Genomic DNA, 138,305 nt, shown 5'->3' with positions numbered 1-138,305 from the left:
TCCTCAGAAAACTGGTAATAGAAGGAACATATCTCAATATAATAAAAGCCATATATGACAAACACGCATGTAGGTATCATACTGAATAGGGAAAGACAGAAAGCCATTCCTCTAAGATCTGGAACACAACAAGAATGCTCACTTTCACCACTGTTATTCAACATAGCACTGGGAGTTCTAACTAGAGCAATGAGACAAGAGAAAGAAAGGGCATCCAAGCTGGAAAAGAAGAAGTCAAATTATCCTTGTTTGCAGATCATATCATCTTATATTTGAAAAAACCTAAAGACTCCACTGTAAAACTATTAGAACTGATAAACTCAGTAAAGTTGCAGGATACAAAATCAACATAAAAAATCAGTACCATTTCTGTATGACAATAGTAAACAATCTGAAAAAGAAATTTAAAAACTAATCCATGTACAATAGCCACAAATAAAATTAAATATCTAGTCATTAACCAAAGAAGTGAATGATCTCTATAATGAAGCATTGATGAAAGAAATTGAAGAGGACACCAAACAAGTGGAAAGATATTCTGTGTTCATAGATTGGAAGAATCAATATTGTTAAAATGTTCATACTACCCAAAGCAATCTACAGATTCAATGCAATTCCTATCAAAATGTCAATGACATTCTTCACAGAAATAAAAGAAAGTAATCCTAAAATTTATATGGAACCACAAAAGACCCAGAATTGCCAAAGTTATCCTGAGCAAAAAGAATAGAACTGGGGGAATCACATTACCTGACTTCAAATTATACTGAAGAGCTATAAGTAACCAAAACAGCATGGTACTGGCATAAAAACAGACACATAGACCAATGGAACAGAATAGAGAACCCAAAACCATATACACACACCTACAGTGAACTCATTTTCAACAAACTTGCCAAGAATATACATCGGGGAAAAGATAGTCCCTTCAATAAATGGTGCTGGGAAAACTCGATATCTATATGCAGAAGAATGAAATTAGACTCCTATCTCCCACCATATACAAAAATCAAATCAAAATGTATTAAAGACTTAAATCTAAGACCTCACACCATGAGACTACTAGAAGAAAACATTGGGGAAACTCTCCAGAACATTGGTCTGGGCAAAAATTTCTTGAGTAATACCCCACAAGCCCAGGCAATCAAAGCAAAAATGGACAAATGGGATCACATCAAGTGAAAAAGCTTCTGTACAGCCAAAGATACAATCAGCAAAGTGAAGAGACAACCCACAGAATGGGAGAAAATATTTGCAAACTATGTATCTGATAAAGGATTAATAACCAGAATATAGAAGGAGCTCAAACAACTCTATAAAAAAATCCAATAGTCCAATTAAAATCTGGGCAAAAGGTTTGGATTGACATTTCTCAAAAGAAGGCCTACAAATGGCAAACAGGCATATTAAAGGTGTCTAACATCAATGATCACCAGAGAAATGCAAATCAAAACTACAATGAGATCTCATCATCACCCCAGTTGGAAGGGCTTTTATCCAAAAGACAAGCAATAACAAATGCTGACAAGGATGTGGAGATAAGGGAACCCTCGTACACTGTTGGTGGGAATTTTAATTAGTACAACTACTATGGAGAACAGTTGGAGGTTCCTCAAAAAACTAAAAATTGGGCTACCATACGATCCAGCAATCCCACTGCTGGATATATACCCAAAAGAAAGGAAACCATGCCAGGCGTGGTGGCTCACGCCTGTAATCCCAGCACTTTGATAGGCCGAGGCAGGCGGATCACAATCGAGACCATCCTGGCTAACAGGGTGAAACCCCATCTCTACTAAAAATACCAAATTTAGCCGGGCGTGGTGGCACGTGCCTGTAGTCCCAGCTGCTCGGGAGGCTGAGGCAGGAGAATCACTTGAACCTGGGAGGTGGAGGTTTCAGTGAGCCAAGATCATGCCACTGCACTCCAACCTGGGTGACAGAGCAAGATTCTGGCTCAAAAAGAAAAGAGGAAGGAAGGAAGTAAGGAAGGAAGGAAGGAAGGAAGGAAACAGGAGAGGAGAGGAGAGAAAAGAAGGAAGGAGAAGGGAAGGAAGGGAAAGGAAAGAAGGAAGGAAGGAAGAAAGGAAAGGAAAGGAAAGGGAGAAGGAAGGAAGGAAGGAAGGAAAGAAGGAAAATCAGTATACCAGAGATATCTGCACTCCCATGTTTGTTGCAGCACTGTTCACAATAGCCAAGATTCAGAAGTAACTTAAGTGTCCATCAACAGATGAATAAAGTAAATGTGGTACTTTACACAACTGAGTACCATTCTGCCATAAAAAAGAAGGCGATCCAGCCATTTACAATGACTTAGATGGAACTGGAGGTCATTACGCTAAGTGAAATAAGCCAGGCACAGAAAGACAAACATCACATGTTCTCACTTCTCCTGGGGGTCTGAAAATCAAAACAATTGAACTCATGGAGATAGAGAATAGAAGGATGGTTACCAGAGGCTAGGAAGGGTAGTGGAGGGTTGTGGATGAGGTGAGGATGGTTAATGAGTACAAAATAATAGAAAGAATGAATAAGACCTAGTATTTGACAGCACAACAAGTGACTATAGTCAGTAATAATTTAATTGTACATTTTATTTTATTTTTTATTATTTTGTTGTTGTTGTTGAGACCGAGTCTTGCTCTGTCACCCAGGCTGGAGTGCAGTGGCGCAATCTTGGCTCACTGAAACCTTCGCCTCCCAGGTTCAAGCAATTCTCATGCCTCAGACTCTTAAGCAGCTGTGATTACAAGTGCACACCACCATGCCTGGCTAATTTTTGTATTTTTAGTAGAGACGGGGTTTCACCATGTTGCCCGGTTTGGTCTCAAACTCCTGGCCTCAAGTGATCCACCCACCTAGGCCTCCCAAAGTTCTGGGATTACAGGCATGAGTCACCGCGCCCAGCCTCATTGTACATTTTTAAATAACTAAAAGAGTATACTTGGATTGCTTGTAACACAAAGGATAAATACTTGAGGGAATGGATACCTCATTTTACATGATGTGATTACACATTGCATGCCTGTATCAAAACATCTCATGTACCCCATAAATATATATACCTACTATGTACTCACAAACATTAAAATAAAAGAAAATTTTAATGAAAGATTTTAAAAATATTGGCAAGAATATAGAGAAAAGAGAACGTCGTACACTATTAGTGGGGATGTAAATCAGTACAGCCAATATGGAAAACAGTATGGAGGGTCCTCAAAAAATTAAAAATATAGCTACCATATGATCCAGCAATCCCACTTCTGGGTACACTTCCAAAAGAAATGAAATAAGTATGTTGAAGCAATATCTGAAATTGTGTCTACCAATTTAAGATAAATAAACTTGAAACATGTATTTAAATTTTATTAAGTATAAGTTCAAAAAAACATGTGTAAGGCTGTGCATGCTGGTTCATGCCTATAAACTCAACACTTTGGGAGGCCAAGGCGGGGAGATTGCTTGAGTCCAGGAATTCGAGACCAGCCTGGGCAACATAATGAGACCTCCTCTATACTTAAAAAATATAATAAAAATAAAAATTAGCCAGGCATGGTGGCATGCTCCTGTAGTCCCAGCTACCGGGGAGATGAAAGGATTGCTTGAGCCTGGGAGGTCAAGATTGCAGTGAGCTGTGATTGCACCATAGCACGCCAACCTGGGTGAGAGCAAGACCCTGTCTCAAACAAACAAGCAAAAGTACATGTATAGGATTTGTATGCTGAAAAATACAAAACAGACCAGGTGCAATGGTCATGCCTATAATCCAAGCACTTTGGGAGGCTGAGGCAGGAGGATTGCCTGGGGCCAGGAGTTTGAAACCAGCTTAAACAACATAGTGTGTCCTTGTCTCCACCACCCCCACCCCCCAAAAAAATAGTTAGCCAGGCATGGCGGTGAGTGCCTGTGGAAGGCCGAGGCAGGAGGATAACTTCAGCCCAGAAGTTCAAGGTCACATTGAGCTATGATTGCACCACTGCACTCCAACCTGGGCAACAGAGCAAGATCCTGTCTCTAAAAAACAAAACACTACAAAACACTGATGAAGAAAAGAAGGAATATCTTAATAAATGGAAAGAAATATTGTGCTGATGGATTGGAAGATTTAACAGAGTAAAGACATCAATTCTCCCTAAACTGATTTATAGGTTAGTTGACAATTTTGTTGAGATTTGACAATTTTATAATCAAGCTTATTCTAAAATTTATGCACAAGCCGTAGAAGAGCTAAAACAATCTTGACAAAGAAGAATAAAATAGGAGGAAGTATTCTACCCAATTGTAAGGCTTACAATATAGCTAGAGGAATCAAGAGAGTGTGGTGCTTGCAGAGGGAGACGCATATAGATGAATGGAACAAAACAGGGAACCCATAAATAGAAGTGAAAAATTATGCTCAACTGATTTTTGAAAAAGGTGCAAATATATTTAATGGAGGAAGGATAGCATTTTCAATAAATGATGCTGGAACAACTGCATATCCATAGGCAAAAAATAAAACTCACACATCATAAAACTGAATTCAAAATAGATCAAGATTTAAATACAGAACATAAAGCTATCAATCATCTTTGGGACCTAGTGATTGATGAAGAATTTTTTGACATGACACAAAAAGCACAATCTATTTAAAAATGTATAAATTGGACTTAATTAAAGTTTAAAACTTTTAGTCTGTGAGACATTCTGCTAAGAGGATTAAGAGATAAGTTAAAACTGGGAGAAAATGCTTGCAAGACGCAAATCTCGCAAAGATCTCATATGTAGGGTATATAAAGATCTCTCAAAACTGAACAAGAAAACAAATATCCAATTTGAAAATGGGCAAACGATTTGAACAAATGCTGAAATAAACAAGGTAAGCAGATGGCAAAAAACCTACATGAAAATATATTTAACTTCACTAGCTATTAGGGAAATGCAAATTAAAATCACAACAAGATATCACTACACACTTATTGGAATAGACAAAATGAAAAACAGTGACAATACCAAATTTTGGAAAGGATGCAGAGAAATTGGATCATTCAAACATTGCTGGTGAAAATTTAATATGGTACAGCTGCTCTGAAAAATAGTTTGGCAGTTTCTCAAATCTATAACATATAATTACCACATGACCTAGCCACTGTACTGCTGGAGATCTATCCCAGAAAAATGAACATTTACATTCACACAAAACCTGGACATGATGGTTAATAGCAGCTTTATTTATAATAGCCAAAAACTGGAAACAACCAAGTGTCCTTCAATAGGTAAACGGTTAATCAAACTGTGGCATGTCTATATTCCTATAGTTTAGATCGAGTTTGTCCAACCCACAGCCCGTGGGCTACATAAGGTCCAGGACAGCTTTGAATGCAGCCCAACAGAAATTCGTAAACTTTCTTAAAACATTATGAGATTTTTTTAGGGTTTTTTTTTCTTTTTTTTTTTTAGCTAATCAGCTATCGTTAGTGTTACTGTATTTTGTGTGTGGCCCAAGACAATTCTTCTTCCAGTGTGGCTCAGGGAAGCCAAAATATTGAACATCCCAAGATTTTTGCCCCCTCCAAATCTCATGTTGATATTTGATCCCAGTTGTTGGGGGTGGGGCCTAATGGGAGGTGTTTGTGTCATGGGGGCAGATCCTTTGTGAATAGATTAACATCCCCCTGGGAGGGAGGGTGAGTTCTCACTATTAGTTCCACAAGAGCTGGTCATTAAGAAGAACCTGGCATGTCCACCTTCTCTCTTTCTTCCTTTCTCACCATGTGATTTACGTACAGGCTGGTTCCCCTTCACCTTCTGACATGAGTGGAAGCAGCCTGAAACCCTCAGTAGAGGTGGATGCTGGCACCACACTTCTTGTACAGCCTGCAGAACTGTGAGCCAAATAAACCTCTTATAAATTACCCAGCCTCAGGTATTCCTTTACAGCAACACAAAATGAACTAAGACATACACCAGGGACTACTATTCAGCACTAAAAGGGAATGAACTATTGATACACACAAAAACTCAAATGGAGCTGAAGGATATTGTGCTGAATGTAAAAGGCCCATATCAAAAGATCACACTGCATGGTTCCATTTATATAACATTCTTGAAATAACAAAATTACATAGATGGAGAACAGTTTAGTGTTAGTGGTTGCCAGAGTTTAGGGATGTGGCAAAGAGGTGTATGTAACTATAAAGGATAATATGAAGGAGGTTTTGTGGTGATGAAATAGTTCCGTCTCTTAATTACTGTGATGGCTACACATATCTATACATGAGGAAAAAAAAGACAGAATTATACACAAGTGTTGTACCAATTTCAGTTTCCTAGTCTTGACCAATTTCAGTTTTCTGGTTTTTCTATAGTTATGTAAAATGAAATCAGTACTATCTTTGCGTCTTCTTGTGAATGTACTATCTTTGCGTCTTCTTGTGAATCTACAATTATTTCAAAATAAAAAGTTTGGCCAGGCGTGGTGGCTCACGCTTGTAATCCTAGCACTTTGGGAGGCTGAGGCGGGTGGATCACTTGAGGTCAAGAGTTCAAGACCTGTCTAGCCAACATAATGAAACCCTGTCTCTACTAAAAATACAAAAATTAGCCAGGCATGGTGGCACACACCTGTATTCCCAGCTACTCGGGAGGCTGAGGCAGGAGAATTGCTTGAACCTGTGAGCCGGAGGTTGCAGTGAGCTGAGATCATGCCACTGCACTCCAGCCTGGGCAACAGAGTGAGACTGTCTCAAAAATAAATAAATAAATAAAATAAAATGTTTACGGGACATTTTAAGGGACAGGAAAAAAAGTTTAAAAAGTGAAAAAAATTTGAACTAATTTATACTCCTACCAACAGTGTAAAAGCATCCCTATTTCTCCACATCCTCTCCAGCATCTGTTGTTTCCTGACTTTTTAATGATCACCATTCTAACTGGCATGAGATGGTATCTCATCGTGGTTTTGATTCGCATTTCTCTAATGACCAGTAATGATGAGCTTTTTTTTCATATGTTTCTTGGCCACACAAATGTCTTATTTTGAGAAGTGTCTGCTCATAGCCTTCACCCACTTTTTGATGGGGTTGTTTTTTCTTGTAAATTTGTTGAAGTTCCTTGTAGATTCTGGATATTAGCCCTTTGTCAGATGGATAGATTGCAAAAATTTTCTCCCATTCGGTAGGTTGCCTGTTCACTCTGATGATAGTTTCTTTTGCTGTGCAGAAGCTCTTTAGAAGACAGTGTGACAATTCCTCAAACATGTAGAACCAGAAATCCATTTGACCCAGCAATCCCATTACTGGGTATATACCCAAAGGATTATAAATCATTCTACTATAATGACACATGCACACATATGTTTATTGCAGCACTATTCACAATAGCAAAGACTTGGGAACAACCCAAATGCCAATCAATGATAGACTGGATAAAGAAAATGTGGCACATATACACCATGGAATACTATGCAGCCATAAAAAAGGATGAACTGCAGAGTTCATGTCCTCTGCAGGGACATGGATGAAGCTGGAAACCATCATTCTCAGCAAATTAACACAGGAACAGAAAACCAAACACCGCATGTTCTCACTCATAAGTGGGAGTTGAACAATGAGAACGCATGGACACAGGGAGGGGAACCTCACACATCAGGGCCTGTCGGGGGGTGGGGGGCTAGGGGAGGGATAGCATTAGGAGAAATACCTAATGTAGATGATGGGTTGATGGGTGCAGCAAACCACCATGGTATGTGTATACCTATGTAACAAACCTGCACGTTTTGCACATGTATCCCAGAACTTAAAGCATAATAAGAAAAAATAAAGAAAAAAATAACCCTCAGTTTAGCACCTACTGCCTAACAAGAGAGACAGTCACTTGAAAAAAAAGCTATATTTTATTAGATTAGACTTTTACATTAGTAATACATGCAAATAGTGAAAATTTTCAAACAAAACAGAGTATATGAAATTAAAAGTAAAATCTCTGGTTCTTCTTCCTGGCTCACATCCCAGAGTTAGCTATTTTTAACCATTTTTAGTTTTAATTCTTCAAGTGGTTTACTCTGTAACCTTAAATAATATGCTTATCTATTTCTTTGTTTTAATAACTTGTACCTTACCCAAGGTAAGAAAGGTAAGAAATTAGCTCATTTAGGCCAGGCACAGTGGCTCACGCCTGTAATCCCAGCACTTTGGGAGGCTGAGGCGGGTGGATCATGAGGTCAGGAGATCGAGACCATCCTGGCTAACACGGTGAAACCCCGTCTCCACTAAAAATACAAAAATTAGCCCGCCAAAAATTGGCAGGCGCCTGTAGTCCCAGCTACTAGGGAGGCTGAGGCAGGATAATGGCATGAACCCGGGAGGCGGAGGTTGCAGTGAGCCGAGATCGTGCCACTGCACTCCAGCCTGGGCGACAGAGCGAGACTCCGTCTCAAAAAAAAAAAAAAATAAAATAAAATAAAAAAGAAAAAAAGAAATTAACTCATTACATTACTACTATCTCCCATATTTTTAGAGTTAATATTATTTTAAATTCTCCTATGAATTACTTTTGTAACTTTCAATAGTATACTTTAACCACAGTTTCTGGATAGATAACAGAAATAATAGTACCTATATTTACTGAACACTTACTAAATGACAGATTTTTTTAAGCTCTTTATACAATATTAGTTTACTTCTCTTACTAACAATCTTGTGACGTAGGTACTATTATTTTCCTCATTTTATAGATAAGGAAACTGAGGCACAGAGAGATTAAATAATTTGCCCAAGTTCACAAAGCTAATAAGTGGTAGAGCCAGTACTGGAACTCAGGCAGTCCTCACCTTAGAGATTATCATTTGACTCTCTTTACATAAGATAATTTAAACTCCTCATTTTCCCTCATTCCCTATCCTCTCTCTACCTCCAGAATCTATGTCAGATAAAATTTTATAACTCTCCAGATTTATGGCACTTAAATTTTTCTATAGATATAGTTATGCTGCCTAAGCTTTGCTTATTATTTATAAAATACCAAAAACAACAGTATTTACACTATTAGGATTATACTAATATTGTTTACTGCAGAATCATGTAGTGTAATTGAGCCCACAGAGAAGGAAATCTAATTGTATGTCTCTAAAATCATGCTATTTTAAGAATGTTCTGATCATCAATACCAAATAACATTCTCTTTTCTTATTCTTCATGGATTGCTTCCTATCTAGCTCATGACTTTCTTGTACATCTCTTTTTTATTTCTTGAAGTTACTCACTTATTTTTTCCTCACAAAAGTAATGCATGCTTTTTGTATCAGGATGCTTGGCTCCAAGCAACAAAGAGTTTAACAAGTTTATTTAAACAATGAGGAAATACATTAGGTTACATAAGAGAAAGTCCATAGGGAAGGCAAGCTTAAAGGTTGGTTCATCAGTGATTACAAGGTAACATCGAAGTTTTGGAGTCTTTCTGCCTCTCTCCATAGTATCAAATTTATTCCAAGGCTGTGTTCCCCTCACAGTCATGAGATGATTTGCCACTATGCCCGGGCAACTGATTATTCTAATCCTTTATGTAAGTAATCTTATAGCTTTTGTTAGTGATAAATTCAAAGATAGGTAAACCTGCCTGGGGGCGGTGGCTCATGCCTGTAATCCCAGCACTTTGGGGGGGCCAAGGCGGGCGGATCACCTGAGCTCAGGAGTTCGAGACTATACTGGCCAACATGGCGAAAACCCATCTCTACTAAAAATACAAAAAAAAAAAAAAAAAAATTAGCCAGGCATGGTGGCCTGTAATCCCAGCTACTCGGAGGCTGAGGTAGAAGAATCGCTTAAACCTGGGAGGCGGAGGTTGCAGTGAGCTGAGATGGTGCCACTGCACTCCAGCCTTGGCGACAGAGCAAAACTCTAATTTTCCCAGAATTTTGAGGGAATTTCTCCACTGCCTTCTGTTAACCACAGTTACTAAGGAGAGGTCCAATACTGATCTTATTTTGGTGCCATTTTGATTTTTGGTCCTTTGTTCCATATTTGTGTTTTGTTTTTGTTTTGTTTCCGGGAGATTGTAGGATCCTCTCTCATTGAGGGTATGGAATTTCACAAGGATGTATCTAAGTTTGGATTTTCTGGAAAAATTTTATGATGATTTTTTCAAACACACATTAAAATCAGAAAGCATTATGATAAACATGTGAATACTCATCACTTTGATTCTAACATGAATAGTTTGCTATAGTTGCTTTATCATATATCTGTCCAGCTATCTATTAATTCACCTTATGTTTTGCTTCATTTCAAAGTAAGTTGCAGACATCAGCACATTTCACTGTAAACGCATCAGCATGCATATAATTAACTAGAGTTCAATACTGATTAGCTGTTTATTAGAAATTTACATTAAATGAGGCCAAGTGTGATGGCTCACGTCTGTAATCCCAGAAATTTGGAAGGCTGAGATAGGAGGATCACTTGACTTGAGCCCAGGAGTCTGGGACCAGTCTGGGACACAGCAAAACCTCATCTCTACAAACAGAAAAAATTAAAAAATTAGTCAGGCATGGTGACACACACCTCTAGACTCAGAAGGCTGAGGTGGAAGGATTGCTTGAGCCTGGGAGGTCAAGGCTACAGTGAACCATGATCATGCCACTTCATTTCAGCCTGGGTGACAGAGAAATACCCTGTCTCAAAAAAACTACATAAAATGAAATGCACAAGTCATATTGTACATTCACTAAATTTTGGAAAATGGATACATCTGTGTAACCCAAACCCCATCACAATATAAAATGTTAGCATCACCTCAGAAAGTTCCCTAATAACCTTTCTCCAACAATGCCCAGCTCCAGTCCTGTAGAGAAATCACTGATTTTCCCTAACATAAAGTAGTTTTGCCTGTTCTAGATTTTTATAGAAATGAAATAACATAGTGTATAATCTAGAATTTCAGATAAATTAAACAATGTAATGTATAAATTTTTACTCATTATATGTTATAGCTTCATTCATGTTGCTACATGTATAATTTCATTCCTTTTATTGCTGAGTAGTACCTATTGTATGAATACATCACAGTCTGTAAAGTTATGGAAGTATGGATTATTTCCAGATGGGGGCTATTATGAATAAATCAGCTATGAGTATTTGTCTACAAGTCTTTGCGGGCACATATGTTTAAATTCTTCATGAGTAACAACTTAGGTGTAGATTCCTGGGTCATAGGAAATGCATATGTTTAACTGGAAAAGAACTGTCAAATTTTGTAAAGTGGTTGTACCATTTTACATTCCCACCAGTGCATGAGATTTCCAGTTGCTCCACATCATTCATAATATTTGGTTTTGGAGCGTTTTTAATATTAACCATTCTGGTGGCTGTGTTAAGGTATCTCATAGTGTTTTTTTAACTGAGATATAATTCACATAATATAAAATTTACAATGTTAAAGTTTGCACTTCAGTGGTTTTCAGTATATTCATTATGTGCAACCATCACCACTATATAATACCAGAATATTTACATCACAAGAATAATCAGATCTGTTAGCAACTAGATTCAATTCCTACCTCCCCATACCCTGGAAACCACTAATCTACTCTCTAGCTCTATGGATTTCCCTATTCTGGACATTTTATATGAATGGAATCATATAGTATGAGGCCTTTTGTGTCTGGCTTCTTTCACTGAGTATGTTTTCAAGGTTCATCCATCTTGCAGCATGTAACAGTACTTTCTTTTTATGGCTGAATAATATTCCATTGTATCTATGTACTATAATTTGGGGAGTATTGCCATCTTAATAATATTAAGTCTTTCAATCCATGAGAATGGCATTTGTTTTCATTTACCTAGGTCATCCTTTAATTTATTTCAATGATGTTCTATAATTTTCAATGTACATGTCTTCCACATCTTTCAAAATTTTACTCCTAAATATTTTATTCTTTGGATGCTATTATAAATGAAATTATTCTGTTTTCTTTTTTACTGTGGTAAAAACCTCTTGAGATCTATACTCCTAACAAATTATTAAGTGCACACTACAGCATTATTAACTATACACACATTGCTGTGCAACAGATCTCTAGAACTTTTTCATCCTGCAGAAGAAAACTCAATACCCATTGAACAGCAACGTTGCATTTTCCCTTTTCCCAAGCCTCCAGCCACCATTATTCTACTTCCTGCTTCTATATGTTTGACTGCTTTAAATACCACATACAAGAGGAATTGTGCAGTATTTGTCCTATGACTACCTTATTTCACTTGGTATAATGTCCTCAAGATTCATCCATGTTGTAGCATATAACCAAATTTCCTTCCTTTTAAAGGCTGAATAATATTCCGTTGTTTGTGTATACCACGTTTTTAATCCTGTCATCCATCAATAGTTATTTAGGTTGTTTTGACCCCTTGGCTATTGTGAATAATGCTGCAACGAACATATGAGTGCAAATATCTCTTTGAGATCCTGCTTCTGATTTTTCAGATAGATACCCAGAAGTAAGATTGCTGGATTATGTAGTAGTTCTATTTTTAATTTTTTAGGAGTGTCCATACTCTTATTTATAGCAGTGGCACCATTTTACATTCCCACCAACAATGCAGAGTTCCAATTTCTCCACATCCTCACCAACACTCCTGTTGTTTTGTTTGTTTTAATAATGGCCATCTTAACAGGCACTAGGTGATATCTTATTGTGGATCTAATTTGCATTTTTCTGATGATTAATGATATTGAACATCTTTTCATATATCTGTTTGCTATTTGTGTGTCGTCTTTGGAAAAATTCAAGTCCCTTGGTGATTCTTTAAATTGAGTTATTTGAGATTTTTGCTGAGTTGTAGGAGTTCTTTATATATGTTGGATATATTTGGATAATGTTCTCTTATCATATATTGGTTTGCAAACATGTTCTCCCATTCTGTAGGTTGCCTTTTCACTCTTGTTTGTTTCTTTTGCTATACAGAAAATGTTTAGTTTAATGCAGTCCCACTTGTCTAGTTTTGGTTTTGGTGCTGGTGCTTTAGTGTCATATCTAAGAAATCATTGCCAAGACCAGTATTACAAAGCTTTCCCCATGTTTTCTTCTAGGAGTTTTAGTTTCAGGTTTACAATTATGTTTTTCATCTATTTTCAGTTTTTTTATATATACTATAAGATTAGGGTGCAATTTTCCTCTTTTGCATGTGGATATTCAGTTTTACCAACACCATTTGTTAAAGAGACTATTCTTTCTCTTTTGTATAGTCTTGGCACCCCCACCAAAGATCATTTGACTGTATAGCCTGTGTTTATTTCTGGGTTCTCTATTCTGTTTATATGGTTTATATGTCTGTCTTTATGCAGGTACCATACTGTTTTGATTACTGTAGATTTGTAATATATTTTGAAGTCAGGAAGTATGAGGCCTTGTGCTTTTTTTCTTTCTCAAGATTGTTTTGGCTATTTGGGGTGTTTCGTGGTTCCATATGAATTTTAGGCTTGTTTTTCTATTTTCATTTAAAATCCCATGGTATTTTGGTAGGGATTGCATTGAGCTTGTAGATTGCTTTGGATATCTTAATATTAATTCTTCCAATACAGGAACATGTAATGTTTTCCATTTATTTGTGTCGTCTTTAACTTCTTTCAGCAATATTTTCTTGTTTACAGTGTATTAGCCATTGACTTCATTAATTATGTTTTTCCCATTTTATTTTTTGATGCTATTGGAGCATCAAATAGGAATTTGGAAATATTGCCTCCTATTGATTTTTTCTGAAGCATTTGAGAAGGATTGGTAACGATTCTTCTATAAATGTCTGTTAGAATTATTCAGTAAAGCCATCACATCCTGTGCTTTTCTTTGATAAAAGTTTTTAGTTACTGATTCAATTTCCTTACTAGTTATAGGTCTGTTCAGATTCTATTTCTTCATGATTCTCTGTTAATAGGTTGCATGTTTCTGGAACTTTATCCGTTTCTTTCAGATTACCCAATTTGTTGGCATATAATGTCTCATAGTAGTCTTTTTTTCTTTTATACTTTCAGTTTTAGGGTACAAGTGCACAACGTGCAGGTTTGTTACATATGTATACATGTGCCATCTTGGTGTGCTGCACCCCACTCCCCCCACCCCACAACAGGCCACAGTGTGTGATGTTCCCCTTCCTGTGTCCATGAGTTCTCATTGTTCAATTCCCACCTGTGAGTGAGAACATGCAGTGTTTGGTTTTTCATCCTTGCGATAGTTTGCTGAGAATGATGGTTTCCAGCTTCATCCATGTCCCTACAAAGGACATGAACTCATCATTTTTATGGCTGCATAGTATTCCATGGTGTATATGTGCCACATTTTCTTAATCCAGTCTATTGTTGTTGGACATTTGGGTTGGTTCCAAGTATTTGCTATTGTGAATAGTGCCGCAATAAACATACGTGTGCATGTGTCTTTATAGCAGCATGATTTATAATCCTTTGGGTATATACCCAGTAATGGGATGGCTGGGTCAAATGGTATTTCTAGTTCTAGATCCCTGAGGAATCGCCACACTGACTTCCACAATGGTTGAACTAGTTTACAGTCCCACCAACAGTGTAAAAGTGTTCCTATTTCTCCACATCCTCTCCAGCACCTGTTGTTTCCTGACTTTTTAAGGATCGCCATTCTAACTGGTGTCAGATGGTATCTCACTGTGGTTTTGATTTGCATTTCTCTGATGGCCAGTGATGATGAGCATTTTTTCATGTGTCTGTTGGCTGCATAATTGTCTTCTTTTGAGAAGTGTCTGTTCATATCCTTGGCCCACTTTTTGATGGAGTTGTTTGTTTTTTTCTTGTAAATTTGTTTGAGTTCATTGTAGATTCTGGATATTAGCCCTTTGTCAGATGAGTAGGTTGCAAAAATGTTCTCCCATTCTGTAGGTTGCCTGTTCACTCTGATGGTAGTTTCTTTTGCTGTGCAGAAGCTCTTTAGTTTAATTAGATCCCATTTGTCAATTTTAGCTTTTGTTGCCATTGCTTTTGGTGTTTCAGACATGAAGTCCTTGCCCATGCCTATGTCCTGAATGGTATTGCCTAGGTTTTCTTCTAGGGTTTTTATGGTTTTAGGTCTAACATGTAAGTCTTTAATCCATCTTGAATTAATTTTTGTAAAAGGTGTAAGGAAGGGATCCAGTTTCAGCTTTCTACATATGGCTAGCCCGTTTTCCCAACACCATTTATTAAATAGGGAATCCTTTCCCCATTGCTCGTTTTTATCAGGTTTGTCAAAGATCAGATAGTTGTAGATATGCGGCATTATTTCTGAGCGCTCTGTTCTGTTCCATTGATCTATATCTCTGTTATGGTACCAGTACCATGCTGTTTTGGTTACTGTAGCCTTGTAGTATAGTTTGAAGTCAGGTAGCGTGATGCCTCCAGCTTTGTTCTTTTGGCTTAGGATTGACTTGGCAATGCGGGCTCTTTTTTGGTTCCATATGAACTTTAAAGTAGTTTTTTCCAATTCTGTGAAGAAAGTCATTGGTAGCTTGATGGGGATGGCATTGAATCTATAAATTACCTTGGGCGGTATGGCCATTTTCACGGTATTGATTCTTCCTACCCATGAGCATGGAATGTTCTTCCATTTGTTTGTATCCTCTTTGATTTCACTGAGCAGTGGTTTGTAGTTCTCCTTGAAGAGGTCCTTCACATACCTTGTAAGTTGGATTCCTAGGTATTTTATTCTCTTTGAAGCAATGGAACACGCTTCAAATTTCAAATGAGTGAAAAGTGCTTCAAATTTCAAATGAGTGAAAAATGGGAGTTCACTCATGATTTGGCTGTTTCTCTCTTATTGGTGTATAAGAATGCATGTGATTTTTGCACACTGATTTTGTATCCTGAGACTTTGCTGAAGTTGCTTATCAGCTTAAGGAGATTTTGGGCTGAGACCATGGGGTTTTCTAGATATACAATCATGTCATCTGCAAACAGGGACAATTTGACTTCCTCTTTTCCTAATTGAATGCCCTTTATTTCCTTCTCCTGCCTGATTGCCCTAGCCAGAACTTCCAACACTATGTTGAATAGGAGTGGTGAGAGACGGCACCCCTGTCTTGTGCCAGTTTTCAAAGGGAATGCTTCCAGTTTTTGTCCATTCAGTATGATATTGGCTGTGGGTTTGTCATAGATAGCTCTTATTATTTTGAGATATGTCCCATCAATACCTAATTTAATGAGAGTTTTTAGCATGAAGGTTGTTGAATTTTGTCAAAGGCCTTTTCTGCATCTTTTGTGATAATCATTTGGTTTTTGTCTTTAGTTCTTTTTATATGCTGGATTATGTTTATTGATTTTCGTATGTTGAACGAGCCTTGCATCCCAGGGATGAAGCCCACTTGATCATGGTGGATAAGCTTTTTGATGTGCTGCTGGATTCGGTTTGCCAGTATTTTATTGAAGATTTTTGCATCAATATTCATCAAGGATATTGGTCTAAAGTTCTCTTTTTTTGTTGTGTCTCTGCCTGGCTTTGGTATCAGGATGATGCTGGTCTCATAAAATGAGTTAGGGAGGATTCCCTCTTTTTCTATTGATTGGAATAGTTTCAGAAGGAATCGTACCAGCTCCTCCTTGTACCTCTGGTAGAATTCGGCTGTGAATCCATCTGGTCCTGGACTTTTTTTGGTTGGTAAGCTATTAATTATTGCCTCAATTTCAGAGCCTGTTATTGGTCTATTCAGAGATTCAACTTCTTCCTGGTTTAGTCTTGGGAGAGTGTATGTGTCGAGGAATTTATCTATTTCTTCTAGATTTTCTAGTTTATTTGTGTAGAGGTGTTTATAGTATTCTCTGATGGTAGTTTGTATTTCTGTGGGATCAGTGGTGATATCCCCTCTGTCATTATTTATTGCGTCTATTTGATTCTTCTCCCTTTTCTTCTTTATTAGTCTTGCTAGTGGTCTATTAATTTCGCTGATCTTTTCAAAAAACCAGCTCCTGGATTCATTGATTTTTTGAAGGGTTTTTTGTGTCTCTATTTCCTTCAGTTCTGCTCTGATCTCAGTTATTTCTTGCCTTCTGCTAGCTTTTGAATGTGTTTGCTCTTGCTTCTCTAGTTCTTTTAATTGTGATGTTAAGGTGTCAATTTTAGATCTTTCCTGCTTTCTCTTGTGGGCATTTAGTGCTATCAATTTCTCTCTACACACTGCTTTGAATGTGTCCCAGAGATTCTGGTATGTTGTGTCTTTGTTCTCGTTGGTTTCAAAGAACATCTTTATTTCTGCCTTCATTTCGTTATGTACCCAGTAGTCATTCAGGAGCAGGTTGTTCAGTTTCCATGTAGTAGAGTGGTTTTGAGTGAGTTTCTTAATCCTGAGCTTTAGTTTGATTGCACTGTGGTCTGCAAGACAGTTTGTTATAATTTCTTTTCTTTTACATTTGCTGAGGAGTGCTTTACTTCCAACTATGTGGGTAATTTTGGAATAGGTGTGGTGTGGTGCTGAAAAGAATGTATATTCTGTTGATTTGGGGTGGAGAGTTCTGTAGATGTCTATTAGGTCTCTTTGGTGTAGAGCTGAGTTCAATTCCTGGATATCCTTGTTAACTTTCTGTCTCATTGATCTGTCTAATATTGACAGTGGGGTGTTAAATTCTCCCATTATTATTGTGTGGGAGTCTAAGTCTCTTTGTAGGTCACTAAAGACTTGCTTTATGCATCTGGGTACTCCTGTATTGGTTGCATATATATTTAGGTTAGTTAGTTCTTGTTGAATTGATCCCTTTACCATTAGTAATGGCCTTCTTTGTCTCTTTTGATCTTTGTTGGTTTAAAGTCTGTTTTATCAGAGATTAGGATTGCAACCCGTGCCTTTTTTTGTTTTCCATTTGCTTGGTAGATCTTCCTCCATCCTTTTATTTTGAGCCTATGTGTATCTCTGCATGTGAGATGAGTTTCCTGAATACAGCAAACTGATGGGTCTTGACTGTTTATCCAATTTGACAGTCTGTGCCTTTTAATTGAAGCATTTAGCCCATTTACATTTAAGGTTAGTATTGTTATGTGTGAATTTGATCCTGTCATTATGATGTTAGCTGGTTATCTTGCTCATTAGTTGATGCAGTTTCTTCCTAGCCTCGATGGTCTTTACAATTTGGCATGTTTTTGCAGTGGCTGGTACTGGTTGTTCCTTTCCATGTTTAGTGCTTCCTTCAGGAGCTCTTTTAGGGGAGGCCTGGTGGTGACAAAATCTCTCAGCATTTGCTTGTCTGTAAAGGATTTTATTTCTGCTTCACTTATGAAGCTTAGTTTGGCTGGATATGAAATTCTGGGTTGAAAATTCTTTTCTTTAAGAATGTTGAATATTGGCCCCCACTCTCTTCTAGCTTGTAGGGTTTCTGCAGAGAGATCAGCTGTTAGTCTGATGGGCTTCCCTTTGTGGGTAACCCGACCTTTCTCTCTGGCTGCTCTTAACATTTTTTCTTTCATTTCAACTTTGGTGAATAGGACAATTATGTGTCTTGGAGTTGCTCTGCTCGAGGAGTATCTTTGTGGTATTCTCTGTATTTCCTGAATTTGAATATTGGCCTGCCTTGCTAGATTGGGGATGTTCTCCTGGATAAAATCCTGCAGAGTGTTTTCCACCTTGGTTCCATTCTCCCCATCACTTTCAGGTACACCAATTAGATGTAGATTTGGTCTTTTCCCATAGTACCATATTTCTTGGAGACTTTGTTCGTTTCTTTTTATTCTTTTTTCTCTAAACTTCTCTTCACTCTTCATTTCATTCATTTTGTCTTCCATCGCTGATACCCTTTCTTCCAGTTGATCGCATCGGTTACTGAGGCTTGTGCATTCGTCACATAGTTCTTGTGCCATGGTTTTCAGCTCCATGAGGTCCTTTAAGGACTCCTCTGCATTGGTTATTCTAGTTATCCATTGGTCTAAGTTTTTTTCAAAGTTTTTAAATTCTTTGCCATTGGTTCAAACTTCCTCCTTTAGCTTGGAGTAGTTTGATCTTCTGAAGCCTTCTTCTCTCAACTTGTCAAAGTCATTCTCCATCCAGCTTTGTTCCTTTGCTGGTGAGGAGCTGCATTCCTTTGGAAGAGGTGAGGCGCTGTGATTTTTAGAGTTTCCGGTTTTTCTGCTCTGTTTTTTCCCCATCTTTGTGGTTTTATCTACCTTTGGTCTTTGATGATGGTGACCTACAGATGGGTTTTTGGTGTGGATGTCCTTTCTGTTTGTTAGTTTTCCTTCTAACAGTCAGGACCCTCAGCTGCAGGTCTGTTGGAGTTTACTGGAGGTCCACTCCAGACCCTGATTGCCTGGGTATCAGCAGCGGTGGCTGCAGAACAGCGGATATTGGTGAACAGCAAATGCTGTTGCCTGATCGTTCCTCTGGAAGTTTTGTCTCAGAGGAGTACCCGGCTCTGTGACATGTCAGTCTGCCCGTACTCGGGGGTGCCTCCCAGTTTGGCTACCCGGGGGTCAGGGACCAACTTGAGGAGGCAGTCTGCCTGTTCTCAGATCTCAAGCTGCATTCTAGGAGAACCACTACTCTCTTCAAAGCTGTCAGACAGGGACATTTAAATGTGAAGAGATTATTGCTATCTTTTGTTTGTCTGTGCCCTGCCCCCAGAGGTGGAGCCTAGAGAGGCAGGCAGGCCTCCTTGAGCTGTGGTGGGCTCCACCCAGTTCAAGCTTCCTGGCTGCTTTGTTTACCTACTGAATCCTGGGCAGTGGCGGGTGCTCTTCCCCCCGCCTCGCTGCCACCTTGCAGTTTGATCTCAGACTGCTGTGCTAGCAATGAGCAAGGCTCTGTGGCCGTAGGACCCTCCTAGCCAGGTGCGGGATGTAATCTCCTGGTGTGCCGTTCATTAAGCCCTTTGGAAAAGCGCAGTATTAGGGTGGGAGTGACCCGATTTTCCAGGTGCCATCTCTGACACCTTTCTTTGACTAGGAAAGGGAATTCCCCCACCCCCTGGGCTTCCCGGGTGAGGCGATGCCTAGCCATGCTTTGGCTCATGCACGGTGCGCTGCACCCACTGTCTGGCACTCCCCAGTGAGATCAACCCAGTACCTCAGTTGGAAATGCAGAAATCATTTGTCTTCTGCATCGCTCACTCTGGGAGCTGTAGACTGGAGCTGTTCCTATTCAGCCATCTTGGCTCCACCCCTGTGTCCTATTTTTTTTTTTAACTTTTTAAAAGATGGGGTCTTGCTGTGTTGTTTGGGCTGATCTGAAACTCCTGGCCTCAAGTGATCCTCCTGCCTCAGCCTCCCAAAAAGTGCAGGGATTACAGGCATGACTGCTGTGCCTGGTCTGTCTTATGGAGAGTTTTGAGCCTCGTTTCTTCTCTTTCTCTCTTCTTTTGTGTTTTGTTGACTTTTTGTAGTACATGCTTTGATTCTTTTCTCATTCTTTTCTATATCTTCTATAGTTACTTTTTTTGTGGTTACCATGGGACTTACCTAAGATATCTTATAGTTATAACAATATATTTTAAACTGATAATATCTTAAATTCAGTCACATATAAAAGCTGTACCTTTTTACTTATCCCCCCACACTTTCTGATATTAATGTCACAAATTACATCTTTTTATATTTTGTAGTTAATTCTTATACTTTTATCTTTTAACATCTATACCAGAACTAAAAGTGATTTCTGCATCACCATAGCAATATCACAGTAATATGTATTTGTCTAAATATTTACCTTTAACAGAGAGCTTTATACTTTCATACGGTTTCACCTTGCTATTTACCATCCTTTCATTTCACCTTTAAGGATTCCCTTTAGCATTTCTTCTAAGGCAAATCTAGTTGTAATGAGCTCCCTCCATCTTTTGTTTATCTGGGAAAGTCTTTCCTTCCCCTTCATTTTTGAAAGACAGCTATGCCAAATGTATTTTGTTGGCAGTATTTTTCTCTCAGCACTTTGAAAATATATCCCACTTTCTTCTGGCCTACTAGGTTTATGCTGAAAAATTTACTGATGGTTTCACGAGGACTCCCTTGTATATGATGAGTCACTTTGCACCTGCTGCTTGGAAAACTCTCTTATCTTTGACTTTTCACAATTCAATCACAATTTGTCTTGTGGACTCCATTGGTTTCATCCTATTTGGAGTCCTTTGGGATCCTTGACTATGGATGTCCATTATCTTTCCCAAGTTTTGGAAGTTTTTGTCTGTTATATCTTCAAACAGGCTTTCTCCACCTTTCTCTCTCTTCTCCTTCTGCAATTCCTATTGTGTATATTGGTCTGCTTGATGGTGTCTCGTAAGTCTCTTAGGCTTTGTTCTTCACTCTTTTTCTTTTTTCTTTTTCTTTTTTTCTTGAGACAGGGTCTCACATTGTCACCCAGGCTGGAGTGCAGTGGTGTGAACATGGCTCACTTCAGCCTCAATCTCCTGGGCTCAAGCAATCCTCCTGCTTCAGTCCCCCAAGTAGCTGGGACTACAGGCATGTGCCACCAAACTCTGCTAATTTTCATTTTGTACAAAAAGTACAAAATTTTTGTACAGGGTTTTACCATCTTGCCCAGGCTGGTCTCAAACTCCTGAACCCAAGTGATCCTCCTGCCTCAGCCTCCCAAAGTACTGGGATTACAGGTGTGAGCCACTATTCTTGGTCTCTTTTTTTTTCCTTTCTTCCTCTGACTGGATAATTTCAAGGGGCTTGTCTGTGAGTCCATTGATTCTTCTGCTTGGTCAAGTCTCCTGTTGAAATTCTTTAGTGAATTTTTCAATTCAGTTATTATATTATTCAGCAGCAAAAAAAATCTGTTTTATTCTTTTTTTATATGTTCTATTTTTTGGTGATATTTTCATTTTGTTTATGCATAGTTTTCCTGAGTTCACTGAGCACCTTTGTAACAGCTATTTTGAATTCTTGGTCAGGTTGTTCATTTATCTTAATTTACTTTTTTCAATTTTATAACTTTATTTGATGTTTTTGATGATCAGTGATGTAGTTCTCATCCACATTGACTGTCTGTAGATTTTCGAAAGTGGTAACAGGTACATAGGTAACCAAAGTATAGAGCTTGTTTGGTGAATCTTCATCCTCATTACATTTTCTAGACAACCGCACATGGGTAGGGTATGGGACATTCCTTATTCCTTTGGCCCAGACAGCTTTGTTGAACCTGGTGTCAATGCGCACATCTGGAGTTCCCATCTCCTTCATGGCAAATTTCCGAATCTCTTTGAGTGCCCGAGGGGCACGCTTCTTGAAGCCCACTGCATGGATGCGCTTGTGAATGTTGATGGTGTACCCTCGGGTCACCATCTTGTTGATGGCAGAACGGCCCTTTTTCTTCTTGTCATCCTTCTTTGCGGGAGCCATTCTGCTGGGTCTAAGTTGGAAAGGAAGCTATCTTAATTTCTTTAGAGTTGGTTTCTGGAGATTTATTTTGTTCCTTTAATTGGGTTATATTACCCTCTTTTGTTGTGTGGCTTATAAATTGGTGCTGTTTTCTGTGCATTTGAAAAAAATAGCTATCTCTACTGGTCTTTACACTCTGGCTTTGTATGGAAAAAGACCTTTATCAATCAATCTGGCTAGAGACTCTGGGGGTCTCTCAAATATTTTCTGTGGATATATCTTCTCTGAATTTTTGTATGTAAATTACCAACCTGAGGAATATTCTGGTTTATTTTTAGGGGCTCATAATCTTTTGCTTCCCCTAGCGTCTGTGTGTGGTACTGCAGATTCTCTGGAGCTGCCACAAAGCATCCAATTCTTTTTTGTTCTCAGTGGTCCCCACATTTCTAGAAAAATGTATGCTGGATTATGTCAGTGCTTTGAGTTGGTGAGACAGTAAACAGTCCCTCAGGCAGCCTCCTGAAAATCTTGAACATTAAACACATGCATCACTCCACTTGCTCTTCCATTTACCCATGAAGGAAAGGCCACTGAGTTGAATCAGCCTCTGTCTGCTGTACCATGGGTCCTTTAGAGCAGCAGCCAGACACCCTCCTCTCTTTTGTTCTCAGATGCCCCCAGGTGTCTAGAATATTTTGCATTCAGTCAACATTCTGAGACAGGCAAGATAGAAACCAGTTCCTCATACAGCCCCTGAAAAAGCTGGAATGTTTGACACACCCACCAACTCTTTACCTTTCCATGGAGAAGCCAGGAATTGGAAGTTTTCTCCCACTGGTTCCACTCTGCACCAGGGAGAGAGAACATGGTGAGGGGGTGCATGCTAATGTTAACCATCACCTTTGTCTGAACATTGGATATATGATTCAGCCTTCTGTTTTCCCCTCCATAGAGAAGCCAGAAGCTGGGAGTTCTCTTCTGATTATTCCATGCTGAGCCAGGGGAAGGAACAGGGTGAGCTAGTGCCCCAGACTTTCTAACTGACTTTGATGCAGCTGATGTCATGCTCACGTGGGTTGCAGGAGCTTCTTAAATGGTTTCTGTATTTCTCATAAAGAATTGTTGTTGAATTGATGTCTCTGTGCAAGAAAGGACAGTCCAGGGCTTCCTTTTCCACTCTCTTCCTAATGTCACTTCCTCTGGAATTGTTTGCTAAATTTCATTTTGATTGTTCATTGCTAGTGTATAGAAATACAACTAATTTTTATATTGATTTAGTATTTGCAACTTTGCTGAACTTAGTTGTTAGCTATTATAGGGGTGTGTGTGGGGGTGTGTGTGTGTGTGTATCCTTTATCAATTTTCTGTGTAAGATTATGCCATCTGCAAATAGAGATAGCTTTACCTCTTTCTTTCTAATCTGGATACTATTTAGTTCTTTTTCTTGCCTAGGAAATCTCCATTACAATGTTGAATAGAAGTTGAACAGGAGTGATGAAAGTGGACAACCTCATCTAGTTCCTGAACATGGGGGTAAGCACTCAGGCTTTTACTATTAGGTATCATGTTACCTATGTGTTTTTTGTTTTGTTTTGTTTTGTTTTCAGACACTCGTATCTGGCTGGCAAACTTATCTTCTATTCCTAGTTTGTTGAGGGTTTGTATCATTAATGGCTGTTGGATTTAATCAAATGCTTTTTCAGTGTCTATTGAGATGGTCATGTGGGTTTTATCCCTTATTCTATTAATATGGTGTATTGTGTTGATTCATGCTTATATGTTGAATCAGCCTTGCGTTTCTGGTATAAACTGCACTTGGTCTTGCTGTTTATTTCTTTTTATATGCTTCTTAATTCATTTTGGCATATAGTGCTTTTAACATGTTGTTGTATTCAGTTGGCTAAAAATTTTATCGAGTATTTTTGCATCAATATTCAAAGAATATTGGTCTGAAGTACTTTTCTGGTGATTGCTCTTGTCTGACTTTGTTATAGAGATAATACTGGCCTCCTACAATGAGTTAAGAATTTGATTTTTTTTATTACTGACACAATATCTATGCTTGTTCTAATTCTATTCAAATTTTCTACTTCTTTTTGACTCATTTTCGGTAGCTTATGTGTTTCTAGAAATTTATCTAATTTCTTGGCATATGTATTAGTCCAGGTTCTCCAAAGAAACACAAGCACTGGGATATATAATGAGATTTCTTATAAGGAATTGTCTCACATAATTATGGAGGTTGAGAAATTCTACAATCAGCTATTTATAAGCAAGAGATCGAGGAAAGCTGGATTTGTGTAAATTTGGTGTTACTCTTTTATTTCTTTTTAAAATTTTTTTATTTTTAATTTTTGTGGGTGGATAGTGGGTGTATATATTTATGGTGTATTTGAGATATTTTGGTACGGACATGCAATGTGTAACAATCACACCATGAAAATGGTGTATCCATCACCTCAAGCATTTATCCTTTGTGTTACACACAATCCAATTATAGTCATAGTTATTTTAAAATGTACAATTAAATTATTGACTATAGTCACCTGCTGTGCTATCAAATACTAGGTCTTATTCATTCTTTTTAACTATTTTTTTTTTTACCCATTAACCATTCCCACCTCCCCCAAAACCCCCGACTACTCTCCCCAGCCTCTGGTAACCATCCCTCTGTTCTCTATGTCCATGAGTTCAATTGTTTTGATTTTTAGATCTCACAAATAAGTGAGGACATGCAATGTTTCTCTTTCTGTGCCTGGCTTATTTCACTTAGCGTAATAACCTACAGTTCCATCAATGTTGTTGCAAATGTCTAGATGTCATTCATTTTTATGGCTGAATGGTACTCCATTGTGTATAAGTAGCACATTTCCTTTCTTCATCTGTTGGTGAACACTTAGGTTGCTTCCAAATGTTGGCTATCGTGAACACTGCTGCAACAAATATGGGAGGGCAGATATCCTTCAATATACTCATTTCCTTTCTATTGGGCATATACCCAGCAATGGGATTGCTGGATCGTACGGTAGTTCTCTTTTCAGTTTTTTGAGGAACCTCCAAACTTCTCCATAGTGGTTTTACTAATTTACATTCCTGCCAACAGTGTACAAGGGTTCATTCTTCTCACATCCTTGTCAGCATTTGTTATTGCCTGTCTTTTGGATAAAAGTCATTTCAACTGAGGTGATGATGAAACATCTGATTGATGATGATATCTTGTTGTAGTTTTAATTTGCATTTCCTTAATGATCAATGATGTAGAGCACCTTTATATATGTCTGTTTGCCATTTGTAGGTCTTCTTTTGAAAAATGTCTATCCAAACCTTTTGTCCAGTTTTTAATCGTATTATTGGGTTTTTTCCTATAGAGTTGTTTGAACACGTCTATATTCTGATTATTAATCCTTTATCAGATACATAGTTTGCAGATATTTTCTCCCATTCTGTGGGTTGTCTCTTCACTTTGTTGATGGTTTCCTTTGCTGTGCAGAAGCTTTTTAACTTGATGTGACCCCATTTTTCCATTTTTACTTTGATTGCCTGTGCTTATGGGGTATTACTCAACAAATTCTTGTCCAGACCAATGTTGTGAAGAGTTTCTCCAATGTTTTCCTCTAGTAGTTTTATGTTTTGAGGTCTTTAATCCATTTTGATTTGATTTTTGTATGTGGTGAGAGGTGGGACTCTAATTTCATTCTTCTGCAAATGGATATCCAGTTTTCCCAGCACCATTTATTGAAGAGATTGTCTTTTCCCCAATGTACGTTCTTGGGACCTTTGTCAAAAACGAGTTCACTGTAGGTGTGTGGATTTATTTCTGGGTTCTTTATTCTGTTCCATTGGCCTATGTGTCTTTTTTAACGCCAGTACTATGCTGTTTGGGTTACTTATAACTCTGTAGTATAATTTGAAGTCAGGTTCCTCCAATTCTGTTCTTCTTGCTCAAGATAGCTTTGGCTATCTGGGTCTTTTGTGGTTCCATATAAATTTTGTGATTGTTTTTTGCATGTCTGTGAAGAATATCATTGGCATTTTAAAAGGGATTGCATTGAATCTGTAGATTGCTTTGGGTAGAAGGGACATTTTAACAATATTGATTCTTCCAATCCACGAACATAGAATATCTTTCCATTTTTGGGTGACCTCTTCAGTTTCTTTCATTTGTGTTTTATAGTTTTCATTGTAGAGATATTTTACTTCTTTGGTTAAGTTATTCCTAGATATTTTATTTTATTGTGGCTATTGTAAATGGGATTAATTTTTAAAATTTCTTTTCAGATTGTTCACTGTTGTCATATAGAAATGCTACTGAATTTTAAGCCAAGCCTGGTGGCTCATGCCTGTAATCGCAGCAGTTTGGGAGGCTGAGACAGGCGGGTCTTTTGAGGCCAGGAGTTCCAGACCAGCTTGACCAACACGGCGAAACCTGGTCTCTACTAAAAATACAAAAATTAGCTGGGTGTGGTGGCCCACGCCTGTAGTCCCAGCTATTGGGAGGCCGAGGCATGAGAATCTCTTTAACCTGGGAGGCAGAGGTTGCAATGAGCCATGATCATGCCACTGTACTCAAGCCTGGGTGACAGAGCAATACTCTGTCTCAAAAAAAAAAAAAAAAAAGGAAAGAAAGAAATAGAGAAAGAAAGAAGAAAGAAAAGAAAAGAAAAGGAATGCTACTGATTTCTGCATGTTGATTTTGTATATTGCAACTTTGCTAAGTTTGTTTATCAGTTTTAATAGTTTTCTTGTTGAGTCTTTCAGTTTTTCCAAATATAAGATCATATCATCTGCAAACAGATCATTTGACTTCTTCCTTTCCAATTCAGATGCCCTTTCATTCCTTGTCTTGATTGATTGCTCTAGCTAAGACTTCCAGTACCATGTTGAGTAACCGTGGTGAAAGTGGGCATCCTTGTCATTTTCCAGACCTTACAGGAAAGGCTTTCCATTTCTCCCCATTCAGTAAGATATTAGGTGTCATATGTTAGTCTGTCATACATGGCTTTTATTATGTTGAGGTATGTTCTTTCGATTCCCAGTTTTCTGAGGAATTTTATCATGAAGGAATGTTAAATTTTATCAAATGCTTTTCAGCATCAATTGAAATGATCGTATGGTTTTTCCTCTTCATTTTGTTGATATGATGTATCACGTTGATTGATTTGCCTATGTTGAACCATCCTTGAATTCCAGGGATAAATCCCATTTGGTCATGATGAATGATCTTTTTAATTTATTGTTGAATTCAATTTGCTACGATTTTCTTGAGGATCTTTGCATCAATATTCATGAGTGATATTGGCCTGCAGTGTTCCTTTTATGATGTGTCTTTGGTTTTGGTATCAGGGTAATACTGGCCTCATAGGATGAGTTTGGTACTATTCCCTCTTCCTCTATTTCTTGGAATGGTTTGAGTAGGACTGGTATTAGTTCTTCTTTAAATGTTTGGTAGAATTCAGCAGTGAAGCTGACAGGTCCTGGGCTTTTCTTTACTGGGAGATGTTTTATTTCTGCTTTGATCTTGTTACTTGTTATTGGTTTGTTCAGGTTTGGGATTTCTTCCTGGTTCAATCTTGGTAGGTTGTATGTGTGCAGGAATTTGTCCATTTCTTTTAGATTTTCCAATTTATTGGCATGTAGTTACCCATAGCAGCCACTAATAATCCCTTGAATTTCTGCAGTATCTGTTTCAATGTCTCCTTTTTCATCTCTGATTTCATTTTTTTTGGTCTTCTCTATTTTTTTCTAAGTATGGCTAAAATTTGCCAATTTTTTTTATCTTTTCAAAAAAACAACTTTTCTTTCATTGAGCTTTTGTATTGTTTTATTCCTTTCAAATTCATTTATTTCTGCTCTGATCTTTATTATTTCTTTTCTTCTACTAATTTTGGGTTTGGCTTGCTCTTGCTTTTCTAGTTCTTTAAGATGCATTATTAGGTTATTTATTAGAAGTTTTTCTTTTTTGATGTAGGTGCTTACAGCTATACATTTCCCTCTTAGTATGGCTTTTGCTGTATCCCATAGGTTTTAGTATGTTGTCTTTCTGTTGTCATTTGTTTCAATAAATTTTTCGATATTCTTCTTAATTTCTTTATTGACCCACTGGTCACTCAGGAGCATATTGTTTAATTTCCATGTATTTGTATAGTTTCCAAAATCCCTCGTTACTGATTTCTAGTTTTATTCCATTGTGGTCAGAGAAGATGCTTGATGTTATTTCAATTTTTTGAATATGTTAAGACTTGTTTTGTGACTTAACATATGGTCTATCCTTGAACATGATCCTTGTGTTGAGGAAAAGAATGTCTATTCTGCAGCCATGGATGAAATGTTCTGTAAATATCTATTAGGCCCATTTGTTGCACAGTGCAGATTTTCTGGTGTTTCTTTGTTGATTATCTGTCTGGAAGATCTGTCCAATGCTGAAAGTAGGGTGTTGAAGTCTCCAGCTATTTTTGTATTGAGGCCTGTCTCCTTAGCTCTAATAATATTTGCTTTACACAGCTGTGTGTTCCAGGGTTGGATATGTGTGTGTGTGTGTATATATATATGTATATATATATATATGTATGTGTATATGTATGTATATATATATGTATGTGTATATATATATGTATGTATATATATATATGTATGTGTGTGTATATATATATGTATGTGTGTATATATATATATGTATGTATATATATATATATATATATATATATATGTATGTATATATATATATATCTCCTGTGTTGGTCCGGATGATATCAACAAGATGATATAATGATGGTGTATATATGTAATTATATAATATACATATATAATTATATATATAAGATATATAATATACATATATAATTATATATATAATATATAATATATATATAATATATAATTACATATATAATTATATATATATAATATATATAATTACATATATAATTATATATATATAATATATATAATTACATATGTAATTATATATATAATATATATAATTACATATATAATTATATATATAATATATATAATTACATATGTAATTATATATATAATATATATAATATACATATATAATTATATATATAATATATATAATATACATATATAATTATATATATAATATATATAATATACATATAATTATATGTATAATATATATAATATATATAATTATATGTATAAGATATATAATATACATATATAATTATATATAATATATATAATATACATATATAATTATATATATAATATATATAATATACATATATAATATATATAATATATAATAATATATAATATATATAATATACATATATAATTATATATAATATATAATATACATATATAATTATATATATAATATACATATATAATTATATATATAATATACATATATAATTATATATAATATATAATATAATATATAAATTATATATAATATATAATATAATATATAAATTATATATAATATATAATATAATATATAAATTATATATAATATATAATATAATATATAAATTATATATAATATATAATATAATATATAAATTATATATAATATATAATATATAAAATAATATATAAATTATATATAATATATAATATAATATATAAATTATATATAATATATATAGTAATATATAAATTATATGTAATATATATAATATAATATATATTATATATTTACACCATCATTATATCATCTTGCTGAATCAACCCCTTTATCATTACATAATTTTCTTCTTTGTTTCATCTTACAATTCTTGTCTTGAAATCTATTTTGTCTGATATAAGTATAGCTACTTCTGAACCTTTTTGGTTTTCTTTGGCATGGAATATCTTTTTACATCCCTTTATTTTCAGTCTATGTGTGTCTTTATAGGTTAAGTGTGTTTCTTGTAGACAACAGGCCATTGGATCTTGTTTTTTCATCCATTTTGCCACTCTATGTCTTTTGATTCAAGAGTTTATTTCATTTCCATTCATTCAATGTTATTATTGATAAATAAGGACTTACTCCTGCCATTTTGTTATTTGTTTTGTGGTTGTTTTGTTGTTTTCTCTTCCTTCTTTCTTTCCTTACTGTTTTCCTTTTAGTGAAGGTGATTTCCTCTGATGGTATGCTTTAATTTCTTTTGCTTTTATTTTTTGTGTATCCATTGTATGATTTTCAATTTGACGTTACCGTGAAGCTTGCAAACACTACCTTAAAACCCATTTTTTTTTTTTTTGAGACAGAGTCTCACTCTGTCGCCCAGGCTGGAGTGCAGTGGTGTGATCTCGGCTCACTGCAAGCTCCGCCTCCTGAAAACCCATTATTTTAAACTGATGACAAGTTACCACTGATTGCCTAAACAAACATGCAAAAGGAAAACTAATAAAAACTCCATACTTTAACTTTGTTCCCCCACTTTTAAACTTTTTGTTGTTCCTATGTATTATTGTACTTTTTGTTGTTGTTGTTTGTTTTTTTTTTCTGAGATGGAGTCTTGCTCTGTCACCCAGGTTGGAATGCAGTGGCACGATCTTGGCTCCCTGCAACCTTCGCCTCTTGGGTTCAAGAGATTCTCTTGCCTCAGCCTCCCCAGTAACTGGGATTACAGGCATGTGCCACCACGCCCAGCTAATTTTTGTATTTTTAGGAGAGACAGGGTTTCACCATGTTGGCCAGGCTGGTCTCAAACTCCGAACCTCATGATCCACCTGCCTCGGCCTTCCAAAGTGCTGGGATTACAGGCATGAGCCACTGCACCTGGCCTTGTACTACTTCTTTAAAAAATGTTGTAGTTATTATTTCTGATTGGTTCATTGTTTAGTCTTCCCACTTAAGTTGAGTAGTTTACACACCACAATTATAGTGTTATACTATTTTGTGTTATTTTGTGTGCTTAGTATATACTATTTTGTGTTATTTTGTGTGCTTAGTATTACCAATAAGTTATGTACCTTCAGATGATTTCTTCTTGCTCATGAACATCCTTTTCTTTCAGATTGAGCTACTCCCTTTAGGATTTATTGTAGGACAGGTCTGGTGTTGATGAAATTTCTCAGATTTTGTTTGTATGGGAAAGTCTTTATTCCTTCTTCATGCTTAAGGGATATTTTTGCCAGATATACTATTCTAAGGTAAAAGTTTTTCTTTCCTTCAGCACTTTAAATATGTCATGCCACTCTCTCTTGGTTTGTGAGGTGTCCACTGAAAAGGCTGCTGCCAGATGTATTGGAGCTTCATTGTACATTATTTGCTTCTTTTCTCTTGCTGCTTTTAGGATCCTTTCTTTATCCTTGATGTTTGGGAATTTGATAATTAAATGCCTTGAGGTAGTCTTCTTTGGGTTAAATCTGCTTGGTGTTCTATAACCTTTTTGTACTTAAATATTAATATCTCTTTCTAAGTTTGGGAAGTTCTCTGTTATTGTCCTGTTGAGTAAACTTTCTATTCCTATTACTTTCTCTACCTCCTTCTTAAGGCCTATAACTCTTAGATTTGCCCCTTTGATGCTATTTTCTAGATCTTGCAGGCATGCTTCATTGTCTTTTAGTCTTTTTTTCTTTTGTCTCCTCTGTGTGTTTTCAAATAGCCTGTCTTCAAGCTCACTAATTCTTTTTTATTATTATTGAATTTTTAGATACATTTGTAAGCAGAAAAACTTGCTAATTCTTCTGCTCGATCAATTCTGCTATTAAGAGATTCTGATGCATTCTTCAGCATATCAATTGCATTTTTCAACTCTAGAATTTCTCCTTGATTCTTATAATTATTTCAACCTCTTTGTTAAATTTATCTGATAGAATTCTGAATTCCTTCTCTGCGTTATCATGAATCTCTTTGAGTTTCCTCAAAACAGCTAATTTGAATTATCTGTCCGAAAGGTCACATATCTCTGTTTCTCCAAGATTGTTTCCTGGTTCCTTATTTAGTTTATTTGGTGAGGTCATGTTTTCCTGGATGGTGTTGATGCTTGTAGATATTCACTGGTGTCTGGGTATTAAAGAGCTAGGTATTTATTGTAGTCTTCACAGTCTGGGATTGTTTGTGCCTGGCCTCCTTGGAAAGGTTTTCCAGGTATTCAAAGGGACTTGGGCACCAAGCCCTAGAGCACTGTAGTTTTTGCAGACTCATAGAGGTACTGCCTTGGTGGTCTTGAATTTGATCTGGAAGAATTCTCTGGATTACTGGCCAGAGACTCTTGCTTTTTTCCTTTACTTTTTCCCAAACAAAGGGAGTTCTCTCTCTCTCTCTCTCTCTCTCTCTCTCTCTCCTGAGCCACCTGGAACTGGGGAGTGGTGATGCAAGCACTCCTGTGGCCACCACCACTGAGACTGCACTGGGTCAGGCCTGAAGCCACCACAGCACAGGGCCTTGCCCAAGTCCCTTCCCTTTCAGTTGATGACTTCCCCCCAGACCCCAGGTATGTCCAGAGATGCTGTCTGGGAGCCAGGGATCAGAGTCAAAAACCTTTGCAATTTTCCTGATGTTCTATTCTACTGCAAATAAGCTGGCACTCAAGCCACAATACAAAGTCCTTCCTGCTCTTTCTTCCCCTTTCCACCAGCAGAGGAGCCTCTTCCCATGGCCACCACCACTGCTCCATGGGGGGTTCTGCCAGGCCACCACTGATATTTGCTTAGACCCCAAGGGCTCTTCTATAAGCTTGTGGTGAATGCTGCCAAGCCTGGGATTCACCCTTTATGGCAGTGGACTCCTCTCTTGTCCAGGGCAAGTTCAGAAATGCTGTCTAAGGCCTAGTCCTGGACTCAGGGTCCCCAGGAGCCTGCTTGTTCCTTGACCCCACTGTGGCCGAGTTAGTACCTAGGGTGCAAGGTAAAGTCACCTTTATTTTTCCCTCTGCTTTTCTCAAACAGAACTAGTCTTTCACGGTAGCCACCACACTGGAAATGTGCTGAATCACCCCCAGAAGCCAGCACATCTCAGAGCTCAAGGCCCATGGAGTACTGCCTGGTTATCACTGCTGGTTATTCAGGGCCTGAGGGCTCTTTAGTCAGCAGGTGATTAATCCTGCCAGTACTGGATCCTTCTGTTTAAGGCAGTGGGTTTTCTTTTGGCCCACAGTGTGTCTAGAATTTTCGTTCAGGAGCTAGGACCTGGAATGGGTGCCTCATGACTTTGTCCAGTGCCCTATCCTACTGTGGCTGAGCTGGTATCCAAGATGCAAGACAAAGTCGTTTTTACTCTTCACTCTCCTCTCCTTAAGCAGAAGGAAGGAGTCACTTTCGTTGCTACAAGCTGCACTCCCTGTGGTTGGGGGAGGAGGGGCATAAGCACTCCTTTAGATACTTGGGTGTTGTCTCCCTAGGTCATGTGCCACCCTAGTTCACTGGCTCTAAGCCCAGCCTATCACTAGGAATTGTAGTCTTTGTGCCCTAGTCTGCCATTCAAGGTTTACCTAGGACGCCAGAGCACTTCAGTCTGCAGTTGCAAGGCTTCTGATAAACTCAAGTTTCCACCACTGGACTGGGTGATTCCCCTCTGATTAGGGCTGGTCCAAATGCTCCCTCCGTGCATGATTGCTGGCTGAGCCTGGCACGGTTTTATTCTCTGCTGTGACAGGGCAGGACTGAGTTCAATGTAAAGTCCCCTAGTCACTGTGTTCTTCCTCTCGCAAGTGCACAGATTCTCTCTACTGCCAGGGGATGAGGGAGGGGTGGTGTTGGTGACTTAAGAATGTTTCTCCTTCCCTCCTCAATGCCACTTTCCACAATATGTAGTTAAAACTAGATACTGTGAGTGCTCACCTGATTGTTGGTTCTTATGATGGTGCTTTTCTGTGTGCAGATAGTTGTCAAAAGTTGTTTCAGTGAGGGGAATAAATGATGTAGCCTTCTATTCCGCCATCTTGCTCCACCCTCTCTGGTGTTATCCTTTGTATTATGTTTCTTAAATATTTGATAGAACTCAAAATTATCTGGGCCTATAATTTTCTTTCAGGAGTAAGTGTTGATCTTGTTTTTATTTAACTTATTCTGAATTGAAGAGCCCTTTCAATTTAAATAGTCATGTGTTTCTTCACTTCTGAGAAATTTTCTTCTTTAAAAAGTTATTGGGCCGGGCATGGTGGCTCACGCCTGTAATCCCGGCACTTTGGAAGGCCGAGGTGGGTGGATCACGAGGTCAGCAGATCGAGATCGTCCTGGCTAACACGGTGAAACTCCTGTCTCTACTAAAAATACAAAAACATTAGCTGGGCACGGTGCCTGTAATCCCAGCTACTCAGGAGGCTGAGGCAGGAGAATGGCGTGAACCTGGGAGGCGGAGCTTGCAGTGAGCCGAGATCACGCCACTGCACTCCAGACTGGGTGACAGAGCAAGACTCCGTCTCAAAAAAAAAAAAAAAGTTATTGCATCACTTCCATTTTATCTGTCATCTTTTTAAGAACAACTACTAAACCAAAGTTGGACTGATTCTCCATGTCTCAACTTTTCTCTTGTTTTTTAGCTTTTTCTGGTTTTGCTTTATGTTCCTTGACTTCATATTATAAATTTATAATATAAGTAATAAATTTAAAGCATAAAATAAATTTTTATGTAATTATTTTTTAATTTCTAAAAAGTCTTTCTTATCCATGATTACTCTTTTGTTGCAGCATTCTGTTCTTGCTTTATCAATTTACTATATACCTGAATCTCTGAATGTATGAATTTGAATATCATAAAAGCTACACTCCTTGTTCTTGAGTTCTCATTCTCTTTTTCTCTCCCCATTTGTTTAGTTTTCTCATTTAAGACCTACCATTTTGTACTTTTTGTTTGCTATTCTTCCTAGTCAGTCAGAGACCCAGTCTGAGGACGCAGCCATTATTTCTTTTTTTGGAGACAGAGTCTCACTCTGTTGCCCAGGCTGGAGTACAGTGGTACCATCTCAGCTCACTGAAACCTCCAACTCCCAGGTTCAAGCAATTTTCCTGCCTCAGCCTCCTGAGTAGCTGGGACTACAGGCACCTGCCACCACACCTGGCTAACCTTTGTGTTTTTAGTAGAGATGGGTTTTCACCATGTTGGCTAGGCTGGTCTCGAACTCCTGACCTCAAGTTATCTGCCCACCTAGGCCTTGCAAAATGCTGGGATTACAGGTGTGAGCCATTGTGCCTGCCCCCATTATTTCAAATTATGCTAGTTGCCATGAAAGAAGGAAATAGAGTCTTATAGGTTCTCAGTCCTCTGGCTCAAAAGTAATAGATGCCACTTCCATTCATAAATCTTTGGCTAGAAATAGTCATATGGTGCCATCAACCCTACCAGGGCTGCTCATTCAAGTACTAGAGTCATATAGAAATTAGTAAATTCATCCCACTTTCCTCACCCCATAATTACCTCTGGGTGTGTGTTAGTCCATTCTCACGCTGCTATAAGGACATACCTGAGATTGGGTAATTTATTAAGAAACAAGGTTTAATTGACTCACAGTTCTGCCTGGCTGGGAGGCCTCAAGAAACTTACAGTCATGGCAGAAGGGGAAGCCAACATGTCCTTCTTCACAGGGTGGCAGGAGAGGGAAGAATGAGAGTGAAGGCAGGGGGAAGCCAACATGTCCTTCTTCACAGGGTGGCAGGAGAGGGAAGAATGAGAGTGAAGGCAGGGGGAAGCCCAGTATAAAACCATCAAATCTTGTGAGAACTCACTATCATGAGAACAGCATGAGGGTAACCACCCTCATGATTCAGTTACCTCCCACGACACATGGGGATTATGGAAGCTACAATTCAAGATGAGATTTGGGTGGGAACACAGCAAAGCCATATCAGGATGCTAACCAAGTCAACTCATGATGTTAGTGAGAGCTCTCACTTCCCAAAGTAAACTGTCCTAACTCTGAATTTTGTATTATGGAAAATTTTAAACATAAACAAAATACAGAATTGTGTAATGAATCTCCACGTAACCGTTACCCAGCATTAACAATGATCAACTCATGCCCAATTTTGTTGACCATGTTCTATGCCCCCATCCTCTACTCTGGATTACTTTAAAGCAAATCCCAAACATCATAGAATTCCATTCAGACTTTATGATATGGTTTGGATCTGTGTCCCCACCCAAATCTCATGTCGAATTGTAGTCCTCAATGTTGGAGGGGGAGCCTGGTGGAAGGTGATTGGATCATGAGGGCAGATTTCCCTCTTGGTACATCCTCACAATAGAGAGTGAGTTCTCATGAGATCTGGTTGTTTAAACATGTGTAGTACTTCCACCCCCGTCTTCTTCCTGCTCCCCATGTGAAGTGCCTCCTCCCACTTTGCCTTCTGACGTGATTGTAAGTTCCCTGAGGCCTCTCCAGAAGATGATACCACCATGCCTACTGTACAGCCTGTAGAACTGTGAGTCAGTTAAACCTCTTTTCTTTATAAATTACCCAGTCTCAGGTATTTCTTTATAGCGGTGTGAGAACAGACTAACACACTTTAAGATTTTAAAATCATAATACCATTATCATGTCTCAAAAATGGACAATTTGGCCAGGTGGAGTGTCTCACATCTGTAATCGCAGCAGCACTTTGGGAGCCAGGTTGGGAGGACTGCTTGTGGTCAGGAGTCAAGACCAGCCTGGGCAACATAGTGGCTAATCAAAAAATTAGCTGGGCATGGTGGTGCACACCCGTGGTTCCAGCTACTCAGGAGGCTGAGGTGGGAAGATCACTTGAGCCTGGGAGGTCGAGGATGCCGTGAGCCATGATCATGCCACTGCACTCCAGCCTGGGTGACAGAGTGAGACCCTGTCTCAAAAATAACCGACAATTTTAATATCATCAACTATCTTCCCAGTGTTCAAATTTTTGAAATGTCTCATACAGATATATATATAGTTTCATTGAAACTGGATCAAGATAAAGTCCACACACTGCAATTCAATAACATCTAGTAAGTCCTTTAATCCATAGATTTCCCCTTCCATCTCTCTCTTCCCATTCTTTAAGGTCTATTTGTTGAAGAAACTGAGTCAGTTTTCCAGTAGAGTTTCCCACATCCAGAGTTTTGCTCAAGGCCTCCCTGTGGTGTCATTTAAGATATTTCTCTTACTCTATATTTCTTGTAAATTGATAGCTGATATAAAAGCTTGGTTAGATTCTAGCTTGTATTTTGTCAAGAATACTTCATTGGTAGTGTTAGGTTCTTCAACAGGAGGCACATATAATGTCTGGTGTCTTGTGATGTTATCAACTAATAATGCTTAATATTAAATTCACTGATAATTAGGGATTACATTAGAATGGTTATATTCTAATTCTATCATTACTTTTTAGTTTCTTAGCTAGAATAAGAAGAAACTTCCCCACATTTATTATTTGATCACCCTTTCTATATTAGGAAAAACAGGACAAATGCTTGTATCTTTACCTTTAGTTTCCAGTTTTCAAAATGATAGGTTGGTTACATTGGAATTCTTTAATGGTGACTATTGTCATTACATGATATCATGCATTTAAACATATTTTTATTACTTTATTCTTGTGTCTCTTTGTTGCTCATGCTGCTTCTGTCACACCTGTGTATGCTCTCCTACTCTTTCCAGTGAGATGCCAGCTGATTCTTGCATTGTGATTGGTCTGGCCTAATCCCCATGAGGTTGGCTGGCCTAGCCAGTAGGTGATCTCTTCTTATTTTCTCTCTCTCTTTCTCACTTTGTCTCTCACCCTTGCCTTATATCTCTGCTTTATGCATGACTCACAAGCCATTAGCCCCTAAAAAGCATGACAGTGCAAGATTGAGGACCGAAGCTTCCACTTTTCTTCAAATTGGAAGGGACCAAAATTTCTATGAATCACTGTCACCAATCTCTGTCCCTGTTGTTTATTGTCAAGGGACGTAGTAACATCAGAGCTTCCTTTGAGTTTGAGAATTGTGTGTAAGCCCTAAGAACCCATAGTAAAAGGCTGAAACAGAGGTTGACTGCAGGTCAACTAGAAGAGTTGAGAGATACTTTAATGAGCTACTATTTCCTAGGCAATGTTCTCCGTACTTTATGTGTATTCTCATTTACTCCTCACAACTCTCAGAAATAGAGATTATAATTTATATTTTACAAACAAGGAAACTGAAGTTCACAGTTCCCCATAGCTATTTAAAAGCAAAAACTATAATTGGAGAGCAAGCATCATCAAAACGGAAAAACCAAGAGAAGAAAAAAGAATCATCAGGTTTCGTCCCATTCTCCCAATAAGTGTAGTCTTGGGGCCACTGTAATGCCAGTACACGTTGTGAAGTAGGAGAACTCTGGCTGGGATCTTCACAGCCTGAGGTCTCAAACTCCTGATCTAGGAGTTGAAACCAACTGTTATCCCCTGTTTCCTTCTAACTCTATTCAGGCAGTTATCAGTGAACACCAAGGTGTCTGTGAACTGTTTTACTCCTCTCCTGCAGCCAATAAGACTTTCTTTCCCACATATTCATGGATTTGGAAATGGTGGAGATTCCTTTCAAGTCTGAGAGAAAAAGGGTCCCCAAATTTCCCCAAGGCTATGGGTTGCCATATATTACCTCACTTGGAGTCAGAGTGAGTCCAGTGGAGGCATTTTCCAAAGTGTCCTGAGAAGGGCCAGGTGCAGTGGCTCACACCTGTAATCTCAGCCCTTTGGAAGGCCTAGGCGGGAGTATCACTTGAGGCAAGGAATTCAAGACCAGCCTAGGCAACATGGTGAGACCCCGTCTCTACAAAAAACAAAAAACCCAGCTGGGCGCGGTGGCTCATGCCTGTAATCCCAACACTTTGGGAGGCCGAAGCGGGCGGATCACGGGGTCAGGAGATCGAGACCATCCTGGCTAACACAGTGAAACCCCATCTCTACTAAAAATATAAAAAAGTAGCCGGGCGTGGTGGTGAGTCCCTGTAGTCCCAGCTACTCGGGACGCTGAGGCAGGAGAATGACGTGAACCCAGGAGGCGGAGCTTGCAGTGAGCCGAGATTGTGCCACTGCACTCCAGCCTGGACGACAGAGCGAGACTCATCTCAAAAAAAAAAAAAACCCAGATAATCACAAACATAGAAGAGTCAGTGTCATTGCTAGGAAAAAAAAAAGATAAGTCTGAAATGTAGACAAGGACTAGACAAGGACAAAAATGAAAGTATTGGAAAGCCAGAAAGGTGAGGAATGGGATGGTATCAACTATGAGCAAATTGAGGAGTGTGGTGCAGAACTAACACTGTCAGTGGTGAGTATGTGCTAATGTGCCCCTTTTATGTGTTGCATAGGACGTGTTGTAAGAATAGATATGAGAGGGTTTTGTTTGTTTGTTTCTTTGTTTTTTGACAGAGTCTCGCTCCGTTCCCCCAGGCCGGAGTGCAGTGATGTGATCATAGCTTACTGCAGCCTCGTCATCATGGGTTCAAATGATCCTCCTGCTTCAGCCTCCCAATTAGCTGGGACTACTACAGGCATGGGCACCATGCCGGCTGATTTTCTAATTTTTATTTTTATTGTAAAGACAGGGTCTCACTAAGTTGCTTAGGCTGGTTTTGAACTCCTGGGCTCAAGCAATCCTTCTGCCTCAGCCTCCCAAAGTGCTGAAATTACAGACTTGAACCCAGTGTTTAAGTAAGCCACCCGGCTCAAATCCCTTCTGGAGTGAGATGTAGTATAGAAAATAAGCAGAGGCCACTTAAATACACTCATTCCTCTAGCTTCAGGCTTTTGCTAGGCAAGCTGAGGCTGCAGCTGGATTGGCTCCATGGGAGTTTGCAAGGCTTCTGAGAGGTACTTAAGGGGAGACTTGGGCTCTTATGAGTATCCCTCTGGCCCATAAACCTCCTGCTGGAGTCTATTGGATGGGCTTGGAAGTCCAGAGTCTCCTGTAATCATATACTTAGGCTTTCAATTCCTGAGGGTGTGGTGTGTGCAGGGGTCTAGGTGGACTGGGCCTAGTGAGGAATCGTGAAAGACTAGGTGGATGTGTGCAGACTGAGGGATGAAGGCAGAAAACAGTGGGATTTATTCAGCCATTCAACATATGGGTATCTTCTGTGTGTCAGCACTGCTCCAAGTGTTAGCAATATAGTTGTTAACAAGCCAGATGGTATCTCTGCCCTCAGGAGCTTAAATTCGATTGGAGAAGAGGGACAAAACAAGTAGGCAAATTAACAAATACATGAAGTTATGTATGGTGAGTTCTGTGAAGAAAAATGAAACAGGACAAGGGGATTGAGATTGACAGCAGGGCAGCTACTTCAGATTTAGTGATTAGAGAAGACTCCTCTGAAGAAGTGGTATTTGATCAGAGACCCAAATTAAGTGAAGTCATGGGAGCATCTCAGGGAAGATTGTTTCACGCAGAAGAAACACCAAGTACAAAGGCCCTGAGGCAGGAATGAGCTTGGTCCTTTCAAGGAAAACCAGACAAAGCTGATTGACCAAGGTAAAGAGACAGGAGAAAGGGTTGGAGAAGTAGGCTGAGGCCAATTACATAGGGCTTTGTGGGCCATGGGAAAATTTGGATTTTATTTTAAATACAATGTTAAGAAGCCATCACATGAAGAGTTTTAACTAGAAGAGTGACAGAGTAAAGTTCAAAAATTTTAAAAGACCATTCTGGCTGCTGTGTGAAAAATCCTTATGGAGCTAAGAGTGAAATCAGGGATCCCAGTTAAGAAACTACTGCAGTATTCCTGGTGAAAGGTAACAGTGGCTTGTACAAGGGAAATAGCAGTGGAGATGGTGAGAGATAGAGCTGATAGGTGCTGCTGATGCATTGGATTTGGGGTTTGAGGGAAAGAGAAAATTCAAAGATGCCTCTCATCTGAGAAACTGGATAAATAGTGGTATCATTGACCATTGGGATAGGCTGGGGAAGAAACGGTTTTAAGGTAGGAGAAATAGGGGCTATTTTTTGAGACCGTTTGAGACATCTACTAGATATCCAAATGGAGATGTCATATGTATAGTCAGATATACAAATCTGGAGCTTAGTGGCGGGGGTCAGGGCTAGAGATATAACTTTGGCGTATATAAGATGTTATTTAAAGCTATGAGATTGGGTGAGCTCATCCAGGAAGTAAATGTAGACAGAAGAGGTCTGAGGACTAAATCTTGGGTCACTCTTAACATTTTGAGATGAGGAAGAGGAGTTGGAGCAATCAGAGAGACTGAGAAAGAGTGGGCAGTAAGAAGGGAGGGCAACCAGGAGACCGTGGTTTTCCAGAAGCCAAGCCAAAAAAGTGTTCCAAAGGCCGGGCAGTGGCTCACGCCAGTAATCCCAGCACTTTGGAAGGCCAAGGCGGGAGGATCACCCGAGGTCAGGAGTTCAAGACCAGCCTGGCCAACATGGTGAAACCCGGTCTCTACTAAAAACGCAAAAATTAGCTGGGTGTGGTGGTGTGCAACTGCAGTCCCAGCTACTTGGGAGGCTGAGGCAGGAGAATCTCTTGAACCCAGGAGGCAGAGGTTGCTGTGAGCCAAGATTGTGCCACTGCATTCCAGCCTGGGCAACAGAGTAAGATTCTGTCTCAGAAAAAAAAAAAAAACCTGTCTCAAAGAGAACAGAGTCAAACAAACTGTGTTAAATGTTTCTAAGTTCATAAGATTTAGCAAGATGGTAGTCTTGGGAACCTTAATAAAAACTTGAGAGGAAAGGGTTGAAAAAAAAATGAGAAATGAGAAAGTGGAGCCAGAAGGTACAGTCAATTCTTTGCAGAGCTTCATCAAAGAGGTTAACAGAGAATTCGGGAGTAGTTGGCGGTGGGCATGGGGTATAGACAAACATATTGGTAAGCTGATGGGACTGATCCAGCAGACAAGAAAATGCTTATGATTGCAAGAGAAAGAGGGTTTTTTTTTTTTATGGGAGTAAGGTCCTTGAATTGGCAGGAGGGTGTAAGTGCTGGGGTATAGTCAGTTTATCCTTTGTATCAAGAGGAACAGCAGAGGGGATGAGGATATGCTGGTAAAGTGACAGATCTAATTGTGGGAAGATGAGCTACTTCTCTTCTGATTGCTTCTCTTAGGCCTAAGAAACAAAAGTGAGGTTATTGATACAAGCAGGGAGAAGGAAGCGTCGATTAGGAGATGTACTAAGCTAAGCGAAGATAATGAATGGTCCAGGTAATAATGGGAGGCTTGAACTTCCTTCTTGTGGCAACAGATAAGTGGGAGTGTAAGGCATGAGGGGTAACTAGTTCTGAGTCATTTAAATAGAAGGTGGCTCTGGTAACTCTGCCTTCATCCTGTTTCTCAAACACACCATGCTCATTCATATCTCAGGCCATTTAGCACTTGCTGTCCCCTCTCTTGAAACATTCTTGCCCCATGGTTTGCTACCTCACTGCATTCAGGACTTTATTCAAATGTCAGCATCTCAGAGAAGACTTCCCTGCCCACTCTTTCTAAAACAGCAACCCCTCTTCTAGTCATTCTCCATCCCCTTACTCTGCTTTAGTTTTAAAACAGCTTTATTAAAGCATAATCAATATACAAAGAATTGTGCACGAACCTGGAAGTAAAGCACCCCTCAGCAAATGTAAAAGAAAAGAAATTATAACAAACTGTCTCTCAGACCACAGTGCAATCAAATTAGAACTCAGGATTAAGAAACTCACTCAAAACCGCTCAACTACATGGAAACTGAACAACCTGCTCCTGAATGACTACTGGGTAAATAACAAAATGAAGGCAGAAATAAAGATGTTCTTTGAAACCAACGAGAACAAAGACACAACATACCAGAATCTCTGGGACGCATTCAAAGCAGTGTGTAGAGGGAAATTGATAGCACTAAATGCCCACAAGAGAAAGCAGGAAAGATCTAAAATTGACACCTTAACATCACAATTAAAAGAACTAGAGAAGCAAGAGCAAACACATTCAAAAGCTAGCAGATGGCAAGAAATAACTGAGATCAGAGCAGAACTGAAGGAAATAGAGACACAAAAAACCCTTCAAAAAAATCAATGAATCCAGGAGCTGGTTTTTTGAAAAGATCAGCGAAATTAATAGACCACTAGCAAGACTAATAAAGAAGAAAAGGGAGAAGAATCAAATAGACACAATAAAAAATGACAAAGGGGATGTCACCACCGATCCCACAGAAATACAAACTAACTACCATCAGAGAACACTATAAACATCTCTACGCAAATAAACTAGAAAATCTAGAAGACATGGGTAAATTCCTCGACACATACACCCTCCCAAGACTAAACCAGGAAGAAGTTGAATCTCTGAATAGACCAATAACAGGCTCTGAAATTGAGGCAATAATTAATAACTTACCAACCAAAAAAAGTCCAGGACCAGATGGATTCACAGCCGAATTCTACCAGAGGTACAAGGAGGAACTGGTACCATTCCTTCTGAAACTATTCCAATCAACAGGAAAAGAGGGAATCCTCCCTAACTCATTTTATGAGGCCAGCATCATACTGATATCAAAGCCAGGCAGAGACACAACAAAAAAAGAGAATTTTAGACCAATATCCCTGATGAACATCGATGCAAAAATCCTCAATAAAATACTGGCAAACCAAATCCAGCAGCACATCAAAAAGCTTATCCACCATGATCAAGTGGGCTTCATCCCTGGGATGCAAGGCTGGTTCAACATATGCAAATCAATAAACGTAATCCAGCATATAAACAGAATCAACGACAAAAACCGTATGATTATCTCAATAGATGCAGAAAAGGCCTTTGACAAAATTCAACTACGCTTCATGCTAAAAACTCTCAATAAATTAGGTATTGATGGGAACTATCTCAAAATAATAAGAGCTATCTATGACAAACCCACAGCCAATATCATACTGAATGGGCAAAAACTGGAAGCATTCCCTTTGAAAACTGGCACAAGACAGAGATGCCCTCTCTCACCACTCCTATTCAACATAGTGTTGGAAGTTCTGGCCAGGGCAATCAGGCAGGAGAAGGAAATAAAGGGTATTAAATTAGGAAAAGAGGAAGTCAAATTGTCCCTGTTTGCAGATGACATGATTGTATATCTAGAAAACGCCATGGTCTCAGCCCAAAATCTCCTTAAGCTGATAAGCAACTTCAGCAAAGTCTCAGGATACAAAATCAATGTACAAAAATCACAAGCATTCTTATACACCAATAACAGACAAACAGAGAGCCAAATCATGAGTGAACTCCCATTCACAATTGCTTCAAAGAGAATAAAATACCTAGGAATCCAACTTACAAGGTATGTGAAGGACCTCTTCAAGGAGAACTACAAACCACTGCTCAAGGAAATCAAAGAGGATACAAACAAATGGAAGAACATTCCATGCTCATGGGTAGGAAGAATCAATATTGTGAAAATGGCCATACCGCCCAAGGTAATTTATAGATTCAATGCCATCCCCATCAAGCTACCAATGACTTTTTTCACAGGATTGGAAAAAACTACTTTAAAGTTCATATGGAACCAAAAAAGAGCCCGCATTGCCAAGTCAATCCTAAGCAAAAAGAACAAAGCTGGGGGCATCACGCTACCTGACTTCAAACTATACTACAAGTCTACAGTAACCAAAACAGCATGGTACTGGTACCAAAACAGAGATATAGACCAATGGAACAGAACAGAGCCCTCAGAAATAATGCCACATAACTACAACCACCTGATCTTTGACAAACCTGACAAAAACAAGAAATGGGGAAATGATGCCCTATTTAATAAATGGTGCTGGCAAAACTGGCTAGCCATATGTGGAAAGCTGAAACTGGATCCCTTCCTTACACCTTTTACAAAAAATTAATTCAAGATGGATTAAAGACTTAAATGTTAGACCTAAAACCATAAAAACCCTAGAAGAAAACCTAGGCAATACCATTCAGGACATAGGCATGGGCAAGGACTTCATGTCTAAAACACCAAAAGCAATGGCAACAAAAGACAAAATTGACAAATGGGATCTAATTAAACTAAAGAGCTTCTGCACGGCAAAAGAGACCACCATCAGAGCGAACAGGCAACCTACAGAATGGGAGAAAATTTTTGCAGTCTACTCATCTGACAAAGGGCTAATATCCAGAATCTACAATGAACTCAAACAAGTTTACAAGAAAAAAACAACCCCATCAAAAAGTGGGCGAAGGAGATGAACAGACACTTCTCAAAAGAAGACAATTATGCAGCCAACAGACACATGAAAAAATGCTCATCATCACTGGCCATCAGAGAAATGCAAATCAAAACCACAGTGAGATACCATCTCACACCAGTTAGAATGGTGATCCTTAAAAAGTCAGGAAACAACAGGTGCTGGAGAGGATGTGGAGAAATAGGAACACTTTTACACTGTTGGTGGGACTGTAAACTAGTTCAACCCTTGTGGAAGTCAGTGTGGCGATTCCTCAGGGATCTAGAACTGGAAATACCATTTGACCCAGCCATCCCATTACTGGGTATACACCCGAAGGATTATAAATCATGCTGCTATAAAGACACATGCACACATATGTTTATTGCGGCACTATTCACAATAGCAAAAATTTGGAACCAACCCAAATGTCCAACAATGATAGACTGGATTAAGAAAATGTGGCACATATACACCATGGAATACTATGCAGCCATAAAAAATGATGAGTTCATGTCCTTTGTAGGGACATGGATGAAGCTGGAAACCATCATTCTCAGCAAACTATCTCAAGGACAAAAAAACCAAACGCCGCATGTTCTCACTCATAGATGGGAATTGAACAATGAGAACACATGGACACAGGAAGGGGAACATCACACACCGGGGCCTGTTGTGGGGTGGGGGGAGGGTGGAGGGATAGTATTTGGAGATATACCTAATGTTAAATGACGGGTTACTGGGTGCAGCACACCAACATGGCACATGTATACATATGTAACAAACCTGCACATTGTGCACATGTACCCTAAAACTTAAAGTATAATTTAAAAAAAATAAAAGAATTGCACCAACCTAATATTTCCTGCATACAATTTGATGAGTTTGCACATATGCAAACACCCACAATACCATCACTACAAGCAAGGTAATAGACATATCCAACACATCCCAAAGTTTCCTTGTGTCCCTTTGGTTTTGTGTGTGTGTGTGTGTGTGTGTGTGTGTGTGTATGTGCGTGTGTTATATGTGTTTGTATGTATTAAGAATGCCTACCATGAGATCTACCCTAAACAAATTTTGAAGTGCACAATACCATACTGTTAACCATTGGTACTAGGTTGTACGGCAGATCTCTAAAACTTATTCATCTTTCATAACTGAAACTTCATACCCATTGAACAGCAACTCCCATATTACCCCCTTACCCCAAACCCTGGCAAGCAGCATTCTATTTTCTGCTTCTATGAGTTTGACTATTATAGATACCTCTTATAAGTAGCATCACATGGTATTTGTCTTTTCATGACTGGCTTATTTCACTTAGCAAAATGCCCTCACTTGTGCCCATTGAATGTAATTTATTTAGTGATGTGTTTATTGGATGTATTCCATCACCAGACCATCAGCTACATGAGAGAAGGACTTGGTTTTGTTCACTGCTATATCCCTAGAGCCTAGCACAGTGTCTGTCACATATTTGCCGACTAAATGAATGAGCAATTCTTATTTCAGCTTCCTTCTTTGGACTGGTCTGTCGGTGGTTATTAGTGGTGAAGTGGGTGATGATATGAGAGCAGGGAGCCAACTGCCTACCAGGAGCTGGAGAAACCCTTACATCCTCCTGTGGCGGCACTCAGGCAGCAGTGAGTGTGGCTAATGGTTTCAGAGATCTGGAATGAGGCCAGGAACAGGTCCTCTCATATGCATCAGGGTTGCTTTAGGGAAGGTGAGTAGAACATGGAGCAGGAGGAAAACCACATCAGGTTCCATGCCGACAGCAGCCCTCTGCCCTCCCCATCTCAGCAATGACTATATGTTGGTAGAGGTGCATCCTGCAAGGTATCAGGCAGCCTGTAGTTCTCAAAGACACTGACCTGCAAGTACTGTGTGGTACAGGAAAGTAGAGAAACAGTGTCTTTCATTATTGAAATGGCTAGGGGTTCCCGGTAGAACTGTGTAAGACATCAAACTTGGCTATCAACGAGGTCAGAGGGCTCAAGAGTCTTGCTGGCACAGCAGGCAGAATGTCAGGGCTACTATTTGAGGGTCTGGTTCAACACACTTCATGTGTGAACATGTATCAATCAAAATAACACTAGCTGCTGTAACCGTTTATGTGATGGAGGTAAGCAGTAGATGGGTCAAATGGTAGTTGAAGACTCTGGGAAAGGCACAAAATGGGTGGGTTTTTGATTCAACAGAACATAGCGGTGCAAGTCAATGAACTGGAGAAGCTCCTGCAAGCATCAGACAGTGGGGCAGCAGGTAATAGAACTGAAATGGCAGTGTAGAAAGTGGACTACATTAGTCAGGATATCTACCCGACAGCAAATGTGGCTTGTGGCCCTGAGAAGGGAAGGATAACAGTATATTACAAAGTCTTGGGTTACTGTCCCCAAGAGATTTCCCTGGCGTATCTTTGGTTCTGCATTTTTTTTCCCCCTTAGAACACTGGGCCTGATGCTGCCCCACCAAAAGCCTCAACAAGCAGGTTGATTGTCAGGCTGTCTTCCAGGGTGGGAGTAAGGCCGAGGCACCTGGGTTCATTGTGCCTTTGCTGGGGACCCTCTTAAGGCTGTGCTGGCACAGGTGTGCTCCCTGGCAGCCTGAAATGAGGCGTATGATTCAAAATATCACCAAATGAATAATTTCCTAAGGAGGGAGGGGCGGTATCTGATTTCCCTTAGTCTTTGGTTGGTACCAGGATTACTCAGATCAAGGGCTCATTCTAAATGAAACAGAATATCTTAGAGAATGAGATAGACAACCACTCCTTGGTTCAGGAGGTTGAGAAGGATAATAATAAAAAGGCCCTAGAATTTACTTGGAGTAGTACACAGGCCAGAGAGCATGTATTAATCAAAGTAACACTAGTTGATATAACAAACAACCACATCTTGGTGGTTTAGCATAATAGAAGTTTCTCTCATATCTGTTAGAGAGACTGTGACTCTCTTCCAAGTGACTAAAGGATCCAGCTATTTCCATCTTATGGCTCTGCCATCTTGTGGCTTTAAGGTCACCCTAGTGTTTCAGAAGCACATGAAAGTGGGAAGAATCACACACCTGTTACTCAATCACTTTGGCCCTAAAATGATACACGTCATGTTTACTTGTTGTATTGGCAATAGCTGGTCAAATGATCTTGCCTAGAGGTGCGATGGAGCTTGGAAGTGGTAGTTCCGGGCTGGGAAGCCTCTTTGCAGCAACAACTCTACACCATGGAAGGGAAGCCTGAGCCTTTGGTCATCATGTAGTGCCCTCTGCAACAGGATAGCCCCAAATATATGTACTGTCCCAGTCCAGCTTGAAATGCTGTCTTTCACTAGTCCTCTTGCATACAAAGCTAAATAGCCTACTGAGTTCAGATTCTGTGAGTTCCTGGATCTGCTAGAATTGTACAACCGGATGCAATTGAGCAGGAGTGGGTAGTGATCCCATCCTGCCACTGAATCAAAGTCCCACTTGTCTACTTTTTCATAAATAATGGGAGTGCCAGCAGGAAAATTTGAGTGCTAGATGGCCCCACACACAAGTTCAGATTGAGATACCCCCTGAAACTTAAGATTCTGCCATTCTTTGCCAAGGTAGCATTATTTGCAAAGGCTCAAGACCCTAGGGTGAGATTAATGGTGTCATTGTGGTTACTGTATGGAGCAGCTGCTCTCCATCCCTCTCAGACAATTCTTTCTAGAATGCCTATTTGCCTGGTGAGGCAGACTGGACAGCCACTGACCTGACCTCCAAATTGCCCTAGGAGAGGTACATGACAGGATTCTTCTAAGTCATGAATGCATGAATGATTGGCAGCACCCATGGCTCTGTATGGTCCCTATCCTGACCTGCAAGAGCAGGCAGGGTTTCACAGAGTCCTTCCAGCAGGAGAATGTTAATCTCATCCATTTAGACTTGTTGTAGTTTGAAGATCACCTAGCTGAGTCTCTTGAAACAAGGTTCAATTTAAAAAGTTGTGAGATGCCATGAAGTCCACCCTTGTCTGTATCAACAGTTGGGTGCCAGCCAGTGATGTACTGGTAAATGCTTAACAACCAGCTCTTCTGAGAAAAAAAAGTCAGACCTGTAGCATTTGCTGATTTCTATGCTGCAAATACTCCCACAATGGCTGATTTCATGCTATCAATGTTGTATCACTGAATGCAGAGTTGAGCAGAAGTACAGGAACATACCATTATATGTATATTCAGTATTTCCACCATACATACAGAATGGACAAAATAACTTCAAGAGTGTAGATAAGACCTATAATCCCAGCACTTCAGGAGGCCAAGGTGGGTGGGTCACCTGAGGTCAGGAGTTCAAGACCAACCTTGCCAACATGGCCAGCATGGCCAACATTGCCAGGCAAATTAGCCAGGTGTGGTGGTGCATGCCGGTAATCCCAGCTACTCGGGAGGCTGAGGCAGGAGAATTGTTTGAACCCAGGAGGCAGAGGTTGCAGTGAGCCGAGATTGCACCACTGCACTCCAGCCTGGGCAACAGAACAAGACTTCGTCTCAAAAAAAAAAAAAAAAAAAGTGTAGGTAAGAGTGTAGTAAAATAACTAGGAAGTGATTGATTAGTTTTGAGTATTTGCTATCTATGTTTTAATGTAATGCATTTAATAGTAAGTTCATGTACATTAATTTTTTTGTTTGTGTTGCCTTTTTAATTTTAAAAAATAAATATATACTTTTAAACATACAGAAAATAGGAAAAAATAGCACATTGAACACCCATATACACACCAGTTAGATTCACTAACATCTTGCCATATATGCTTCATGCCATGTACATTAATTTTTAATAATGGCTGTGACTAATAATCAGCAAGCAAAATTTCTGAAAATTTCACAATCAGCTCTTCTAAGTCAAGACAACCTCGCTCTAGCAACACCACTAGTCTCAGCTTTCTCACCCCAGTACCATGGTTAGCCAATCAGGACAGAGAGAGCAGAGGAAGTGTGAGCATGGAAATGAACAATTTTCTTCTCCCAGTGGACTGAGAAATTTCTCAACAGTGATAGCAGGGTACCCAAGACAAAGCACACAACCTATCCTAGAACAGGCACAAGGCTGGTGCATGTGTGTCTAAAAGCAGACTTTAGGGAGACACAGCCCTTCTAACCTTGCAAGCTCATTATTAGCCTTAGAAGTGACTCATGTAAGTTCTGAGTCATGAGATATACTAGGTGGCTCCCACACACACTCAAAGTCACCAGTTTAGTCAGCCTTCCATATTGAGAGTAGAGGAGCTTGAAAACTCCTCCTAGAATTTCCTTGCTTGGTGCTATCATTCTAAAACAAGACCTGTGCTAGTTAATCCACCCTTCCCCTGGAAAAGATAGAGTAGATATGTTGGTGTGCTCTGCCCAGGACAGCGGAAGTTTGGCCATCCCCTCCCTGCTCACACACAGAGAGCTGCCAGAAACCACACAGAATCTTTCAAGAAAAGGGTGGCCAGCCTGCCTAGAAAGAAGTCTCATCTATCAAATCTGCCACTGTCTGCAGTCACCTGATGGCTTGCATGGAGCTGGAGGATCTGCTTCACTGATGGCTCAGTCATGTGGCTGCTGGCAGAAGACCTCAGTCCCTCAAATTGTGGGCCTCTCCATAGGTTACTTGAATGCCATCAGGACATGACAACTAACTTACCCCAGAGTGAGTGCTCCACTAGAGAGGGAGCACAGAGGAAGCCGCACTGTCTTTTTTATGATCTAGTCTCTGAAATGTCACAATCACTTTTGCTTTATTCTATTCGTTAGAAGCGAGTCACTGATGAATTTCTTTATCCTATTCATTAGAAACAAGACAGTAAAAGCAGCTCACCCTCAAGGGGAAGGGAAATAGGGTCTTCCTTTGAAAGGAAGGAGTAGCAAAAAATTTGTGGACAAATTTCACAGCTACTGCAGTTCTCCCTCTTTCCACCAACTATTGATATTCCTCCCATATGCAAAGTACACTCACTCCTCCCAAGGCCCCTAAAAGTCTCATCCCATTACACTATCAGTTTGAAGTCTAGATTCTCATCACTGAGATCAGGTCCAGGTCCAGGTGCACATAATGCTCCTCAGATGTAGTTCTTTAAGTATAGCTTCTGGAGTACAGTTCCTCTCAACCTGAGGACCTGTGAACCAAAGAGAAAAGATATCGGCCACGGATACACCCAACATGCAATGGTGGGAATGAGTAGAATAACCTCTACAGACATTACTGTACAAGGAAAGGGGAAAACAGGCACAAAGGAGTCGCTGTTCCATAAACAATTCTGAAATATACCTAAGGACATGTTGCAAGTTCCTTGATTAGGACTCGGTCTGGGAATAATTCTCTGCACCTCTTGGCTCTCCCCCCTGGGCTCTTGGTTCTATCCTCTGAGTCATCTTTCCTTTCCACAAAAAACACTCTGTTTCCAGGTGCATGATTTTTTCAGCTTTCTTCCTGCCAGTAGAATTTTGGAGATCCAAAGGTCTCTTGTCATTTTGTATTGTCTCTGCCCCTTTCAGTTCAGGCTGGAAATGTTCCCATAAATATAATTCTCTTTAAAACTTTGTGAGTGTTCTCTGATTCTTATTAAGGTTTACCCCATTACACCATTACACCAAAGCTTTGTCCAAAAATATCTTTGAGATAAGCCCTTCCTAACATTGGACATCTGCTGTGACTACTGAGGGACAGTGCCCTTAAGCTTCTTCAAAGCTCTGTTGCTTGACTGAACAGCTCTTTGAAGCATGACCTTGGATCTTTCTGAGGCTTTAACAAAAGATTTTACAGTCATACTTCCAGTTTTATTTTTAGACCATGTTTTCCAGAGAGTACCCTGGATTTTACCTTTGTTCCAAGGCTATTTCTTAATTTTGGCATTGTTTACCCTTGGAGGATCTAGGAATCTCCAAAACCAGCACTCCTTTTTGTTTAACATTTCTTCCTTAAGCATGTCTCTGTCCTTTCACATTTTGCTATAAGCAACAAGAAGCAACCAGGCAGCACCTTCAATGCTTTTGCTAGAAGTTACTTTAGCTAGGTCATCCAGTTCATTTGGTATATTTTCTACTTTCCAAATAATTTCAGGTGACAGTGTAGCTAAACTTTCTGCCACTACTTAGCAAAGATCCCTCTTCCTTCACTTTCCTGTAACATATTCCTTACTTCTATTTAACCCCCCACTGGTAGCCTCCTCAAAACTCAGACTTCTCCAAACAGTCTATTCAAGAAATTTTAGCCTTTTATGGATACTGTCTTTGAAGTCCTTCCAGGTTTTGCAAAACTGCCTAATTCCCAAGCCACTCCCAAATTTTTAGATGCTTTTTTTTTTTTTTTTTTTTTTGCTTTTGAGACGGAGTCTCGCTCTGTCACCAGGCTGGAGTGCAGTGGCTCAATCTTGTCTCACTGCAACCTCTGCCTCCCAGGTTCAAGCGATTCTCCTGCCTCAGCCTCCCAAGTAGCTGGGACTACAGGCGTGCGTCACAGTGCCCAGCTAATTTTTGTATTTTTAGTAGAGATGGGGTTTCACCATGTTGGCTAGGATGGTCTTGATATCTTGATAGCACCCCACTTCCAGGTAGCAAAATCTGTATTAGTTGTTATCTGTTACTGCATAAAAAGTTACTCCAAAACTCAGTGGCTTAAAACAACAAACATACATTATCTCATAGTTTCTGTCTGTCAGGAATTTCAGAGTGGCTTATTTGAAAATGTAGGCTCAGGGTCTGATATGGTTTGTGTCCCCACCCAAATCTCATCTCGAATTGTAATCCCCATGTGTCAAGGAAGGGACCTGGTGGGAGGTGACTGGATCATGGTGGCAGTTTCCCCCATACTGTCCTCATGATAGTGAGTTCTCATGAGATCTGATGGTTTTATAAGTGTTTGACAGTTCCTGCTTCCCATGCTCTCTCTCCCTTGCCACCATGTAAGACATGCCTGCTTCCTCTTCTGCCACGATTGTAAGTTACCTGAGACCTCCCAAGCCATGTGGAACTGTGAGTCAATTAAACCTCTTTTCTTTATAAATTACCCAGTCTCTGAATCCTCATCTGTCACCCTATACAAAAACCAACTGAAGATGGATCAAAGACTTGAATCTAAGACCTGAAACCATAAAAATTCTAGAAGATAACTGATATGGTTTGGCTGTGTCCCCCATTCATATCTCATCTTGAATTGTAGCTCCCATGATTGCCACGTGTTGTGGGAGGGACCTTGTATCAGGGTTCTCTAGAGGGAAATAATTGTGTATATATATGTATATATATATACACACACATGTACATATAGGAGTTTATTAAGTATTAACTCACATGATGACAAGGTCCCACGATAGGCTATCTGCAAGCTGAGGAGCAAGGAGAGCCAGTCCGAGCCCCAAAACTGAAGAATTTGGAGTCCAATGTTTGAGGACAGGAAGCATCCAGCACACAGGAGAAAGATGTAGGCTGGGAGGCTAGACCAGTCTCACCTTTTCACGTTTTTCTGCCTGCTTCATATTGGCTGGAGGCTGATTAGATGGTGCCCACCAGATTAAGGGTGGGTCTGCCTTCCCCAACCCACTGACTCAAATGTTAATCTCCTTTGGCAACACCCTCACAGACACACCCAGGATTAGTACTTGGAACCCTTCAATCCAATCAAGTTGACACTCAGTATTAACCATCCCAGACCTGGTTGGAGATAATTGAATCATCGGGGCAGTTTACCCCATACTGTTCTCCTGGTGGTGAATAAGTCTCACAAGATCTGATGGTTTCATATGGGGAAACCCCTTTTGCTTGGCTATCATTCTCTCTTGCCTGCTGCCACGTAAGATGTGTCTTTCACCTTTCACCATGATTGTGAGGCCACCCCAGCTACCTGGAACTGTGAGTTCATTAAACTACTTTTGCTATATAAATTACCCAGTCTGGGGTATGTCTTTGTCAGTGGCATGAAAATGGACTAATACAGTAAACTGGTACTGGTAGAGTAAGATGCTGCTGTAAAGACACCCAAAAATGTGGAAAAGACTTTTGAACTGGGTAACAGGCAGAGGTTGGAACAGCTCAGAGGGCTCAGAAGAAGACAGGGAAATGTGGGAAAGTTTGGAACTTCCTAGGGACTTGTTGAATGGCTTTGACCAAATGCTGATAATGATATGGACAATGAAATCCAGGCTGAGTTGGTCTCAGATGGAGATAAGGAACTTGTTGGGAACCGGAGTAAAGATGACTCTTGCTATGTTTTAGCAAAGAGACTGGTGGCATTTTGCCCCTGCCCTAGACATTTGTGGAACTTTGAACTTTAGAGAGATGATTTAGGGTATCTGGCAGAAGAAATTTTTAAGCAGCAAACCATTCAAGAGGTGACTTGAGTGCTGTTATAGACAATCAGTTTTATAAGGGAAGCAGAGCATAAAGTTTGGAAAATTTGCAGCCTGACAATGTGATAGAAAAGAAAATCCCATTTTCTGAGGAGAAATTCAAGCTGACTGCAGAAATTTGCATAAGTAACAAGGAGCCAAATGTTAATAACCAAGATAATGGGAAAATGTCTCCAGAGCACGTCAGAGGTCTTCACAGCAGCCCCTCCCCTCACAGGCCTGGAGGCCTAGGAGGAAAATATGGTTTTGTGGGCTGGGCCTAGGGGCAGAATGATATGGTTTGGCTGTGTTGCCACCCATATCTCATCTTGAATTGTAGCTCCCATAATTCCCATGTGTTGTGGGAGGGACCCAGTGGGAGATAGTTGAATGATGAGGGTGGTTTCTCCCGTACTGTTCTCGTGGTAGTGAATAAGTCTCATGAGATCTGATGGTTTTATAAGGAGAAACCCCTTTTGCTTGTTTCTCATTCTCTCTTGCCTGCTGCCATGTAAGACATGCCTTGGCTTCTCCTTTGCCTTCCACCATGATTGTGAAGCCTTCCCAGCTATGTGGAAATGTGAGTCCATTAAACCTCTTTCCTTTAGAAATTACCCAGTCTCAGGTAAGTCTTTATTAGCAGTGTGAGAACAGACTAATACAATAACATTGGAAAAACCCTTCTAGACATTGGCTTAGACAAAGACTTCATGACCAAGAACTCAAAAGCAAAGGCAACAAACACAAAGATAAATAGATGGGACTTAATTAAAATAAAAAAGCTTCTGCGCAGCAAAAGAAATAATTAGCAGAATAAACAGACAACCCACAGAGTGGGAGAAAAATCTTCACAATCTATACATACAACAAAGGACTAATATCCAGAATCTACAAGGAAGTCAGACAAACCAGTAAGAACAAAACAAACAATTCCATCAAAAAGTGGGCTAAGGATATGAATTGGCAATTCTCAAAAGAAGATATACAAATGGCCAACAAACATGAAAAAATGTTCAACATCACTGATTATCAGGGAAATGCAAATCAAAACCACAATGCAATACCACCTCACTCCTGCAAGAAAGGCCATAATAAAAAAATAAAAAAAAAATAGATGTTGGCATGGATGTGGTGAAAAGGGAACACTTTTACACTTTTACACTGCTGGTGGGAATGTAAACTAGTACAAACACTATAAAAAACAGTGTGGAGATTCTTAAAGAACTAAAAGTAGATCTACGATTTGATCCAGCAATCCCACTACTGGGTATCTACCCAGAGGAAAAGAAGTCATTATACAAAAAAGATACCTGCACGTGCATGATTATAGCATTACCATTCACAATTGCAGAAATATAGAACCAGCCCGAATGCCCATCAATCAACAAGTGGATAAAGAAAATGTGATATATATATATATATAGTATATGTATATATATGTATATATATACTCATACCATGGAGTGCTAGAATACTACTCAGCCATAAAAAGGAACAAAATAATGGCATTTGCAGCAATCAGGATGAAATTGGAGACCAATATTCAAAGTGAACTAACTCAGGAATGGAAAACCAAACATCACATGTTCTCAGTCATAGGAGGAGATAAGCTGTGATGACACAAAGGCATTAGAATGATACAATGGACTTTGGGGACTCGGGGGAAAGGGTGAGGGGGATGAGGCATAAAAGACTACACATTGGGTACATTGTACTCTGCTTGAGTGATGGGTGCACCAAAATTTCAGAAATCACCACCAAAAAACATATTCATGTAACCAAACATCACCTGTTCCCCAAAAACCTACTGAAAATAAAAAAATATATGGGGAAGAAAATATAACTGTTTATATTTAATTTTATACTGTATGTTTTAAAAATTATATTTTTGTTTATGTTTCATATATGTGAACATGTATAATGGATTAAAAATAGATATCAAGAGTGAGTGTTCAAAGTATTTTAGTCATCAAAAAAGTTTGGATGCTATTGTAGTGTGTCAATAAAAAGAGTCAAACTCTAAAATATTTGAAGAGATTTATTCTGAGCCAAATACGAGAGACAATGGCTTGTGATACAGCTTTCAGGAGGTCCTGAGAACATGTGCTTAGGGTGGTTGGGGTGAAGCTTGGTTTCATACATTTTAGGGAGGCATGAGACATCAATCAAATACATTTAAGAAATACATTGGTTTGGGCCAGACGCAGTGGCTCATGCCTGTAATCCTAGCACTTTGGGAGGCTGAGGCAGGTGGATCACCTGAGGACAGGAGTTCGAGACCAACCTGGCCAACATGGTGAAAACCCATCTCTAGTAGAAATACAAAAATTAGCCAGGTGAGATGGTGAGTGCCTGTAATCCCAGCTACTCAGGAGACTGAGGCAGGATAATCACTTGAACCCGGGAGGCAGAGGTTGCAGTGAGCCAAGATCGCACCACTGGACTCCAGCCTGGGTAACAGAGTGAGACTCTGTCTCCAAAAAAAAAAAAAAGAAAAGAAAAGAAAGAAATACATTGGTTTGGTTCAGAAAGGTGGAACAACTCAAAGCACGGGGTTTCCAGGCTATAGGTAAATTTAAACGTTTTCAGATTGACAATTGGTTGAGTTTGTCTAAATACCTGGATCAATAGAAAGGAAATGTTTAGGCTAACATAAAAGATTGTGGAGACCAAGGTTCTTTTGTAGTCTTATAGTGGCTGCCCTTAGAGACAGTAGATGACAAAGATTTCCTATTTGGACCGTTAAAAGGCACTAGACTCTTACTTAATCTCTTCAGGATTGGGAGGGGCTGGAAGAAAAAGATCTAGCTATGTTCATAGATTCTTTACAAATGCACATTTTCCCCCACAAAGGACCATTTCAAAATATGGCAAAGTAGAATATTTTGACTTTCTTCTTTGTCATGTAATGTTATGCCAGAGTCATATAGGAAAGTAAGTCATGATATATAGGGTTAAATAAAACCCATCAGATGAGAATTTATGATTTGTAGGGCATGATTCGCCAGACCCCTGAGCTAAAAGAGGATGTTCGAACCCATCGCAAGAAAGCTAAAAAAACCTTGAAAAAAGATTAGACGAATGGCTAACTAGAGTAAACAGTGTACATAAGACCTTAAATGACCTGATGGAGCTGAAAACCATGGCACGAGAACTTCATGATGAATGCACAAGCTTCAGTAGCCAATCCAATCAAGTGGAAGAAAGGTTATCAGTGATTGAACAACAAATTAATGAAATAAAGTGAGAAGACAAGGTTAGAGAAAAAAGAGTACAAAGAAACAAAAAAAGCCTCCAAGAAATACAGGACTATGTGAAAAGACCAAATTTGCATTTTATTGGTGTACCTGAAAGTGATGGGGAGAATGTAACCAAGTTGGAAAACACTCTTCAGGATATTATCCAGGAGAACTTTCCCAACCTAGTAAGGCAGGCCAACATTCAAATTCAGGAAACACAGAGAACAACACAAATATACTCTTTGAGAAGAGCAACCCAAAGACACATAATTGTCCGATTCACCAAGGTTGAAATAAAGGAAAAAGTGTTAAGGGCAGCTAGAGAGAAAGGTCGGGTTACCCCCAAAGGGAAGCCCATCAGACTAACAACAGATCTCTCGGCAGAAACCCTACAAGCCAGAAGAGAGTGGGGGCCAATATTCAACTTTTTAAAGAAAAGAATTTTCAACCCAGAATTTCATATCCAGCCAAACTAAGCTTCATAACTAAAGGAGAAATAAAATCCTTTACAGACAAGCAAATGCTGAGAGATTTTGTCACCACCAGGCCTGCCTTACAAAAGCCCCCAAAGGAAGCACTAAACATGGAAAGAAACAACCAGTACCAGCCACTGCAAAAACATGCCAAATTGTAAAGACTATTGATGCTATGAATAAACTGCATCAATTAATGGGCAAAATAACCAGCTAACATCATAATGACAGGATCAAATTCACACATAACAATATTAACCCTAAATGTAAATGGGCTAAATGCCTCAATTAAAAGACACAGACTGGCAAATTGGATAAAGAATCAAGACCCGTCAGTGTGCTGTATTCAGGAGACCCATCTCACGTGCAAAGACACACATAAGACACACATAGGCTCCAAAAAAAGGCAAGGAGGAAGATCTACCAAGCAAATGGAAAGCAAAAAAAAAAAAAAAAAAAAGCAGGGGTTGCAATCCTAGTCTCTGATAGAACAGACTTTAAACCAACAAAGATCAAAAGGGACAAAGAAGGCCATTACATAATGGTAAAGGCATCAATTCAACAAGAAGAGCTGACTATCCTAAATATATATGCACCCAATACAGGAGTACCCAGATTCACAAAGCAACTCCTTAGAGACGTACAAAGAGACTTAGACTCCCACACAATAATAATGCAAGACTTTAACACCCCACTGTCAATATTAGACGGATCAACGAGACAGAACGTTAAAAGATATCCAGGACTCGAACTCAGCTCTGCAACAAGTAGACCTAATAGACATCTACAGAACTCTCCACCCCAAATCAACAGAATATACATTCTTCTCAGCACCACATTGCACTTATTCTAAAATTGACCACATAATTGGAAGTAAAGCACTCCTCAGCAAATGTAAAAGAACAGAAATCACAACAAACTATCTCTCAGACCACAGTGCAATCAAATTAGAACTCAGGATTAAAAAACTCACGCAAAACTGCACAACTACATGGAAACTGAACAACTTGCTCCTGAATGACTACTGGGTACATAACGAAATGAAGGCAGAAATAAAGATGTTCTTTGAAACCAATGAGAACAAAGATGCAACGTAGCAGAATCTTTGGGACACATTTAATGCATTGTGTAGGGGGAAATTTATAGCACTAAATGCCCACAAGAGAAAGCAGGAAAGATCTAAAATTGACACCATAACATCACAATTAAAAGAACTAGAGAAGCAAGAGCAAACACATTCAAAAGCTAGCAGAAGGCAAGAAATAACTAAGATCAGAGCAGAACTGAAAGAGATAGAGACACAAAAAACTCTTCAAAAAATCAATGAATCCAGGAGCCGGTTTTTTGAAAAGATCAACAAAATTGATAGACTGCTGGCAAGACTAATAAAGAAGAAAAGAGAGAAGTATCAAATAGATGCAATAAAAAATAATAAAGGGGATATCACCACCGATCCCACAGAAATACAAACTACCATCAGAGAATACTACAAACACCTCTACGCAAATAAACTAGAAAATCTAGAAGAGATGGATAAATTCCTCGACTTATACACCCTCTCAAGACTAAACCAGAAAGAAGTTGAATCTCTGAATAGACCAATAACAGGCTCTGAAACTGAGGCAATAATTAATAGCTTACCAACCAAAAAAAGTCCAGGACCAGATGGATTCACAGCTGAATTCTACCAGAGGTACAAAGAGGAGTTGGTAATATTCCTTCTGAAACTATTCCAATCAATAGAAAAAGAGGGAATCTTCCCTAACTCATTTTATGAGGCCAACATCATTCTGATTCCAAAGCCTGGCAGAGACACAACAAAAAAAGAGAATTTTAGACCAATATCCCTGATGAACATTGATGCAAAAATCCTCAATAAAATACTGACAAACCAAATCCAGCAGCACATCAAAAAGCTTACCCACCATGATCAAGTCGACTTCACCCCTGGGATGCAAGGCTGGTTCAACATATGCAAATCAATAAACGTAATCCATCACATAAACAGAATCAATGACAAAACCGACATGATTATCTCAATAGATGCAGAAAAGGCCTTCAACAAAATTCAACAACCCTTCATGCTAAAAACTCTCAATAAACTAGGTATTGATTGAATGTGTCTCAAAATAATAAGAGCTATTTATGACACACCCACAGCCAATATCATACTGAATGGGCAAAAGCTGAAAGCATTCCCTTTGAAAACCGGCACAAGGCAAGGATGCCCTCTCTCACCACTCCTATTCAACATAGTGTTGGAAGTTCTGGCCAGGGCGATCAGGAAAGAGAAAGAAATAAAGGGTATTCAATTAGGAAATGAGGAAGTCAAATTGTCCCTGTTTGCAGATGACATGATTGTATATTTAGAAAACCCCATCATCTCAGCTCATAATCTCCTTAAGTTGATAAGCAACTTCAGCAGTCTCACGATACAAAATCAATGTGCAAAAATCACAAGCATTCCTATACACCATTAACAGACAAACGGAGAGCCAAATCGTGAGTGAACTCCCATTCACAATTGCTACAAAGAGAATAAAATACCTAGGAATTCAATTACAAGGGATGTGAAGGACCTCTTCAAGGAGAACTACAAACCACTGCTCAATGAAATAAAAGAGGACACAAACAAATGGAAGAATATTCCATGCTCATGGATAGGAAAAATGAATATCATGAAAATGTTCCGTACTGCCCAAAGTAATTTAGAGATTCAATGCAATCCCCATCTAGCTACCAATGACTTTTTTCACAGAATTGGAAAAAAACAACTTTAAAGTTCGTGTGGAACCAAAAAAGAGCCCTCATTGCCAAGGCAATCCTAAGCAAAAAGAACAAAGCTGGAGGCATCACGTTACCTGACTTCAAACTATACTACAAGTCTACAGTAATCAAAACAGCATGGTACTGGTACCAACACAGATATACAGACCAATGGAACAGAACAGAGGCCTCAGAAATAACACCACACATCTACAACCATCTGATCTTTGACAAACCTGAGAAAAACAAGAAATGGGGAAAGGATTCCCTATTTAATAAATGGTGCTGGGAAAACTGGCTAGCCATATGTAGAAAGCTGAAACTGGAACCCTTCCTTACACCTTATACAAAAATTAATTCAAGATGGATTAAAGACTTAAATGTTAGACCTAAAACCATAAAAACCCTAGAAGAAAATCTAGGCAATACCATTCAGGACATAGGCATGGGCAAGGACTTCAAGACTAAAACACCAAAAGCAATGGCAACAAAAGCCAAAATTGACAAATGGGATCTAATTAAACTAAAAAGTTTTGCATGGCAAAAGAAACTACCATCAGAGTGAACAGGCAACCTACAGAATGGGAGAAAATTTTTGCAATCTACCCACCTGACAAAGGGCTAATACACAGAATCTACAAATAATTCAAACAAATTTACAAGAAAAAAACAAACAACCCCATCAAAAAGTGGGCAAAGGATATGAATAGACACTTCTCAAAAGAAGACATTTATGCAGTCAACAGACACATGAAAAAATGCTCATCATCACTGGTCATCAGAGAAATGCAAATCAAAACCACAATGAGATACCATCTCATGCCAGTTAGAATGGCAATAATTAAAAAGTCAGGAAACAGCAGATGCTGGAGAGGATGTGGAGAAATAGGAACGCTTTTACACTGTTGGTGGGAGTGTAAATTAGTTCAACCATTGTGGAAGACAGTGTGGTGATTCCTCAAGGATCTAGAACTAGAATTACCATTGGACCCAGCAATCCCATTACTGGGTATATACCCAAAGGATTGTAAATCATACTACTATAAAGACACATGCACGCATATGTGTATTGTGGCACTATTCACAATAGCAAAGACTTGGAACCAACCCAAGTGTCCATCAATGATAGACTGGATTAAGAAAATGTGGCACATATACACCATGGAATACTATGCAGCCATAAAAAAGGATGACTTCATCCGTGAGACATGGGTGAAGCTAGAAACCATCATTCTCAGCAAACTATCACAAGGACAGAAAACCAAACACCACATGTTCTCACTCATAGGTTGGAATTGAACAATGAGATCACTTGGACACAGGATGGGGAACATCACACGCCAGGGCCTGTCACAGGGTAGGGGGGCTGGGGGACGGATAGCATTAGGAGAAATACCTAATGTAAATGATGAGTTGATGGGTCCAGCAAACCAACATGGCACATGTATACCTATGTATCAAACCTGCATGTTGTGCACATGTACCCTAGAATTTAAAGTATAATAAAAAAAAAAGAAAAATAAAAGAAAACCCATTTTCTGAGGATAATTCAAGCTGGCTGCAGAAATGTGCATAAATAATGAGAATCTGAATGTTAATGGCCAAGACACTGGGAAAAATGTCTTCAGGGGCATGTCAGAGACCTTCATGGCAGCCCCTCCCATCACAGGCCCAGAAGCCTAGGAGGGAAAAATGGTTTTATGGGCCGGGCCCAGAGACCCACTGCTGTGTGGAGCCTCAGGACTTGGTGCCCTGCATCTTAGCCACTCCAGCTCTAGTCATGGCTAAGAGAGGCCAAGGTACAAGTTGGGCCATTGCTTCAGAGGGTGTAAGCCCCAACTCTTGGTGGCTTCCATGTGGTGTTGAGCCTGTGGGTACACAGAAGTCAAGAATTGAGGTTTGGCAACAACCACCTTGATTTCAGAGGATGTGTGGAAATGCCTGGATGTCCACACAGAAGTCTGCAGCCTGGGGAACCTCTGCTAGCTCAATGCAGAAGGGAAATGTGGGGTTGGAGCCCGCACACACAGTCCCCACTGGGGCACTGCCTAGTGGAGCTGTGAGAAGAGGGCCACCGTCCTCCAGACCCCAGAATGGTAGATCCACCAACAGCTTGCATGATGCACTGGAAAAGCCACAGGTACTCAACGCCAGCCCATGAAGGAGCTGCCCAAGGCTATGGGAGCCCACGTCTTGCATCAGCGTGCCCTGGATGTGACATGGAGTCAAATGAGATTAATTTTGGAGCTTTAAGATTTAATGACTGCTGGCCAGGCATGGTGGCTCATGCCTGTAATTCCAGAACTTTGGGAGACTGAGGCGGGCAGATCACTTGAGGTCAGGAGTTCGAGACCAGCCTGGCCAATATGGTGAAACCCTGTCTCTACAAAAAATACAATAATTAGCCAGGCTTGGTGGTGTGCACCTATAATCCCAGCTACTTGGAAGGCTGAGGCTGGAGAATCATTTGAACCTGGGAGGCAGAGGTTGCAGTGAGCTGAGATCATGCCACTGCACTCCATACTGGGCAACAGAGCAAGACTCTGTCTTCCAACAACAACAACAACAAAAGATTAATGACTGCTCTTCTGGATTTCGGACTTGCACAGGGCCTGTAGCCCCTTTGTTTTGGCTCATTTCTCCTATTTGGAATGGGATCATTTATCCAATGCCTGTAACCCCATTGTATCTTGGAAGTAACTAACTTGCTTTTTATTTTACAGGCTCCTAGGCAGAAGGAACTTGCCTTGTCTCAGATGAGACATTGGACTTGGACTTTTGGGTTAACTTTGGAATGAGTTAAGACTTTGGGGAAACTGTTGGAAAGCTATGATTGGTTTTGAAATGTAAAAAGAATGTGATATTTGGGAGGGGCCGGGGCAGAATGATACAGTTTGGCTCTGTGTCCCCACCCAAATCTCATCTCAAATTGTAATCCCCATAATCCTCACATGTCAAGGGAGGGAACTGGTGGAAGGCAATTTGATTGTGAGGGTGGTTTCTGCCTTGCTGTTCTCATGACAGTGAGTGAGTTCTCACAAGATCTGATGGTTTGACAGTTCCTCCTTCACATGCTCTCTCTTGCCTGCTGCCATGTAAGACGTTCCTGCTTCCCCTTCTGCCATGATTGAAAGTTTCCTGAGGCCTCCCCAGCCATGTAGGAACTGTGAGTCAATTAAACCTCTTTTCTTTATAAATTACCCAGTCTTGGGAAGTTCTTTATAGCTGTGTGACAATGGACTAATACAGGATCTGTCATATGGTTGCATTGATATAAGCAAGTCTAGGCCCAGTGTGGTGGCTCACACCTGTAATCCCAGCACTTTGGGAGGTCAAGATGGGTGGATCACTTGAGGCCAGGAGTTCAAGATGAGCCTGGCCAACATGGTGAAACTCCATCTCTACTAAAAATACAAAAATTAGTCAGAGCGGTAGTGCACACCTGTGGTCCCGGCTACTCAGGAGGATGAGGTGGGAGGATCTCTTGAACCTGGGAGGTGGAGTCTGCAGTAACCTGAGATCGTACCACTGCACTCCAGCCTGGGTGACAGAGCAAGACGCTGTCTCAAAAAAAAAAAAAAAAAAACACAGATATAAGCAAGTCTACTATCATCTGAAGGCTTGAATGATGATAGAGGATCTTCTTCTAGGATGGCTCAGTCACATGGCTGTTGGCTGGAGGCCTCAGTTCCTCACCACACAGGGCTCTCTTTAGGCGTCCGCATGACATGGCAACTAACTTCCTCCAGAGTTGCTGATCCATAAGAGAAAGCTCAGAAGAAGCCACACTGCCTTTTCTGACCTCGTCTCTGAAATCTCTGAAATTGCACACTGCTTCGTGCTATTCATTAGGAGCAAATCCTCATGGGAGTAGGATTTAGGTCCTGCCTTTGGAAGGGAGGAGTGTCAAAGAGTTTGTGGATATAGTTATTTTATTTATTTATTTATTTATTTATTTATTTATTTATTTATTTTGAGACAGAGTCTCGCTCTGTCACCCAGGCTGGAATGCAGTGGCGTGATCTTGGCTCACTGCATCCTCCGCCTCCCGGATTCAAGTGATTCTCCTGCCTCAACCTCCTGAGTAGCTGGGATTAGAGGTGCATGCCACCACATACAGCTAATTTTTGCGTTTTTAGTAGAGACGGGGTTTCACCATGTTGGTCAGTCTGGTCTCGAACTCCTGACCTCGTGATCCACCCGCCTTGGCTTTCCAAAGTGCTGGGATTACAGGCATGAGCCACTACGTCCAGCCTGTGGACATATTTTTACATCATCACACACACCTCCTTTTCTCCCAGTACGTCATGGCTAGGACAGGCAAGCAGAGTTTTCTAACCTGAGCAGGACAAAAGGAAGGCTCAGAGAAATTAAGTGGCCTGACTGATATGCACAATAGTTCTCATGGATTAGCAGAGCTTTCAACCCAGGTATTGCTAGAGATGGCCAGAAGAGAGGCGAGTACACAGGAGTCAGACAACCCTGTATCTTCTGAGAATCATGTTGCATAACATTATCTGTCATCTCACCCAGAAAATACCACATCTTTATGCCAATTTTTAGCATATGTCAGTCACCATGTTAAGTGCATTAGCTTAGTTAAAACTCACAAAATCCTTTGAAGTAAACACTTTTATCATATCCACTTTACAGTATGAAATCTGTGGCTCAGAACAAGGAAGAAGGAACTACATGGTCACAGAGCTACTGGCAGAAAAGTCTGGATTCAAACTCAGGTTTGTCTAAGACTAGAATGCTTTAAACAACACAAGATGAAAGTTTCTGTCTTGAAGATCCAAGAGAAGTTTGAGTAAAGACATATCTATAATCAGCCTGACTAGCAGTAGTGTTATCAATGTATCTTGAGAATGTATGGCTTTAAAAGAGCAAAGACTATCATTTAGTAAGCACCTGTTATTTTCCAGATGTTTAACTCATGAAAGCACATTTGATCTTCACAGTAGATATGTGGGATAAGTATAATTAGATACATTTTACAGATGAGGAAGCGCAGAGAGGTGAAGTGACTTACTCAAAATGGCACAAATAGTCACGTATGTTTCCAAAACCTGGCTCCATGCCAGGGATTTTTAATGAGCTCCATATAGTCCAAGGGCTTAATGAGGCATTGGAAGGTGCTAGACTTCGCCTTATACAGAGCTGCTCCGCCTCTTTTATCTAGTTGACATAGTGAGCTTCTATACAATACATATTTCATTTGAATTGAGGATATCTTGGCTTAAGAAGAGGAAAAAAAGCCACAAAGCTATTTCCAAGTACACCATAAGGCTTTCTTCGAGTGCTCAGGCCTATGAAAACCTTGCATTTGTCACTCATCCACTCTCTTCACTTCTAACATCATCTTCGAGTAGAACAGTCACAAAGATTCCCAAGGCAAAGTAAGCATGAGTCTAAGTAAGTTGGGGTCTTCAGGAGTTGTCCAGATAGTACTGCCAGTAATTTAAGAATTTTTAGTCTGTGCTCATGACACTGGGATAACCATCATTGTGTTTATTTCTGAAATAATATTAATCATTTTAAGTAGCAATCCTTTTAAAAATAATAATAATAATAATAACAATAATAATTAGGAATTCCTATTCTGGGTAAGCTCATTTTACACTGTCTCTCCCACTGAACACAGCTGTAAAACCTGGCCAAATGGAGGATTCTGAAAAGTAAACAGTAGCAGGAGGGTTAGGAAAGAAGACTGGAGTTCGAGTAGGACAACCACTGGCAGTGAGTTTACTATTTTCTTCCATTCAGTATCCCCCAGTCTGAATTCAATATGGCCAAAAACCCAGAAGTGGGCATTAGTGGAGACAGAATTTCAGGAGAAGCCCTGTAGTTCTGGTGCAAGGAGCTGAAAAGGGGTCTCTTAATGTTCAGAGACAGTGCAAAAATCCTCCATTTTTCTTTTTTGTCCTTTGTTTCCTTTTCTTCATTTCCTTGTGCCCCAATCCCTAGTGGCAGTGGTGGCAACTGTAGCCCATAGAATGCAAAACACCGAGAGGGAGATATTCCTCTCCATCAGAGCTGTGGTGGTCCCAATCAGGTGAGATGAACCCTCTTTGCATTTTTTCCTCTCTCTGTCCTCTGCCACTTGGCCCAAATATGGGCACAGTTGCAGGAAGTACATGACAATGTAGAGTTCCTAAAGTCTCAGCTTTCTGGCTGGAGGATCAAAAAGGAGAGCTCCAGAAAAGCAGAAAGTATCAGGAAGATTATGAAGAGGGGGGAATTCAGAAAAGTGATCTTTAAAGCTACTTATGAACTGCTGGGTTTACACTTCAAGCTGCATATGCATGGATCTGATCCAAAATCACATATACAGATTTTGAGAAGGAAGGAAAGAATAGAACACCACTACACAGTTGGGCAGATCTGAATAGCATTGCAAAGGCTTTGCAAACTGAATGGACACTGAAACTGCAACCCATAGAAGGTGGGTCAGAACTTAACTAGTCAATAGCTGGCTCAAACCAAAACTATCAACATTCTCCTTAGGGTTTAAACAGGACCCAGGGTCTCATGAGATAATATTGACAATATTCAGAATATATTTCAAAATTATTTGTTATATGAAGAACCAGGAAAATCTCAACTTACAAGGGAAAAGAATCAACAGATGTCAACACTGAGAAGATACAGATATTGGAAACATCTGACAAAGAATTTAAAGCAGCTCATATAAAATTCCATTTTAATAAGTAAGTGCTAATACCTAGAAACAAACTGAAAGATCAAAATTTCAGCAAGGAAATAGAAGCTATCAAGAAAATCCAAGTGGAAATTATTAAAACTGAAAAATAAAATAATCAAAATTTAGAAGTTACTGAATGAGCTCAATAGCAGGATGGAGATAACAGAGGAAAGAATCAGTGAGCTTGAAGATCATATAGATCAATACAAATTATCTGACAGGACCAAAGCTAGGGAGATACAGGTGAGGCAATCACCTCAGGCACAAAACTTAAGTGGGGGTGGAGGAGTACCAAAACACTCAGTAATCAAGACAAATATTTTAATTTCATAATTTTTAAAAATCAAAATTAAAACAAAAACTTCATGATTAGTAACGTATCAAAATTTAAATAAAGACAGGATTAGCAACAGTGCTGTGCTGAGCCATATTGGAACCTGAGGCAGAAGGCAAAACAAGCAATACTGATACAATCTAAACCACACAGAGAAAACATTGTAAAAAAATTAACAGAGCCTTGAGGAACTGCAGGATAATACCAAATGGCCTAACATTCCTCAGAATCTGAGGAGGAAAAAAGAAAAAGGGAAATGCAGAAAATAATTTTGAAAAATAATAGCTGAAAACTTCTCAAATTTGATGAAAGACATAAAGCTATAAGTTCAAGAGGTTCATCAACCCCCAAGCAGAATAACCACAAAGAAATCTATGCCCAGGCTGGGCACAGTGGCTCACACCTGTAATCCCACCACTTTGGGAGGATGAGGTGGGAAGATCTCTTAAGCCCAGGAGTTCGAGACAAGCCTGGGTAACATGGTGAAACCCCATCTCTACAAAAACTACAAAAATTAGCCAGGCATGGTGGCACATGCCTGTAATCCCAGCTACTTGGTAAGCTGAGGTGAGAGGATCACTTGAGCCCAGGAGGTGGAGGTTGCAGTGAGCCATGTTCAAACCACTGCACTCCAGCCTGGGCAACAGAGTGAGACCCTGTCTCAAAAAAAAAGTTAAGAAATAAAAATTTTAAAAAAGAAATACATACCCAGACACATAATAATCAAACTGGTGAACACTAAAACAAAGAAAAAAATCTTAAAAGTAACCAGACAAAATCAATGCATTACTTAGAGGGGTATAATGATTAGAATGACTGAATTTCTTTTTTTTTTTTATTATACTTTAAGTTTTAGGTTACATGTGGACAACGTGCAGGTTTGTTACATATGTATGCATGTGCCATGTTGGTGTGCTGCACCCATTAACTCGTCATTTAACATTAGGTATATCTCCTAATGCTATCCTTCCCCCCTCCCCCCACCCCACAACAGGCCCCTGTGTGTGATGTTCCCCTTCCTGTGTCCATGTGTTCTCATTGTTCAATTCCCACCTATGAGTGAGAACATGCGGTGTTTGGTTTTTTGTCCTTGTGATAGTTTGCTGAGAATGGTAGAATGACTGAATTTCTTATCAGAAACTAGGAAGGCAAGAAGGAAGTGGAACAACAGTAAATATCTATTGTCCTAGAATTCTATATCTGATTGAAATATTCTTCAGGAGTAAAATTGCAATAAAAACATTGTTGGATTAAAAAATCCCTAAGAATTCACTGCCAGCAGATACGTTGTAAAATAATTACTACGGAAAATTTTCACAGAGAAGTGAAATTATACTAGAAAGAAACTTGGACCACCAAAAATGAAGGTAGAGCAACAGAAGTGGCAAATAGCTGGGTAAAAATAATAGATCATTCTTGTATTGAGTTCTTTAAAATATGTTCCATACTTGAAAAGAAAATTATACCATTATCTGATGGTGGAGGTTTGTTTGCTTGTTTGTTTTGAGACAGGGTCTCACACCGTTGCCCAGGCTGGAGTGCAGTGGTATGATCACAGCTTATGGTAGCCTCGACCTCCCCAGGCTCAAGTGATCCTCCCACCTTGGCCTCCCAAAGCACTGTGATTACAGGCATGAGCCACTATGCCCAGCCTGATGATGGAGTTTTCAGTTTATGTACCTGTAATTAATAAGGCAACTACAACATAAATGAGAGAAGGGAAAGGAATCTATGAGATTATGAAGTTTCTAGATTTCACTTAAAGTGGTAAAATATTATTGAAAAATACACTGTTAAAAGTTAGGTTTGTATATTGTAATCACTCAAGCAATTGCTAAAAATGCAAATAGATATGGTAAAATTAATATGGAATGCTAAAAATGTTCAAAAGAAGGCAGAAAGGAAAAACATAGTCATGAAAAATAGAGGAAGAAAAGAAATAAATACTAGTCCTATACCCAAAGAAGTCAATAATTACATCAGATGTAAATATACTAAACACACCAATTAAAAGATGGAGAGCATCAGAATAGATAAAAATAATAATGTGACCCAACTAAATGCTTGCTAAAAGAAACTCAGTTTGAATATAATGATATAGGAATTTTAAAAGTAAATAGATATACCATATAATACTAATCGAAATAAAGCTGGAGTAGTTATATTAATATTAGACAAGGTACACTTCAGAGCAAAGAACATTACAAAGAAAAAAGAGAGACATTTCGTAATGAAAAAAGGGTCCACTCACCAAGAAGTCATAACAATCTTAAATGTATATGCACCTAAAATCATGGTTTCAAAATACATGAAACAAAAATGCACAGATCTGAAGTGAAAAATAGAAGGCACTATAATTATAGTTGGTGCCATCAACACTCTTCTCAGTAAAAGATAACACTAGTCAGTGGAAAATCATCAAAGATATAAAGGAACTAAACACCACCATCAATCTGAACTCGTTTCTTAGCAGGGACAGATTTTTATTAATACAATAGATTTTTGTTGATAGTTTATTGTTTACTTCCTTTCCAATTTGGATCCCTTTTTTTTTCTTTTTCTTGCCCAATTGTCCTGGATAGGACCTCCAGCACAACATTGAATACAAATGGCAATGGCAGACGTCCTTGTCTGGTTCCTGATCACAGGGGGAAAGCATTCTATCTTTTGTCATTTAGTAAGATGTTGGTTGTTGATTTTTTGTAGATGCCCTTTATCGGTTGAGGACATTCCTTCCATTTGTTGGGTGAAGGAATGTTGCATACTTTTAAATCCTCCTTCTGTATCTATTTAGACGATCATGTGCTTTTTGACTTTTATTCTATTAAAATGGTGTATTATATTGATTTTTGGATGTTGAACCAACTTTGCACTCTTGGGATAAATCACACCTGGTCATGGTCATGCTTCCCAATTTCAGGGTTACAATCAAGAAGATTAGGTTGTATTAGCAAAAGTATAGACATAGAAATCAATGGAACCAATTTGAGTCTAGAAGTAGATAACATAACAACATATATGGCCAATTAATTTTTGATAAAGTTATAAAGACAAATTCTACAGAGAAAGGGCAGTCCTTTCAACAAATATATTGGAACAACTGGACCTTCACATACAAAAGAATGAAACTTGACCTAAAACTGACACCTTACACAAAATTAATTCAAAGTGTACCATACATCTAAATCCTTCCTGACCCAGGCAAAATTGCACCTGGTTAACAACCACTGATCTAAATATAAAACACAAAACTATACAACTTTTACCAGAAAAAATAAAATATTCATGACCTGTGGTTATGCAAATAGTTCTTAGACATTACACAAAAAGCATGATTGATAAAAAATGATGATTTGGACTTCATCAAAACTAAAAATCTTTACCCTGCAAGAGATATTGTTGAAAGGGTAAAAAGACAAGCTAGAGACTGGGAGATAATATTTGTAAATTACACATCAGACAATTGACTTTCGTGAAGAACATATAAAGAACTGTCAAAACTGAACAGAAAAAGTACAAGCAATCCAATTAGGAAATGGGCTAGACATGAAAAGATGTTTCACAGAAGAAGATATATGGATGGCAAATGAGCACATGAAAAGATGTTAAACATCACTAGCCATTAGTGAAATGTAAATCAAAGTAACTATGAGATGCCACTACACACTTATTAGAATAGCTGAAATTTTAAAATACTGACAATACAGAATGCTGCTGAGGATGCAAAGCAACTAGAATTCTCCCACATTGCTGGTCAGAACATGAAATTATATGGCCATTTTGGAAAACAGCTTGGCAATTTCTTAGAAAGTAAGTTGCACATTTACAACATGACTCAGCAATCCCACTCCTTGGTAATTAGCCTAGGGAAAATATATTCACGCAAGACTCAACAGGAATATTCATAGCAATTCTATTCGTAATAGCACAGAAAAGGAAACAACACAAATGTCCTTTAACTGGTGAGTGGATAAACAAAAATGGTAGATCCATACAATGGGATGGTAATCACCAATAAAAAGGAATGAGCTATACATTCACACAAAAACATGGATGACTCGTTCTTAAAAATTTTTAGAATTGGGATACATGTGCAGGTTTGTTACATAGATATATTGCGTGATGCTGAAGTTTGGGCTTCAACTGGACCCATCAGCCAAAGAGTGAACATAGTACTCAATAGTTATTTTTTCAATGCTTACCCCACTCCCTACCTCTCCTCTCTAATAGTCCCCAGTGTCTTTTGTTGCCATCTTTACATCGATGTGTATGCAATATTTAGTTCCCACTTATAAGTGAAAACATGCCATATTTGTTTTTCTGTTTCTGCATTAATTCACTTAGGACAATGGCCTCTTGCTGCATCCAATAACATGGATGAATCTTAAATACTAAGTGGTAGAAGTCAGTCTCAAAAGGTTACATACTACATAATTCCCTTTCTATAGTATTCTCTAAGAGACAAACCATAGTGGTTCAGAACCAGCAGTTGCCGGTGTTTAGTGGGTAGGGAGAGGATGAGACTATAAATGGATAGCACTACAGAGATTTTTTTTGGTGAATAGAAGTGTTTCGTATCCTGATTAAACAAATTTATTTCTATGTTAAAACCCATAGAACTGTACGTCCTGTCAAAAGTCAATTTTAGGCCTGGCATGGTGGCTCATGCCTGTAATCCCAGTACTCTGGGAGGCCGAAGCAGGCAGATCACTTGAGGACAGGAGTTTGAAACCAGCCTGGCCAACCTGGCGAAACCCTGTCTCTACTAAAAATAAAAAAATAAAAAATAGCCGGGCATGGTGGTGCACACCTGTAATCCCAGCTACTCGGGAGGGTAAGACAGGAAAATCGCTTGAACCTAGGAGGCGAAGGTTGCAATGAGCCAAGATGGCACTCCAGCCTGGGTGGCAGAGTGAGAATCTGTCTCAAAAAAAGAAAAAGTCAATTTAACTGTATGTGAATATGTATGAAAATGAAACTGATAATTCACATAAAGTAAAATATCTGTTCCCATTGTCAAATATACTAGAGAAAATAATACATCCTAAATTTATATAGTACTTTATTACAAAGTGCTTTCACATACATATTTCGCTTAATCCTCACAATGAATTGAGAATTAGGGACATTATTCCCATTTCACATATGGGGAATATGAGACTAAGTGGAATTGACTCTCTTATAATTGTATATGTATATAGTCAATGGTCAAGGCCAGGTGAAACCCAGTCTGTCTGATCCACAATCCAAACCTTTGTCCACTTTTCATGCTGCTTCTTCCAACCCAAAGATCTCTAATCTTCTAGGTCTGTAATGTAGAGAACGGCATTTTACCTCAGTTTCTTTCTCTGTGAAATGGGGATGATATGCCCACTTGACAATGAAATTATGCCTCACATCTCTTCCTTTTGGGACCTGCCCCTCCTCCGCTATGTGATTCCTACCAGTGATCAATCGGTAGGAGTTCATCTCCACTACCACAGAGAGGGGCACTCGACCCAAAACGAGCAATCTGATTACTCCAATTCCCTTGGATATAGTGAGCCAAGCGAGTACACATTTCCCAGGCAGGATTCATCAGAGACCTTTGAAGAGGATTGTTGCTGTGAGAGAGAAGGTCCTGTGCTTCAGTTAGTATAATTTGAGTTCTAAGGACCATGTACATTATGAGTAGCTGGCGGCTATATTTGCAACACCATGAAGAGAGTCTGAGAATGAACCCCTAAAGCTGACAGAGAGAAGACACACAGACACACAAGTCTTTTTTTTTTTTTTTTCAAGACAGGGTCTTGCTCTGTCACCCAAGCTGGAGTGCAGTGGTGCAATCACAGCTCACTGCAGCCTGGACCTCCCATGCTCAAGTGATCCTCCTGCCTCAGCCTCCCAAGTAGCTGTGACTACAGGCATGTACCACCACGCCCAGCTAATTTTTTGACTTTTTGTAGAGATGGGGTTTCACCATGTTGCCTAGGCTGGTCTTGAACACCTGGGCTCCAGTGGTCCTCCTGCCTTGGCCTTCCAAAATACTGGGATTATAGGCATGAACCACTATGCCTGGCCAACACACAAATCTCAATGACATTGTTTGAGCACATGAATCCAGTTGTGCCTGACGCTAACCCAGCCCTTCGGACTTCCTAGTTAAATGAGTACTTTTTTTTTTTCTTAAGCTAGTTGAGCTTCTGTTACATGTAACTAAAGGTTTATAAATATTGTATAAATTAAAGATATTATAAATGTATAATGCTTAGCCCAGTACCTGACACATAGTTGACACTGAATAAATATTAGTTCCATTTAATCCCCAACTACCTTCCCTAAATATACTAAATTAACAAATACAGATCAAACACTATGGATTTTGTTGTTGTTATTTTGCTGTCACCTCATCTGCAGGCCACTTGTTGCTTATTTTTCCAGCATTTCTGCATGGATCCAGATGGAAGCTTCAAAAAAATGGGACATGGCAGAGCAGTGCAGGTCTCCAGATTCTGGTCCTATTAGGGACCTATTTCCTATAAAACATTACTAGCTCTTCACTTCTTAGACAGCTTTAGAATTACCTATTCTCGATATTTCATATAAATGGAATATTACAATATATTATCTTTTGTTTCTGGCTTCTTTCACTACACATAATGTTTTGAGGTTCATCCCCATGGTAGCATGTATCAGTACTCTATTCCTTTTTATGGCTAAGTACCATTCCATTTGCATGTATATAGCACAATTTGTTTATCCATTCATCTGTTGATGAGTTGTTTCCCCCTTTTGAGTAGTGTGAACCAGTACTTTTGAGTAGCTGTGAACATTTGTATATGAGTATTTGTTTGAGTACCTGTTTTCAATACTTTTGGTCATACCTAGGAGTGGAATTGCTGGGTTACATGGTAATTCTATGTTTAAGTTTTTGAGGAACTACCAAACTGTTTTCTAAGGCAGCTGCATTTTTACCCAATTTGACAAATGTTTATTAAGAACAAGCTGGCCGGGTGCAGTGGCTCACACCTGTAATCCCAGCACTTTGGGAGGCTGAGGCAAGAGGATTGCTTGAGCCCAGGAGTTCAAGACCAGCCTGAGCAACATAAGTAAGACTTTGTCTCTACAAAAAAAAATTTTTTTTGTTTGTATCTTTCTTTAATATGCTAGTAGTTGAGTTTTCCATAGAATTAGGACATATATTTAGGTCAGATCTAATTGGGATATTCCTTGGGATATCTTGATTCAGGGTTTTCTTCTTCTTCTTCTTTTTTATTATACTTTAAGTTTTAGGGTACATGTGCACAACTTGCAGGTTTGTTACATATGTATACATGTGCCATGTTGGTGTGCTGCACCCATTAACTCGTCATTTACATTAGGTATATCTCCTAATGCTATCCCTCCCCACTCCCCCCACCCCACAACAGGCCCCGGTGTGTGATGTTCCCCTTCCTGTGTCCATGTGTTCTCATTGTTCAATTCCCACCTATGAGTGAGAACATGTGGTGTTTGGTTTTTTTGTCCTTGCGATAGTTTGCTGAGAATGATGGTTTCCAGCTTAAAAAATAGCCAGGCATAGTGGTGCATGACAGTTGTCCCAACTACTTGGGAAGCTGAGGTGGGAGGATGGCTCCAGCCTGGGAGGTCAAGGCTGAAGTGAGCCAAGATCACGCTGCTATACTCCAGCCTGGGTGACAGAGCAAGACCTTGTCAAAACAAAAAAACAAAGAACAATCTGAATACATAATTGCATTTATTTTTACTTTGAGAGTCTTAATTATATGCTTGTTCATTTATATCTCCATTTACTTAACAGTCATTCATACACAAGCCTATTATTCTTCACTATGTTGCCAGGCCGGCCTTGAACTCCTGGTCTCAAGTGATCCTCCTGCCTCAGCCTCCCAAAGTGCTAGGACTATAGGCATAAGCCACCATACCCAGCCTAAGTTTATAAAATTATAAATATCAAGTATTGGTGAGGATGTAGAGCAATGGATCTCTCAAACACTGCTAGTAGGAGTGTAAATGGGTATAACTACTTGGGAAGACTATTTGGCAAATTTTTACAAAGTTAAATATACACTTACCATGTGACTCAGCAGTTCCCTTCCTAGGTATCTACCCAAGAGAAATGAAAGCACAGCCCACAAAAAGTCTTGAACAAGAATGTTCATAGCTGCATTATTCATAATGGCCAGACAGAGACAGAGCCAGGGACCCCTCTTGTGGGCCTGCTGGGTTTCCCAAGAATGAAAATAAAGTAAAACCTTGTGTTCCTTCAAGTGAAATTCCAGGCACCTGGCTAGCCTTGAAAAATAAATAAGCAACCTGATAAGCAAGAAGGTAATAATAGCCAAGGAAGTTAGAGCCACAAAATATTTGGTTCCCTATAGAAACTAAAGATAACATCTTAACATATGTCCCTGAGTTGTTTTTCAGAAACCTGAACCCCCAACAAATGGAAAATGTTGTCTTTTCTGCTAAGAAAACCTTGACCAATCACAAATCAGAAAATCTTTGGGCTGGGCGCAGTAGCTCCTGCCTGTAATCCCAGCACTTCAGGAGGCTGAGGCCAGGAGTTCGAGACCAACCTGAATGACATGGTGAAACCCCGTCTCTACTAAAAATACAAAAATTAGCTGGGCGTGGTGGCACACACCTGTACTCCCAGCTACTCGGGAGGCTGAGGCAGGAGAATTGCTTGAACCTGGGAAGTGGCGGTTGCAGTGAGCCAAGATCACACCATTGCACTCCAGCCTGGGTGACAGAGCAAGACTCTGTCTCAAAAAAAAAAAAAATGAAGAAGAAAACCTTTGAATCCACCTGTGATCTACGGGCCCCCCACTTTTACATGTGCCACCTTTTTAGGCCAAACCAGTGTATAATCTCCATGTATTGATTTGTGACTTTTCCTGTAACCTCTGCCTCCCCATCTTTAAAAACCCTTACATGCAAGCCACTGGGAGTTTGAGTCTTAAGCATGAGCTGCCCAATTCCCCTTGCTTGGCTCCCTGTAATAAATGCCTCACTTTCTCTTGGTGCAAATCTCAATGTTTGGCTTTGCTGCCCCAGGTGGGCAGATTCATGCTCATTTCTGTAACAACACTGGAAATAATCCGTGTTAGTCTGTGTCTTCTGAAAAGTAGACGTCAAGAGTGGCTTTAATATGCAAGAAATGTATTAAGGAAAATCTTGTGAGAGAAGATGAGTGGGAAGCTAAGGGAGATTGGGAGAGCCATCAGACCATCATGTAGGTCTGATCCCGAGTGAAGAAGAGAGGGAAGAAGAAAAGTTGGATGGAAGCATCTCAGATTGCAGTGCGGTTCTGAAACAAAAGTGCAGCAAGGCTGTTGAAGAATCCTTAAAACCAAAATCACCCATCAGAGTAGCCCCGTTATCCCAGGAATGGGCCTGTCAGTATGCCTATCCAACTTAGTCACTGCAGGGAGCAGCTCATGGGAAGTGTGGGTTTGCTGAGAATGTGGGATGAATTTTAGAACACAGATGAAACATCCATTAACAGATTCATATAACGAGACGCTACTCGGCAATAAAAAAGAATAGACTACTGATACACACAACAAGGATTGGCCGCAAGAACATGCAGAGTGAAATAAATCAGACATAAAAGACCACATGAAATTCTAAAACAGGAAGAACTGATCTAAAGTGACAGAAAGCAGATAACTAAATACCTGAGGCCAGGGATTGGAAGAGATTGATTACAAAGGGACACAAAAGACCTTTTAAAAACAAAAATATTCAATATCATGGATATGGTGGTGAAAATATTCAACATCTTACATGACTGTTAACAGTTATCAAAACTCATTAGCCTGTACATTTAAAAATGAGTACTTACTGTATGTAAATTATCTTTAAATTTATTCACACAATTATAACAGAGTGCTTGCTGTACTCAATATCAAGTCTCCCTTCTTTAATAGCAATACTCCAAGTTTATTTGGGATAGCAATGCATGGAGCTAAAAGAGTACATTTCTCAGCCCCCTTTCCTCCCTCCCCCACAGCTAGACATGTCCATGCGACTAAGCTCCCTAGCAATGACATGTAAGTAGAAGTGCTGTGTTTAACTTCTAAGAAATAGCTTAAGGGGAGCTAACTTGGCCGGAAAAAAACTGCCCTTTTGTCTTCCCCTACTTCTAACTGCTGCCTGGCAGGTAGGTATAATGAATTGGCCTCTCACAGCCATCTTGGACCATCAGAAAGGAAACTAATAATGAAGATGGTGGGACCAGGAATTTGGATCTTCTTAGGTCCCAAATGACCAGAAAACCACCATACCAGCTCTGGACCTCCCACCTTTAGACTATTTTATATGAGAGAGAAATAAGCCTCTATTTTATTTAAGCCACGCTTGTTTTGGATTCTTCTGTTACATGCAGCCTATATTCAGCTGATTCTAATTGAATGCATTCTCTAGAATCAGATTGAGTTCAAGTCCCAGCCCTGCCACTTACTAGCTGTGCGGCCTTGGGTGAGTCATTTCACCTCTGAGTCTCTGCTTCCTTGTTTGTAAAATGGTGCTAATAATATATATCTTGCAGGGCTAATATGAAGGACTCAGTGAAAGCATACACTAAATATCTAGAGCATGGTTTCTCCCTTGTCAGCAGAGAAGCAGGCTTCCCCTTTCCCAGAGAAGAGTGCCAACATACAGAGTGAATGGCTTCATGGCCTACCATCTTCACCTCAACACATTAGATAAAAATGCTCCATCCTTGGGCTCTCACAGCCTTTGGCCATACCTCTTTAAAGTGTTTTCCACATTGTAGTTAAATGTATCTCTTTACCTGTCTATCTTCCCCTGTTCCCCAGAGATCAAACCTCCAATATCCCTTCTACCTAGTTGATATAATTTGGATGTTTGTCCCCTCCAAATCTCATGTTGAAATGTGACCCCGAACTTTGGAGGTGGGGCCTGGTGGGAGGTTTTTGGGTCATGGGGACAGATCCTTATGAATGGCTTGGTGTCTTCCTCTCGATAATGAGTGAGTTCTCGTTCTATTAGTTCACATGAGACCTGGTTGTTAAAAAAAAAAAAAAAAGCCTGGCAACCAGGCACAATAGCCCATGCCTGTAATCCCAACTCTTTGGGAGCTGGAGGCAGGAGGATCACTTATGTCCAGGAGTTCGAGACCAGCCTGGGCAACATAGTGGGACCCCCCCCATCTCTACAGTTTTTTTTTAAATTAGCCATGGTGGCATATGGTGGCATATGCCTGCAGTCCCAGCTACTTGGAGGCTGAGATGGGAGGATTGCTTGAGCCTGGGAAGTTAAGGCTGCTGTGAACCATGATTGCACCACTGCACTTAGCCTGGGTGACACAGCAAGTGAGACTCTGTCTCAAAAAAAAAAAGAAGAAGAAGAAGGCTGGGCATGGTGGCTCATGCCTGTAATCCCAGCACTTTAGGAGGCTGAGGAGAGGGTGAGAGTGGATCACCTGAAGTCAGAAGTTCAAGACCAGCCTGGCCAACATGGTGAAACCTGTCTCTACTAAAAATACAAAAATTAGCCAGGCATGTTGGCGCATGCCTGTAGTCCCAGCTACTGGGAAGGCTGAGGTGGCAGAATCACTTGAACCCAGGAGGTAGAGGTTGCAGTGAGCTGAGATGGTGCCACTGCACTCCAGCCTAGGTGGCAGAATGAGACTCCGTCTCAAAAAAAACAGAAAAAAAAAAGATCCTGGTTCCTCTCTCCTTTTCTTTTGCTCTGTCTCTCACCTTGTGACACACCTTCCTCTATGAGTAAAAGCTTCCTGAGGCCTCACCAGAAGCAGAGCAGATCCTGGTGTCATGCTTGTACAGCCTGCAGAATGGTGAGCTAAATAAACCTCTTTTCTTTATAAATTACCCAGTCTCAGGTATTCCGTCATAGCAAAACAAAACAGAATACTATGCTAGTCTTCTAGAATGACACTTCTGAGTCTAATTAACTGAACAAATACTGTGCCTACTATGTACCAAGTTTTGGGCTAGATTTTGAGGACAAAGAGGTGAATTAGACATGATTCCTGTCCTGTTATATCTCATGATCTAGTATGAGATATGGACAAGTAAACAGGTGAGTATAATTTAACATAGTGTAGTTAAGTACAATAACAGATGTGAACTTAACCACAAGAGAATGCAAGAAAATGTCAACTCCGTGAAAGCGGGGACTCTGTCTTGTTCACTATTAATAGGCACTCAGTAAATATTTGTTAAATAAATGAATGAATGGTATTATGATGGCACAGAAGAGAATAACCTAAGCCAGGTGAAATAGCAGAGGAGGTGAAAAGCGAGGAGGACAATTGGTCTCCTGGATGAGGTGAGGCCCGGAAAATTTTTAATGGAAAAGTGGGGTGTGGAGGGCATTTCAGAGAGACAGCAGGGAGGTGAGAAGTAGCACAGCAAGCACTTGGGAACAAGTAGTTCATTGTTGCAGGAGTACAGAATTCAAGGCTGGGAGAGAGGAAAGCTAGGGCCAAATGACAGAAGGCCTTGCAATCAATGGCATAAGAAGCTTCAGTTTTGTCCCAAAGAAGATGTGAAGGTGAGAGGTGAAGCCAGCTGGACTTCCTGGGTCGACTGGGGACTTGGAGAACTTTTCTGTCTTACAAGAGGTTTGTAAAATGCACCAATCAGTGCTCTGTAAAAACGCACCAATCAGCACTCTGTAGCTAGCTAGAGGTTTGCAAAATGGACCAATCAGCACTCTGTAAAATGGACCAATCAGCAAGACATGGGCGGGTACAAGGGAATAAAAGCTGGCCACCCCAGCCAGCAGTGGCAACCTGCTCAGGTCCCCTTCCATGATGTGGAAGCTTTGTTCTTTTGCTCTTCACAGTAAATCTTGCTGCTGCTCACTGTTTGGGTCCATGCCACCTTTAAGAGCTGTAACACTCAGTGAGAAGGTCCACAGCTTCATTCTTGAAGTCAGCAAGACCACGAACCCACCGGAAGGAACCAACTCCGGACACAAAGGCAGTAGGGCAATTTAAACTGAAGAGAGGGTCAAATATACACTTGAAGTATGTCACTCTGACAACAGTATGAGAAATGGATTTGAGCAGGGCAACATGGAAGCAGATTACCTACGTAGTTGTTTCTATAGGCCAAAAAAGAGATGAGAACCTGAACCAAACCGTGACAGTGGGGATACGGAGTAAGATATGGAGTTGAGAAATGTTTGTTGGGTAAAATTAGCAGGACTGGTGACTGAATGGATATAAGAAAGTGAAGGGGGCATTAAGGGCAATTATCAGATTACTGACTTGGGTAACTAGGTATAGCAGTGGTTCTCCAAAATAAGGAACATAGGAGGAGCAGGGTTTGGGGGACCTGCCCAGTCTAGTTGAGACATGACGAGTTTAAAAAGCAATGAGACATTCAAGTGATGGTCCAGCAATTATTTCTGTATCATTCTAGAAATCACACGTCAGAGTCATAAACTGGAGATTCTGGAGTCATCAGAACTCCTCAAGCTGACTTATTGGCTCATCCATCTGAGGATGGAGCTCACTGCCTTCAGGCACAGCTGGACTCAGGCTCAAACCTCATGAAGCTTCCCTCAGTGCCAGCTTCTCTTCCTGTGATACACTCATTCTCTTCTACTATTGTGATGAAAAAGTTGGCCACTGACCACCCCAGGCTTGCATCTTTACAACTCATAATACAAAAGGAAGACAGTCTGGCTTCTTAGGTCTAGCAGAAAAAAACCTGGAAAGGCCTCTGAATGGCCCATCTTGGCTTAAGTATTCATTACTTAATCACTGTGATCAAGGAAAGGTGGTAACGTGGCTCAGTCTAGGTCAATCTAGTAAGGGAGGAATTCTCCAAAGCAACTAGAAAGAAGATGAAAATGCATGCTGGGGAGAAATAAAAAAAAATAACAGTTTGAATAGTTTGAATGGTAGGTGAAATTATGAGAGTGAATTTTTATATCTAGGGAGAATTTCTAGATTGAAAAGAGCAGAAGGCAGAGAAAACACTCAGTTTCAAGGGGCAGGTGGAAGAAGAGGAGTTCTTTAAGAAGAAATAGACTATTTTGACAATCAAGGGAGTTAGCTGTCATGGAAGACAAGAAAGAAAAATGTTTCCAGGAGGAATAGGAGTTTACAACAGCATCAGTGCAGTAGAGTAAGGTAAGGACTTAGCAATTTTAGTGAGAGTAGTCACTCTCTGAGAATGTTCATGACATGGGCATGAAGCCAGACTGCAGTTGGTTGAGAAGTGAACATGAATGTAGACAAGCTTTTTCGAGAAGTTTGGATGAGAGCAGGTTGGCATCTGGACCATAGCTGGAAGGGAACACATTCCCACTCTTGGTTCTGAAGCTATAGCACCAGCCCCACTACCCTGGATTGTATTTCTGACTCCATCTCAAAAAAAAAAAAAAAATTGTGGATTTGTTTTTTTTTGTTTGTTGTTTGTTTTTTTAACCTGCATGAGGTTGTCACCCTTTTAGCTACTGTACTCTCACATAGTAGAAAAAGCAGTGAACCAGAAATGAAAAAAACTAAGTTTTAGTCTGGTTCCTTTGAACAACATTGGGTAAATGACTTTCCCTCTCTGAGCCTCAGTTTTTCATTGGTAAAATGAGCAAATTGAACCAATTATCGATAACATTCTTTTAATCTCTAATGTTCTGTGCCTGATCTGAATCTACAAATAAGGAACAAATACCAGGAGCCTCCATCTCCTACCTATCAATACTTTTGGAGTGCTTACTTAGGCAGCATATATACTAAAATTGGAACGATAGGGAGAATATTAGCATGGCCCCTGCAGAAGGACGACACACACATTCATCAACACTTCCATGTTTTTACTTAAATAAATAAAACATTTGGCTGTGTGGTGGCTCATGCCTGTAATCCCAGCACTTTGGGAGGCTGAGATGGGTGGATCGCTTGAGCTCAGGAGTCCAAGATTGGCATGGGCAACATGGCGAAACCCCATCTCTACAAAAAATACAAAAATTAATCGGGCATGGTGGTAACAGCAGAGCAGAAAGCACCAAGGCTTTGGAGTTCAGACAGACCTGTATTCACATTCCACCTCAGCCACTTACTGTGGGCAAGGTATTGAATCCAAACTTCTTCCTCTTCTGAAAAAAATGGAGGGAATGATCTCACAGGGTTAGTGTTAGATGAAGATAGCAATGTGAAAATCCATGGTAGGTAAGTGTTAGCTTCATAACTTCCTCCTCATCTTTCTGGCTCCTTTTCATAGGTCTATCATCCAGCACTGTGGTTGTCATCAAGACTGTGCCTGGGACAGTGTTCTCTCAATATTCATCACATCTGTAAGCTCAAATTTACATTTATAGCAATGACTTCTATAATACTACCCTCCAGGCGCCTATTTTCAGTGGTCTGTAGAATATCACCACTGTGACAGCCAAAGTCAGTACCTCCACAACTGTTAGCCCGCCATTCTTCCCGACTTCAGACTTACAGCTTAGAAATATATTCACACTCTTTTCTTCCCTCTACCTTCCTCCCAATCCAATTTCCCACCATGTTCCCATTTATTCCTTTGAGGTCACTTTCATCAAGATATTCCCCTTGAAGTCACCCTATTTCCCACCACAGTAAGACCTAACTTCACAATTCCCTGGTTTTCAATACCTACTCTCAATAATTTGGTCTCATCTTAGCCAACTAATTTCTTCCATTTCCCAATTCAGTTGAATTCACTTCAACTTTTGCATTCTCATTAGAAAATGAAAGATTGGATTAACATGAGGAACAACCAATTGCATTCTTGAGACTGACTTTATAACCCAGGACATACTTCTCTGAGCCTATTTCTTTAGCTATAAGATAATCAGCTTTATCTACTTTGCACAGTGATGTAAAATAAAGGCAGCTAGGAAAATGAAGTGTCACAATGCATTGTGATTACGTACAGAACAAGGTGCCACACTCACATGTGCATGTGAACAGCTGTACAGACAGACCTGCTTTTTGCCTCTTATCTTTGCTCCTAAGTATTCTCTACCATTGGGAATGCCCTTCCTCTTCTCTTGGATGATACACATTCTCTCAATACTTCACAGACTTCTTATTTTTACAGATCACTCTGCTCTTTTATTTGGTACCAAAAATAAAAGCCATGACATTTTTCAACTATTATGTGTGTAGGGCTATGCGGAATTTTGTTTATCCAAGTAGTTTATAAGTCAAGAGCGGGAACAGGTATAGCCCCCAGCAGAAAGCTGAAAACCCAGTTTTTCTCACCAAGCTCCTAAATTGCCTGATTGGCCCAGCTTAGCTTCATTTAAGTGGGTAGGTATGGTTTTAATTTGGCAAAGAACCAATATAGAAAAAAAAAAAAAAGGCCATGCAGTCATAAAACCTGAGTTTGAATTCTGGTTGCACCATTCACTATGTGACTCTGGGCAATTTAACCTGAGTCTCGGATCTCTCAACTTTTTAAAATTTTTATTTATTTATTTATTTTGACACAGGGTCTCAGCCTGCCGCCCAGGCTGGAGTTGCACCATTGTACCTCACAGCATCTTCGAACTCCTGAGCTCAAGCAATCTTCCCGCCCCAGCCTCCCGAGTAGCTGGGACTACAGGCACACAAGACCAAGTCTGGCTTTTTTTTTTTTTTTTAAAGAAAGAGTCTCCCTATGTTGCCCAGGCTGGTCTTGAACTCCTAGGCTCAAGAGATCCTGCCTCCTCGGGCTCCCAAAGCACTGGGATTATAGGTGTGAGCCTCGAAACCCAGCCAGATCCAACTTTAAGGATAATGCCTCTGATCTCAAAAGGCTGCTGTCAATCAGAGATACTGTTTGTAAAGCAACTAATAAAGTGCCTGGCATGGTATACAGCATTTGCTCAATAAATGTGACTTCCCTTTCTTACTTGCTCCCTGCCCAATTTACAAAGCATTCAATATTGTCGGATGACAATATATCTGAAATCAGTATGTAGCAAATCTCTGTGCCTTCAGTACAAGAATAGGCACACACAAATTCTTTTTCCAGTGTTTTTAGTTGCACATTTAATAGTCACAAATCTTTTTACAGATTTTTCACAGATTTATTATTTATAGAAAAAAATCAAGATTAAAATGGAGTATTGAAAAGGACCAAGAAATTACTAGCAGTGATGGCAAAGTACAAAGGCTCTGAAAGAACAGAGTAAACAAGAGCAGCGCAGTGCAGCGTGTGGCCACTTCCCACCAGGCAGAACACTTGACTTCATTAAGGCAAAGCCTTTACTCTGTTACTTTTTCCTCCCACATAGTTTAACCCAAATAGAAAGGCATTCTATTCTCACACTACTGCTCTCTAAGGTCCTAGGAATATAACTGGTACTATAAGCAAACAGATGCATCCCTTGACTATTAATACCTGAATAGACAAGTTAAATTGTGATGCATTAACCATCCCTCTGGGAGAATTAAAAAGAAAGAGGCAGAAATTGTTTGATGCTTAAGACTGAGAAAAAGGGGTATATATGTGTGGTGGTGGTGGAAGCGGGAGAGAAAAGAGGTTCAAGGAGGGATGAGGGCAACAAACCTCTTTCCAATGTCCAACTGTTCTTATGTTCTCAGATGCTGCTGATACAGTGTTCCATTACTCTGAAAACAAATGTTATCTACATCCAGTCAGTTCTAGGGTACAAAGGCTAACAATAGGGAAAATACCTTGGGGGAAGGGTGTATTCATTTCAGGTACATAACACAATAGGGAAAATACCTATATTTGTACCTAGGGTACAAAGGCTAACAATAGGGAAAATACCTTGGGGGAGGGGTGTATTCATTTCAGGTACATAAAAATGGAATTCAAAATTGTGTCCTACTGTGTTCTCATCTAATGTGTTATTACTGTTGTAAATCAAATTACTGTGTGACCGTGGGCAATTTACTTAACCTCTCAGTGCCTCAATTTTCCACATAAAATGAGAATTGTAGCACTGGTATTACAGGAGATGCATGAGAAGCACAGAAGAATAGTGTCTGGCCAAATCAATAGTGACAGAAAGCAGATTAGTGGTTGCCAGAGGCTGGGATGAAGGGGGAATGGAACTGACTGCTGACAGACCTGGGGTTTCTTGGTGAAGTTACAAAATGATCTAAAATTAGATGTTAGTGATAGTTGTGCAATTTTGTGTGTGAATATACTAAAAACCACTGAATTGTACATCTTAAAAGGTGAATTTCAGCCAGGCATGGTGGCTCACGCCTGCAATCCCACTGTTTTGGGAGGCCAAAGCAGGTGGATCGCTTGAGCCCAGGAATTCAAGACCAGCCTAGGCAACATGGCGAAACCCTATCTCTACAAAAACTACAAAAATTAGCCAATTAGGTGTAGTGACGCATGCCTGTAGTCCCAACTACTCGGGACACTGAAGTGGGAGGATTGCTTGAGCCCAGGGAGGTCGAGGCTACAGTGTGCCATGACTGCTCCACTGCACTCCAGCCTGGGTGAGTCCCTGTCTCATAAAAATAAAAAATAAAAAGGTGAAGTTTATGGTAAAGTGTATTTCAATAAAGCTGTTATTTTAAAAATTCTTAAAAAAATAGAATAGTGCCTGGCACACAGTAAGTGCCAAATAAAGGTTAGCTATTATTATTAGTAATATCATTGTCATTATTATTATTTGGCCATTCTGTGGCCTAAGTAAACCCCAAGAAATTCTCTATTTTTAACAAAAGCCTACAGAATCTAGAAAAGTGTTTCTAATTTATATACATGAATTAACATTTATACATTTATTTCCATCCAAATGTCTCAGAAACAGTCTAAGAATCACAATTTCAGTGTTTTGCACTGAGCTAAAACAGCTGCATGCAATGGATGTCTTATCAAATCATGATAAGCTTTAGATAAATTCTAATGACTTGATGTTACCCAAGAACTTGAACTGACAGATTTTCATTTTTGTCTCCAGGAATGAACAGGCAGTCCAAATACTGTTAGTAGTTACATTATATAAAGCACACAATTAAATGTCCAAATACAGGCTTGGTAGCCTTCTAATCACATTTTGGGAGATACTGTTTATAAAAAGACAAATATAGTAAACAGTAAAATGCTTACTAGTCCCATGTCCTGTGACCCCACCTTGCCCAACAACAGGAAAACCCCACCAAAATGAAAATATGAAAATCAACTCATGTAATAAACCTCTTCAGAGGCAAAAGACTTTAGAGGCAAAAGACTTAATGATTAACGGTTGACTTTTAAGACTTTACTGCACATTCAGATATGTTGGAATCAATTGAGTTTTTATACTCTGAACAGCAATTAAATCCAGTCTTTACCCGTCCTATTGCTAAAGAATATGACAAAAGAGTCTTGGTCTCAGAAGTAGGAGCAGCAAGTGATTACTCATGATGGCAATGATGCACCACATTCTGCAGTGATGCTCACATGCCTGAATTTCATCTGAAGCATGAAAGTTCCCAAATCCTGCAACAGGGTTTCCTTTGTTGGAGTCCCCGTCCTTGCCGTCTTCACTTCTATAATCAGCTATGTGCCTTTGCAGCAAATCAGGAAAAGCTGTGTTGAGGGTTACAACTTCCAGACATTTAGGTCTTAACTTCCATCACAGAAAGCAATGCACTTTTTTGAATATATTAAGAAAATATTTATTCATCCCTTCAAGCCACTCACTTTCAGAAAGACAATTGAACATCCATTTTATCAACCTTCATTTAACCCTTTTCCTGTTTAGAAAAAAAAAAATTGCCAGCGCTAATTTACATAAACATTCTCTTTGAGGCTTAAGCAAATCTAACTGATTTTCAATGTGAAAAAAGATAAAAACTGAGTTATTTCTAAAGAGAACATCAGAATTGTCTATTTCAAAAAAATTGGATTCATCAAATGAATCTTCGGCCAACAACTGTTCGAGAATGATGTTAACATCATGTATAGGCATGCTACGTTTTCTAGGATTTGACATTTTCAGTAATCAAGAGTTACTATATTTTGTAAATGGAAATACCGCTACTAAAAAAAAAAAAGAATGCTATAAATAGAACAATGTCTTTTGTTTCCAAAGTCCATATACTAGAATGATGTGAAAATAATAAAAGCGAAATATTTCGTAGGCAAAGTTATCTTGGGGTAAATGCTACAACTGCAAGCGCCACTGGCGAGTATTCTCGGGGCAAACAGAAAGAAGGTTAAATCAAATAAAATCATTCCCTAAGTCACCCAAGAGCAAAGATAAATACATAGAACAAGCTGCCTTAAGTCCCAATATTTATAACCCACCCACCATGTACATCTACACGAACCCCCCAAAGCTGTGGCCTTAGGAATTTCTGACCAAACAATTAGCCTGAGTAAAATTCAATAAACACTTTTAATTCCCCCTTGAGAAGCATGGTTACTTCTTTAATTTTACATTATAGTCATTGAGACAGATTACGAAACAACTTTGGCAGAAAGAGAGTTTTAGCAGGAAGTAAGAGAATTTCAGACATTGGAAATGGATAATAATTTAGAACCAATTTCAAAATGAGGATCAGTTCCAAAGTATTTTCTTTACTCATTCAAGATTGAAACATTGGCTCTGTCCACACAAAGGTTTATTTTACAATTTAAAAGGTAAATTGTAATAAATAGAAATATATAACCAAAAACTCTGGACAAGGCTGGAACCAAGGGGACCCACTTTGTAATGCTTTGTTATTATCATTCCAAGAACCCATTTGGCCCTGTATTCACTTGGCTAATGTGGGGATGGAGAAAGTATGACTTTGGAATCATATATCTATGTGTAGGTAGTCTTTAAATACAAAATGAATAAATATTTAAATTATATGATAAAGAAAAACTGGGGAATAAGAAAGTCCTATGTTTATCAACTAATAGTATATTTACAATGAGTGTTTTCTGCCTGACACCTAATCTTTGTCTATTAGAGTTCCTCAATGTGCAATTTATAGAAGGCAACAGTTCATATTGCCTTAAAGGAGCCCTGTTTAGCTCAGAATCAGCCTGTCCCAGATGCTCTGCTCCCTGAAAAACCTTCACACTTGTGTGCATAAATATCTGAGATTACAAGTAGGTGCACATGTGCAACATGTACTTATCTAAAGGGGAGCTAATTAGCTTGATAAAGTCTAAAATCAATAAAATAAATTGCTATTCCCCAACCCAAAAAAACACATCTAATGAGAAAACTGCTAAGCTCACCATGAAAAGGCAGCAGCTGTAAACTCATCCCATCCCACGTCATGCTCTAAGTATCTAGCTGTTCTATTAATCAGCCATCAGAACACTAAATCCCTCCCTGTTCACATGGTTAAATACAGGCTTCTGATTTAGCTTTACTTTCTAGTTAAGAGGCCAGACTACAGAGAATATTAAACAGCTCCTTTTAACTATGCTGCATCCAGACTGCCTCATTCCACCCTAAGAGAAGGTGCCCACATGATAATATGCACTAGAGATCTACCAATCTAAGTTTCTGAGGTCTTCTTTTTGGATAAGTTCCAGCACTGGAATATTCAGAATTTCAAAGGAAAATTACATGTTGACTACTGACATTTTAGACTGCATATTCAAAGTTAAGGAGCAAGATTAAGACTAGAGTGCCAACCAAGATGCTGTTAAACATGGCAAAAAGGTGACAGCACAAAGGGACCAAAGAGGCTGATTCTTTAGAGGCCCTTTGCTTTTTTTTTTTTTTTTTTTGCAACAAGTGTAGAATTTCCCCTGATCAAAATCTGAATATTGGTTAATGCATGTTTTCTCATTCTCCGTGTATGAACCCACTCCTAACCTCTCTCATTGCCTTTTTAAGCTTAAGAGAGAGAAATAAAAGAAAATGGATATAGACCATGTATTTTTATTTATGAAAAGAGAGGCATATTCTAATAGTCATAAGGCAATGTGTTTAAGAGCTGCACCTGAACTGGTATTCTCAAAACTGAAAATAGTTATCAACTCTATTCAACTTGTAAGATGTATCTATGTGCTTCCCAAGTCACTGGTTGTCACCCAAATGGACCACGGTGACTCCATCATGCCTTAAGGAGGCATTATATACTGTGTGTAGTATGCACATGTATTTTTAAAGAAATGACATTAAGAGAGAAAAGAACAGCCTTTCAAACATCAGTTCCTCAAATAAGGGGTGACAGTGCTATATGGCTCCCTTTTAATCTCCTCACCTACTCAGTTATCAAATACCTCCAAAATTAGACAAATAAGGGCCAGAGACAAAGCTCCATGGTGAATTGCATCTTTCAGATGTGCTTTCAATTCACTGGTTTTTAATTTCCCATTCCTGATTTACTGAGGAGTAAAGGTGAGAATCATCCAACTGATGACAAAGTAAAACAGGAAAACAGGATAAACAGCTAGGGCTCTGCGGTTTGGAGGCTGGCTATCAGCAAGGAAAGCTGTGGAGGCTAAACAAAACAAGACAAAACAAAAAGGAATGTTTAATACAGTAATATTGTCACAACTATTAACATTTACTAAACATTCATGAGCTTGGCATCATCTAGAACACAGAATTACACTAAAAGTTTAGTTATACTGGTGATCCTCAGAGATAAAGGCATTCTGCAACATAGTTTTTCAGAGAGCCGAGGCCGAGGACTTATTTCAAGTACTAAACCATTTTGGATGGAAATCTTTCTAAAAGGAGTTTTTTACCCTTTTCTGGAAAAGTTATTGAACTGTACTGAAAAGGCTTACAAAGATGTGTAAGGTTATTTGTTCCTATGGTAAACGGCCTCGTGCTGCTCTGCTTTTTGAGCTAACTGTGCTTCTGAAATTGTCAGCTCTTTTAAACGCCATCCCTCCCTTGTCCATCTAAGAAAAACCTAATCATCGTTTTACTCATCAAGAATCACCCTTCTGACCAGGCACAGTGGCTCATGCCTGTAATTCCAGCACTTTGGGAGGCAAAGGCAGGCGGATCACCAGAGGTCAGGAGTTCGAGACCAGCTTGGCCAACATGGTGAAACCCCATCTCTAATAAAAATACAAAAATTAGCCAGGTGTGGTGGCGGGCACCTGTAATCCCAGCTACTCGGGTGGCTGAGGCAGGATAATTGTTTGAACTCAAGAGGCAGAGGTTGCAGTGAGCCAAGATGGCGCCACTGCACTCCAGCCTGGGTGACAGAGAAAGACCCAGTCTCAAAAAACAAACAAACAAACAAACAAACAAAAAAGAATCATTCCTCTCGCTGGGTGCTACAGCTTATGCCTGTAATCTCGGCTACTCGGGAGGCTGAGGTGGGAGAACTGCTTGAAGCCAAGAGTTCAAGGCTGCAATATGTTACGGTTGCACCATTCCACTCCAGACTGAATGACAGAGTGAAACCCCATCTCTTTAAAGAAAAATAACAGGAGGTGGCTGGCAAGATGGCCGAATAGGAACAGCTCCGGTCTGCAGCTCCCAGCAAGATCAATACAGAAGGCAGGTGATTTGTGCATTTCCAACTGAGGTACCCAGTTCATCTCATTGGGACTGGTTAGACAGTGGGTGCAGCCCACGGGGGGTGAGCTGAAGCAGGGTGGGGAATCGCCTCACCTAGGAAGCACAAGGGGTCGGGGAACTCCCTACCCTAGCCAAGGGAAGCCATGAGGGACTGTGCCATGAGGAACGGTGCATTCCAGCCCAGATACTACACTTTCCCCATGGTCTTCACAACCCGCACACCAGGACACTCCCTCGGATGCCTATGCCACCAGGGCCCTGGATTTCAAGCACAAAACTGGGCGGCCATTTGGGCAGACACCAAGCTAGCTGCAGGAGTTTTTTTTTATACCCTAGTGGTGTCTGGAACACCAGCGAGACAGAAGTGTTCACTCCCCTGGAAAGGGAGCTGAAGCCAGGGAGCCAAGTGGTCTAGCTCAACGGATCCCACCCCCATGGAGCCCAGCAAGCTAAGATCCACTGGCTTGAAATTCTCACTGCCAGCACAGCAGTCTGAAGTGGACCTAGGATGCTTGAGCTTGGTGGAGGGAAGGGCAACCACCATTATTGAGGCTTGAGTAGGCAGTTTTCCCCTCACAGTGTAAAGAAAGCCACAGGGAAGTTGAAACTGGCCAGAGCCCACCACAGCTCAGCAAAGCTGCTGTAGCCAGACTACCTCTCTAGATTTCTCCTCTCTGGGCAGGGCATCACTGAAAGAAAGTCAGCAGCCCCAGTCAGGGGCTTATAGATAAAACTCCCATCTTCATGGGACAGAGCACCTGGGGGATGGAGCAGCTGTAAGCACAGCTTCAGCAACTTAAACATTCCTGCCTGCCAGCTCTGAAGAGAGCAGCGCACAGTGCTTCAACTCTGCTAAGGGACAGACTGCTTCCTCAAGTGGATCCCTGACCCCCATGCCTCCTGACTGGGAGACACCTCCCAGCAGGGGTTGACGGACACCTCATACAGGAGAGCTCTGGCTGGCATCTGGCAGGTGCCCCTCTGGGATGAAGATTCCAGAGGAAGGAGCAGGCAGCAATCTTGGCTGTTCTGCAGCCTCTGCTGGTGATACCCAGGCAAACAGGGTCTGGAGTGGACCTCCAGCAAACTTAAGCAGACCTGCAGCAGAGGGGCCTGACTGTTAGAAGGAAAACTAACAAACAGAAAGGAATAGCATCAACATCAAAAAAAGGACATCCACACAGAAACCCCATCTGAAGGTCACCAACATCAAAGACCAAAGGTAGATAAATCCATGAAGATGAGGAAAAACCAGCACAAAAAGGCCGAAAATTCCAAAAACCAGAATGTCTCTTCTCCTCCAAAGGATCACAACTCCTTGCCAGCAAGGGAACAAAACTGGATGAAGAATGAGTTTGACGAACTGACAGTAGACTTCAGAAGGTGGGTAATAACAAACTCCTCTGAGCTAAAGGAGCATGTTCTAATGCAATGCAAGGAAGCTAACCACCTTGAAGAAAGGTTAGAGAAATTGCTAACTAGAATAACCAGTTTAGAGAACATAAATGACCTGACGGAGCTCAAAAACACAGCATGAGAACTTCATGAAGCATACACAAGTGTCAATAGCTGAATCGATCAAGCAGAAGAAAAGATATCAGAGATTGAAGATCAACTTAATGAAATAAAGTAGGAAGACAAGATTAGAGAAAAAAGAATGAAGAGGAATGAACAAAGCCTCCAAGAAATATGGGACTATGTGAAAAGACCAAACCTACCTTTGATTGGTGTACCAGAAAGTGACAGGGAGAATGGAACCAAGTTGGAAAACACTCTTCAGGATATTATCCAAGAGAACTTCCCCAACCTAGGAAGGCAGGCCAATACTCAAATTCAGGAAATACAGAGAACACCACAAAGATATTCCTTGAGAAGAACAACCCCAAGACACATAATTGTCAGATTCACCAATCTGAAATGAAGGAAAAAATGTTAAAGGCAGCCAGAGAGAAAGGTCGGGTTACCCACAAAGGGAAGCCCATCAGACTAACAGCTGATCTCTCGGCAGAAACCCTACAAGAAGAGAGTGGGGGCCAATATTCAACATTCTTAAAGAAAAGAATTCTCAACCCAGAATTTCATATCCAGACAAACTAATCTTCATAAGTGAAGGAGAAATAAAATCCTTTATAGACAAGCAAATTCTGAGAGATTTTGTCACCACCAGGACTGCCTTACAATAGCTCCTGAAGGAAGCACTAAACATGGAAAGGAAAAACCAGTACCAGCCACTGCAAAAACGTAACTAATTGTAAAGACTATCGACACTATGAAGAAATGGCATCAACTAATGGGCAAAATAACGAGCTAGCATCATAATGACAGTATCAAATTTACACATAACAATATTAACCTAAAATACAAATGGGCTAAATGCCCCAATTAAAAGACACAGACTGGCAAATTGGATAAAGAGTCAAGACCCATCAGTGTGCTGTATTCAGGAGACCCATATCACGTGCAAAGACACATATAAGCTCAAAATAAAGGGATGGAAGAATATTTACCAAGCAAATGGAAAGCAAAAAAAGTAGGGGTTGCAATCCTAGTCTCTGATAAAACAGACTTTAAACCAACAAAGATCAAAAAAGACAAAGAAGGGCATTACATAATGGTAAAGGGATCAATGCAACAAGAAGAGCTAACTATCCTAAATATATATGCACCCAATACAGGAGCACCCAGGTTCATAAAACAAATTCTTAAAGACCTACAAAGAGACTTATACTCCCACACAATAATAGTGGGAGACTTTAACACCCCACTGTCAATATTAGACAGATAGACGAGACAGAAAATTAACAAGGATATTCAGGACTTGAACTCAGCTCTGGACCAAATGGACCTAAAAGATATCTACCCCAAATCAACTGAATATACATTTTTCTCAGCACCACATCACACTTATTCTAAAATTGACCACATAATTGGAAGTAAAATACTCCTCAACAAAGGCAAAAGAATGGAAATCATAACAACAGAATGCAAAAGAATGGAAATCATAGTCTCTCAGATCACAGTGCAATCAAATTAGAACTCAGGATTAAGAAACTCACTCAAAACCGCACAGCTACACAGAAACTGAACGACCTGCTCTTGAATGACTACTAGGTAAACAACGAAATTAAGGCAGAAATAAACAAGTTTTTTGAAACCAATAAGAACAAAGACGGAACATACCAGAATCTCTGCAACAGAGCTAAAGCAGTGTTTAGAGGGAAATTTATAGCACTAAATGCCCACAGGACAAAGCGGGAAAGATCTAAAACTGACACCCTAACATCACAATTAAAAGAACTAGAGAAGCAAGAGCAAACAAATTCAAAAACTGGCAGAAGATAAGAAATAACTAAGATCAGAGCAGAACTGAAGGAGATAGAGACAAGAAAAACCCTTCAAAAAATCAATGAATACAGGAACTGTTTTTTTTGGAAAGATTAACAAAATAGACCGCTAGCCAGACTAATAAAGAAGAAAAGAGAGAAGAATCAGATAGACACAATAAAAACTGATAAATTGAAGATCAACACTGATCCCACAGAAATACAAACTACCATCAGAGAATACTATAAATACCTCTATGCAAATAAACCAGAACATCTAGAAGAAATTGATAAATTCCTGGACACATAATCCCTCCCAAGACTAAACCAGGAAGACGTCGAATCCCTGAATAGACCAATAATAAGTTCTGAAATTGAAGCAGTAATTAATAGCCTACCAATCAAAAAAAGCCCATGACCAGCCAGATTCACAGCTAAATTCTACCAGAGGTACAAGAGGAGCTGGTACCATTCCGTCTGAAACTATTCCAAACAATAGAAGAAGAGGGATTCCTCCCTAACTCATTTCGTGAGGCCAGCATCATCCTGAAACCAAAACCTGGCAAAGACACAACAAAAAAAGAAAATTTCAGGCCAATATCCTTGATGAACATCACTGTGAAAATCCTCAATAAAATACTTGCAAACTGAATCCAGCAGCATATCAAAAAGCTTACCCACCATGATCAAGTCAGCTTCATCCCTGGGATGCAAGGTTGGTTCAACATATGCAAATCAATAAACGTAATTCATCACATAAACAGAACCAATGACAAAAACCACATGATTATCTCAACAGATGCAGAAAAGGCCTTTGATAAAATTCAACACCGCTTCATGCTAAAAACTCTCAATAAACTAGGTATTGATGGAACGTATCTCAAAATAATAAGAGCTATTTATGACAAACCCATAGCCAATATCATACTTAATGGGCAAAAGCTGGAAGCATTCCCCTTGAAAACCAGCACAAGACAAGGATACCCTCTCTTACCACTCCTATTCAACATAAAGTCTGGCCAGGGAAATCAGGCAAGAGAAAGAAATAAAGGGTATTCAAATAGAAAGACAGGAAGTCAAATTGTCTCTGTTTGCAGATGACATGATTGTATATTTAGAAAACCCCATCGTCTCAGCCCATAATCTCCTTAAGCTGATAAGCAACTTCAGCAAAGTCTCAGGATACAAAATCAATGTGCAAAAATCACAAGCCTTCCTATATACCAATAACAGACAGAGAGCCAAATCATGAGTGAACTCCCATTCACAATTGCTACAAAGAGAATAAAATACCTAGGAATCCAACTTACAAGGGATATGAAGGACCTCTTCAAGGAGAACTACAAACCACTGCTCAAGGACATAAGAGAGAACACAAACAAATGGAAAAACATTCCATGCTGATGGATAGGAAGAATCAATATCATGAAAATGGCCATACTGCCCAAAGTAATTTACAGATTCAATGCTATCCCCGTCAAGCTACCATTGACTTTCTTCACAGAAGTAGAAAAAACTACTTTAAATTTCATATGGAACCAAAAAAGAGCCCATATAGCCAAGACAATCCTAAACAAAAAGAACAAAGCTGGAGTTATCACTCTATCTGACCTCCAACTATACTACAAGGCTATGGTAACCAAAACAGCACAGTACTGGTACCAAAACAGATATATAGACCGATGGAACAGAACAGAGGCCTCAGAAATAATGCCTCCCATCCAAAATCATCTGATCTTTGACAAGCCTGATAAAAACCAGCAATGGGGAAAGGATTCCCTAGTTAATAAATGGTGTTGGGAAAACTGGCTAGCCATATGCAGAAAACTGAAACTGGACCCTTTCCTTATACCTTATACAAAAATTAACTCAAGATGGATTAAAGACTTAAATGTAACACCTAAAACCATAAAAACCCTACAAGAAAACCTAGATAGTACCATTTAGGACATAGGCATAGGCAAAGACTTCATGACTAAAACACCAAAAGCAATAGCAACAAAAGCCAAAACTGACAAATGGGATCTAATTAAACTAAAGAGCTTCTGCACAGCAAAAGAAACTATCATCAGAGTGAATAGGCAACCTACAGAATGGGAAAAAATTTTTGCAATCTATCCATCTGACAAAGGGCTAATATCCAGAATCTACAAAGAACCTAAACAAATTTACAAGAAAAAGACAACCCCATCAAAAAGTGGGCGAAGGATATGAACAGACACTTCTCAAGAGAAGACATTTATGCGGCCAACAAACATATGAATAAAAGCTCATCATCACTGCTCATGAGAGAAATGCAAATCAAAACCACAATGAGATACCATCTCACGCCAGTTAGAATGGCTATCATTAAAAAGTCAGGAAACAACAGATGCTGGAGAGGATGTGAAGAAATAGAAATATTTTTACACTGTTGGTGGGAGTGTAAATTAGTTCAAGCATTGTGGAAGACAGTGTGGCGATTCTTCAAGGATCTAGAACCAGAAATACCATTTGACCCATCAATCCCATTACTGGGTAATACTATAAAGACACATGCACACCTATGTTTACTGCTGCACTGTTCACAATAGCAAAGACTTGGAACCAACCCAAATGCCCATCAATGATAGACTGGATAAAGAAAATGTGGCACATATACACCATGGAATACTATGCAGCCACGTAAAAGGTTGAGTTCATATCCTTTGTATGAAGCTGAAAACCATCATTCTCAGCAAACTACCACAGGAACAGAAAACCAAACACCACATGTTCTCACTCATAAGTGGGGGTTGAACAATGAGAACACATGGACACAGGGAGGGGTACATCACACACTGGGGCCTGTCAGAGGCTGGGGGGGCTAGGGGAGGAATAGCATTAGGAGAAATACCTAATGTAGATGATGGGTTGATGGGTGCAGCAAACCACCATGGCATGTGTATACCTATGTAACAAACCTGCATGTTCTGCACATGTATCCCAGAACTTAAAGTATAATAATAATATAAAAACATATATATATATATATATTTTTAGCCAAATAAATAAATAAATGAAAATAATCAGCCAGGTGCGGTGGCTCATGTCTGTAATCCCAGCACTTTGAGAGGCCAAGGCGGGTGGATCACCTGAGGTCAGGAGTTCGAGACCAGCCTGGCCAACATGGTGAAACCCCATCTCTACTAAAAACACAAACATTAATCGGATGTGGTGGCACATAGCTGTAATCCCAGCTACTCGGGAGGCTGAGGCAGGAGAACTGCTTGAATCCAGGAGGTGGAGGTTACAGTGAGCCGAGATAGTGCCACTGCACTCCAGCCTGGGTGACAGAGTGAGACTCTGTCTCAAATACTAATCATCATCATCATCACATCTCTGGGAAATCTTTCCTGAATAATCATGTCTGTCCCACTGTACTGTGTATAAATCTCCATTTCCCACTTAGAACACCTATTGCCTTTAAATGTTTTCACGTCGGGCTGCTCTGTTAGATTGTGAACTCCAAGGACAAAGACCATGCCTAAAATTATGCCTGACGCATAGTTTGTGATTAATGTTTGCTGAATTAAAGTTTCTCTCTCCTATGATTCTACTTCGTGATCACCTGTGAGCCTGGACACTGGATAACTAAGTAAGTATAATTACATTTATGGTAATTATGAGATTCTCAGTGAGAGAATGAGGGGCTCTCCCCATGGGAAAAGCACCCAAGCTTAATATACAGTCTTTGGAATATCAGTTCTGGCTCTCTCAGACCTTTGTTGGATTACTTCTTAGCTTTCAACCATGTTCCAGAGCAATGAGATGTTACTACACTTAAAAATATTAAGCAGTCTGCCTATCCATTAAAGCAGAAGCTAGTGAACACTTCTAAATTTAAGCTGGAATCTTAAGAGAACTTTAGGAATATAAAAACAATGAGCACATAGCATTCATTATCATTGCTATAGGCCCTTCCTAGTCTTTAGCAAAATGTTCTACTGAAGCAGAAAAGTGCTATATAATGATACTTACAATCTACACTGGAAGGTGGTATAGTATAGTTCTTAAAGGTTCATGACTGCCTGGTTTGCAATTTGACTCTCTTACTCACAAGTAATGCAACCTAGGGCAAGCTGCTCAACTTCTCTGTAACTGTTCTTCATCTGTAAGATGGGACTAATAACAGTATTTCTCTATTAGAGTTGCTGTGAGGCTTAAATGGGATAATATATATAAAGCACTTAAACAGTGCCTGGCCTTTGATAAGCAATCTGTAAATGTTATTATTTTTATTTTAATTAGTTTATCAGGAAAAGATCCCAGTCATTCCACAAGTCACCTAATGCCTTGTATATACCAGGACTAGGCTAAATGTAGTGTAATCCACTTTCCCAACCTTTTTTTTTTTTTAAAGAAAGAAAAAAGATGTGACTCTCCACATCTTATAAGTCCAGATATCCAACTCAGATAAGCCCCATCATTGCCTACTCAGGGAAGAGGGTTCTATGGATAATACTATCAAGAATCATATCACTCACATCTAACTTTGGACTTATACTGCTCCTCATCTGGTCTTCATCATTAAATCATGTTTTTGTCTGTTCTGTTATTGTGGAAATAAGTACATACTTACCAACTATAGACCAGGCAAACATCACAATCACCACAAAAAGCCGAACCATGAAGTTTACAGGTCCTGGATCAGCCAAAAGTACCAGCCGGCAAATCAGCATTGCTACTGTCAAGGGAAGTATACAGTAACCCAGCACACAGAGGCTCTGAAAAAAAGATCTTAAAAACAAAATACATTAATAAAGATCATAAATACAACTGATGGGTGTTATGACACAGCTTATTACATAGATTTCTCTATGTAACGGAATGTTGCCTCCTTCTTGGTACATAACATCTACATCCTAACATTAATTATTAAGTACATGCTTTTGGCTGGGCGCGATGGCTCACGCCTGTAATACCAACACTTTGGGAGGCCAAGGGTGGGGGGGTGGATCACCTGAGGTCAGAAGTTCAAGACCAGCCTGGCCAACATGGTGAAACCCCGTCTCTACTAAAAATACAAAAAAAAATTAGCCGGGCATTGTGGCAGGCACCTGTAATCCCAGCTACTCAGGAGGCTGAGGCAGGAAAATCGCTTGAACCTGGGAGGTGGAGGTTGCAGTGAGCTGAGCTTGTGCCACTGCACTCCAGCCTGGACAGAGCGAGACTCCATCTCAAAAAAAAAAAAAATTAAGTACATGCTTTAATTTTCTTTCCCCATACTCTTCCTCCTCTCCTCTCAAATTCCTTAAAAGTCAATCATCTAACACCAGATGATCTGCTCTAGTTCCTACAGATATCTTTCTCTGAACCTCTAAGGTAGTGGTTCTTAATCCTTTCTAGTTTATAGACCTATTATACTTGAGAATTTGTTAAAAGCTAGGGACCACTTGCCCCCCAAAACGTACATACTCTTCTTACACAAAAAAGTCTGCCTATGATTTCAGGGCCTGGAAAGGGCATCTGAAGCTTATCAAAGGACCTCTGATAATTTAAGATAATTTAACTTAACAAGGTTATCTCTGTACAGTGGTAGTGGTTTTAAGAACACTTCTCTTTGGCCCTTATTTAGTTTGATTTTTCTTTAAAACAAAATATGAGGCCAGGTATGGTGGCTCATGCCTGTAATCCCAGCATTTTGGGAGGCCAAGGTGGGAGGATCACTTGAACCCAGGAGTTCAAAACCAGCCTAGGCAATACAGTGGGACCCCATCTCTACAAAAAAAAAAATTTTTTTAATTAGCCAGGCATAGTAGCACATGCCTGTAGTCCCAGCTACTCGGGATGCTGGGGCAGGAGGATCCCAGCTACTTGGGACGCTGAGCCTGGGAGATAGAGGCTGCAGTAAGCCATGATCACACCAATGCACTCGAGCCTGGGTGACAGAGTGACACCCTGTCTCAAAAAAAAAAAAAAATCTAGCTAGCCTGTATTCCTTAATCTAAGATATACTACCTGGCAAGAGGAAAAAAAGAATGCATTTTAATAATACTCACATGTTCCCTCCAAGAAGTTTTGAGTTGAGGGTGATGGTAACTGCACCAAACCAGACAATGACAAACACCTCTGCAAATTGGGGCCCTCCATCTTTTTCACTATCTGCAGAGTCTCTTTGCAGCATTCTGAGAAAAGGAAACAGCGTAAGAATTGCTTAATCTTTTACTTAGGGCAACAAAGTTAAGGCATGGGTTCTCAAACTTTGAATCAGATTGCTGTGCCATACCTCACCTGAAGATCTGTAATATGTAGGTTGTGCTAAAAGGAAAATGACACAAGCATTTGGCAAGGCTCCCTTACTGCAAATTCCAAATGCCTCAGGACTACAAGGGGTGCTCCATTTGACCTTGTTGAAATGTTTAAATGAATTATTGAAGACCTTTTTTTTAAGCAGAGGTTATAAACTGAAGGGTCAAATGTGGCTCATATATAATGAGGCCTTGGGCTTATATAATATTTAAGATGATTTTGAATTTAAGTTGACACTATTTTATTTCACATAAGAATATGAATTTCTAGATTTTCTTGAAAAAACTGTTAGACTTTCTAACATTGAGCCTGCATTCCAACACTGCAACAATCAAGTGTAACTGACATAAGTACAAGGGGCTTACAGTCACCATATCACTACTACATGCATTTAGGTTACTATTCTAGCCTTTAGACACATCAGAATTTGTAGTTCTTGGGTTAAGATTTCAGTTGAGATATTTAAAAATGGAAATAGGCCAGGTATGGTGGCTTAGCCTGTAATCTCAGCACTTTGGGAGGCCACGACAGGCAGATCGCTTGAGGCCAGGAGTTCGATACCAGCCTGGGCAACATGACGAAACCCCCGTCTCTACAAAAAATAAAAAATTAGTTGGCCATGGTGGTACACGCCTATAGTCCTAGCTACTAGAAAGGCTGAGTTGGGAGAATCGCTTGAGCCTGGGAGGTTGAGGCTGCAGTGAGCTGTAATCACACCACCAACTCAGCCTGGGTAACTGAGTGAGACTGCCTCAAAACAAAATAAAAATAATAAATAAAAATGGAAACAGTCTATAAACCTTTTTAGTTGTTGATTTTTAAAAAATCAAAACATACAGATTATTACTAAAGGGTTTTGCTTTGGAATTGAGTAGTTGAACAACCACTTAAATATCCTTTCTTTGTCTAAGAATTTTACAGATATAAACTGTTTTGAATATTTGGACTTGGTGTTATTACCAAGAAAAATAATAACTGTAAGCTCACAACCTCTTCTTATTAAACAGTATAGAGAAGTCACACTGTAAGTCTTTCTTGCCCTGCTATGCTACTTGGCAGTATGCACAGGCTTTTGTATTCTATGATATGCATATTCCATTCCAAGTCGTGACAACCAGATGCAAAGAATGGCCAGCACTCATCACTTGTTGTCTGGAATCCCTGTTGCTTCAGCATGGTATGATGGAAAGAATATTAACTAGCCTGGAAGGCAAGAGACCCAGATACTGATCCTAATTCTGTCACTAGATATGTCACTTGATGTCCTGGGACTCCAGTTTTCTCTGCAACTAAGTGGGGTTAAACTACATAATCTATAAGGTTAAACTTTCAAAAGTAAAAAAAATATATATGCTCGGGACATCTAATATAAACCCCTCCATCAAGGCATTAGGCTGCATCCCTTAACATGGTTACTAAAAGCATAAGAAATAGTACTCTACATTATTACCTAAATTAATATATGCTCAATTTAAATTTAAAAAATTAGAGAGGTCAGCAAGAAACTTAGTGAATTTAGACCCATAAAGGGTTAAGCCTGGAAAGGACCCTCAACCACTCCCTTTACAGATATGGAAGAGGCGACCCAGAGTGACCAGGTGGGAAGAGATGTGTAATGAACCCTAGAGGTACAAAATAGGTAGTGAGGAAACCTGAGGTTGAATCTCAGGTCTACCACTGATTATGTGATCTTGGTTAAATCCTCAACCTTTTTGAACCTGAGCTTGTTTGTCAAAAAAAAAAAGAAAAATAAAATAATTTTAATTATTGCAATGAGGTTAAAATAAGAGAAAGTATTTTAAAGTTTTCTGCAAACTGGGAAAAATTATACAAACATTGGTTATTAGTAGCCCAAAGTCACATAGCTAGCTGACAGCAGAGTCAGAATGCGAACTCAGAACTGAATTCCAGGGCAGTATTTTTTCCCGCTCTATCAATGGTTATATTCATCTCTCTAGTGTAACCTTCTTCTCCTTCCCCGTCCTCTTCCTTTACCTACAATGTGTATGGAAAAGTACAACACTCTGAAACATGATCTTGCTTTTAACTCTCCTAATTTATTCTCATTCTCATTCATATTTTTAGTAAGATTACAGAGAATTATGTTTGCAAACAAAGGGTGCTTAAACCTTAATTCACTTAGTTTAATAATAGGGAGGAACAGGAGAGTAAATAAGTAAATAAATGTTTGTTGAATAGACATGGCTAAAACAGACTAAAATGTCATTGGTTAAGGAAGGTGAGCCTAATTTCATCATATTTTAATTGATTTGGAAAGTGACTTTAGAGGCTTAAATACCTAAGGAGTATAACATGTACAACATGTCATATAAGTCCTAAATGAAATATTCAATCAAAATCCCCCACAATTTTGGAAATCCACAAAAAAGTCTAGTCTAGCTCAAATGACAAAGAAAGAAAATGCAAGTACTTACAATGCGAGTGTCACACAAAGGATCAAAGGGCCCCACAAATCCCCTACAAGACAAGAAAAGACAGAAGCGAAGGTAATATTTTCTGTCTTTATTCTAATATCTACCTCTCTCCCTCCTAGAATTCAGACATCAAGGCTCTCTTTGGCTGGCCAAGCCTTCCTACCTCTCCTCTCCCACCACCTGCCCTCCCTGTCCCCTAATCCTGAATGCACTTCTTTACATAGACTTCCAGTTTCGCTTATTTCATATCCCACAAATCACCCTTTCCTTCTCCCCATCTACTAAGACACATGCTGGCACGCTATAATTAAAGACCAATGGACAAACAATCAGCAGACCTAGGTTCCCTACCCCATATTCTAAGAAAAAAAGACTATAGCCAAGGCACTTTACCAGTCAGAGACTGCATTAGACAAGGCAAGTATAATCATGCTCAGTTCACAAATACAAAAAATGAAGCTGAGAAGGAAATGACTTGCCTAGCTTTATATGTGGAGGTGGGACCAGAACCTAGGGCTATTGATTTTTTTTTTTTTTTTTGAGATGGAGTTTGGCTTTTGTTGCCCAGGCTGGAGTGCAATGGCGCAATCTCAGCTCATAGCATCCTCTGCCTCCTGGGTTCAAGCAATTCTCCTGCCTCAGCCTCCCGAGTAGCTGGGATTACAGGCACCCGCTATCATACTTGGCTAATTTTTGTGTTTTTAGTAGAGACGGGGTTTCACCATGTTGGCCAGCATGATTTCGAACTGACCTCAGGTGATCTGCCTACCTTGGCCTCCCAAAGTGCTGGGGTTACAGGCGTGAGCCACCGCACCTGGCCTGATTCTTTTCTTTTTTTTTTTTTTTTGAAACAGGGTCTCACTCTGTTGCCCAGGCTAGAGTGCAGTGGTGCGATCATGGCTCACTGCAGCCTCAACCTCCCAGGCTCAGGTGATCCTCCTACCTCAGCCTCCTGAATAATTGGGACTACAGGCACACGCCACCACACCCAGCTAACTTTTATTTTTTGTACAGATGGAGTTTCACCATGTTGCCCAGGCTGGTCTCAAACTCCTGGCCTCAAGCGATCCACCTGCCTCAGCCTCGCAAAGTGCTGGGATTACAGGCATAAGCCACCACACCCAGCCTGGTCTTTTGATTCTTAGACCAAAGTTCTTGCCACTCTGTCATACTGCTTCCCTTTTATAATTAGTATATTGAATTAATATAGAGTTGCTATTCTTCTAGGTGAAAAAACAGCCCAGTATTGGTAATTTCACAAGGTTAAACTTTAATAACATATGAAAGCTTTCTGAAAACTGCAAAAGGCTCTGCAGGCTCTGCCAACATCAGGTCTAGCAAACATGGTCCTCAATCAAAAGCTGCAGGCTGGATGCTGTGGCTCACGCCTGTAATCCTAGCACTTTGGGAGGCCGAGGCGGGCGGATGGCCTGAGCTCAGGAGTTTGAGACCTGCCTGGGCAACATGATGAAATCCCATCTCTATTAAATACAAAATATTCGCTGGGCATGGTGGCACGTGCCTGTAATCCCAGCTACTTGGGAGGCTGAGGCATGGGAATTGCTTGAACCCGGGTGGCAGAGGTTGCAGTGAGCCAAGATTGTGCCACTGCACTCCAGCCTGGGTGACAGTGCAAGACTCCGTCTCAAAAACAAACAAACAAACAAACAAAAACAGCTGCTGAGTGATTTGGTCGGGTTCGGTAGCTCATGCCTGTAATCCCAGCACTTTGGGAAGCTGAGGCGGGAAGATCACTTAAGGTCAGGAGTTTGAGATGAGCCTGGCCAACATGGTGAAATCCCGTCTCTAACTAAAAATACAAAAAAATTAGCCAGGTGTGGTGGCACATACCTGTAATCTCACCTACTAGGGAGGCTGAGGCAGGAGAATCCCTTAAACCCAGGAGGCAGAGGTTGCAGTGAGCCAAGATCGCAACCTCCACTCACTACACTCCAGCCTGGGTGACAGAGCAAGACTCTGTCTCAAAAAAACAAACAAAAAAAGCTGCTGAGTGATTTGCATGCCAACAGTTCAGTAGCACATAGCTTAGAGCACAATTACCTTCCTCAATTCATTCCAAAAAGGCAAATATTCCACATCGAACTTTAACCTCACATGTATATAACCTTACCCAAGAGAGGTACGCAAATTTATATACTTAATATTGTTTATTTTTTAATTGTATAAGTAATTTTGACACCATTGTGGAAAGTTTGGAAAAGACATAAAAAACCATAATCCTACCACTTCTAATAAAACTGCTGCTAATTTCATTAATTTTTTTTTAACTGCTCAACTTAAAAACTGAATTCAAGTGTACTGTCATGTGCCACATAATGATATTTCGGTCAATGATAGTGGTCCCATAAAATTATAATGGAGCTGAAAAATTCCTATCACCTAGTGACATCTAGTACAACACATTACTCACGTGTCTGTGGTGATGCTGGTATAAACAAACCTAGTATGTTGACAGTCATATAAAAATATAGAACAATTATGTACACTACATAATACTCTACTTGATAATGACAAAAAATGACTATGTTACTGTGGTTTACGTGTTTACTATATTATACTTTTCATTGTTATGTTGGAGTATACTTCTACTTAAAAAGTTCAGCCTGGGTAACATAGCAAGACCCTGTCTCTAAAAAAATGTGGTTTGTTTTTTGTTTTTTGTTTTTTTGAGACAGAGTTTCCCTCTTTTCACCCAGGCTGGAGTGCAATGGTGCAATCTTGGCTCACTGCAACCTCCACCTCCCGGGTTCAAGCGATTCTTCCGCCTCAGCCTCCGGAGTAGCTGGGACTACAGGCGCCTGCCACCACGCTTAGCTAATTTTTGTATTTGTAATGAGACAGGGTTTCACCATGTTGGCCAGGCTAGCCTGGAACTCCTGACCTCAGGTGTTCCACCCACCTCGGCCTGCCAAAGCGCTGGGATTAGAAGCATGAGCCATCGTGCCCAGACAAAAAAATTTAAAAATTAGCTGGGCATGGTGGCACAGGCTCCGGGCATGGGAGCCTGAGGTGGGAGAATGGCTTGAGCCTAGAAGTTTGAGGCCACAGTGAGCTATAATCACACCACTGCATTCCAGCCTGAGTGACAGAACAAGATCATGTCTCTAAAAAAAAAAAAAGTCAACCATAACACAGTCTCAGGCAGGTCCTTCAGTAGATATTCCAGAAGAAGGCATTGTTATCATCAAAGATGGCAGTTTCATGCGTGTTAATGCCCCAGAAGACCTTCCAATAGGACAGATACAGAGGTGGAAGACAATTGTACTAATGATCCAATTCTGACCCTGTGAAGGCCTAGACCAAAGTGTGTGCTTTTGTCTTAGTTTTTAACAAAAAGTTGAAAAAATAAAACATTGGCTGGGCAGTGGCTCTTGCCTGTAATCCCAGCACTTTAGGAGGCTGAGGTGGGCAGACTGCTTGAGGCCAGGAGTTTTATTTTTTTATTTTTTTTATTTTTTTTTTTTTTGAGACGGAGTCTCACTCTTTCGCCCAAGCTGGACTGCAGTGGCGCTATCCCGGCTCACTGCAAGCTCCGCCTCTTGGGTTCATGCCATTCTCCTGCCTCAGCCTCCCGAGTAGCTGGGATTACAGGCGCCCACCACCACGCCCGGCTAATTTTTTGTATTTTTAGTAGAGACGGGGTTTCACCGTGTTAGCCAGGATGGTCTCGATCTCCTGACCTCGTGATCCGCCCGCCTCGGCCTCCCAAAGTGCTGGGATTACAGGCGTGAGCCACCGCGCCCGGCCAAGGCCAGGAGTTTTAGACAAGCCTGGGCAACATAGGGAGACCCCCATCTCTACAAAATATTTAAAAACTAGCCATGTGTGCCTACAGTCCCAGCTACTCAGGAGACTGGCAGAAGGACTGCTTGAGCCCAGGAGTTTGAGACTGCAGTGAGCTATGATTACGCCATTGCATTTGAGCCTGGGTAACAGAATGAGACGCTGTCTGTTTTGACAGAACTCTAATAAAGAAAGCAGTCATCAGACTAAATGATAGGCTTGAAAATCAAACTGTCAATAAAGGTACTATTAATTTGTTAAATGTTTACGGGTATTTACTATCATATTAATTTAACATTTAGGCCGGGGTGGTGGCTCTTGCCTGTAATCCCAGCACTCTGGGAGGCCAAGGCAGGTGGATCACTTCAGGTCAGCAGTTCGAGACCAGCCTGGCCAACATGGCAAAACCCGTCTCTACTAACAACACAAAAATTAGCTGGATGTGGTGGTGGGGCACCTGTAATCCCAGCTGTTCCAGAGGCTGAGGCAGAAGAATCTCCTGAACCCTGGAGGCAGAGGTTGCAGTAAGCTGAGATTGTGCCATTGCACTCCAGCCTGGGCAACAGAGCGAGACTCCATCTCAAAAAACTAACAAACAAAAATTTAAACATTTGCCTTTCCCTTGGAGATCATTAACTCTTTATGTGTCAGCAGCTTCCAGGAATATTATGTAATAAATGTAAATATTGTAAATTAGCAGCCTCCAGAAATGTATTTTGTAGTAACCACTAGAGCATTTTTTAAAATATATATATATATATATATATATTTTTTTTTTTTTGAGACAGGTCTCACTCTGTCACCCAGGCTAGGGTGCAGTGGCACAGTCACGGCACTACAGCCTTGATCTCCTGGACTCAAGCAATCCTCCCACCTCAGCCTCCCAAGTAGCTAGGACTACAGGCTTGTGCTACCAGGCCTGGCTAGTTTTTTTATTTTTAGTAGAAATGAGGTCTCGCCATGTTGCCCAGGCTGGTCTCAAACTCCTGAGTTCAAACAATTCTCCTGCCTCGGCCTCCCAAAGTGCTGGTATTACATGTATGAGCCACCATGCCTGGCCAGTGTACATTTACTGATGAGGACAATATAATAAGCAAAATGTTTCAATCTCTGAGATTCCAATCTAAATTTTTAATGTCTGCCTGTAATCCTAGCACTTTGGGAGGCCGAGGTGGGTGGATCACCTGAGATCGGGAGTTGGAAACCAGCCTGGCCAACCTGGTGAAATCCGTCTCTACTAAAAATACAAAAAAATTAGCTGGGCATGGTGGTGGGCGCCTTTAATCCCAGCTACTCAGGAGGCTGAGGCATGAAAATTACTTGAACACAGGAGGCGGAGGTTGCAGTGAGCCAAGATCATACCATTGCACTCCAGCCTGGAAGTCAGAGTGAGACTCTGTCTCAAAAAAAAATGAAAATAAAAATAAAATAAAATCAATTTTTAATTTCTGCCAGAAGTTTGATTTACATATTCGTTTACATATTTTTTTATCCTACAAAATGATGTCAGTTTTATTACCACAGAGACTTTGCCTTATAAAGTACTTACGATAAGGTACAGTGAGATAGATTAAGCAAACCCTTAAAAACCTCATATACTTACAATCTCTCAAAAGAGTATTACTTTTCCTTGGGTACAAAACATGCATGAATTTTTTCCCAACAGCTTTTAGATCACGCATCTGAAAGACAGAAACAACTTGTTGTATTGTGATGACCAAGGTTGCCAGCAGCCTTACTTAATTTGCTAAAATTTCTTTCATTTCAATCTCCTGTGAACTCTTCACTGAATTTTGCAGATAATTCCAGTTCAACTCCTTCACTACACAAACAAACCAGAGAGGTAGGGTATGCTTTTTCTATTAACTTCTTAAGCCAACTTTTAACACCTTTCCACATCTGTTTTGATCTGTTCTGTTTTGATGTTGAAAAAATCCATAAAAAAGAAACACAGCCCTCCCAATAGGCTGCTTAAAGAAACTAAAACAATTGTACTATAAAAAGCTGCTCTACAAAACACAGTATGTGACATTCAGTTCATAGAAGATGAGGTTCCAAGGACCAATTAGCCTGCTCTCTAGCTACTACATTCTTTGCAATATATGAAATAAATTTTTAACATTCCCAATTTAATTGGTAAATGAATCCTAGATGCCAGATACAAAAAAAAAAAAAAAATCAAGAAACTGGAAGAAGGGTTCAGTAATACAAATACAACCTCTCAAAGCACCACTGAGCTAATTCTGTTTTAATTTTTTCACCTAGAATTTTACCCGTTATTAAACACTTTGTAAACATAATTTATAATAGTTGCTTAGCATCCCACCACAAAGATATAACATAATTTACCTAACCAATACCTCATCTGTGGTTCATTTATTTCTAGCTTTCCCCTATTACAAAGAATGCTATAATAAACATCTTTGTATATTGATACTTTAATGTTGAAAATTTTTGTTTTACATTTTAAAACTTTCCTTATACTACATTTGGAGAAGTATGATAATATATTGGTTTAAAAAGATTTGGACATTTTAAGACCTTTTTTTTGTTTTTTGAGATGGAGTCTTGCTCTGTCGCCCAGGCCAGAGTGCAGTGGTGCGATCTCGGCTCACTGCAACCTCAGCCTCCCGGAGACAAGCGATTCAGTCTCCCAAGCAGCTGGGATTTCAGGCATATGCCACCATGTCTGGCTAATCTTTGTATTTTTAGTAGAGATGGGGGTTTCACCATCTGGGCCAGGTTGGTCTCGAACTCCTGAGCTCAGGTGATCCGCCTGCCTTGGCCTCCCAAAGGGCTGAGATTACAGGCGCGAGCCACCGCACCTTGCTGTTTTAAGATTATTAATATGCATTATAACCAAACTGCTCTCCAAAAAGGCTGTACCAAATTAATCTCTAGGATAAAATATTAAACTTCAGTATATAAAATATATTCAAAATCAGTGAACCAAATGAAAATATTGCAAAGTACTATTAGTTACTTAGTCCCATGATACTGAACAGAAGTTCTCTCAACTAGTCTAACTTACGATGGTATTGCGAACAGATTCATTTAATGTGGAGCTGTCAAACTCCCGGATGCGAGATCTCATAGGAATGGTGATTTCTCCTTCTACGGGGATGTCTTGTGAGATGGATATATCTGAAAGGCCTGCAAACTGAGAAGAGTCAGGGGAAAAAAAGTAAGCCTGTAATAAACTGTAGCATTCCTCATATATATCATCATTTCCTAGAGAGTTGGGACCATGTATTTTGTAGGGTTTTACATAGGAAAGTAGGTGTTAGCTCAACAGACATTACACAATGCAGTTAACAATAATCCTCAAATTTATTTCTTTAAAGATTAAACATAATGAAAAAACTAAAGTAAATGTCATAGACACCTTCTTGCCCACCAACATTTAGCATAAAATCTTCACATGGCACAAGCTAGCAAGACTGAGATAATAATTGTAAAGTTATTAAAAAGTGACCTTTTAGCAATCACTGTCTTAGAATGGCCACGTTTCTGTTGCACTTCTGCTCCCTAACAGGCTCTAGTGGCCTCTGCTGGCTAAAAATGAGCATTACATGAACCATAAAGGCAAGTGCGGGAAACAGGGAAATAGCAAAATATACCTTGATTACAGTCTTTACAGGTTACCTGGCAATCACAGAGCAAATAAAATTTTCAAAGTGAATAAAGAATGTGAACTTTTAAATTCATAGTCATCTGCCAAATGTTATTACAACCGAAACTCAAATCTACAAATTCCTAAGAAAATAGAGGCAATGCCTTCTCATACAGTTTTTGGGCCAGTAGGCACAATTTTTAGTGGGCAACAGTTGCAGATAAAGGAAACACAAGACAGTATACTGAAATTTTAGAAAGAATGAGGATGTTCACATCCGTCAAATTTTATTACAACCAAAACTCAAATCTACAAATTCCTAAGAAAATAGAGGCAATGACTTCTCATACAGTTTTTGGCCCAGTAGGCACAATTTTTAATGGGCAACAGTTGCAGATAAATGAAATGCAGACAGTATACTGAAATTTTAGAAGGAATGAGGATGTTCAAAGAATTTGTAAAAGGCTGGGCATGGTGGCTCATGCCCGTAATCCCAGCACTTTGGGAGGCCGAGGCGGGCAGATCACCTGAGGTCGGGAGTTTGAGACCAGCCTGACCAACATGGAGAAATCCCATCTCTACTAAAAATACAAAATTAGCTGCGCGTGGTGGCGCATGCCTGTAATCCCAGCTACTCGGGAGGCTGAGGCAGGAGAATCGCTTGAACCCGGGAGGTGAAGGTTGCGGTGAGCCGAGATCACGCCATTGCACTCCAGCCTGGGCAACAAGAACAAAACTCCGTTATAATAAAATAAAATACAAAAAAATACAAAAAATAAACAAATAAATAAATAAATAAAATAAATAAAATATAAAATATAAAATAAAATAAAATAAAATAAAACAAAAACAATTTCTTAACCACACTCATATTTCTTAAATATAAGAAACATGCCATAGAATTTTTTTTTAAAGGTTTCTTATAGAGGAAAGAAAGGAATAGGATAGAGCAGACAGGGAGAGAAACTAGGCTTTTTTCAATATATGTTGTCCATATAAATGACTTGCAATCATATAAACACTTCACACAATTATTAAACAAAATTAAAATTTGAAGGAAGCAATCCCTGAAACTGAGAGAAAAAATTAAACCAATGAAACTACCATGTATTGAAATAAACACACAACCACAAAGATAGCACCTATTTCAAGTGACTATATAACACTGTAATTTGACTTCTGATTAAGATATAGGAAGCTGGAAAGACCATTCCCCAAGTAGAATAATGAGAAAAGGCTAGATACTTTACTGAATCATAACTTTCCCTGAATTCATCTGAGAACTGAGTTGTAGGGAGACCAAGTAGCCTGGATGAAATCTAAAGAAAGCCAGGTGCTTCCACGAAGAGACATCAGCACTGGCTCAACAGTAGCAAAGCATGAGGGGAAGACAATGCTGCACACCACACCACACAGATGGGTAAGAATTCAAATAAAATTTTAAATAAATTGCTAAAGTCCAAGTATGGATCAGCACAAGAGTACAGAATCCCTGGAAGCAATAGACGCAAGGGGAGTTCACACCCACTTACAGGCTCTTCTCTAGAAAAAAGCCCCTAGAGGAAAGAGCCTTAAAGCCACTTAGACAAAAACAAGTTGCCTTCAGAACACAGGTGACAACTCACTGAAGCTGGAGAAAGGGAAAAGGAAAAGCTCTCTACTACTAAGGGATGGACAGAAAACCATCCTGGGCCCAGACCATTAAGAGTTTCCTTCAGCTAGGAGGGGGACAGGATCACTAAGAAAGTGCTACCCAGGAGACCCAGGGACACATGGTCTGCCTAAGGCAGAGACTAGACTATGAAAACAAAGAATCCCCTTTCCCTGGCCCCTATCACCAGGCTAGCAAGTATGGAGTAATAAACAACAGCAGTCTACTGCTGGAGGAAGTGCTAGAGCTTAGAAAGAGACTCACCATGAGATGCAAGGGCAAAGACAGAAGCTGAGTACAGAACATGAACATTAATAAAAACATTGGGGCTGGGTGCAGTGGCTCATGCCTGTAACCCCAACTCTGGGTAGCTGAGGTAGGAGAATCGCTTGATGCTAGGAGTTTGAGACTAGTCTGGGTAACACAGTGAGACCCCCATCTCTACAAAAAATGTTTTTAAAAAATTAGTTGGGCATGGTGGCATGCAACTAACTGTGGTCCCAGCTACTGAGGAGGCTAAAGTGGGAGGATCACTTGAGCCCAGGAGGTCAAGGCTGCAGTAAGATATGATCACGCCATTGCAATCCAGCCTGGGCAACAGAGTGAGATGCTGTCTCAAAAAAAAAAAAACAACAACAAAAAACAAAACACTGGGACAACATAGCACCCCCACCCCTAAACTCAAGGTAACAACAGAGGAATCTGAAGCTGGTGATGCACTGAAGGTAACCATAGCAACAACAACAACAACAAAACAAACAAAGCTCAACCCTGACTAGACTGACTTAACCCCTACTGACTGACAACTCAGCAGCAGAGATGTGCCACTTCTAGCAGTGTGTACATGATGTCCAGCGTTCAATATCAATAACAAATTATCTCCCCCATACTCACATGAAAAAACAACCCACTATGAGACAAAGCAATTAACAAAACCAGGCTCTGAGATGACCAAGATGTTAGAATTATCAGAAAAGAAATTTAAGATTACTATGTTTAATATGCAAAAGGCTCTAGTAGAAAAGGTACATGCATGAATGATGATGAATTTCTGCAAAGAGATGGAAACTGTAAGAATCAGATGGCAATGCTAGAAATACATGAACATAGTAACAGATAAAGAATGCCTTTGCCAGCCTTATCAGTTACCTCAATACCAAAGAAAGAATTCAGAGCTAGGTCAGTCAAAATTATGCAAACTAAAACAAAAGGAGAAGAGTAAAAGAAGAAAAGAAAAAAGAATAGAGTATCTAGGAACTATGGGAAAACATTAAATGGTCTTATTATGTAAATAATTGGAATCCCAGAAGAATAGAAAGATAATGGCTCTGAAGAGATATAGGCTAACCGCAGTGGCTGATGCCTGTAATCCTAGCACTTTGGGAGGCCAAGGCAGACAGATTGCTTGAGCCAGGGAGTTCCAGACCAGCCTGGGCAACATGGCGAAACCCCATCTCTACAAAAAAATATTTAAAAATTAGCCAGGAGTGGTGGCACACACCTCTAGTCCCAGCTACTCAGAAGGCTATGGTGGGAGGATCACCTGAGCCCAGGAGGTCGAGGCTTGCAGAGCCCAAGATCACGCCACTGAACTCCAGAGTGAGACTCTGTCTCAAAAAAAAAAAAAAAGAATAGCTGAGAATTTTCCAAAAATAATGAGACATCAAATGACAGATACAAGCCAAGAGAACCCCAATCAAGATGAATACCAAAGGACAAAATGAAAAAATCCACAAACCTAGACACAAACTATTGAAAACCAAAGATAAAGAGAAAATCTTGAAAGTAGCCAAAGAGAAAGGCATTGCATTTACAGGAACAAAGATAAGAATCACAATAAAAGGCCGGCATGGTGGCTCACGCCTGTAATCTGAGCACTTTGGGAGGCCGAGGCAGGTGGATCACCTGAGATCAGGAGTTCAAGACCAGCCTGGCCAACATGGTGAAACCCCATCTCTACTAAAAATACAAAAAATTAGCTGGGCATGGTGGCAGGTGCCTGTAATCCCAGCTACTTGGGAGGCTGAGACAGGAGAATAGCTTGAACTCAGGAGGCGGAGGTTGCAGTGAGCCAAGACCATGCCACAGCATTCCAGCCTAAGTGACAGGGCGAGACTCCATCTCAAAAAAAAAAAAAAATTATAATAGACATCTCTAACAAAATATAAACAAACAAATAAACAAAGAAAGACATCTCACCAGAAACTATGCAAACCAAAAGAAAATGGAGGGACACTTTTAGAGTGCTAAAAGAATAAAACTATCAACACTGAATTCTAAACCCAGCAATAACTATTAAAAATAAAGTCAAAGTAAAAACGTTTTTCAGACAAGCAAAAGCTAAAATATATTCTACAAGAAATGCTAAAGGAAGTTCCTCTGGAAGAAGGAATATGATATCAGAAGGAAACTTGGATTTACATAAATAAATGATCTCCCAAATTAGTTAAAATGAAAGTAAATATGACATTTCTTCCTATTTTTAATTATTCTAAAAGATAATTGCCTAAAGCAGGGGTCACCAAACTTTCTGTAAAGGGTCAAACAGTAAATATTTCAGGTTTTGAGAGCCATATGGTTTCTGTTGCAACTGCTGAACTCTGCCATTGTAGCATGAAAGCAGCTAAAGATAACACATAAATAAATAAGTGTAGCTCTGTTCCCAGAAAACTATACTTAGAAAAACAGGCAGTGGGCCAATTTTTAAATTATAAAAATATAATTTAGGAGATAATTGGAAATTTGAACCCTGAGATATATTAAGAAGTTATTAATTTTTTACATGCATTAATGTTATTGTGGTTATGTTCTCTTTAAAAGCAGAATTCTAATTTGGGAACTGTGGCACACACCTATAGTTCCAGCTAGTTGGGAGACTGAGGTGAGAGTGTCCCTTCAGGCCAGAAGTTGAAGGCTGCGGGTGCTATGATCACGACTGTGAACAGCCACTGCACTCCAGCCTGGGCAACATAGCAAGAAGGCAACTCTAAAATAATACAAAATCAAAAAAAAATTTCTTATTTATTTATTTATTGTTTTTTTTTAGAGACAAGGTCTTGCTCTGTCATATAGGCAGGATTGCAATAACATGATCATAGCTCACAGCAGCCTCAATCTCCCAGGCTCAAGCAATCCTCCCATCTCAGCCTTTCAAGTAGCTGGGACTGTAAGCATGTGCCACCACACCAGGCTACTCTTTAAATTTTTAGTAGAGACAGGGTTTTGTCATGTTGCCCAGGCTGATCTCGAACCTCTGGGCTCAAGCAATCTGCCCATCTCGGCCTCCCAAAGTGCTGGGATTACAGGTATGAGCCACCGTGCCCAGCCAGAATCCTTATCTTTTAGAGATACATACCAAATATTTACTAATGTAATGATGCCTGGGATTTGCTTCAAAATAATAAAGAAAGTAGGTAGGGCTGTAGAAGAAAGAAGATTCATCGTAAGTAGATAATTGTTGAAGGTGTATATGGGGATCCAATTTACCTTTTCTTTTTTTTTTTGAAATGGAGTCTCACTCTGTTGCCCAGGCTGGAGTGCAGTTATTATTAGTTTTGTTATGTATGATAACAAAGAAAAAGTCCTTACCTGTTAGAGAAACGTAGGGAAGTATTTACAAATGAAGATGATATGTCTGGGCTTTGCTTTAAAATACTCAGAAAAGATTATGAAAGATAAGAAAAGACTGAAGAACCATTACAGACTGGAAGAAATGAAGGAAAAATAACAACTAAATGCAATGTGGGATCCTAGATAAGATCTTGGAACAAAAAAGGCCATAAGTGGAAAACCTGCTAAAATTCAAATATGGTCTATAGGTAATAGTGTTTTACTAATGTTAATTTCTTGGTTCTTATCAGTGTACTATGCTTATGTACAACGTTAGCATTAGAGGAATCTGGGCGAAGGGAATACAGGCACTCTCTCTACTATTTTTGCACTTTTCTATATGCCTAAAATTAGTTTTAAATAAAAAGGCCAAAAAAAATGTGGTGAGACCAATAAAATAATAGAATGTTGATAGGTATATGAGGTTCATTATGCTACTCTTCATTTTATTTACACATTTGAAAGCTTCTGTAATAAAATTTAAAAATACATCACTCCCTTGTTTCTGCCATTCTCTCAAACTACTCTCCTTCTCTTGCTTGATCAAACTTTACTTTCGCACTTAATCCTCTGTAATCTGGCATTGGCCTTCTCACCACTTTACTGACATTGTGCTCTCCAAAAGTAGCCTCACATAATCAAGAAATACAAGGATCTGCATTCAAGCCTCACTCTCTTTGAATACTCTGCAGCATGTAATGCGTAAACCAACCCATTTGGTTTGTTTTGAGACAGTCTTGCTCTGTCACCCAGGCTGGAGTGCAGTGGCGTGATCTCGGCTCACTGCAACCTCTGTTTCCTGGATTCAAGCGAGTCTCCTGTCTCAGCCCCCCTAGTAGTTGGGATTACAGGCACCCACCACCATGCCCGGGTAATTTTTGTATTTTTAGTAGAGACAGGGTTTTGCCATGTTGGCCAGGCTGGTCTCAAACTCCTGACCTCAAGTGATCCGCCCGCCTTGGCCTCACAAAATGCTGGGATTACAGGCGTGAGGCACCATGCCCAGCCAAAACCAACACTTTTTGAAGCCATATTTTCTCCTCACTACTATAACACTGCCCTTTCAAGTGCCAGGATTGCTTGTTTTCAGTTTCCCTGTTGCCTGCTACTGCTAGGAGAAGCATTGTAGTACAGTAGGAAAAAAACAGGCTTTAAAGTCAAACAGGGATCTCACATGGAAACAATACTGCTATAAAGATAAATAACACTGCACAGCACCTAGCACATACTCAATGCTCAACATGGTATTTGGAGAATACTGGTTAAGAGTGCAGGCCAAATAGCCTGAGTTCAAATCCCAGTTCCATCTTGTACTATCCATGTGACACTGAGCAGGTTACTTAGCCTCTCTGTGCTTCAGTTTCCTCCTCTGTAAAATTGAGATAATGGTACCATCATCACAGGGTTATTGTGAGGAAGAAATGTATTAATACAGGAACACAATAGGGGCTGGATAAATGTTAGCTCAAGTTCAAGATTCCCATGGAGTCAATTCCAGTTCTGTCACTACTGTATAATAAAGAATTTAGCTGGCCTTTGTCCCCTGTACTTGAGAGTTAGCCTCTAAACTTAGAATTTCCTGAATGACAGAGGAGTATTTTTGATATTCACAGGGGCTCTGGTAGTTTATGCTTACAGGTGAGTCACAGTAGGCCCTTACGTAGTTTGTACTCTGGTGATGACTCAGGATGGGGGCTAACCACGTCAGAAACACCGCACATATGACTAGAGGTTTGGGGCTTTAAGTCACAACATATAAGCCCAAACTTTCGGGAGTGGTGGGACCCTGGAGATTGAGTTCCATTATGTGAGCAATGGTCCAATTAATCATAATGAAACCCCAATAAAAACTATAGACACATGAGTGAACTTCCCTGATTGGCAATACTCTGCATATTGTCACATACCAGCAAACCAGGAGGGTAACATGTCTTGAATCCACAGGGACAAGACAAGGAATCTTTGTGTTTGGGACCCTGTCAGACCTCGCCCTGTGTATCTCTCTCTTTTGCACATTTGGATTTGTATCCCTTTGCTATAATAAAACTGTAATTTTAAGTAGAGTGCTGTTCTGAGTCCTATGAGTCATTCTAGTGAATTATGAAACCTGAGGGGAGGGCCAGGTGCCGTGGCTCACGCCTGTAATCCCAGCAATTTGGGAGGCCAAGATGGGCGGATAACTTGAGGTCAGGAGTTCGAGACCAGCCTGGCCAACAGGGTGAAACCCCGTCTCTACCCAAAATACAAAAGTTAGCCGGGCATGGTGGCATGTACCTGTAGTCCCAGATACTCAGGAGGCTAAGGCAGAGGCTGCAGTGAGCTGAGATTGTGCCAAAAAAGAAATAAACCTGAGCGGAACGTGGGAACCCGTGAATTTGTTGCTACTTGCTCTGAAGTGAGGATGGTCCTGGGAACCCCCAAAATTGTGGCTGGTGTCTGAAGAGCAGTCTTGTAGAGGACTGTGCTTTTAACCTGTGCAGTTTGGCCTAACTCCAGGTAGTTGGTATCAGAAGTCTCTGTAGTCACTGAAGTCCCATGTGATCCCCTACTCTCTCCCCTTTGTCTCTTCAAGAATCAGCAACAGTGTTCCATGAGCTGAGTCAGGAACTATGGCCCTCCAGCTCCATGTATAAAAGACAGGACTTCCAGGACCTCAGCTAATGGACCCTGCTCTCTGTCTAGCCCTCAGCGGGAAAGGCGACTTGGATCCATGTCCCTCCCCTTTCCCATCAGCAGGCAGGCTCTTGCACATATATAGATGTGCTCACAGAAACACACATGAACATTGCTCTGCCTGGCTTGGGCCAGTAAGGGGAACAGGTAGAGGCAGGGCCAAAAAACACACAATAAAAGCAGGGACTGCAACCCTAAAAAAAATAGCTGGGAGCAAATGGGTTATACTATTGACCAAAATCCTGGAAAAAGGAATCAACACGGGGAAGCATGAAGCAGGAATCAGCTCAAAGAGGCCTGGCTCCCAGGAGTGGATGACGGGGTAGCCAGTGGCATGGTCTCCAGCCAGCCCCTTCACCTGGGGCCAGCTTCCTCATAGCCTGAGATCTTCCAAAGATCCCAGACTATAGTTCAAGACCAGCCTGGCCAACACTGTGAAACCCTGTCTCTACTAAAAATACAAAAATTTGCTGCACATGGTGGTGCATGCCTGTGATCCCAGCTACTTGGGGAGGCTGAGGCAGGAGAATCACTTGAACCTGGGAGGCAGAGGTTGCAGTGAGCCGAGGTGGCACCATTGCACTCCAACCCTGGGCAACAAGAGCAAAACTCCGGCTCAAAAAAAAAAAAAAGACCCCAGACTGCAGCCATTATTACAGCCTATCTCTTCTTCCTGCCCCCTAAATACAGGCATTACCCAAGATTCTGTCTTTTTAACCCTGTGCAGATGACTCCTAAATCAACAACTCTAGGCAAGACCTCTTCTGCGCCCTGAAGTGCATGTTTTAAAGTCCAACTGCCTGTTGGATATCTATTGAATGGCCTGCCAGTATCTCAAACTAAACATGTCCCAAACTGAATTAGTCAACTTTTAAGGCCCTCATCCAGCTAACCCTCCTTATATATTATCTATTTTTGTTCAGAGTGTCACTATACTCTTGGGTGTCTATAGCCATGCTCTTCAAAATGTGGTACTGGGAGCAGCAGCAGCAGCATCTCCAGGGAGTCTGTAAGAAATGCAAAATCTCGGGCCCTATCCCAGACCAACTGAATCAGAACCTGCAAATTAACAAGATTCCCCAGATGACTGCTAGCACACTAAAGTTTGGAAAATACTGATCTAAGACAAATCCTCCTTCACACGCTACAAACCCTCGTGGATTCTGCCTTGTCTCAAATCCTCTTGTCTCCTGCCACTGCTGTTGTCCAGATCCTTATCATTTCTTCTCAGAACTACTGTAACAGCTTCACTGGCCCTCTAGATTCCAGATATTCCCCCACTGTAACTTACCCTCTATTATGTTGTCCAATTCATGATTTCAAATTCTTCCCTCCTCAAAAATTTCCACTGGCTCTTTGTAGCCCATTAAGCCTCCCAGGTTAGTAGCCAATAATAAGAAATAACACATTGCATTATTATATGCCAGGCATTCTATTAAGTGTGTTAATTTATCCAATGTGTTAACTCATTCCACCTAATAACCCTATGAACTAAGTATTGTTATATCTCTATTTTACAGATGGGGAAACTGAGGCAAGGAGGGGTTTGGTAATTTCCCCAATATCCCACTAGTTAAGTGACAGTGCTTAGAATCAAACCTAAGCAAGCTGACTCCAGAGTACACATTCCAAACCACCACTGTTCCATACTGCCTCCCTAACTCAGTAGGCTTACCTCTGAAGGCTTATCTCCTAATAATTCTCTGTGCTTCAGCCAAAGTGTTGTTCTATAAATATACTAGCACCTTCCAACTTCTGTGCCTTTGTTCACAAGAGGCTGTGTAGCACAAATGGATATATATAAGTCTGCGCTTCTATATATATATGAATGGATATATCCACTTATATATAAATGGATATATAAGTCTGGGCTTCAGAGTCAGATCTAGGTTCAAATTTCATGCATGGCACTAACTGGATGTAGACCCTAGGGAAATCATCAAACCTCCCTGCATGTCATATCCTCATCTGCACATAAAATGTAGTTAAAAGCCACCTAACTGAAATGATTGCTGTAAAGTTTAGTAGCAAATACGCAGAGGATGTCTAGCACAATACCTGGCATGTAGCAGGTGCTCAGTTATTGATAGCTCTTATACTCACTTGCAATTTCAAATCCTACCCATCCTTTGAAGTCCTTTCAAATATAACTTCCACCATGTAGCTTGGTCACCCCAACTGGACATGATAGCATTTTCCTTTAAATTTCTGTAATATTCTTTGTGTAACTTTCTCTTACATACTGCCTTATTTTAGCATTGTATACTTGTCTTATCCCTAAAACTTAAGACTGGTAGCACCATAGAGGCAGGCCCTTTGCATTCCCTACAGCAACTAGCACAGTGCATTACTCATTGTGGGAGTTCACTAAACATTTGTTGAATGGAAGCGGATTGCATATTGAGTAATGAGTGATCAGAACCACTGAAGTTAACTGGGGAAAGCTTCACAGAAGAGGGGTGGAGAAGTTTAAATGAAAGAAACTAAAAACTACTAAGCACCTATGACAATGTCACAGTAGGCACAATGTATATATTATCTCATTTAGTACTCTCACTAATTCAGTGATGTGTTCCTATCACCATTTTCCAAAGGAGGAAACTGGGGTTCAGCCTGATTTTACTCAAGGTCACGATAGAACTTAACACAACTCACTCTTATTGCCATATCCCCAGTGCCTAAAGGAGTGCCTGGAACATAGTAGCGGATGCTCAATAAATATTTGTTGAGTGAGTGAAGAGGTGAACAAATGGAGCTAGTAAGCAGCAGAGCTAGGACTAGAATTAAGTTCACTGATCTCCCAGCTCAGTTCACTATGTTAAGTTGCTAATTCAAAACAGAGGAAAGGGGGCCAGGCACGGTGGCTCACACCTGTGTCCCAGCACTTTGGGAGGCCGAGGCGGGCAGATCACCTGACGTCAGGAGTTCGAGACTAGCCTGGCCAACGTGGTGAAAGCCCGTCTCTACAAAAATACAAAAATTAGCTGGACGTAGTGGCAGGCGCCTGTAATCCCAGCTACTCAGGAGGCTGAGGCAGGAGAATCACTTAAACCCCAGAGGTGGAGGTTGCAGTGAGCTGAGATTGTGCCATTGTGCTCCAACCTGGGTGACAAGAGCAAAACTCCGTCTCAAAAAAAGAAAAAGAAAAAAAAAGAGGAAAGGGAAGAACCATTTACTGAGCAACTACTATATAACTAAACACATTGAGAAGAGGGACAGGAGCAGAATATTGACCTCATTATACTCCTCAGTTCATGGTACTGATAGTATTAGACACGTTACATAAATTATGCCATTTGATCTTTCTAAAAACTGTTTTGAGGCAGGTATTTTTATCTCCATTTTACAGATGAAGAAACACCCTCCCTAAAATGACTTGCCGAAACTCACAAAGTGGGTGGATTCCATCCCAAGTAAAGTTTAACTCCAAAGCCTGTGTTCTTAAAATACTTGTCCACACTTTGGGCTTGCAGTGGAAATTCTATCCCTTGCAGAGACAGGAGCAAGAGAGTATAGTGAAGATGGCCGGGCACAGTGGCTCACGCCTGTAATCCCAACACTTTGGAAGGCCGAGGCAGGAGGATAGCTTGAGCCCAGGAATTCGAGACCAGCCTGGGCAACATGGTAAAACCCCGTCTCTACAAAAAAATACTAAAAATTAGCCTGGTGTGGTGACACGCACCTGTGGTCCTAGCTACTAGGGAGGCTGAGGTGGGAGGATCACGTGAGCCTGGGAGGCAGAGGTTGCAGTGAGCAGAGACCGCGCCACTGCCCTCCAGCCTGGGTGACAGAGTGAGACCTTGTCTCGATTTTTAAAAAAGTAAAAAATAAGAAAGGAGAACAAGTATGGTGAAGAGAATGGCAAGGAGCTGCGACAGGGGTTAAACCTGGCCTACTGGGGTCACTGAACAAGTCAATACTAAAGTTATAAGCAACAAAACGTTAATGTCCCACGGGAAGCAATCTCTCATTATTCCTTCAACAAAGGCTGGTGACAGGTTTTGATAAAATGAGGGGACAGCAGAAGAAAAGATAACTTAAGAAATCACCTAAAGTTCGCCATTTAACACAATGTAGGGGACGATGACGAGACCTGGGAGGATGGGAAAGGAAAGATCGGAGTTTCACAAAAAGACCTGGAAGGAACCACGAGGGCAGGGGGCAAAGCGGTTAGCGCAAAGAACAGGTGCAGTGTTGGGACTGGTTCTGGCATCGGGTACAAGAAGGGCCTGCCGGGCGGAAGGAGCTCCGGCTCTCAGGCCACGAGCCCGTCCCCCGACTTCTTTAGGGGGCACTCTGCCTCACCCTCGGTCCCTTTTGTCGCAGATCCCAAGCTCACCAGGGGCCTGGGCGATGCTGTCCCCGGGTCTCCTGGAGACTCCTCCGCTTCCGCCATCTTGGCCCTCCTTCTCCCGGGTCGCTCCCACAGGTCTTTGCGGAACCTGCGACGTGGAGGCCACTGCCGGTCAGCGCGTCATCGCGTGACGGCCGCGTCACCTAATGGCGCCTGGCAATGGCCGGCGGCCCCGGCCCTTCGCTGTCCCTCGGTCCTCGGGGTGTCAGGGACAGCTCCGCGTCGCCTTGTCTCGCTTCTTCGGGGCCACGGGTCCAGCTAGACACGCTTAGCCTTTAACACTCAAGCCGGATTCTCAGACCGCTCCTTCGCTCTCGCGACCACGGCTGCCCTCTCCACCCCACCGACTCCCGCCCATTTCCCGTTCTCAGGAGTTGGCTTGGAGTGCCAGACCCTCGATCACGGCACCTCTAGGAAAGAGCCTGCCTCTCTTCCTTCCCTTCCCCGGCTACCGAGCGACTTCAAGTTTTCGTGCGCCGGAATGACGGGCTCAAGCCCCAACCTCCTGCTCCCTCCGCCGCCGCCCCTGCCCCTCTGACTCTGCGCCTCTCCTGCTGCTCGCAAGCCTCTTCCCACTTCCTTGACTTTTATAAACCTCTCTACTGCCTCCACGCCGACCCTCCAGGATTACTTTTCTCCAGCACCTCTGGCGGTGGGCAGGGAAGAAGCTTCATTGGCCAAACTTGTTAATCCCACTTCAAAAGTTGCTAAACCATTTGGAGCAAGTACTGAAAATGTTCAGGGTCTAAAAGAGAGTAACTATTGTGACAATAACTTAAAAGATAATCTTCATGTCCCAACCTGTTTTCCTTATCTCATCCTTTTGGGCTTTCAAGGTATTTCTGGTCCCAGTTTACGTTGGCCCCAGGCTAAAATGTAGTCAGACAGGGCAGCCATTGTTGACAGCATCAGCATCCAGGATACCTGGGTGCCCTTTGGTGGTGTTAAGCATTTAACCAACAAGGCAGGGGATGGCTGTGAAATAAAAGTGTTTTATATTTTTGGATAGGCAATCCAAGTAGTAAATTTAAGGAGGAAGAATGTGGAATGTGGAGGGACAAAATTCCAAACGAATGGAGGTGTTTTTTTTTTTTTTTTTTGGTGTTTGTTGTTTTGTTTTGTTTACGATAATTCCCCTTCAGACCAAGCACAATTTTAGTACTTGCACAAATACTGGTGGAAGTGATATTAAAATTTAAGCCAGTAGACATGAAATCTTTTTGCAATTGCAAGGGAATATCATGTACAAATGTCCCAACCCCAGCCTGAGCTTCTCACCTCATCCTCCCACCCCATGATTACCAGATCACTACCTCCCGTCCCACTTCCCTGAGGCCATTGATAACGTCTGCTATTTCCTTGCCAACCTCCAAAATTAGCTATTTCTCCCTAGCCACAAGCCCCTCGCTTCTACCCCTTCTAACCTCATCTATTGGCCCTCTTGGCCACTTATTTCAAGGTAGCCTTGGTGATAGGTTAAGAGGAGGACAGGCCGGCCGGGCGCGGTGGCTCACGCCTGTAATCCCAGCACTTTGGGAGGCCGAGGCGGGCGGATCAAGAGGTCAGGAGATCGAGACCATCCTGGCTAACACGGTGAAACCCCGTCTCTACTAAAAATACAAAAAATTAGCTGGGCGTGGTGGCGGGCGCCTGTAGTCCCAGCTACTCGGAGGGTGAGGCAGGAGAATGGCATGAACCCGGAAGGCGGAGCTTGCAGTGAGCCGAGATCGCGCCACTGCACTCCAGCCTGGGCGAAAGAGCGAGACTCCGTCTTAAAAAAAAAAAAAAAAGAGGACGGGCCATAGGACAATTGAGGCAGGCAGTGCTCAGGTTAGTTGGGCATTATTTCAGACTACCAATGCCTGTTCTCCCCATTTAACTAATAGGGTACTGGTTGGGTGTGAGACAATATGCTTTGTAGAAAGAAAATCAGGAAGGAAGGTTGTGAAGGAAGGGGCTGCACAGGAACAAGCTCCCAAAACTAGGAATTATTCTATGTTTTTAGTTGCAAGTGTATCTCAAAAAATTGCCAGACTAACTCAGAGTTCTTTAATACACCTACAGTCATTACTGTTTGCCAGATCATGGATATTTACAATACAGCAGGACTTGCATGACTTGTCCAAAGTTACTTAGAACCTTTGTAAGTGGTAGAAGTGGAATTAATATTTAAGTCAATAGGTATGAAGAACTTTGTTGGCTAATCTGTATTTCAGGACACTATAACATACAACTCTATGAAAATAACCAGGAAATATTAAGGAAATAATTTCCCAGAAAAATGATCAGAATTGACTCAAAACAAAGTGGGGAATTTCATTAAAACAAAATTTTGAAAGGAAAAATTTAAAACACATGTTAAAAGCTGGCTGGGCGCGGTGGCTCACGCCTGTAATCTTAGCACTTTGGGAGACCGAGGTGGGCAGATTGCCTGAACTCAGGAGTTCGAGACCAGCCTGGGCAACATGGCAAAACCCCGTCTCTACTAAAAATACAAAAATTAGCCTGGTGTGGTGGTGCGTGCCTGTAGTCCCAGATACTCGAGAGGCTGAGACACGAGAATCTCTTGAATTCTGGAGGAGGAGATTGCAGTGAGCCGAGATCACGCTACTGCACTCCAGCCTGGGTGACAGAGCAAGAATCCATCTCCACAAAAATAAATAAATAAATAAATAAATACATAAAAAGTAAGATGAAGACAGTTTGTATGGTATGCTATCAACTGAGTAAAAATGTAAGGGCAATGGATAGATATCCATACATTGTACTTGAATATTCACAGACTGTGTCCGGAAGGCTACACAAAAAGCCGGTAACTGGTTGCCTGTGGGGAGAGAAACTGGCAATAGGGGTGGATTGACTTGCAAGTGAAGACTATTCATTGTATGTGAAGCAGTTTGAAATTTTAAACATATACATGTATTAGTTTTTTAAAAGTTGCCAAATATCTCCCCTCTTCTCCTACCCTCAAAGTGCTGGGCCCAGATGGTTTCATAGGCTATTCATTCAAGCCTTCACAGAGCACATAATTCCTACACTATATAAATTGTTCAAGAGAGAAGAAAAGGCAAAGTTTACAAATTTATTCCAGGGACCTAGCATAAACATGGTACCACACCTGAAAAAGATAGTACTAAAAAGAAAACTGTGTCATCTTGCATGTAAATATATATCTACAGGCCAGGCATGGTTAGATTATGGCTCACACCTATAATCCCAGCACTTTGGGAATCCAAGAGAGGAGTTCGAGATTAGCCTGGGCAACATAGGTTAATAGGATGTTAATAAACATAGGGTCTCCTGTCTCTACAAAAAAATAAAAATAAAAATTTGCTGAGAGGCCAGGTGCGGTGGCTCATGCCTGTAATCCCAGCACTTTGGGAGGCCGAGGCAGGCAGATCGCCTGAGCTCAGGAGTATGAGACCAGCCTGGGCAACAGGTGAAACCCTGTCTCTACTAAAATACCAAAAAAAAAAAAAAAAATTAGCCGGGCATGCCGGGGTGCGCCATGTAGTCCCAGCTATTCGGGAGGCTGAGGCAGAAGAATTGCTTGAACCCAGGAGGCGGAGGTTGCAGTGACCCGAGATCATGCCACTGCACTCCAGCCTGGTGACAGAGCGAGACTCCATCTCTCAAACAAACAAACAAAAAAAAATTAGCCAAGAGTGGTGGCACACACCTGTGGTCTCAGCTACTTGGGAGGCTGAGGTGGGAGGATCACTTGAACCAGGGAGGCAAGGCTGCAATAAGCTATAGTCATGCCACTGCACTCCAGCCTGGGCAACAGAGCAAGACCCTGTCTCAAAAAAAAACTTAAAAAAAAAATATATATATACACACACACACACATACATACATACACACAAACACCTTAAACAAACTGTTAGCAAATAAAATCTGACAACTTAATATGACAAAGAATATCTGTCTCAAACGAAAACCAACATCATGATATACCTGGTATTCCCATTAAATCCAGGAACAAGGCAAGAATACCTTTTATCCCCACTGTTATTTAGCACTGTTCTGGAAGTGCCTGAAAATGTCTTTAGATTCTTCCTCCTCTTGGGACAAAGGCCAGCTCCATTCTCCCTGAGGCCATTGGTCCCACTGAATACTCTCACCCATTAACACTAGCTTAAACCTCAGTCTCCAACACACAAGCAACCGTACAGCCCTACAAAACTCCACATGTGTTTCCCACTTTCAGCATTTTCTTTTCTTGGCACTTGCCTTTTCCAAAGTATAGCACTTCTCTGTATAAGTATAGCATTTCTCTGTGCACTTAACCCTTCCTAGTGTAACCATAGCTTCTCTTCAATCTCAAAAAATTACTGACAGATCCTTCCCTAACCTCTCTATTTACCTCTACCTCTTTCCCTTCTCCATTCCTGCCTTGGCCCAACCCAATTCCCTACCCTTACCCCATTCCCTAGTCCTTTCTCACTTCACTGAAGATTTCCCTAACCAATCTCCCTAACCTCCTACCATGTACCTCATCTCTGGGCTTTCTCAGCACCCTGACTAAAGATTGCGTCGCCACTGGGCTAGGAGGAGGTTAGGTTATAAAGTGATTGGGGATGCAGTCAGTATTCAGGTTCCCTGGGTGCCTTTTCAGCTAACAAACAGGGTAGGAGATAATTACGAGATGAAGCAGAGTGCCCTATATTTTTGGATTAGGCAATTCACAAAAACTCCAAAGTACCTCTAAAGGTAAAACAATGTGAAACATATAAACAAATTCACAGAATAGGAATTGCCATAATATTTTTTTCTTTTTCTTTTTTTTTCTTTTATTTATTTATTTATTTTATTGTACTTAAGTTCTAGGGTACATGTGCACAACGTGCAGGTTTGTTACATATGTATACATGTGCCATGTTGGTGTACTACACCCACTAACTCGTCATTTACATTAGGTATACCTCCTAATGCTATCCCTCCCTACTACCCCCACCCCACAACAGACCCCAGTGTGTGATGTTCCCCTTCCTGTGTCCAAGTGTTCTCATTTTTCAATTCCCACCTATGAGTGAGAACATGCAGTGTTTGGTCTTTTGTCCTTGTGATAGTTTGCTGAGAATGATGGTTTCCAGCTTCATCCATGTCCCTACAAAGGACATGAACTCATCATTTTTTATGGCTGCATAGTATTCCATGGTGTATATGTGCCACATTTTCTTAATCCAATCTATCATTGATGGATATTTGGGTTGGTTCCAAGTCTTTGCTATTGTGAATAGTGCCGCGAAAAACATATGCTGCATGTGTCTTTATAGCAGCATGATTTATAATCCTTTGGGTATATACCCAGTAATGGGATGGCTGGGTCAAGTGGTATTTCTAGTCCTAGATCCTTGAGGAATCACCACACTGTCTTCCACAATGGTTGAACTCTTTTTTTTCTTGAGATGGAGTCTCGATCTGTCACCCAGGCTGGAGTGCAATGGCACAATCTCAGCCACTGCAACTTCTGCCACCCGAGCTCAAGCGATTCTCCTGTCTCAGCCTCCTGAGTAGCTGGGATTACAGACACCCACCACCACACCCAGCTGATTTTTGTATTTTTAGTAGAGATGGAGTTTCCCCATGTTGGCCAGGCTGGTCTCGAACTCCTGACCTTAGGTGATCCACCTGCCTCAACCTCCCAAAGTGCTGGGATTACAGGCGTGAGCCACCACACCAGGCCTATTTTTTCAATTACAAGTATATCTAGCAACATTTGTCATTGTGTATGCCCACATAAATTACTCTCTTTCAAATCATGAACATTTTCAGTAGAGTAGTTAACATTTGCTTTCTTTTTTTTATTATGTATTTTTGAGATGGAGTCTCACTCTGTCACCCAGGCTGGAGGGCAGTAGTACGATCTCTGCTCACTGCAGCTTCAAACTCCTGGGTTCAAGAAATCCTCCTGCCTCAGCCTCCTGAGTAGCTGGGACTACAGGCACATGCCACCGCACCCGGCTAATTTTTTGTATTTTTAGTAGAGACAGGGATTTGCCATGTTGCCCAGGTTGGTCTCGAACTCCTGACCTCAGGCAATCCGTCCACCTCAGCCTCCCAAAATGCTAGGATTACAGGCCTGAGCCACATGAGCCACACAGTGAGACTCTGTCTCAAAAAAAAAAAAAAAAAAAAAAAAAGAAAAGAAAAGAAAAAAAATGAAATTTAATCCCCAATGTGACAATGTTGGGAGATAGGACCTGGTGGGAGGTGTTTGGGTCATGGCAGTGGATTCCTCATGAGTAGATTAATACCCTCTCTTGGGGCGCTTGAGTTATTACTCTGTTAATTCTCACAAGAGCTGGCTGTTAAAAAGAGCCTGTCACCTCCCCACCCTTGCTTCCTTTTTTGTCATGTGATCTCTTTACACACACTGGCTTTCCTTCTGCTTTCCACAGTGAGTTGAAGCAGCCTGAGGCCCTCATCTGATGCAGAAGCTCAATCTTGAACTTTCCAGTCACCAGAATCATGAGCCAAATAAACCTCTTTTCTTTATAAACTACCTGGTCTCGGGTATTCTGTTATAACAACACTAAATGGACTAAGATATATGTGAGTGGTACATTAAAAAAGAAAAGCAGCTTATAAAAATACTATTTATGTAATAAATATTATGTAAATAGAAGGACTAATGAACACACAAGAATTGAATTTTCCTACCAATATCCATGTCCCCCTTATTCTTTAACAGACCTGTACATGGGCAGGTTTCTGAGAAAGCAATTATTTTATTAAATAGAGGACACACACTCAGCTTGCATGGCTTACTCCTCTCAATCTTCTTGTCCTGAATATAGACATGATATCTGGAGATGCAAGAATGCAACAACCATCTTGCCACCAAAAGAAGAAAAAGATGAGAACAAAAGTCCAAGTGCTAAGGATGCCCTTTTCACGTTCTGTGAATTAAGAAGAAAAGAAAAGAAAAGAAAAAGAAACAAAAAGAAGGACAGGAATGGTGGCTCACTCATACCAGCAATTTGGGAGGCCAAGGCAGGCAGATCACTTGAGGCCAGGAGTTTGACATCAGCCTGGCCAACAAGGTGAAATCCCATCTCTACTAAAAATACAAAAATTAGCCAGGTGTGGTGGTGCATGCCTGTAGTCCCAGCTACTTGGGAGGGTGAGGCATGAGAATCATTTGAACCCAGGAGGCAGAGGTTGCAGTGAGCTGAGATCATGGCACTGTACTCCAGCCTGAGTGACAGAGCAAGACTCTGTCTCAAAAAAAATTAAATTAAATTAAAAATGTAAAAAAAAAACCAGTCATCACATATATTGTAAAAAGCAATATGAATCTCTTCATTAAAAATGGGGATATAGGCTGGGCACGGTGGCTCACACCTGTAATCTCAGCATTTGGGGAGGCCAAGGTGGGCGGATCACTTGAGGTCTGGAGTTTGAGACCTGCCTGGCCAACATAGCGAAACCCTGTCTCTAGTAAAAATACAAAAAATAAAAATAAATGAGCCAGGCTTGGTGGCAGGCACCTGTAATCCCAACTACTTGGGAGACTGAGGCAGGAGAATCACTTGAACTTGGGAGGCAGAGGTTGTGGTGAGCCAAGATTGTGCCACTGCACTCTAACCTGGGGCAACAGAGTGAGACTCCGTCTCAAAAAAAAAAAAAAAGGTTGGGGGGCAGGGAAGGATATATCAGGCCGGGCGAGGTGGCTCACGCCTATAATCCCACCACTTTGGGAGGCTGAGGCGGGTGGATCACTTGAGGTCAGGCCAACATGGCTTGGCCAACATGGTAAAACCCCGTCTCTACTAAAAATACAAAAATCAGCCAGGCGTGGTGCCAGGCGCCTGTAATCCCAGCTACTCAGGAGACTGAGACAGGAAAATTGCTTGAACCCAGGAGGTGGAGGTTGCAGTGAGCTGAGACTCTGTCTCTATTTTTAAAAAATGGGAATATATCAGTACTAACTTAATTCAAAGGAATTTTTGGGGGCTTGAAAGAGAAAATACATGAGAAAGTAAAATGCCAACAATAAAGCAAAATGTATCTTATTGCTGCAGTTGTCTGTCTATTCCTGGATTTCCTCCAGAAGGCAGAGCCTGAGACAAGGACTTTCATGTTGGTGTTGATATTGGGAAGTCATCCCATGTAACAGGAGTGCAGAACATGAAAGTCTGAAGCAGAAAAGGAAGGAAAGTCATTAAAAGAATATATTTCCAGCTGGGCACCTGGGGGTCAATCCCACTGAGGAGCCATGTAGAATGCAATTCACAGTTGTCCACTGGAGGGACAGAAGAGTAGGAGTCTCTCTACAGCTCCTGTATCCCATTGGTCAGGAGTCACTATGTGCAGTGTTAATTCCCTTTCACCTCCAGACTTGTGCATGCTTCAGAATATTAGAACAGTTTCCCACAGGCAAGAAGAAGCCTGTGGACTTCTGTGAGATAAAACACAGTGTAGGCAAGTACTGTCAGGTTGAACCTGCCTACATAGTGGTAGATGGAAAGAATACAAGGCAGGGCTTGAAAGGTATTTGATGCCTACTCTAAACGCAAGGCGACAGTTATCTGAAAAATAGTGGTGGTAGTAGGAGTGTCAAGGAAGCAATTTTACTTTCATTTTTCTTTACTTTTTATCTTTACATTTTCAAAGAGGCAGCTTGATGTAGTGAATAAGCACACAAACTCTGGAACCAGACTATGTAGGTTTGAAACTAAACTCCATCATTAGTAAATCATGTCATTTTGGACAAGTTACTAAATCTCTCCATGCCTCAGTTTCATCATCGGTAAAATGGAGATAACAATAGCTGCCTAATAGAGTTGTGAGGACTGAGTTAAATGTTAGCTATTAATATTTACAATAGAAACACATGTTTGGCCAGGTGTGGTGGCTCATGCCTATAATCCCAGCACTTTGGGAGGCTGACGTGGGCGGATCATCTGACGTCAGGATTTCAAGACCAACTTGGCCAACATGGGGAAACCCCATCTCTACTAAAAATACAAAAATTAGCCAGACATGGTTGTGTGTGCCTGTAATCCCAGCTACTCAGGAGGCTGAGGCAGGAGAATTGCTTAAACTCAGGAGCCAGAGGTTGCAATTAGCCGAGATCGAGCCACTGCACTCCAGCCCGGGTAACAGAGCAAGACTCTATCTCAATAAATAAATAAATAAATATTAAAAAAATAAGAAACACATGTCTGCTGCCCCTCCCCACCCGATTTTGCCCTTCCATACTCTCATCTATTCCCTCACTGAAGACAGAAGATCTTTTATTTTCTATTATTTATAACTTCAGAATTTGGCCTCCTGTTCTTTCCCATTAACTTGAGTGACCTGTGTGAGAGACAGACAGACAGATACCACACAAAGATGGTAGGACAAGAACTTTTACTTTTTCTTACATAAAAATATTTAAAAATAAATAAAATTTTAAACTAAAAAAATTACATTTGTTGTAAAAATTGAGAACACATAGTTATATAAAAATATGAAGTTAAGTGTTCTGTGTCTGTTGTTAGAATGTGGGGTTTTTTTGTTTTGTTTTTGTTTTTTTGTGTGTGTTTTTTGAGATAGAGGCTCTCTCTGTCGCCCAGGCTGGAGCGCAGTGGTGCTATCTCAGCTCACTGCGACCGCCGCCTCCCAGGTTCAGGTGATTCTCATGCGGCAGCCTACTGAGTAGCTGGGATTACAGGCGCGTGCCACCAAGCCCAGCTAATTTTTGTATTTTTAGCAGAGATGGGGTATCACCATGTTGGCCAGGCTGGTCTTGAACTACTGACCTCAAGTTATCCTCCTGCCTCGGCCTCCAAAAGTGCTGGGATTACAGGTGTGAACCACTGCACCTGGCCAGAATGTTTTCGTTTTTGAGTAAGACAAAATCAACCCACACTGCTAGTGATGGATTGGAGAAAGCAAGGCCCATGAATTGAGATGGAAAGCCTTGGGGTCAGGCAGTTGGAAGGTGACATAAAACTATTCTGTCAGCAAAGTCAGGCCAAGGGGCTGAGGGAAGCCGAGGAATGAAATGGAACTTGGATAAACTGAGTGGTGAGCGTATGTAGCTAGCCAACAGGAGGTGTTCCTTCCCCTGCTGTTTTCTGTTGTTCCTTCTGCCTTTTTTTCTGGTCCTTCACTACCTTGCTTCTTGGCAGCAATGCCTTCCCTTTTTGTAACTGAAAAAAAGGTGAACATGGGGCCACTGTGGACGAATGTATGGTCAATGTTTGTTCTGAATGAGTTCATCTAAAAAGTGCACTTCTGAAAAGCAAACAAAACCTACGCAGTTAGGTTGCCATTAAAATGACACACAGTGCAAAGAGCAGTGTGTCTGTTGTACTACACACTCCTACTTTCCACCCCTCCCCCATCGCTTTCTTGAGAAGGACGAACCTGACAAGGAAAGAGGAAGAATAGCAAGGAAAGGATACCCTTAGGAGTAGGCAACAGCAACTCAATACTTCCCATGCTTCCCATGTTAAAGTTTGAGGTAAACTTTAATATAAGAAACACCACACGAGGTGTTTTTGATGTAGTGAATAAGCATACAAATTCCACAGGTGCAGTGGCTCATGCCTGTAATCTCAGCACTTTGGGAGGCTGAGACAGGCAGCTCACTTGAGCCAAGAGTTCGAGACCAGCCTGGGCAACATGGCAAAACCCCATATCCATAAAAAAAATACAAAAATTAGCCAGGCCTGGTGGCAGGTGCCTGCAGTCCCAGCTACTTGGGGGTCTGAGGCAGGAGGATTGCTTGAGCCCAGGAGGTTGAGGCTGCAGTGAGTCCACTGCCCTCCAGCCTGAGCAACAGAGCAACTCAAGAAAGAAAGAAAGAAAAAAAGAAAGAAAGAAAGAAAAGAAAAGAAAAAAAGCAAGAAAGAAAAGAAAAAAGAGAAAGAGAAAGAAATAAAAAAGAAAAGAAAAAGGAAAAGGAAAAAAAAGGAAGGAAAGATGAACCACACGGGAATCATTTTAAAGCTTCCTCTCTAGTAAGATTGGGAACAGAGAATCCTATGAGTGGGCATGACCAAGGGCAGCAGAGGCCACTGAGTTCCTAACACACTGCATGCAGTCCCTTAGGATGAGTAGATGACTCACTAATATCTGAACTACTTGGATGCAGATGTATGTATGTATGTATGTATGTGTGTATTTATTTATTTTTTTTTTTTGAGGCTCACTGCAGCCTCAAACTCAGGCCTTCAAGTGCTTCTCCTGTCTTGGCCTCCCAAAGTGCTGGGATTACAGGTGTGAGACACTGCTCCCAGCCTACACAAATTTAAAATATAGTTAATTCTTCAGTCCAGCCCTCCAAATCATTTCCTACCTCTGTCCATGTGTGGATTCTCAGAAAAGCACAAAGCTTTAATGTATGTGAAACAAGGTCTAAGAAAAAGCAAGCAATAAAAGCTCAGGGAAAGAGACAAGACCAACTCACGCCTACACTTCGATCCTACTGAGACCTACAATCCACTGATTTGCCACAGTTTTACTGTCTTTCATCCCCCTGATGTCCACTTTTTTCTCTTTATTCAGTTTAAACTCCACTGGCAATCACCACAATCGTTTCTTTGCAACATTCTCAACTCCCTTACCCGTCTTTTGCTTTTATTGCACTCATTTGGCAAGAATACAGACCTGGTTAAACCCAACACTCTGTATACTTCGTGTTTGCATCGTCAGCTAAATGTAATCAGAGAAAAACATACAACTTTGCTGACTGGTCTCACTTTAAGGGACCACAAAGCTTCATAGACCTTTAATGCTGCCTGGTGATCACACAAATTTCTTAAGTCCATTTACTTGCCCACTCACCTAAAGATTATATCATACCTTCTTTCTCCTCAAAACTTCAATGTCTCCTCTCCAATCCTGAATTTCAGATGAAAACTTTGCCCCCTACTTCACTGAGAAAATAAAAGCAATCCAAAGAGACCTTCTATTGACCACCACATGTACCCACTTGTTAGCATCCATAAGCACATTCTCTGCCATTTCTCCTCACAATCAACTGTATTATCTAAGGCACTTATATACTAGGTCTGATCCCATATCTTCCCACTCAAGGATAACATCTCAAGATTAAAAGGAAAAGTTCACATATATGAAATGACTGCATTTAAGCAGATTAAAAATATTAACTAACATCTGTATGAACTCTACTATTTTACAAACTAATTGCACGTACATTTTTGTACCTTATCTTCACAAAAATTCTATGAGGTAGGTTTTATTCTTATTCCCATTTTGCAAGAAAATGAGACTTCAAAGAGGTAAATTATTTGCTCCAAATTGCTTGGAAATTTGGTTAGTGGTAAAGATGGAATTGAAATTTAGGCCAAGAACATCAGAGAAATGCAAATCAAAACCACAATGAGATACCATCTCACACCAGTTAGAATGGCAATCATTAAAAAGTCAGGAAACAACAGGTGCTGGAGAGGATGTGGAGAAATAGAAACACTTTTACACTGTTGGTGGGACTGTAAACTAGTTCAACCATTGTGGAAGTCAGTGTGGCGATTCCTCAGGGATCTAGAACTAGAAATACCATTTCACCCAGCCATCCCATTACTGGGTATATACCCAAAGGACTATAAATCATGCTGCTATAAAGACACATGCACACGTATGTTTATTGTGGCACTATTCACAATAGCAAAGACTTGGAACCAACCTAAATGTCCAACAATGATAGAGTGGATTAAGAAAATGTGGCACATATACACCATGGAATACTATGCAGCCATAAAAAAGGATGAGTTCATGTCCTTTGTAGGGACATGGATGAAACTGGAAATCATCATTCTCAGTAAACTATCGCAAGGACAAAAAACCAAACACCGCATGTTCTCACTTATACATGGGAATTGAACAATGAGAACACATGGACACAGGAAGGGGAACATCACACTCTGGGGACTGTTGCAGGGTGGGGGGAGGGGGGAGGGATAGCATTAGGAGATATACCTAATGCTAAATGACGAGTTAATGGGTGCAGCACACCAACATGGCACATGTATACATATGTAACTAACCTGCACATTGTGCACATGTACCCTAAAACTTAAAGTATAATAATAATAATAATAATAATAATAATAAAGAAATTTAGGCCAAGAATAATAATGGAAAATTGGTTTTTATTTTTAATTTACATGAAAGTGCTATGTACAAATCTATGCAAATAAGTTTGAAAGCATCAAGGAGATAGACTGTTTCTTAGAAAAATTTAAGTGTTCAAACTGACCCAAGAGAATTTAGGAAACCTCATCAGAACAATGACTATGTAAAAATATCTTTAAAACTCTCAGAGAATCAGGCTGGCGCCATGACTCACTCCTGTAATTCCAGCACTTTGGGAGGCCGAGGCGGGCGGATCACTTGGGTCAGGAGTTCGAGACCAGCCTGGCCAAAATAGCAAAACCCTGTCTCTACTAAAAATACAAAGCTTAGCTGGGTGGGGTGGGGCATCCCGTAATCCCAGCTACTCCACAGGCTGAGGCATGAGAATTGCTTGAACCCAGGAAGCGAGGTTGCAGTGAGCTGAGATCGTGCCAGTGCACTCCAGCTTGGGCTTCAGAGTGAGACTCCATCTCAAAAACAAACAACTGTCAGAGAATCAGTCCTCTAAATCAAAAGTTGCCAAATATTTTCTGTAAAAGGCTAGATAGTAAATGTTTTAGGTTATGTAGACCATCAATTGTCTCTGTTGCATATTATTCTTTTATGTCTTTTTGTTTTGGGTTTTTACAGATCTTAAAAATGCAGAAACCGGTCTGACACGGTTGTTCCTGCCTGTAATCCCAGTACTTTGGGAGGTCGAGGCAGGAGGATCACTTGAGCCCAGAAGTTCGAGACCAGCCCGGGTAACATGGAGAAACCCCCATCTCTACAAAAAATTGAAAAATTAGCCAGGCATGGTTTCACACACCTGTAATCCCAGCTACTCTGGAGGCTGAAGTGGGTGGATCACTTGAGCCCAGGAGTTCAAGGTTACAGTGAGCTATGATGGCGCCACTGCACCCTAGCCTGCGCAGCAGAATGAGACCCTGTCTCAAAAAAAAATAAAAATAAAAATAAAAATAAAATAAAAAAGTATGCTGTTTAGTTTCCAAATATTTGGGAATTTTTCAAGGTATCATTTTGTTATCAACTTCTTATTTAGTTTCCTTCTGGTTTGAGAACATATTTTGTGTGGCTTATATTCTTTTAAATTTGTTAAGGTTTGTTTTGTGACTTAGAATACAGTCTGTGTTGGTGAATGATTCAAGTGCACTTGGAAAGAGTGTCTCTTCTGCTGTTGTTGGGTGGAGTGTTATCAATTAGGTCAAGTTGGTTGATAATGTACTTCATGTTATCTGTATTCTTACAGATTTTCTGCCTTCTTGTTCTATCAATTACTGAGAGAGGAGTGTTGAAGTTTCCAACTATACCTGTAGATTTATCTATTGCTCCTTTTATTTTTGTTCTATTGCTTCTTTTAGATCTATCATCAGTTTTGCCTCATAGTTTGAAGGAACCAAACTCACCCTTTTATTATTATGTAATATTTGTTCCTAATAATAGCCCTTGCTCTGAATTCTACTTTTTTCTGAAATTAATGTAGATAATCCAGCATAATTCGTGTTTGCATAGTATATATTTTGCTATCCTGTTACTTTTCATATAATAGACCTTTTTTTGAGATGGGGTCTTGCTGTGTTGCCCAGGCTGGTCTTGAGTTCCTGGGCTCAAGTAATCCTCCCTCCTCAGCCTCCCAAGTAGCTAGAATCACAGGTGCACATCACTGTGCCAGGCTAGATCTTCGTACTTAAAATGAGTTTCTAATAGACAGCATATAGTTGATTATTACTTTTTTATCCAAATAATGTTTGTATTTTAATGGATATGTTTATTCACATTTAAAAAGAGTATTGACGTGATTAGATTTACATATACCATCTTGCAATTTGTTTTATATTTGTTCCATCTGATTCTGCCTGTCCTTCATCTCTTTTTCTGACTTTCTTATTATTCTTATCATTCTATGTTTTTTGTTTGTTTGTGTTTTTTGAA

The 138,305-nt window shown here is 40.3% G+C and overlaps 1 protein-coding gene and 2 pseudogenes across 2 annotated transcripts, besides 7 other annotated features; 1 reads left to right on the top strand and 2 right to left on the bottom strand.

The window, feature by feature from the left end:
- Positions 21,867–22,312, bottom strand: RPL31P63 (ribosomal protein L31 pseudogene 63; annotated as a pseudogene).
- Positions 50,464–50,713: an enhancer, noted in NCBI's record as "active region_29726". NCBI's record gives its function as "activates an Ori minimal core promoter by ATAC-STARR-seq in GM12878 lymphoblastoid cells {active_cell/tissue: GM12878}" and the evidence as "EXISTENCE:reporter gene assay evidence [ECO:0000049][PMID:35858748]".
- Positions 50,464–50,777: a biological region, named in NCBI's record as "Sharpr-MPRA regulatory region 12156".
- Positions 50,483–50,777: an enhancer, noted in NCBI's record as "tiled region #12156; K562 Activating DNase matched - State 5:Enh". NCBI's record gives its function as "activates a minimal TATA promoter and a strong SV40 promoter by Sharpr-MPRA in K562 cells {active_cell/tissue: K562}" and the evidence as "EXISTENCE:reporter gene assay evidence [ECO:0000049][PMID:27701403]".
- Positions 74,584–75,148: an enhancer, noted in NCBI's record as "OCT4-NANOG hESC enhancer chrX:67767078-67767642 (GRCh37/hg19 assembly coordinates)". NCBI's record gives its function as "activates a minimal SCP1, AML or CMV promoter by ChIP-STARR-seq in primed H9 embryonic stem cells {active_cell/tissue: H9 hESC(primed)}" and the evidence as "EXISTENCE:reporter gene assay evidence [ECO:0000049][PMID:30033119]".
- RNU6-245P (RNA, U6 small nuclear 245, pseudogene) lies at positions 82,835–82,941 on the top strand (annotated as a pseudogene).
- On the bottom strand, positions 85,102–123,333 carry YIPF6 (Yip1 domain family member 6). Of its 2 annotated transcripts, NM_173834.4 has the most exons (7): positions 123,261–123,333; positions 110,407–110,535; positions 108,979–109,057; positions 103,572–103,614; positions 100,887–101,012; positions 99,467–99,624; positions 85,102–90,503 (listed from the first exon to the last, which is right to left on the bottom strand). In NM_173834.4, the coding sequence occupies exons 1-7, from the start codon at positions 123,315–123,317 to the stop codon at positions 90,385–90,387; spliced, it is 711 nt and encodes a 236-aa protein (NP_776195.2). In that variant the 5' UTR covers positions 123,318–123,333; the 3' UTR covers positions 85,102–90,384. The 2 variants fall into 2 exon arrangements, with proteins under 2 accessions (NP_776195.2, NP_001182143.1); NM_001195214.2 differs by lacking the exon at positions 110,407–110,535.
- Positions 123,215–123,694: an enhancer, noted in NCBI's record as "active region_29725". NCBI's record gives its function as "activates an Ori minimal core promoter by ATAC-STARR-seq in GM12878 lymphoblastoid cells {active_cell/tissue: GM12878}" and the evidence as "EXISTENCE:reporter gene assay evidence [ECO:0000049][PMID:35858748]".
- Positions 123,215–124,167: a biological region, named in NCBI's record as "H3K27ac hESC enhancer GRCh37_chrX:67718059-67718733".
- Positions 123,493–124,167: an enhancer, noted in NCBI's record as "H3K27ac hESC enhancer chrX:67718059-67718733 (GRCh37/hg19 assembly coordinates)". NCBI's record gives its function as "activates a minimal SCP1, AML or CMV promoter by ChIP-STARR-seq in primed H9 embryonic stem cells {active_cell/tissue: H9 hESC(primed)}" and the evidence as "EXISTENCE:reporter gene assay evidence [ECO:0000049][PMID:30033119]".

This window comes from Homo sapiens, chromosome X (assembly GCF_000001405.40).
Source record: "Homo sapiens chromosome X, GRCh38.p14 Primary Assembly".
In the NCBI taxonomy this organism is placed as follows: domain Eukaryota; kingdom Metazoa; phylum Chordata; class Mammalia; order Primates; family Hominidae; genus Homo; species Homo sapiens.
Note: the sequence above shows the minus strand (reverse complement) of the source record. Positions and strands in the feature narration are given on the sequence as shown.

Bases quoted from the DNA above. Each gene is read 5' to 3' on its own strand.
- YIPF6 (NM_173834.4), bottom strand. From the start codon at position 123,317: ATGGCGGAAGCGGAGGAGTCTCCAGGAGACCCGGGGACAGCATCGCCC. The intron at 110,536-123,260 runs GTGAGCTTGGGA...GACTCTTCTCAG, and splicing joins CAGCATCGCCCAGGCCCCTG to TTTGCAGGCCTTTCAGATAT. The intron at 101,013-103,571 runs GTAAGTACTTGC...TCCTTTTCTCAG, and splicing joins CTTTGTGTGACACTCGCATT to AATGCTGCAAAGAGACTCTG.